Source organism: Diceros bicornis, chromosome X (genome assembly GCF_020826845.1).
Source record: "Diceros bicornis minor isolate mBicDic1 chromosome X, mDicBic1.mat.cur, whole genome shotgun sequence".
In the NCBI taxonomy this organism is placed as follows: domain Eukaryota; kingdom Metazoa; phylum Chordata; class Mammalia; order Perissodactyla; family Rhinocerotidae; genus Diceros; species Diceros bicornis.
The window spans coordinates 20450682-20585152 of NC_080781.1; the positions used below are offsets into that span (position 1 = coordinate 20450682).

General features: G+C 40.9%; 1 protein-coding gene across 3 annotated transcripts; it reads left to right on the forward strand.

The window, feature by feature from the left end:
* Positions 1-56538: 56538 nt before the first annotated feature.
* On the forward strand, positions 56539-119096 carry PDK3 (pyruvate dehydrogenase kinase 3). 3 transcript variants are annotated; one of them, XM_058535590.1, is made up of 13 exons: positions 56539-56754; positions 77642-77783; positions 81597-81668; positions 85567-85751; positions 87458-87547; positions 99356-99433; positions 107631-107707; positions 108966-109067; positions 109468-109578; positions 112668-112781; positions 114090-114229; positions 116047-116133; positions 118406-119096. In XM_058535590.1, exons 1-12 carry the CDS (start codon positions 56649-56651, stop codon positions 116102-116104), a joined length of 1275 nt encoding a protein of 424 aa, XP_058391573.1. In that variant the 5' UTR covers positions 56539-56648; the 3' UTR covers positions 116105-116133; positions 118406-119096. The 3 variants fall into 3 exon arrangements, with proteins under 3 accessions (XP_058391573.1, XP_058391571.1, XP_058391572.1); XM_058535588.1 differs by lacking the exon at positions 116047-116133 and having other exon boundaries at positions 56543-56754; XM_058535589.1 differs by lacking the exon at positions 109468-109578 and having other exon boundaries at positions 56543-56754.
* The last annotated feature ends 15375 nt before the right edge of the window (positions 119097-134471 follow it).

Here is a 134471-nt window from a genome sequence, read left to right on the forward strand (position 1 = left end):
AAATCAATGATGCTGATTGCTGACTGCTCACACTTCCGAGCAGCCGATCTCAAACTTCAGCCTCTACGAGATCCTCTGAGGAATTGTTTAAAATGCAGATTCCTGGGCCTCATCTGCAGAAATTCCGATTCAGTTGGCAGTGCCCAGGAAAGTTCACTTTCAACATGCTCCCCAGGTAATTCAGATGTGGGGATCCTTGGGCCATGCCTGAGGACCTCTGCTTAGGGCACTGGTGGACGCTGGCAAGATGGCAATGTGATGCAAGCAGTCAGCCTGGCTTGCAGGCATGGCTCCCAGGAGCATTTAATCAGGAGCCCACATGTGAACAGACGTGGGAAAGCATGGAAATCGCTTCCTGAGGTGCCTTCCTGGGGAGGCTCGAAGTGAGATGGTTAGTCAGGGATAGGACAGGCTGTGGAAGAACCATCGCCCTGGAGTGGTTGTTGTGTGAGCCCTGAGGGAAGAGGGGTGTGACTTACAGAACTACAATTAGGAGGTGTCTTAAGCTGAGTCCGCCCTGAAGCCCTGAGACTCAGATTCCAGTGCAAGCAGTTTACTTGGGACGTGATACCAGGAAGCACCAGCGGGGACGCGAGGAAGAGACAAGAAGGAAAGGCAGTCAATACAGGGTAAGTTTCTGGTGTCAGTGAGCAGGTTACCACTGTGGGCCACCGGGTGCAATCCTGCAGGGGCCATCTGGGAGACTGTGTAGCGTGCATCTCTGAGTTGTCCCACTTGGTGGTGGGAAGCTGGAGTATTTTGCCGTCCAGTCCCTTTCCTCAATGGTTGAGGGCTGCTCCCTGGAACTTCTGGCCTGGATTTGTGCTTAGCCCCCTCTGCAGCTGGAGAAAGCCCCAGGCAGGGTTGCAGAGGCTGGCAATGAAAAGCTGTCAGCATGCATAGGACAGATGAGTGCTGAGTCCACATGAGCAGGACACCTACAGGGTCCACCAGGGTGGGTGGGAATTGTTCACCTCACAAACAAGGACAGTCTCTCACACTAAATTGCCTGGTGCCTGCAGAGTGTATGTTAGGTGGGCCTGCTTGTCTGCAACTAGAGGGCAAGCTTTGTCTGTGGTGGTCCTCACTCCCTCAGCTGCAGGCTCTGATGCCTTCAGTGGGCCCGCTCAGCCTGGCCGGATTTCCGGGACAACCTCAGCCAAGGGATTGTAAGAGGTCCAGGTCCTCCAGTTCATGAGGTTCCAGAAGACTTCTGCTGTTGGTGCTCAGGAAGTAGGGTCCCCAAGGTAAGGAGGCAAGAGCTTCCACCAACCCTTGCCTTGTACATTTCCTGTTCACTTCGTTGCTGGATCTTGGAGCCACACCGGCTTCTCTGGAAATCCACCCCCGCCACCATTGCTTCAGGCTGAGCCCAGGAGGAAAGCTGTGAGACGCAGCCAGCATTTGTAGCTTCCTTCTTGAACTGCCTTTTCTATTCATTTCTTCCTCGTTTCATCTCTGGCCTTGATTGTTTGCCACTGTCCCTTCTGTTTACCTTTCACACCTTACAGTGCTGATGAAGGCTTGAAGAGAACTGATACACCAATCCTAATTATCATCAATGAGGTGACGGTGAGAGCGATGGGAAACAGGAGAAAATGACAAGCACAATTTGACCTAGCCAAGAAAGAGATTCTCAGGCGTGTTGCCAGAATTTAGAAAAGAAGATTTTTAAAAATTTACAAAAAATATGGGCATGAGTTCATGGCCCAGAGAGTCCAAAAGTTAGAGATGAGCAAGAGGAAATGGTCTCTAAAAAACTGTTCATGATATATAACCACAAAGGAAGCTGAAGAGAGAAAATGGAGCAGATCTAAGGAAACCATCGAGGCAGCTTTGATTTTAAAGGAATGTGTACAAACTCAGAAGCCTGGCATCATTAAAGGATAAACACAAAGCATGTCATAAATTTATCAGAATGGAAATCAAAAGACTATAATAAGCTTAGATGTGAGAACAATACTAATGATAGCAATAAAAAAGCTTTTATGCTATATTTGAACCAGAAATAAAATAAGGAAAGGATGGGTCAGCTTGGGGCAAGTAAAGTGATACAGACAAATGGCAGGGAGAAAGAACCATACGACTTTATTGTTGTTTACTAAGGGAGTACTCTTTCAGCTGGACAGAGTAAAAGACTCTTGGCTAACCTAAAGGTAGGCGCAGAAATAGAAAAGAGTCCCTGGGGGTTTTGAACAAGTTCAAGTCAGGCAATCTGTAGGTGGAAGGGGCTGTCATGGCGGGTAGCGTGTTCGGTTTTGTATGTCGTTTTCAAAGAAGCATTGTCTCAAAAAAAGGGAGGGGGTACCTGAGAAATGAAGGCTCTGAAAACCATGGCACATGAAAGCTGTAGGTGCTGGGTGGGGTGAGCCTGGAAAAGGGGAGACGGGATGCCATTTGGAAAAAGATTGGACTATGCTGTGGGAGAGTAGAGGGTGGAACTGAGCCCAGTGGGTTGACATTCCAGGGAAGCATACCCTAATTCAACATTAAAACTTGCGAATGCTTAGAAGCAATTACCATCTCCAACTGCCTCAAAGTAATGAAGTCCAAACTGAGAGTAACTGAATTTGTCAAGGCCGTTGTAGACAGAATTTTCTTACAGGATACGAGGTGAGGTTAGGATCACAAGCATTACTTCTTAGCCTTTTTTAGGCTATGGACTCCTTTGAGAATCTGATAAAAACTGTGGATCCTCTCTATATTAAAATGCCCATATGTGCCAACACACCACTTTTTCCGTTCAATTTCAAGGTGTTTTCTTTCCCTCAAGCAGGATCATGGTCCCTAGATTAAGAAGTCCACAGCTAAAGGGATTTCTTCTGTCTCTAAAATGCAGCAATTCTAAGTCCTTTCCCTAGAAGTTGCATTTTCACGAATCTCTCCCCAGTGACCTTTTGTAAACATTTTCATGGCTTGATACAAAAAGAAAAAAAAATGGATAGGGTGTGATAATTCATGAAACAAGCTGAGTGTTCAGTCCACCCCAAGACTTTCTGTTTCCTAATGTATGATGTCCACCTTGTGGCAGCACTTTCTCTCAACACCTGTGTCTTTGACACTTGCCATACACGATCCAATGCCAAGTCCCAAAGGTTCAACTTTTTTTTTTTCTTTGGTGAGGAAGATCAGCCCTGAGCTAACATCCGTGCTAATCCTCCTCTTTTTGCTGAAAGACCAGCTCTGACCCGGGCTGCCAGCATGAGAGCGCGCGCACTTAACCGCTAAGCCACGGTGCCGGCCCCCAGGTTCAACTTCTTAAATCATGAAAGGACTGATTCCAAGTTGTTGGCCTCTTGCTGTGTCTGCTTCAGGGTGAAGTGATGTTGTAATACACAGAAGCACCACCAGATGGCACCCTTGGGAAAGTCTTGCTCTGCGAGTTGGTTTCCCAGCTCTGACGTCTATTCTAAACATAGCCTGCTAAAATGCTTGTGGAAGAAGGAAGAGAATCTATTATGGGGGAGGAAAAACACCAATGACAAGACAGCCTGGCACTTTCCTGCGTTTTGGTATACAGAGCCAAGCCTTGATTACTTTCTTCTACTTCTTAATTATCAGCTTTTGGAGGCAGATGCATAGATTTATATAATACATAAGCATTTCTTTCATACACATACATATATTTTCTGCCTCTGTTGATGCTCTATGTGACTTAGAAGCTGCTCATAATTTGGGGGAAGAGCCTGTTCTTTTGGATTGTAAACTTGCACATTCATTCTTTTATTGCCTCTGTCCTTTCCTTTACTTCCAGTAAGAATATTCGGTTTGCACAGAAACATCATAAAAGGCCTTTCTGGGAAGGGAAAAGCTTGGTAAGATCAGCTCTCTCTGCTGTAAACATCAGGCCAACTGGCAAGAAGATCGAAAGGAAAGGAGAGGGCAGAGTGGGCTTGGAAGGAAAACAGGATTATCCCTGAAATTGACATGTCTGGTCCATCTTCTCTCTTGCTCCTTCCAAATTTTTCTTAAACAGTTTTTTAAAAACCCATGTTCATGCTGCATTAAGCCTCATGTTTCCATTTCTCATTTTACTGCTCAGAGTGGCACTTGCTGCCACTTGGTAAACTTACTTAAGAGAGGGAACGATGTCGACTAGAGTACGCTTATCTGTGCTGAGAAAGAACCCTCCATCGGTTTGTACTCTTTGGCAGGCAGCTAGCAGAAATAATAAGCTCAGAACAGATGCCATGTTTCGTTGGGACACGGCTTTGGCCAGCCCTCTTTTCATTTTTGTATCTGCAAGTGGAAAATCACCACTTTAAGGAAGCACGTACCCTGTGGAAAAAATGTTTGAAATTACCCCATAGAGGAAAGCAGCCTTTCTAAGGTCTGTAGAAGAGATAGCGCAGAACCCCACCAAATTCAAAATGGGGGTTCTTTTCTCCTTATGTTTCATTTTGGAGATAGTTCTGCTAGAAACCTGCATTTCTGAGCAAAGAGACGTGAAACAGAATTCCAAAGTGGTACAGCTGTGAGAAACCAGGCGTATCGTCATTGAGGGCACCTTCCCCGACCTGGCTCTGTGCTTAGCAGTTCGGGGAATGCAGAGATTAAAGAGACACTGTTCCTCTCCTCCAGGAACTTCCAACCTAGTGGGAAAGGCAAACATACAGAGACCCCATGTTATGCCTGGAATTATAGTTGTGTGCCAAGAGCAAAATAAAATCAAAGTGCAGCTCTGCTTGGCTGGGCAGGGCTGTAGCAACTGAAAATCTACTAAAATGCAAACTGTTAGCAAAGTCAGATTATCCTTTGTCCTCGAAATTTAAGCAACTGGCCGGATGTGGGCTATTTTTCTTCTTCTTTTTTATACTTTTCTGTTCTTTGTAAAATTTATAAAATAAGCATGTTTAGTTTTTTTGCCCTCATTATAAAAGCAAGTGGGAGTCTGAAGAGAAAAATGTATACTTTTTTTTGCAGTACTCATACTAATGTTAACAAAAGCACTTCTTTGTTGGTTACTATGGTGCCAGGTATTGTTCTAAGTGCTTTTATATATTAACTCATTTAATCCTCCCAGCCACCCTATGAAAGAGGTGCTATTATTAAACCCATTTTATAGAGGAAGCAATTGAGGCATGGAGAAGTGAAGTAGCTTGCCTTGGTTACACCAGAATTTAAGTGGCTGAGCAGGCTGGCTCCAGAATTTGAGCTGCCTAATTTAGTGAACATTATGAAGGAAGAGTTTTTCCTCCCAAATTAATTTCCTAGATCACTGAAGCTTGTCATCCTATCTCAGGATTGAGCTGGGGAATGATCCATTCCTGGAGAAGGATGGGGCAGGAAGGGAGATGCTGGGATTGGAAAGTCAGGCCCAAATGGCTCAGTTACGTGAAGGAATCTTCAAGTGTAGACTAAAGAGTTTCTAGCTGGTTCGCCTAGCTTGGCCTAAAGGGTTCCGGGAAATAGCAAGTCCTTATCTAGAAAAGCCGCTGGCCCTGGGAGGAAGCATGGTGAAGGAGTTGCAGCAGAAGAGCAGAATATCCTGGAGAAAAGGATTGGTGATTTAGGTTAGGGTTGGGGATTAAGGTTAGGGGTTAGAGTCACATGTTAGTGTTTGGGTTAGGGTTAGGGATTAGAGTTATGTGATAGGGTTGGGGTTAGGGGGTTGAGGGTAGAGTTGGGGGTAGAGTTTGGTGTTTGGATTAGAGTCAAGGTTTTGGGTAACCATTAGAGTTAGGATTTTGTTAGAGTTAGATAGTGTTAGAGGTTTGGATTAGGGTTAGCTGTTAGGAGTTAAAATTAGGTTTAGGGTTAGAGGCTAGAGATCAGGGTTAGGAGTTATAGTTAATGTTAGAGTCAGGGCAGGCAGTTAACATCCAGCTCTTTTGAGTGGCTGAAAATTCTTGCCACTTGCTGGGTCTGGGAGAACACATGAGAATCTGGGAGGGTGATTTTCAAGAGCAAAGCAAGACACCAGACCAAGGAGGACCTCAGGATTTCAGCCCAAACAGAAACAGAACAGGACCAAAGAAGGCTCCCCATGACAGGAGCTAGGCTTGGGTGTGGGGAGTCAGGCATGACCCGGCAGGGCCTGGGTACAAGGAGAGTCCAGGAACCATAACTGGGATGTACCCACAGTCAGGTGACCTGCTGCAATGGCCACTTTGTAGGATGGGCACAGGTTGAGCTGCAGGGTGAGGTCCATTGTAAGTTTGTATAATTTAATTTTTAATAATGACTGTGTTTAACAACTGGCTTGCCAAATTCTTAAAAATTTAACAATCGGCTCTTGCAAACTGGTACCAGTCAGCTATACCACTGGTCTGACCCGATATCCAATCACTTTTATACCCACCACAGCTGTCTCTACATCATGGAAGCTTACAGTTACACATGACTATCCAAGAGGAAATTGGGTTCTTAGATGTCACTCATTGAGAATGGAAACAGCTAGAAGTATCTCTGTCACAACATTTCAGTTGTGGGCATTGTAGAAACAGCTGTCCTACAGTTTAGTTTAATTTTTTTTTTAAAGCAAATAAATTCCCTTAGTATTGGTATATATGTAAATGCATGGTCCTTTTGGCTAAGATGATGCTCTGGAAGGAGTATTGCATCTCATCATGGTGAAGGATGAATGCTGAAACCTCCTTCAGGGTGCATTCATACACGCATGCGTGCACGCACACACACACACACACACACACCCCATTAGGTACTTATTGTCAGGTGCTTCTTATGCCTGTATATCCTCATGTATCAGTCAGCTATCGCCACAATTATAATGTATAATAAACCACCCAAGACTCATTCACTGTGTTAAAACAATTATTTATTCTTCCTCATGCATGTGGGGATTGGCTTATCCAGGCTAGCCTTGACTGGGCTTGGTTCTAAGATGCAGGTTAAGACACTTGGAGGTCTACTCCAAGTCTACTTGGAGTAGACCTCCAAGTGTCTCTCATCCTCTTTGAACTGGCAGGCTACCTGGGACATGTTCTGCTCACAACAGTGGCAGAAACACAAGAGAACAAGCCCAACTTCAAAGGCACGTTTCAAGCCTCTGCTTGCATCATATTTGCCAAAATCCCATTGGCCAAAGCATGCCACATGGCCAAGTCCAATATCAATGGGGTGGGGAAATATACTCTGCTTCTAGTGAGAAGAATTGCAAAGCCTCAAGACAAAGTGTATAATGTGGGGAAGGGTGAAGACTTGAGGACAATAATGAAATCTGCCACACCACATGTTTACTAAACTGAGTCACCCGGGGATCAGCTTTTGACCCTGAACTCGTTATTCAAATCTGCTGAACTAACAAACGCTGGACTATATAGGCAGAAAAGGAAGCTAACTGATATTCTAATATATAATACCACAGAAGACACAGCTCCTCAAATTTTGAATCTTACAGCAAAACTTTTCCAGCTTTTTTAGGCTGTGCCATATCTGGGAATACATGGAAGTAGACCCTTCCTCACTTCTCCATCATTGCTCAGCTATTCACTCATCTGGCCAATTTTTTTGCCCATTTCCCTTGCCATGCTTAGACATACACCTGTCACCCATCTTTCTTCATCCACTATAGCTGCCATCATCTCTATCCCAAAGAGTGACAAAGACTCTCTCCTTGACCAAACTTGAGTCAGGTTCCTAGGAGTTCTCTTTTTGACTAGGCCTTGACCTTAGGCTTGGTCATTGGCCTGATTAGTCCAGTTTTAGCAAGAATCCCACTGAGTCAATTTAGTGAAAAACCCCATCCTTGGTATCTGACCATCCTTGATATCTGGTAAAATTTCTCAACCCTAACCTTTGGTATCTCTTATCACCCTGGCCTGCCTTCAACAAGAATCCTGTTGAGTTGATCTAGCAAGAATCCCACTACCTTCGATGTTTCTTCTTAGTAATTTTCCATCCATTGACCCTACCCTACTCCTTGGCTATAAATATCCACTTGTCCTTACTGTATTTGGAGTTGAGCCCCCATTGCAGTGGTCTCCTTCTAGAATAGTCTTCTTTATCATCTTTAAAGGTGTCTGAATAATCTTTTCTTGAACAATGGTGAAGGGAGAAAGCAGGAAATTTCAGATGCTGCAGTGTCACAGAAGAGTGGTCACTCACAGGCTTGGCAGACCTGGGTTTGACATCTATACCTTTTGCTGACTAGTCATGTGAATTTGGGGAAGCTTCTCTGACTTTCAGTTCCCTCATTCACAAAGCGGAGATAATTCTACATATCTCACAGGATGTTGTGTGGTTTAAATGATCAAGGTTGTTAACACCTAAAATGATGCCTAGCACATAGAAGGCACTTGATAAATATTTTTGGTTGGAAGAAAACATTACCATCATATCACATACCACAATGTCACAACATCCTGTCTTGGATACATTTTCAAATCTAGATTATAACTTTGAAACCGGTAAAGATACATTAGATTGTAAGCTATTTTCCAGGAAAATGTCCATTGTCTTCTAGGAAGGTCTAAGGTATCAGCCAGTGTCAAGATGACCTTGAACTATCCTGTGGAAAACTCAGAACTGGTTCCTCTGCACCTGGAGGCCACCCAATGCTCGTTCCATCTCTGACTTTGTTCTCAGCCTCTACATCTCTCTTCCTGCCCACAGCTAGGTTATGTGACTCTGACCACAATACACATACACACACACCTCTTTCCTGCAGATAGCTACATCATCATCTCCAAAATGGAGCACGTTCTCTGCTAAGGCCCTTTAGGGCTTAGGATGACTCCTCACTGCAAAATCTGGAATGAACCCATCTTCCATTGCTTTTATGGGTAATTGTGCCTTATTAAAATACATAGACAGTTGACCCAAAGCCAAGGAAGTTTAAAATAACCCTTGTCTCTCCAACTTTACCAGCAATTCAACTCAATGAACACTTACAGGAAATCTTCAAAGACAGAATTGGAGATCCAAAGAGAAACATAGGGGTGAGAAAGATTGGAGTACTGAAGGAAGGTCATTGGGCTTTTCAGAGGTGGTAAACTCACTGGCTGGGGAAAAAAACTATGGTGAAGAATCTTCTGTGAATCTTCCCACCTTGATATTTCTGTATGACCCTACCTACATTCCACTCCTTCCACTAAAAAAAGATAGAAGGGTTGTAATTGAGTACCTGGTAAATTTTCCTTCTCATTTCTCCTTCAGCAAACTCATGATATACAGAGTTTGAAGGTTGCTAGCAGAGGGATGGGAAAATTAGCATAAAAAGGCTAAGGGCCTTCTGGAAGGGAAGGCACTGTCAGCACCAAGTCTTCTCCCTGAGATTCAGAGATGAAATCTGTTGAAGTGGACCTAGGTGACACAAAGCACATACTGGAGGTAGGGAATGGCAACAAGGATCCTGCAATGCAGTTACTATCCAGGGGGGACGAGACTGGAACTGTGGGCTAGCTGTGGCTTTGAATCAGAAGTGGTATTCCTAGGTCTAGAGTATGGGACACCAATGAACTTGTCCCAGTGCAGTCCTCCTGGGGACAGGCTTACCCTGGTAAAGTGGCCATGTGATTGGGTCCAAAATTTGTTCTTTCTCACATCACATGGCTTCTTAGTCTACATCTCTTCCTTGGCAGCTGTAGTGGGGACAAGTGGTCCCATCAGCTGCAATGTTCTCCTGGCCTGGTGGTCTGGTGGCCAACTGGTGATGACTGTAGTGTTCTCCATTGTCAAGAGGGCTCTGACTCCTGCAAAGAGAGGCAGGAATTTTCAGGCTGGATGCTAAAAATTCCAAGAGATTCTTATCGTATAAGAGGATGGCAAGAGAGTGAGAATAGATGGACTTCTACTAGTCTGGGCAGGTAAGAGCTCAAGCATTGCATCCTGGACAGTCCTGGGGGGAGCGAGGGCTTACTTGAATTGGAAACCAAAGTCTGATACCCCAGTTGCAGAGTAAACGCAGAGCAAGAAAAAATATCAGTATGGAAATGTCTTTGTTGATGTATTATCAAATGCTAATGGGGTACACTCTCATGGTAGAGATCTCTGAATTTGACATGCACCTTCATGTTATATTTTTTTGAAGTACAGATTTTTTTTTGTCTTTTTTATTATGGTGAGAAACACATAACAAAATTTACCATCTTAACCATTCTTAAGTGTACAGTTCAGTAGGGTTAAATGTATTCACATTGTTGTGAGACAGCTCTTCAGAACTTTTTCATCTTGTGAAACTGAAGCTCTATACCCATTAAAAAACAGTTCTCCTTTTCTCTCTCTCCCTAGGCTCTGGTAACCACCATTCTACTTTCTGTCTCTATGAATTTGACTACTCTAGATAATTCATATAAGTGGAATCATACAGTATTTGTATTTTTGTGACTGGCTTATTTCACTTGCATAATATCCTTAAGGTTTATCCATGTTGTAGCATGTGACAGGATTTCCTTCTTATTTAAGACTGAATAATATTCCATTGTATGTATATACCACATTTTGTTTATCCATGCATCAGTCGATGGACATTTAGGTTGCTTCCACCTCTTGGCTATTGTGAATAATGCTGCTATGAATCTGGGCGTACAAATATCTCTTCAAGACTGCTTTCAATTCTTTTGGATAAATGCCCAGAGGTGGGATTGCTGGATCATATAGTAGTTCTATTTTTAACTTTTTGAGGAATGTCCATAACTGTTTTCCATAGCAGTCACACTATTTTACAATCCCACCAACTATTTACAAGGATTCCAATTTCTCCACATCCTTGCCAACACTTGTTATTTTCTGTTTTTAGATAGTGGCCATCCTAATGGGTGTGAGGTGATATCTCACTGTGGTTTTGATTTGCATTCCTCTGATGATTTGTGATGTTGAGCATCTTTTCATAAGCTTGTTGGCCATTTGTATATCATCTTTGGAGAAATGTCTATTCAAGTCCTTTGCCCATTTTTAATCAGGTTATTTGATTTTTTGTTGTTGAGTTATAGGAGTTCTTAATATATTCGGGATATTAACCCCTTATCAGGTATATGATTTGAAAACATATTCTCTTATTCCTTAAGTTGCCTTTTCACTCTGTTGATTGTATCCTTTAATGCACAAAGGCTTTTAAGTTTAATGTAGTCCCATTTATCTATTTTTGCTTTTGTTGCCCGTCCTTTTAGTGTCATGTCTAAGTGTCTAAGTGTCATTGCCAAATCCAATGTCAGGAAGTTTTTCCCCTATGTTTTCTTCTATATGTTTTATAGTTTCGGGTTTTACATTTAGGTCTTTAATCCATCTTGAGCGAATTTTTGTATATGGTGTAAGAAAGTGGTCCAACTTCATTCTTTTGCATGTGGTTACCCAGTTTTCCCAACACCATTTGTTGAAGAGTCTGTCCTTTCTCCATTGAGTGGTCTTAGCACCCTTGTTGAAAATCATTTGACCATATATGTACAAGTTTATTTCTGGGCTCTCTATTCTATTCCACTGATCTATATGTCTGTCTTTATGCCAGACCATATTGTTTTGATTACTGTATCTTTGTAATATGTTTTGAAATCAGAAAGTGTATTTCAAATTTGTTCTCTTTCAAAATTGTTTTGGCTATTCAAGGTCCCTTGAGCTTCCATATGAACTTTTTTGTGTGTGTGTGAGGAAGATCAGCCCTGAGCTAACATCCATGCTAATCCTCCTCTTTTTTGCTGAGGAAGACCAGCTCTGAGCTAACATCTATTGCCAATCCTCCTCCTTTTTTTCCCCAAAGCCCCAGTAGATAGTTGTATGTCATAGTTGCACATCCTTCTAGTTGCTGTATGTGGGACGCGGCCTCAGCATGGCCGGAGAAGCGGTGTGTCGGTGCACCCCCAGGATCCGAACCCGGGCCGCCAGTAGCGGAGCGTGCGCTCTTAACCGCTAAGCCACGGGGCGGGCCCTCCATACGAACTTTAGCATGTTTTTTTCTATTCCTACAAAAAATGTCATTGGGATTTTTGTAGGGATTACATTGAATGTCTAGATCACTTTGGATAGTATTGACATCTTAACAATATTGTCTTCCAATCCAAGAACACAGGATGTCTTTCTATTTATTTGTGTCTTATTTAATTTCTTTCAGCAGTGTTTTATAGTTTTCAGTGTATAAGTCTTTCATATCTTGGGTTAGGTTTGTTCTGAAGCATTTTATTCTTTTTGATGCTGTTGTAAATTGAATTGTTTTCTTAATTTCCTTTTCAGATTATTAATGTATAGAAATGCAACTGATTTTTGTGTGTTCATTTGGTATCCTGCAACTTTGCTGAATTTGTTTATTAGTTCCAACAGGTGTGTGTGTGTGTGTTTTAAAGACTCTTTAGGGCTTGAAGTACAATTTTTTTTAAAGGCAACCTCAAGGTAAGAATAAAATATTAACGTATGATTGAAATTATGAGTCTCTACATAGTTCTTGTGAGAGTAAGTTGAAACTTTATTAGAGAGGGAGTTTGTCCAAATTCCAGTGATCCTGAAATTAATGGCACCATCTAAAAAAAAGAGTGGACTAATTGTACAATAGTTACCATTGTCCATTATATAACAGAAGAAAGTGGGCAGACTTTGTCAGTTAAGTCTGTTATAATAGTCATGCATGTGACATTTTTGTTTTCAATGACATTTCTATTCCGTTACCCTTCTAGGGAGATTTCTGATAACCATAAATAGTTTTCATCATACCAGTGCAGGATATAAAACACTCTGTCAGGGCTTCTGGAGATTTCTGATTACAGTGAGTATATTGTACATGATGTTTCAGCCTCACAATTACAAAGTTCACAGTAAGAGATGATGGTTCATCTTATAGGTCAGTGCCAGGCATCTTCTAATGAGGTTCTTAGACGTACAGTGAAAGAAACAGCCAGAAATGTATTTATAAAATCTCATTGCAAAGTAGGAATCTCTATTTCAACAGATTTCTTGCCTATCAACATTCAACTTGGAGATTGTTGGCATTCTTAGAGGTAAATGTACACATGGAAAAACCAAAAGAATTTTTATTTTGCTACAATTTAAAAGAGTTACTTTTACTTTGAAAAAAATATTCTGAGACATTGATTCTGAACCTTTTGGGAATCGTGGCAACATTATTGGGTTAGTTTTAGACATATCCTATTCTGAATCTATCAGAGTTCTTAGTCGCCAACATCAGAATCTACTCTCACTAGTGTAAGGAGTTTATTCAAAATATTAGATAGCTTTCAGAGTCTTGGGGAGGACTGGAGAGCCAGGCTTGGAGGCTATACAGCTAGAGAGGCAGGCAAAGCTCCCAACTGTTCCAGAGGAATCTCCCTGCCTCACTATTTATGACTCTAGATACACCATTTAGCTCTGAGTCTATGGCACTCGGCTCAGTTTATCATCATTTTTTAAAAAATTAATGAATTTGGATTTGAAAACCTTGCAACAGTCTTTGATATGTAATGGGCTATAACATTTCCTTACTGATGTCTGAGACAAGGCTTTCTGTTACTTGCATCCAAAATTATCCCAACTGGCAGGCATCCTGGTCCCTGTCAGTCTCCCTTACAAGAGCCAGAGGACCCCTCGTGGAAGTTCTGCGGGCAGAGAGGGATGATAAGGAGCTTCCCTAAGGGACAGTGCCTGGAAGCCGATGAGGTGAACATAGCTTCATCTTATAGGTGAGTACCAGGCACCCCTAACTGGCTTGAGTTTGGGGTTGGTTTTGACCACCCTCAAGCAGAGGCTGCCCTGATGTGTTGCTCTCCAAGGGAAATGCAGGCTCAAAACTGGAACCCAAACTGTCCCAGGAAAGGGCAAAGAATCAAAAGTCACCCTGGAGCTGATCCAGAGACAAACCAGAGGCATCTGTTCCAGAGAAGAAATGGCTACACACACTGTTCATTTTCTCTCTGTTTCTTTGTGTAGTCACAGAAGTCACTGTTTATGTAATCTGAAATACAGGTACCATGCACATCTGCTAATCTGACTCGGAAACATTAAATCTAATGTCACTCAGCGCTGTAGAAAGAAAAGTAGGATTAGATTCATGGGGCCGGCCCGGTGGTGCAAGTGGTTAAGTGTGCGCGCTCCACTGGGGCGGCCCGGGGTTCGCTGGTTCCAATCCGGGGCGCGCACCGACGCACTGCTTGTCAAGTCATGCTGTGGCAGCGTCCTATGTAAAGTGGAGGAAGATGGGCATGGATGTTAGCCCAGGGCCAGTCTCCCTCAGCAAAAAGAGGAGGATTGGCAGATATTAGCTCAGGGCCGACCTTCCTCACAAAAAAAGAAAAAAAGTAGGATTAGACTCTAAACTTCAGACTTCCAAGTCGGGCATCTGGGCCCTATGGCGTTTCCATGGAAATTGAGCTTAGGTTAAGAGTAGTTTGGTTATCCATTTGTTATGTGTGTGGAGTTTTCACAAATGTATATTTCTCCCTATCAAAGACTTGGGGGTCAGTCAAATAATAGACCTTTGTGAGGGAGTACCTGGTACTTGGTAACACACTATTCCAGTAAATGACAAAATCTTCTGCTGATATTTGACCAAACAGCCTTTATTTACACTTGGGTCAGAGACTGCCTTTCATTTGCTTCCCCAAAGTGCAGAAAATGAATTAGTTGAGTGACAGGTGTAGAGATGCACCTGGATCTACCTTAAAGAGAGAACTTGCCACTCAGCTGTAAAGAGTGCAGTTAGCTGTTAGCACTTTCAGCCAACGATGGGGTGTTATGGACTGAATGTCTTTGTTCCCCCAGAATTCACACGTTGAAATGCTAACCCCCAATGTGATGATATTCTTAGAAGGTGGGGCCTTTGGGGATGATTAGATCACGAGGGCGGAGTCCTCATGAATGGGATTAGTGCCCTTATGAAAGACACCCCAGGGAGCTCCCTGGTCTCTTTCCGCCATATGAGGATATAAGGGGAAGTTGGCAGTCTGCAACCTGGAGAGGGCCCTCACCAGAGCCTGACCACGCTGGCAAAACCCTGATCTTGGACTTACAGCCTCCAAAACTGAGAGAGAGAAATTTCTGTTGGTTAAGCCACCCAGTATATGGTATTTTGCTATAGCAGCCTGAATGGACTAAGACATGGTGTGGTTGGGGTACTAAGGCCTGGACATCTCTGCCCAACACGAGACTCCTCTAATGGGCAGTCCTTGCTACAGAGCTGTGACATGGTCTGAGGCTCCCTGTCCGAGTCTGCTTTCCACGCCCCACACCCACACTAACTCTCACGGGTGTCAGAGCTGCATCGTGGTCTGAAAATTTTCCCACCCCGTCTGGCTTCTTCTCCTTTTATTTTTCACAGGTGTTACTCTCTCCCTTTCCCCAAATAAACCTATTGCACTCCTAACTCTGTCTCACCATCTGCTTCCTCGAGGTCCCAACTGACATAATTTGCATTATCCATTTTCTCCATTCCTAGAAAAAAAATATTCAGACTGTTTTCTTCCATTCCTTCACGCAGTGATGGGAAATTTAATTTTTCTTTATTCTTCAAACCCTCTCTATTCCTTTATCCCTCCATTTCAAGGAGTGCAGAGGTCTGGGTTCACTTCTTTTCTCTGAATCTCAAGTTCTGTAAAGTGGAGCCAAAATGCCTGCCTTGGGTTTGTTGTGGAATAATATGTGATACTGCTTTGACAGTGTACAACACTGAAAAAAGTTGTTGCTCAGGGAGCAGGCATGTCCAATCAGTAGATAGCCTAGAGGGGCCATTATTGACCCTTAGAATTGCAGGATTTCACAGAGACTTGAGCATTTTTTTAGTGGTTTTTACTTTCTTTGGGTCTCAGAGTCCATGATGAAACCAGGGACCCTCTTCACCCAAGTTTGCATGCATTTTCAGAGCACCATCCATGGACCCCAGATTAGGCATCCTGAATTCTAGCCAAGTCAACCCCTCATTTTCAAGAAGCGGAATGGAGGCCTAACAAATGAGATGATTTGTGCAAGGGCTTCTAAGTCTCAGGCCAGTATAGAGGATGAGGTGGCGAGGGGGTGGGTCTGCTGCAGTCTGCTGAGAGTGTTGAATTGAAAAGACATTGTTGGTTGGCGTGGATATCATCGCTGGGCTCGTTCCTTAATTTGCTACTCCAAGGACAAGGTTTAGATTCTGCCCCCTACCTTAACCTGTCTCTAACTCTGAGACCTTGAGCAAATCATGCAACCTCTCTGGTTTCAGTATCTCCATCTCTAAATCCCCTGGAGAATTGATCTGGAGCCTAATAACAAGCTCCCACATACTGGACGTTCCACTAAGTGTTATATGTGCGCTATCTCATTTAATCCACACAACCACATTGTGAAGCAGATACTTTCATTAGTTTCATTTTATGGATGCAGAAACTGGGCCTAAAGGGGTTCAGAACTTTGCCCAAGGGGGTAAAAATCAGAGCTTCCATTCGAGTAGAGCACTGGCTAATGCCAGGACACTTGCTCTTAAATCCTGCCTCTCATCTTTACAGAAAATTCCAGCTTTAATACTCTATTGTTCTCTGATTCAACCTCACTACCTCAGTGGGAATTGACACTTGTCCCTGTTTAACAGGGAAGAGTGTGAGGTGATGATTGGTAAGTGTTTTGAGCCTGTTTAATAAAATCCTGGTCTCATGGGCTTCCATATGGGAAAAGAATTATTTTTAATAGGAAAGAGAAACTGATGAGCACTCAATGGCAAGTAGCGTTTTGCTTTTAGACCGTGGACTCTTAAACCAAGAGCTATCATTTTGTTTAATCATTTCCAACCTGAATAAGCAGTATAACAAATGAACCTCAAAATCAGTTAGTCAACCAAAAGGCAAACATTTTTGTAACCAGGAGATAGAGGAGCTTTACAGCTATTAAACAATATAATCTGAGAGTACCCCCTGCCGTCTTACCAACTGCAACATAAAACATGTGGGTTTTAATCATTACGCTGTGATAGTTGGAACAGCCAGCTGATAGGAAGCTTAAAGCTAGTTTATTCCCAGGGGAAAAAAAATAAGCTTAGAACCACGTGGTGTGTTTATTTTATTTATATGCTTTCAAATCGACTGTGAGGGATTAAGAATTCAAATGCTATAAACATCGCAGTCAAGTAACACCCTCTCCTAAAAATGATATGCTAAGCCCCCTGGAAGATACAAACAGGGCCCATGGAAGCAAAGTTATGTGCAGGAGACAGGCTTCCAGCTCTTCTCGTGCTCAAGGGAGCCAACGACACACACTTTGGGCCAGACCCTAGGTCTACTAACACCAGTGCCATTGCTCCCTGGGGCATTCATTGCATTAGACATTTTGAACCCTGCTCCCATGCCCCAATCTCCATTAGGTGTCTCCTGCTTTCTTTCTCAAGGCACCTTGAACTTATACTCATAACCTTATCCATAATTTTTCATCATTACTTGTTAATGTCTGCCTCTCCCACCATACTGTAAATTCCATGTAGCCGTACCCAATACTCAATGCAGAGTCTGGTGCAGAGTAAGTGCTCTATAAATATTTGTGGATTTGTGTGTTCTTGTGGGTGGTGCGGAGAAATGGGCGAGAATCGGAAAAACGGTTTTAAGAAGATTTAAAATCTTCTTTCACCTTTCTGATCCCTTGATAAAAATGTATGTTGCCCAGCTAGATTTCAGTTTTAGAAATTTGTGCACAGGAGTCTGTGTGGCTTCTGGAGGTGACTTGAGAAAGTTCAGAATATGTTGCTAGTGGCTGTTTTATTACCCCTGCGCTCCTTGGCATGTGGGGAGCCTTCAGTAGAATTGGGAAGTCTGTGAAGTTTGTCTTCAGTCCTCTGATGACACTTAGTTCATGCCCAAAACCATATGTATACAGTGCAGTGGCAAAAAAGTGGGACTTAGAGTCAGAAAGGTCTCAGCTCAAATCCTAGTTTCACTATTTACTGACGGTGTGGTTTTAGACTATCATGGTGGTCGTGAAAGTGTGCTGCTCGGACCACCTGCTTCAGGAGCATAATTGACTGAAGCCCCAGCTCCTGCCCCTCTGGATCCACTGTTGCATTTGCACCCAGGCCGTGCTTCCCAGCCAATGACTGAGCACCATTGGGATACTAGTGCAGGCCATTCCTGGGACATGCAGGACTCCTCCAATGGGCCACCGTGGCTTGAGGACTCCCCATCAGCCTGGATGAGACTTTCCTAGAGCCACGCTGCAGCCCAAGACTCTTCCTTTGAAGTCCTGCTCCCTCCTGGCTCTCCTCCACATGGGCCAGACCAGCATCACCATCTGAAGTCTTGCCCTGCACTCTCCTGCTCCCTCACCCTGAGCCCTTCACAGGCATTTCCCCTACACATCTCTTGCACGTCTAATCTCATCTTGGCATCTGCTCAGAGGACCCAGTGAATTAACACCGCTAGTCACCTAACCTCTCCATGACTCAGTTTCCTCGTCTGTTAATTGGAGATAACATAATCTCCCTTAGGGTTGCAATGAGGATGGATGTAATTAACTTCAGAAAAGTGTCTGGCATCCTGCCACACAAAAGCTATCATTAACTCCCAGCTTTTTGCCTTCATGTTGCCCATTCTTGCTCCTTCCTGACACTCTGTCTCTATCGAAGTATCTTGTAGCTCTTCCCTTCTGGCCCCAACCAGCTGATGCCCCCCCATTCACCTGTGTTAACATACTAATGATAGCATTTTAATGTGCATCCTCTGTGGCATAACCTGTAAGTCATTCTAACAATGGAACTACTTAAAGAAATCATGAAATAGTGGCATATCTTTAGCACCCTCCTAAATCCCCTTTTTGCCTCTCTTACTGTTCCTACCCTCTCAGCCGTGGGAGGAATAGCCTTCAGCTGATTCTTTTCTGCCCCCAATAAAGGCTGTTGTCGGAGGACATGCCAGTGGGGCCTCCTCGTGTCTACTCTGTATTTAGCTGCATACTCTTCCTGCCCATAGGATGGGCCTGCCCTGTACAGCTGGGAGTAGGAGCAATGAGGCTCCTAGTCACATTGGCTCTGGCTGCCTCTCCTCATTCTCAAATGGAAGTCCCTCCTTTCCAGATTGGGCCTGAAGTTCTACTTGCCCTAAAGTGGTTGACCAAATAGAGTAGGGCTTGCTTGTCCCTCCAAGCACACGTGCTTCAAACATAGCATGTAGAAAGATCTGTTTGGTCGACAGGGTGGCCTTAGTGTAGGCAGACATGGGCAAGATCCACTCTTTCCGCTGGTGCTGGACCCCTCGAAATGTCTCCTTTGCCACCCAGACCTCTCTGGGCTGGCCCACAGCAGCTCATAAATGACCTGATCCTCTCGGACAGACCTGGCGTTAATTCAACTTGACTTCTGAGCTAGAACTAAACTGAGTGTCCTGGCTTCATTCCTAGGTCAATTGAACTTTCTGAACCTTCTGGAACCCCCAGCACTAACCTTTCCTTTCAGTATTTTCTGTTACAGTGTTACATGTTAGAGTTCTAGGCAACATTTTACAAAAACCACTTTCCTCTGGATAGCCCAACAGCCCAGGAGCTCCTTTACAATGGGCTGGGAGTACCATGTGACGGCCTCTAAGAGTGTGGAAGAGGCAGCCTTCGCTGTTTCTCTGCCTTCAGTAATACACCATTTCCAAGGCCTTCAGGACCTCACACATGGGCTCATTGCCCTGCCCAGAGTTTGACAAGTAAAGAGTTTAAAAACAAAGACTAATGATACAGAGAGTAAATGCTGCTTATTGTAAAAAGTCCAACCATAAACAAGCCCAGATAGCAGACATTGTGGGTGCCCCACCCATATCTCTTGGCCCCCACCATTCCCATGCAGGCCAGTGGCTTCCTCCTTCAAGGCCCTGTGACTATGAGTCTGAGGGCTTTCTTGGGATTGCCCAATCACAGGGCAGGGTGGGGAATAAATGCCCCAGGAGTGGCTCTCAATCACCGATGGCAGACGTTAGTTATAACTACTCCATCTTCCTTTCCACTAGAGTGGGACAACTCTAAGGCAAGTTCTACACCAATTTCCAGTTGTCTCCATTGCCCATGGTGATAAGCTGCTCATTAACACACCCTATATTGGTTTTTCCCCTTCTCTGTCTCATCCCCACTTCTCTCTCAGTGCTTCCTGGGTCTATCTCTCAAACTATTCACACTCAAATCCTCATCTCCCGGTCTGCTTCTGGGGGAACCCAACCTAGAACAGCCCATATACTAAACAATATTCTCTGAAAAAAGCCCTTCACGTTCCTTACAGTAAAATTTTTTGCTTATGTATCTTCATTAGCACACACCCCCATTATATTCATACTTGTTTATTTATGTATGATATACCATCATTAACCAGTATATTAAGTCACAGGCTATACCTTGGGGAAGACTTATACGCACATTTCTAATAGGTACCTGGATAATTTTGAGTTCTTTGAACAATGTCTTTTCAGATCTGAATAGATGGTCATTGTCTTGACTTCAACTGTGGTGGACAAAGAAGGTTCTAGAAGGAGAAGAAATGCAACATTTGTTGCATTGTCAGAAGGAGAAATCTAACATTTTCTGGTTGTTTGGTTCTTCTTGCCTTATTAATATTATTTCCAACCAAGGTTTCCTTTGTGGGATTCTCCAAAGTCACTTGTTTATTTTGTGAGGGTCGGTTTCTTATAACTAGAGACTAGAAGCTGTAAACACATTGTAACCAGGCAGAAAAACACTTTGAGATGTTGCGAAATGCTAAAAGCAAATGACGAGGCTTATCATCCCCTCAATTGAGGAACTGCCACTCTGTCTTCAAAATAATTTGAGTATTATTCTTGTCTTGTGACTGTCTGATCTACAGACAGGGGGAGGGTGGTGGCATCAATCCATATATTACCTAATAATTGAGCTTATTTTCTTATTCTTTGGATCAAAAATAAATCCAATAGAAGTTATCATTTTTTCTTCCCCCACCCCAGTGGATCATCTTGACCACCCCTTGAGGTGTGCACCCTACTTTGGAGGCCACTGGTTTGCTTGCATCCATCTGCATTCCTCCACCTATCCTTCAAGAGCCTCCCTGCCCTGCACTTGTCCTCCTGTACTTGCCCAACCTCTCCAGGACACTCTGCTCCAGTCAGCCCAGCCTCTTTCCTCCTCTAGCCCTTTGTTTGTTCTTGGTTCTGATGTGTGCCCTCCCTCCTGCCCCATTTGTGTGCATGTTTTGCTCATTTTTCTTTTCCCATGGGCTTCCTCCAAGCTATTCCAGCCCAGAATGATCTCACTCTGCTCCAAATCCCTGGAACGTGTCTAGCCCTCACTGCATTTTTTTTCAAACTCATCACCTACTTATTTGTCTCTGTAGCTGAGCTCTAACAGCTGCCCACAGGCCAGAGCCACTTGAGCGCAAAGACAGAGAGCTAATTGGAGGAGACATGATTTTTATTAGGTGGCGCCAGGTCCTACATCCCAAAACCAGCCCATGGGCGTGACCATCCTCCTGGGCTCTTAACACAGACTGTGCTCTTTGGCTCTCCCAGTGTCTGTCTCCTCTGGTGACTGGCTGGGGAGTGTAAACATTAATTGGTCTATGGCACAGAGGCAGTAAGGAAGCCATGGAGAAATTACTCTGACTTCTAGCTGAGAGGACAGAATGGTGCCAGGCTCAGGATGAGTTAGCCCACATTTCTCATGGATTACAGCTTCTGTTCCACCTTTCCAGGCTGAGTCAAACACATTCATAATAAGACTTTTTTTAAATTTTTATTGAGGTCATAATAGTTTATAACATTGTGAAATTTCAGTTATACATTATTATTTGTCAGTCACCTTATATATGCACCCCTTTACCCCTTATGCCCATCCCCCAACCCCCTTCCTCGCTGGTAACCACTAATTTGTTCTCTTTGTCCATGTGTTTGTTTATCTTCCATATATGAGTGAAATCATATGGTGTTTTTGTCTTTCTCTGTCTGGCTTATTTCAAATAAGATTTTTTTTTTTTTAAAGAAGCCCACATTTATTTTTTAAATTAGATCTCCCAAACCATGGAATTAACCTACTTTTTATGGCTTTATTAAGCTATATTTCACATACCATATAATTCACCCATTTAACATGTACAGTGTTTTTTAGTATATTCCCAGAATTGTGCAATCTGACCCAGTGATGGTCAGTTTTACGTGTCAACTTGGCTAGCCTACAGTCCTCAGTTATTCAACTAAACGCGAATTTAGGTGCCGCTTTGAAGGTATTTTGTAGATGTGATTAAAGCCTATAATCAGTTGACTTTATGTAAGGGAGATTATTTTAGATAATTTAAATTATTTTAGATTCAATCAGGTGAAAGGCCTTAAGAGCAGAGCTGAGGTTTCCAGAAGAAGAAATTCTGCCTGCAGACTGCAGGTTCAGCTCATGCCCAAGAGACCTAGCCTGTTTTTCCCGACAGCCTGCCCTATGGATTTCAGACTTGCCCAGCCAGCCCCCACGATTGCGTAAGGCAATTCCTTGCACTCAATCTCTTAATATATATCTTGTATTGGTTATATGTCTCTGGTTGAATCCTGACCGATACAAACCCACTTTTAAAATATAAAAACAAATTTCCATTTTCTATAGGAGCCTGCTTTTCCTTCCTACGAGGGATCCCATCTGACAGTCTACCAACCACCAGCATGTGAGCAAAGCCATTCTAGATCATCCAACCACCTGCTAACCTATAAGCGGAACACAGACACATGAGCCAGCCCAGATCAGAAAGACTGTCCGACTAACCCATTGAATCATGAGCAAAAGAAAATGTTTGTGGTTTTAAGCCACTAAATTGAGATCATTTGCTACAGAGCAATAGGGAACTGATACAGTGCCCAATAAATTCCCAAGCCTCCTCAAACATGAGCCCAAAAGCACAAGTGACAAACGAAAAAATAGATAAATTGCGTTTCATCAAAACTAAAACCTTTTGTGCTTCAAAGGACACCATGAAGAAAGTAAAAAGATATTTACAAATCGTATATTTGATAAGGGACTTGTATCTAGAATATATAAAGAACTCTTTCAACTCTGTAATAAAAAGGTAAATAACCCAATTAAAAAATAGGCAAAGGATCTGAATAGACATTTCTCCAAAAAATATGTACAAATGGCTGATAAACATCTGAAAAGATGCTCAACATCATTAGTTACTAGAGAAATGCACATCAAAACCACAATGAGATCTCACTTCATACCTACTAGGATGGCTATAATAAAAAAGACAATAGCAACTGCTGGTGAGGATATAAAGAAATTGCAACTTTCATACAATGCTGGGGGAAATGTAAAATGGTGCAGCTGCTTTGGAAAACAGTTTGACAATTCTCCAAAATGTTAAACACAGAGTTACCATGTGACCCGGCCTGGAGCGTACTTTGACACCAATCAACCAATTCTCCAATTCTCTGGACACCAATTGGATGTCCAGCAATTCAGTTCAATTCTGACACTAACTACCTGGAGTTAGCATCAGATTCCACAGATTTAAGGGTTCAGTCCCACAAGACTGCCCCCACTTTAGACATCAGTCACAAGTCTCAGACCACCCGTGCTTCTGACTGACTGGCTATAAATCGGAGGTTCCCATGACCCCCTCCTCAGATTCCATAGTTTGCTAGAATGGCTCACAGAACTCAGGGAAATACTTTACTTATGTTTACCAGTTTATTATAAAGGCTACAACTCAGGAACAGCCAGGTGGGAGAGATGCACAGGGCAAGGAATGGAGAAGGGAGTGAGCATGAAGCTTCCATGCCCTCTCCAGGTGCATCACCCTCCCAGCAAGTCCATGTGTTCACCAACCTGGAAACCCTCCGAATCTCATTGTTCAGGTGTTTTTATAGAGCACCATCTCCAGCACCACCTCCCCTTCCCAGAGGTCAGTGGTGAGGCTGAGAGTCCCAACCCTCTGATCACTTGGTCTTTGTGGTGACCAGCCCTATCCCATGGCCATCTAGGGGTCCCACCCTAAGTCACCTCATTAGCATAAACTCAGGTGTGATTGAAAGGGGCTTGTATGGATAACAACAAAAAACACACTCCTATCACTCAGGAAATTCCAAGGGTTTTAGGAGCTTTGTACCAGGAACTGTGGGCAAAGATCAAATATATTTTTGTATTATACAACATCCAGCAATTCCACTCCTAGATATATACCCAAGAGAAATGAAAACATACATCCACACAAAAATTTCTACATGGATGTTTAGAGTAGCATTATTCATAATAGCCAAAAAGTAGAAACCACCCAAATGTCCACCAACTGATGAATGGATAAGCAAAATATGATATATCCATACAATGGGATGTTATTTGACAATAAAAAGGAATGAAGTTCTGATAAATGCTATGACATGGATGATCCTTGAAAACATTATGTTAAGGGAAAGAAGCCAGACACACAAAAAACACATATCATATGATTCTATTTATGTGAAATGTCCAGAATAGGCAACTGTATAGAGACAGAAAGTAGATTAGTGGTTGCCAGGGGCTGGGAGGGTTGGGAGGAGTGGAGAGTGACTGCTAATGAGTATAGGGTTTCTCTTTGGGGTGATAAAAATGTCCTAAAATCAGATTATGGTGATAGTTGCATAACTCTGGAATATACTAAAAAACATTGACTTGTACACTTTAAATGGGTAAACTGTATGCTATGTGAATTATATCTCAATAAAGCTGTTTTTACAAAGTTGAACAACTTGGCCAAGGGCAAACAATTATTAGTAAATAGCTGAGTTGGGACTTGAATCCAGGTCCTATCTGCCCACTCTTTTTTCTGACTGTTTGACTTTATATCTCAAATATATCTAATATTTTTATCTCCAAAAACAGTGTGCATAGAAAAATGCATAGTAATGTGTATTGCATATATAACAATGTTTTATATTCCACCTTTTTTTAACTTTAAAATAGATTTTGAGGGGCCAGCCTGGTGGCATAGTGGTTAAGTTTGAACTCCAGGCTGGTTCGAATCCCGGGCATGGACCTACGCACCGCTCATCAATCTGTGCTGTGGCGGCATCCCACATACAAAATAGAGGAAGATGGGCACAGATGTTAGCTCAAGGCCAATCTTCCTCAGCAAAAAAAGAGGAAAATTGGCAACAGATGTTAGCTCAGGGCCAATCTTCCTCACCAAAAAAAAAAAAAAAGATTGGGAGCATTTTTCCATGTCATGACGTAGTCTTCTACAACATAAAATTTTAATAGCTACGTAGTATGCCATTGTATGGCTGAGCCTTAATTTATTCCACCAAGTCCTTATTATTTGGACAGTTTCTAATATAGAGCTATTATCAAACTCACTGCTGTAAACTGCCTGGTGGGCTTTTTATTTTTGACATGTATGGCCTTTTTTCAATTATCAGTGTAAGGTCTCTCTCTTTTTTTTAACTTCTTACTAAAGCACAATGTGCATATATAAAAGTGCACATATCCTAAGTGTACAAGTGGACATATTTCACAAACTGAACACAGCTGTGTAACTAGCAGCCAGCTCAAGAAACAGAACATGACCAGCACTCCAGAAGCCCCCTTCATGCCCCCTGCCCACCAGGTCTTTCTTCTTTTTCAATTGAATATCACCTGGCAATACATCAAACTGGCAAATCCAACACCTGCCTTTGGAGCAGGGCCAATAAAGACATCACAGACTGCCACTCATATGCGCTCACGTCTCTCTATTCTGTTTATGCCTCGGGTCCCCCACTTTCAATGCTCTGGCATCTGGTAACCTTAACCTTCACCTGTGCGTCAACTCTACCTTGAGTTTCCACCTTTTGGGTAGCTTCAGTAGCTGAGTGGGCAGCTGACAAGTTGGGTTGGCATGGGTGAGCAGCATGACCAGGCTTGTGGTGTCGTCTCCCCTGCCCTACATACCTGACAAGGCCTGTAAGGAGGGCCTTGGCAGTAGTGAGCAAAGGCCAGACGTTCTAAACTAGTAGATCCCAAACTTGGATGCATGTGGAAATCCCTGGGGAGCTTTAAAATGTAATGATGCTTGGGACCCACCCCCAGAGATTCTAATTTAATTGGCCTGGAGTATGGCCCATGCATGGTGATTTTTTTTTAATACGCAAGTCGTTCCAACGTGCGGCCAAGGCTGAGAACTCATGCTCTAAACTCAGATTCTCTTTGGCTTTTGTCGGTGTGCTGCTCAGTGTCAACATTAGCTGAAGATTAAATGCCACATCTCATCGACTCCATAATATTTTTGTAATTCACATCAACTTTTTTTTTTTTAGGCTTTCTTAGAGCGTTTGTGCAACACTATTTTGACAACATTCCACTCTCTCCATAGATTGAACTGACAATCTCTAAGATGGTTGTGGATATACTGGGTCATTTAGCCTGAATGGGAATTAAGATGTCTTAAAACAATAATGAGTTACAAAAGTCAGTCCTTAATCATATTTGATGTGCTTTCCTATCTCTCCTGCACATGATGTGCCTTGATAAAACAGCATGCTTACTGGAAGAAATGATGGTTTCAGATGTATAAATTACACAAGGGAGATTTGCAAAGCCACGTTGCCTGATTCGTCTGAACTGTTCCCTGGCTGTTTCCTGCAGAGGACACAAGCCTTTAGAAGGTCATTCTGTAGGCAGGGGAGACTTTCCCAAACAAGGGCCCAGACAGCATACTTGAAAGATGATTAAAGAAGGTTTCTTTTATAAGTTACCTTCAAGAGGGAAAAGGAAATGCCTGGTTTACGAGCCAAAACAAATGAGCTGAGCAGAAATCAGATGCTTAAAGTAGAAAACGGAGAGAAAGGAGTTTGAGCAAGGCAAGAAGAGAGATGAGTCTGGGGTACGTTGGTGCTTCCAGAGCGTGAAAGGTGTGTGGCTGACCCTAGTAGAGGGGATGACCAGCTAACTTACCTGGTAGGGCTTTTGGCTAATGAAAGCAGAGCCCCCTGGGTACTGAGACACAGGAAATACGGGCAAGTGTTGTCTGTGTTAGACAGACAGGGTAATAAACAGTGAAGGCAGAAGCACAGATATGGAAACACCTCCTGACTCCAGGGGAAATGCCAGGCTCTCCCCAGTTTCACTCTCCTAGATGTTTGCATGAGAACGCTGATGCGTGGGCTGGAGTTCCCAGGAGCCCCATTCTGTTCTGAGAGTATTCGGTGGATCCTGGCCAGAAGGTCTGCTCCCACAGAGCTCAGAGCTGATGATATGCTTTCCCACGTGATTTCAAAGCAGCGGTGGGTTCTGTCTTGTATTTATACAACCAACAGAAAGAAGCTATTTCAGAGAAAACAGGCAAAGAACAGAGTTGAGGGTAGCAATTTCGTAGCCTGCTCTGTAATTTAGTCTGGGATTCTCTGCTGAAGGAGAAAATAGTCCCTGTGTTAACAGACAGTGGAGGATGAGAGAAGGAAGGATCAAGCAATTTGGACCCTGGTCCTGAAATTTTCAATGTGTTGGGAAGGAGGAACAACTTTTGGCTTTGTTTTTCCATTTTAACGTCTTAGAAAGACATTGATTGCTTGTGGAGGACACAGATACACAGATTAAGATATAGATGGATAGATAGATAAATAGCAGGTGGGCAGTAATAATGGATAGGATGAGAGGAAATGAATGCCAAGAGTATGGGCTCTGAAGCCAGACTGCTACCTGGGATTGAGTCACAGCCACCACTGACTAATATGTGACCTTGGGCAGGTTATGCAACCTCTCTGTGCCCCAGTGTCCTCATTTGTAAAATGGGATAATAAGAGTACATACTTGATGGAGGCTGGCACAAAGTAAGCCAATAAGAGTTCACTTTTATTTTATTATTATCATTAGTATAACTTACCAGGATATTACAAGAGAACAGATGAGGATTATCTACCCCAGGCTGACGTAGCCAGAGTGAATCTCCTCCCAGGCCAGAGGAGGTGGTGGCCTGGGCTGAGTCTCAAATGATGACTAGGAATTGGCAAGAGAGGAGGGCGATGGTATTCTCATTCTAGGCAGAGGAATGGGGTCTGTGGGTGAGAAACAGGGTGTTTGTAAGGAAGATTTTTAAGTGATTTGTATTTTTTGAATCACAATTGCTTCCATGTTTGAAAAATCGGTGTACACATATATGGAAGTCACAATGTTTTTGTCCAGTCCACAGAAAATAACTGGAGTGCAAGGAGGTCCAAGAACCTCTTGTGATGGGTCCAAGTCTCCCCAGGGTCTGTAGTCCACAGTTTGGAAATCATTGCTGGAGTGTCTGTATCCTGGACCCAGGCCCTGCTTTCCTTCAACAGTGCTATCCAGATGGAGAGCCACTGAAGGTTTTCAAGCGGGGGAACCGTGGTGGAAATGATCATTCAGCACCTATTTCAACCTCCTTTCAGTGTGCCGTTATGTATAGCAGTCTATATACAAATCGAAAAACTACGTTTTCCAGACTCCCTGGCAGCTGTGTAATTTCAGTTCCGTCAATCAGATGCGGTCACGTAAGACAAATTCAGAACTCCGTCAAGTGGGGAAAGAGGCACGGTAGGAAGCTTCTGTTTTGCGGGTGCAGCTTAGAACAGGTCTGGTGTGTCTCTGAAGCTAATAGTTCCAGCAGTGGCTTCCTGAATCCCCAGATTACATCTGAGGTTGGTGGCTCTGGAGCCAGCTATCGAGAGGGCAACTTGCCAATTTGATCACACAACCCTTCCTGAGGGTGGTGGTCTGCTGTCAGGAGAACCGAGTTAACATATGTCTGGTGTCTGCTGTATCTGGAGCCAGACCCTACTTTCTGTCCACCTCTAGCCAGTGCAGGGTCAACCCCACTCTCCATGTCTCCTTTCCCCCGCCTGTGGCCCTTCATTAGAGTCACCTGGTCTCTGCCACAGGTTTGGGAAGGGAATTGTGGCACTGGGGTCTTGGATACTTTCCTCCCAGAAGATACCTGGGCTTCTTATGCAAATTTCCCCCCACATACTTGTGCAAATCTGACCATTCCCTTGCCTTTAAGTTTTTTGTTTGTTTGTTTAACCTAAAAACAAAAAAAAACCAAAAAGGAAATTTGCCTCCCCAGATACCTTGCCACAGAGTGATGCCACTTTGTGGAAGAGGAGGGGTGTCGTTTGTGGAGGGGAGATGCTGGCACAGCAGGCCAAATGATCTAGGTAAACTAACTGAAATGGAGAGGCAGGGATTGCCAGGTCATTTATAAAGGAAGCAAGTTGAGGCAGGAGTAAGGAGTTGTCCTCTGAAGTGGAAAGAGTAATCTTTCAGGATCTTGAACCAAGCACTTAAAAACACATGAGATAAAGAGTAAACTGTACGAGGCCAGCCCGGTGGTGCAGCAGTTAAGTTCAAACATTCCACTTCGGTGGCCCGGGATTCGCGAGTTCGGATCCTGGATGCAGACCTACTCGCTGCTCATCAAGCCACGCTGAGGCGGCGTCCCACATAGAAGAGCTACAACTCTACAACTATGACACACAACTATGTACTGGGGCTTTGGGGAGAAAAAAGAGGAATATTGGCAACAGATGTTAGTGCAGGGCCAATCTTCCTCAACAACAACAACAAAAAAAACAGTAAACTGTAGCACTGACCTGGGGTGGGGTGGCCTATGACAGGCCCAGGGGAGTTTCCCCCAGTCTTAGACAGAGTTCCCATGTGCATTGTGTGGGCTGTGCTCTGCATTCAGACACCTAGCGCGGGACACCAAGCAGGAGCTGACCCAGCCCATGCCCCACTTGCCAAGCTGTGGGCCCCAGTGCGGGGCTGCATGCTCCTGGAGGAAGGGGTGGGCGCTTTTTAAGGTGTTGTAGGGGCAGCCTTAGTTCTAGGTGATGGGACAGAGAAGAGAGGCCCAGAGGCAGCCAACATCAAAGCCTTCTGCCTGGAAGGCTGTTCCCTCCCCTCCCCTCCAAGGCACAGAGAGCACTGATGTGTGCAGAGCTGTCCCCCCAGCCCTCTCGCAGCTCTGCATGAGACAGCAGAGCGGGCAAGGTGGCACTGACTTTGTTATTGTTTCCTCTGCCAAGTGTTTCCATGCCGTAAACTGCACGTTACAAACTCTGCAATCATTCTTTGGACTTTGAAAATTGCTTAAGAAAGACTGCTTCACCTTGAGAGCCGGTGTGGGGAGGGAGGCGGCGGGGAGAAGAGGAGGAGAAAAAGTCCTCTTGGAACGCAAACTGCCAGTTTCCCTTCTAGAGTGACTAACCGCATTTGGTCATTTGTTCCTTGTCTGGAACATGTTCAACAAGTATAAAACTGGATCAGGTTGTTTGGGGGAAATGCTTTGAAGGTGCCAGGCCTTCTGCTGTAACAGCAGTGCAGGACGTGTCTTCTGCTGTCTGGAACCAGGTTCACCAAAACCAGACAACAGGTCACACCAGAACAAGCTGCTTGGACAGCAAGGCCCCAGCCTGCTGTTAACCAGGCACAACCTCCAGGAAGAGGGCCAGTGCGGACAGAGAAGAAGGATGTGTCAGCAACAGCATGGGCATAGCTCCTGTGCACATGGTGGCAAGAAAGCAGAAAGTGCACACGAGAGAGTGTGGTAGGTAGAAGGTCAGCTTTGAGGAGTTTCAACCATAAATGTAAATCATTAAAACCACTTTTAAAAAAGCACCAAAGCAAACTAAAATGCTGTGCGCCAGCCTGTTTACTCCGTCTGCAGCAAACGCTCTGCTCTCCCACTCCCAGTCCTCAGCACTTACCGTTTTCCTGGACACTGGGCCAACTTCCAACAGTCAGCGATGGCTGCTCTGCCCTGAGACTCTCTCTGGACACCAGGGCAGCCCTCAAACTGTGCCCTCGATTCTCAGGTGGGGTGACTCGGACACGTGTGTTCTCTGCGGTCATCCAGGGTTTGCCAGCACGGTTATGCTCCAGTGGCCCACAATGGCAACTTGTTTGGCAACACACCCTTAAGTGGCTTCCTTCCCTTGTCTAGCTTCCCCACTGCCCTACTGATGTTTCCTGAAATCTCCCAGATCAGCTACTTGCACTGGAATCCTTAGATCAGCGCCTACTTCTGGGGGAACCCAAACTAAGACATCCTCCCATCTTTATCCATTTAAATAAAATTTGCTCTCTTCCCTTGTTTAACAGGTTTAACTTTCCTCTAAACTGTTCCTTCTCAAATTCAGCACCAGGTTGGTGTGGCTCCTCCATCCAAACAATGCGTTTGATACAAGGTATATCCAAGGTTTAAAAATCCTTTTGTGATTCTAAGGAATTTTCCCAATTCTTTGGTAGACTGCTGTTTGTTGTAGTAGGGATCTGTTCTGGTATCTGAATCACAGATAGGCTTTCGCTTGGCAATTGTATTCTCTGATAGATTATAAGAGTAGGGTCATGTTTTAAATATATTAGGGGAATTTAGAACTCAAACTAATTATCTTGTGAATCCTTTCATAAAACAAGCCCAAATTTATGAATTTTCATGTATTTTGTTCCCTTAAAGTGAACTATACCTTGATTTGAATGGGACTTCACCTACAGTGTCCTCCCCTTATGATGCTATTTCTACTAGTGCGATTTAGCCTATTACCAAGGACGTAATACAGAACTATCTGAAATACAATACTGATGGTACAGAGCCTACAGGAAACTAGTTTTGCTCCCCAACATCACCGTAGGACTACCGTAATATTTCTTTTTCTATCATTAATTTGTTGAGGGGTGCTGGATAAATCACTGACTCAGCACTCTTCAGTTTTTCCAGCATATTGATACATAAATTAATATTTGAAGTTATATGAACTAAAGAAAGAATGAGACTGTATTCCTTTCTTAGAAATAAAATATTAGGGCTTATTTCAGTATAAAAGCAATGTATGTACATAGAAAACTAGAAGAATTCAGAAAAGTAGAAGAAAGAAAAGAAAAGCATCTATATTTTTACTACATAAAGAAACTTAGCCTTACATTTTAGTTTATTTTCTTCCAATCTTTCTATGTACAAATTTTGTGTTTTCATTACCATCATGGGATAAGCACATTCTTTGTTACTATCTCTTGTTGGCAATCAGACATCATCTTAATACAACATGAAATTCCAATGAGTAGATACTCCATAGTTTACTTATCCAGTTCCCTATGTTCAGAAACTTTCTCCCTATTTTTGCTATTATAAATAATGTCCAGCAGGATTTAGTCTGTGTTACAGTGTGTCTCCCCACTGTTTTTTCCCAATGATTGTTAATCCTCATTCATGATGGGTCGATCCCACGCTTCATACATAATGGCTGTCTATACTTTTCTTCCACCCTTATTGAGTGCCTGCTCTGTGCTTGGCATCCAAAAGGGGAACACAGACCTGTAATCCATAAACAGTAGCAATCCAGTAAGAGAGTTCTACACAGGGTCTGAGAGCTCTACACAGGGTATTAGGAAATCACAGAGGTGTAAGTTGCTAACTCTAACTAGGGGAAGGTTTTAGAAGCATGAGTAAGACATTTCCAGACAGATAGCATAGATAAAGAAAATAAGAAAAGAAATCCGAGTAATATGATAGCAATGGGAGGAAGGCAGCAACAGTAGACAGGGTGAATAGGGGAGGCCTCTCTGAAGAGGTGACATCTGAACTGAGACCTGAATGACAAGAAGTTTCCAGCTATTCAAGGACTGGTGGAAGAGTGTTTAAGGCAAAGGAACAGCAAGCACCAAGGAGACTTGCATGATCGTGGTTAGTTGAAGGAAGAGCATGATGGGAATGGCGTGAGTGAAAGGGAGAGTAGTAGAGTGGACAGCAGGGAATGGGAGAGGAAACTAAAGTGAGTCAAATGAAAGGGCTGCAGGGCGGCTTTGAGAACTCAGCTGGTATCGGAGAACGTAAATCACGAGTGGTACCAACGCACAACGTTGCATGACTCTTTCAACACTTCTTAGTAGCAGCAGAAATAGAGAAGGCAGATGGTTGGATTGATATACGGTTGGAGGTCTGTCTTGACATGAGTACAGCCATGTTTGGCTGCTCCATTGACCTACAGCCACCAGCACAAAAAGAAATATAAAAGCTGCTTTCCGCGTGGTGGGAACTGGCCCTTCTCCCACGGAGGGAGTTGCAAGTTGTAACATTTCAAGGCTCTTGGAGCGTCGTAGCACGGGATGGACTGGCCACCTGTGCCGGGCTAAGACGATAACCAAAGAGAACAATGCACGTACACAACTACTGGGCTGGGACGTTAGCCAGGGTGCTCAGTGCACGTACGCCACTGATAACCATTTGTGCATGGGAACACTGGATGCTTGCTCTGTAAACTCTGTAACTGCTTATATAAACTGCTGGAGACTGAGATCCGGTGAGAGTTCCACCTATGGAAGGGACGCCTTGCCCAGGATGTGTGATCCTGGCCCAGCCGTGTCGATTAACTGGGCTCTCCCGGCAGTGGGGCATGGATGTTGTGAGTAATTGATGTACTGTGAAGTAATTGATCTGATATGTTCTCTTTTCGGTCAACCTGGTGTTTCTCTTCCCAGTTGATTTGTGTCATTTCCCTTCAGTCGATCTGATGTTTCCCTTTCCGATCGATCTGATGTTTTTCCCTCTTATTATATGACCTATTTGGATCTGCTGCTATCTCAGCCGATGTGGATGTTTTCCCTTTCCAGTCGAGCTGATGTTTTTTCCCTCTTATTATTTGACCTATTCAGATCTGTTTGCGGACTATCGCCTTTACTATCCTCTATATAATAAAATATACCTTCAGTCCATTTGTTTGGAGTGGAAAGTTTCTTTTACGTCTCCGATCGAATCCCCGAACCTCTCATAACAAGGTTGCAGAACAAGTGTAGTAAAAAGACAGCGGGGTAAAGGAATGGAATATACCAGGGGTGGCGAGTTTGTGGTGTTGTACTCTAAGGGCTAAGCTGGATAAGAAAAGAGTGGAAGATGGGAAGGTTGGGAAGAGATGGGTGTGACAAATAGGGAGAAAACAGAGGGCTGAGGGATTGGAGGTCTTAAAGGATTTACAGAACCTATGTGATAGAAACAAAGTAGAGAGAAAGCTAGAAAGACAAAGAGTTTTACTCAGAGTCAAATACTGGGGTATAAGAAAGCAGAGTTCAAACAGCTTTGGGTGATGTCAAGGTCCAGTGCTGAGGTAAAATGGAGGTGATGGTTGAAGAGGTGATCAGGGAAGTGTGGTGTAAGATAGTGTATTAGGACTTCATCAAATTAAATACTTTTGTGCTTCAAAGGACACCATCAAGAAAGTGAAAAGAACCTACAGAATGGCACAAAATATTTGCAAATTACTTATGTGATAAGGGACTTGTATCTAAAATATATAAAGAACTCTTACAACTCAATGATAAAAAGATAACTAACCCAACTGAAAACAGGCAAAGAATCTGAATAGATGTTTCTCCAAAGATGATATACAAATGGCCAATAAGCACATGAAAAGAAGCTCAGCATCATTAGCCATCAAGGAAATGCAAACCCAAACCACAATGAGATGCCATTTCACACCCACTAGAATGGCTATAATCAAATAATCAGAATAATAAGTGTTGGCAAGGGTAAGGAGAAATTGCAACTCTCATACACTGCTGCTGGGAATGTAAAATGGTGCAGCTGCTTTAGGAAATAGTTTGACAGTTCCTTAAAATGTTAAAACTAAAGTAACCATATGACCCAGCAATTTCGCTCCTAGGTATATACCCAAGAGAAATGAAAGCATATATTGACACAAAAACTTGTACACAAATATTTATAGCAGCATTCAATAGCCCAAAGTGGAGACAACCCAAATATCCATCACTTGACAAATGAATAAGCAAAATGTGGTGTATCCCTACAATACTACAACGTGGATGACCCTTGAAAACTTTATTCTAGGTGAATGAAGACAGTCACAAAATACCACATATTATATGATATATGATTCTATTTGTATAGAATGTCCAGAATAGGCAAATCTATAGAGGCACAAAGTAGAGTAGTGGTTGCTGAAAGTAGACTAGGGGTTGGAGGTAATGGGGAGTGGCCAGGATTCTTTTAATGACATAGAACAGAACAGAACAATAGAATAGAATAGAATGGAACCGAATTGAATCAAATTGAATAGATCTTTACATCTCAGCTCAGGTGCCATTTCCTCAGGAAGTCTTCCCTAACTAGGTCAAATCCCCCTCTCTGGGAACCTGTCCTTCATAGCACTAAGAACAGCTGAAAGTTTGTATTTGTTTGTGTGATGATTGGATGGATGTTGGGATCCCAGGATGTGGATACAAATCCATTGCCATCTCCAGCACCTAGCGCAGTGCCTGGCACATAGTAGGTGATTTGTAGACATCTGTTGAAGGAAGGAAGGAAGCTGGTAAACCGGGAGCTGAAGTTCTAGATGAAAAGAACAGAGTAACCTAGAGGGAAATGAATAAAATAAGGGGATGTAGATGAGGTCTCTAAAACAAAGGTCTCTAAGACAGTGTTCTCAAACTGGGGGTCACAATACATTAGTAAGTTTGTGAAAATGATATACTAAATTGTAGCCAGCATTTTTTAAATGAAATGAAATGAATAGAACAGAATAGAATAGAAAACCCAAGAGCGTATTGTACATACCGAGTAAAAATTTTCATGAAACTTTTGTTTCAATTTTATACATATATGTGTATATGTGCATTACGTCAAGATTTTCCTGTGAGTTTCGATAAAAAAATTTGAGAGACACTCCTGTACCATACCCTCTGGTTCAAACATTTGTGACTGGAATTCTTTTCTGAAGCATTGATCATTCTAGAGGATTGAGAATCACAGACTGTGAATATAAGACCTTTGATAGTTTGTACGAGTAATAGCATAGCATTTTAAACAAAGTCATTTTTTAAGTACAAATTAAACATTAATTTAATTTCTCAAGTATAAATTGAACATTAATGGAATTTCTTAAGTACAAATAAACATTAATTTGATTTCTTAAGAACAAATTAAACAATGGTTGCAATCTATACTAAAATATTTTTCAGGCTCTACAATATATCAACAATTATTATTATTTCTAATCATTTATGATTAAGAAACCCAAGAAGTCAATGTTTAGTTATGTGGCAAAATGCATGTCCTTAATTTAATTTCTTTTACAACGAGTTATTTCAAAACAGTTTAATTCTAAGATTTCTTTCAGTGTGTGCAACACATCAAATGTTCTTAAAAATTCACTCATTTGGGAAGTGTGTGTGGTGGGAAGCACAGGGGCTCTGGAGCCAGTCAGGTCTGCAAAGAATCCTGGCTTTGTCACTTACTAGCTGTTTGACATTTGACAAATTGATATAGTATTGGGGTCTTGGCTTCCTTGTCTGGTAAAGCAGAGAATATAATATTAGGTGGAACCTTATGAAATTGCCATTTTCAGAAGTCAAATTATGGTCACTTAATGATTACCTTACAGAGTGGTTGTGAGGATCAAACAAGATAATATTTGTTTAATACCTGGCATAATGCTTATTAAATGTTTGTATTCCCTTTGATAAAGGTAAAACATATTAGTGTCAATGTTTAATTATCTCTCTTAAATTGGCAGCATATACATTGGTCCATTGCACATTATATACTTATTTAATTTGTATCTTGCTTTGTTCCAGAAAGAATTTAAGGAGACTATTTTGCACATAGTTGGTACAAAATAAATATTTGGATACCAGTGAATTAAGATTTATGTTTAGTTTTGGCTCCTTGGTAATTTATGAGCCATCATTTGGTACCTTGCTAGAATTTGATGAAACACTAAAGAGCCCAATTTGGACTGATATTTTCCAAAAAAGTTTGTAACAAAGTCTTCTTTTGTACTTCTACAACAGGTTATTTTTTCCTAGGAGTCAGCCCCATGCAGTGGTGTCTGGTGGATGTTTAACAATCTGCTCTCTGGAAGTGAGGATGTGTGGGTGGGAGTGGACCTGATTTGGAGCGCTTGCCAATTTCCATGGTGTAAATACTTCCATCACTGCTGATTTCAGGCTACCAACTTGATGTCACTGAATGCACAGTTGGGAAGAGATGAGTGCTGAACTCTTCTGAGCTAGAACCAGCTGGCTGCAGCGCACCACTGGCCCCAAGACACGTGACACCCCACCTGAGGGCAGTGCTTTGTAGACTGGAACTGATAGCATTTGTAGGATACTTAATATATATTTATGCTGCTAATAAAGATTTTTCACAATTACTGAACATTTTTGAAAAACACAACTAAATAGAATAACTGCAAATATGGAACAAAACAATAATTACAATATTTATCCCTATCCTAGATCTGTATGACACCTTCTCATTAAATTGCTTTCTTGATGAGACAACCTGCAGGGTTTTCCTCTTCTTTTTTCCTTTTGTCAACCTATTATTTTAATGACTAAAATACTAAGTAAGTATTCCCAAGAAAAAAATACTATGTAATTTTATTTATTGACTTTCTTGATGATCTTACTGACTCAGATCTTAAGAAACTCCTTTTTGGTGGGATTGTAAAATGAAAGATCAAATTTTTTAAAAATGTGAAGGAATGTGAATCACAAATGGGAGAATTGCTGAGGATATGGATCCTTTCATCAATGATGTGTCTTCAGAGTTTAAAAATGCTTCTGCAAATAAAAATTTTTATTCTAAATCAGGGATACTCAGTGGGAGATGGTATTGTTGCGGGGTGGATTTTAGATAGCGATGGTGGTATTTTTTTGGTTGTCACAATGATTGGGGGGCACTACTGACATTTGAAGAGTGGTGCCCAGTGATGCTAGAATTGGAAATTGTCCCTTGTTCCAAACGACCTTCAAATGTCCTGCTGAACCTTCTTGTAGGTGAAAATAAGCACCTAATTTTCCAAGAATGCAAGCACAGTATAAATTGAAGGATGCTTGCATTTGGTTTTGCTTAGTACTTTCCAAGAGTTGTTCACCATGTTGGGAAATCATAGCAACACAGGCAGTACTGGTTTTGTAATTTGAGTTGCCACTAGAGCACATCTGTGTCAGTCTGTGTCTCAAGCTGTCACTCACAATGATGCTATGATTAGTATAAGCATCTGGCTATCTTATTTTGTCTTCTAGTGTTGCCATGCCTGAGGGTTTACATTTTGAGATGCATATTATTTTATTACAAATTCCTTTCCTTTTATTTCTCGTTTCTACTAGATCATTATGTTGGTTTTTTTACAATGAGGTGTAGGAGTATGTAGTATCACCTATGAATTTCTTTTCAGGTTAGTACAGGAGGACTACTAAATATATGCTATGAAAGGGATCATTGGGTCTGAGACCACTGATCTAAATAACTAATCCTTAGTGTAATATGACAATACGATTTCTGTTTCCAAGGTCCCAGCATATCTGCCTACCATCTGACATCAAATAGTGGTGTATCATATCCCCTTGGCTTCAAGTCTGTAAAAAGATTGTTCAGCTCTGCCCCAGTCACTACCATTTGTGGTCTAAAATAACAATATTATCCATTTTCTTGATCAGTGCTTACAGGTTTTTCATTTGTTCTTCAGAATATTTGGTGCCCTCTTGGAAAAGGACATAATCAAAAAACCCAGTGGATCATATCTTTAAGGCAGCCATAAAATGAAGTAAACCTAAATTTCCCTGAGTTTAGAATTTTCCCCTGAGGAATATCGGAGCCATGCATTAAGGAGCACATCTATTTCGTCTCATGCCATACATATTGGCAATAAACACCCTGGTAAGAAAATAAGCAGGTAGTGCTATGCACAAAGTAACAAAAAACAAATATATACTTTGAGCTGGATTCAAATATGAACCTACAGATCATGTTGTCAACACAGTGAAAGAGAAACAATGCATCATCAGTGAATAAACCTGTAATGAATATGCAGGGCTAACCTTTGGCAAGATTGCAAAGTAGCTTGTTTGTTTCCAGCACTTTCATCTTCTTTCTTAGGTGCCCTTTTCTCCATCAGCACCTCCCACAACCACAAGTCTAAGGCTCTCGGTCAGCGTGGAATTAGCAAGCGTTTTTGAACGACTTCTGCTGTATGCCAGGTACCATGGTAGGCACGATCAAATCCTTTTCTGATTTGAAGGAATCTCCCTGTCAGAAGGAAAGGGATCTGATCAACTTTTTTTTCTTACTAACTCTAGAATCTTTTTAAAGCAGATGGGTTCTTTCTAGAGATCAAAATAGTGGTTATCTTAGACACGGGGGAGTGAATGGGAAGGGCCGTGAGGGCTTCTGGGGATCTGGTAATGTTGTATTTCTTTTTAAAAAAATTGTGATAAAAAATACATATCATAACATTTACCACCTTAACCGTTTCTAAGTGCACTGTTCAGTAGTGTTAAGTATATTCGCATTGTTGTGAAACAGATCTCCAGAACTTTTTTATCTTGCAAAACTGGAACTCTGTACCCATTAAACAACAATTCCCCACTCCCCCTGCCCCCAGCCCCTGGTAATTGCCATTCTACTTCCTATTTCTATGAATTTGCTACTTTGGATACCTCATATGAGTGAAATCATACAGTATTTATCCTTTTGTGACTGGCTTATTTCACTTAGCATAATGTCCTCAAGATTTATCCATATTGTAGCATGTGACAGGATTTCCTTCCTAATGTTGTATTTCTTGATCTGGCTGCTGGTTACCTAGGTATGTTCACTTTGGGGAAATTCATCCAGCTGTGCACTTATTAATTGGACATACTTCTGTACATATCTTATACTTCCAAATAAGAGTTTGCTTAAAAAAAGCAGATGGAGATAAAATTTTTAAGTCGTTACTACCATTTCTACTAAGGTATTAGAAGCTTGTTGTGTTAATGTTTCCCTGGGATGTTTTAGAAGTACCAGTTAGAGAAGGCAGTGCTTAACTCAAAGGAATACTTGCTGAGTGTAGATCTTCAGAGGAGATGGCTTCAGACAGGCCATCTTCAAATCTCACCGGATGTGGGACTCTGAGCCCCTTTATACAGAAGCCTGGTGCTGCCTATGACAATCCAAAATCACTAAAACTTAGTACCCCCCAAATAAAAGCAGAAGGTGAAGAAAAAACTGTCCTTAAAGAGGAGAATGAAATTGGCAGGAGAGCCCACTAAAATAAAATTTTAGGAGAAAGAACAAAACAAAGTTGGAAGAAGAGAATCATGTAGAGTTGCCAGATTTAGCAAAAAAAAAAAAAAAAAAATCAGTCAATGCAGGGCACCCAGTGAAATTTGAATTTCAGATAATCAACAAATAAGTTAAAGTATAAGTATGTTCCAAATAGTGTATGAGACATACCTGCACTAAAAATATATTCGTTGTTATTCTGAAATTCAAATTTCACTGGGCGTCGTGTATTTTCCCTGGCAACCCTAGATTCAAGGGAAGGAGGAAGGAGCTAGAATCATAGAGAATATGAAAAATGACTCTCAATACAGGGAACCACCCTAAAGCCAGATTCTCTGACAAGTGCCTGGTATTGGATAATAGTCCCTGCCCTAAGTGAGGGAAAGAACTGTCCAAGAGGAATCAGTTTGATTTTACAATTGACAAAAAATTAGGGGACTTTTCTTGAATGTCTCACGAGGGGTCTGGAGTTTAAACCCAATCCATTTCATTCGTTGTTTCCCAGAGAGCTGGATGACAGAAACTGCCTAGGATAATGGTGTGTGGGGCTGCAGGCAGGAAGGGCATAGGACTTCTTCTGAAAGGCCTAGTGCCTGGTAGTGACTCGTCTTGTCAATTTTCATCTGAAGAAATCCTTGCTGTGTAGAAACGAGTCAGCATTAAAAGTACTACGTTAGTACTGGTGGGGAAAAACAAATTCCTAACACTCCGCGCTCCCTATTTATCAAAGCAAAAGCATCCAAGATTCACTCAAGGTGGATGAGGGCAGTTGCTCTCGAAGAGTTGGCCTTGCCACACAATTTCTGATTCTCTCTGAAGCCCTGCAGCTAAACCCTCTAATTCTGAGTCAATAGAAAGGACAATCCAGCTGGATCAATGAAAGTTCTGAGGCTCATTGTTTAAAAGAAATAATTTTAAAAATTGCAAGTATATATTGAGGATTAAATAAGAAAATGACTCTAAAGTGAGGTTTTGCAAGGCCTATTATTTTGGTGAGGAAGATCAGCCCTGAGCTAACATCTGTTGCCAATCTTCCTTGTTTTGCTTGAGGAAGATTGTCCCTGAGCAAACATCTGTGCCAGTCTTCCTCCATTTTGTATGTGGGTCGCTGCCACAGCATGGCTTGATAAGCGGTGTAGGTCTGTGCCCAGGATCTGAACCCAAGAACCCAGGCCGCCAAAGCAGAGCATGCTAAACTTAACCATCACGCCAGGGGGCCGGCCACTTGCAAGGCCTATTTTAATGATTTATTTTAAAATCAGAAGTATAGTCACGTATAGTTAAAGACAAATGTCCTTTAAAGAGTTTGCCCCTCGAACTAGGTAAACTGTATGTTCTACCATCTTTTTACACCATTGATTCCTTAGTAAGCTTTCTTTTCATGGAGTGTTTGGAGTAAACTCGGGCCTAGCTCAGGTCAAATTATCACAAAACCTTAGAACAGTGAAGACTGAATTTATTATATGGAAGCTGCATCTATGATTGTTATCAACTGGATATGTAGAATCTTGGTTGATACTTTTTATGGCGTTATAGAACTGTCAACAGCCCTGACCTGTATGTCCTTGGACGATTTCCTTAGGTGTCTACACCTCAGCTTCCTTATCTACAAAATGGGGGTGTGGACCAGCTGATCTCTACCCTCCAAGCTGTAAAACGTCATGACTAGATTACACTAAAGGTATGTCCATCTCTGGGACAGATGACTTAGATCAACTTACCTAGAGTTTTCCTGGTAGTGATATTTTTGTTTTAACAAATAAAGGTAAGAAGAGTATAGAAAAAGTGTTTTAAATTCCTCCTTGTCCCCTTGGAAGTCTTTCACAGACTTAGGAAAAAAACAGAATATTTATAAAGCAATAACCTCTAGATGGGAACAAGGATTAAAGAACTGAGAGTTGGTTACTATAAGGGGAGTAGATGCCATGAGAGACAAGCATGCCTATCTTCACTTCCACAAAAATCCAGATCGTGCCTGTTGGGAACAAGAGATTCGCCCCCAGTTAGTACATTCAGTGCTGCCAGAAGCAACATCTTTTGTTTGATTTCTGTAACTGTCAGAAAAAGCATGTAATGGCAGCTGTAACACAAGACTGTGCCTGGGGCTGAGTGTTTCTACCCACCCCAACTCCGAGGTGAATGGTCCGTTAGGTAGCACTTTGAGGATCAAGTTTTCTCGGTCTTAAGAATATTCATACTAATTAGGTCAAATGTTTAAGATGCAAACTATGTGTATCATAAAACCCTTTTTGCTTCCGCACTCATTGGCAAATATTTGTGCGCTTTCTGAATGTTGTTTTACAAATTATAAATGTATCTAAAGATGTTCAACCACAGCTTCTTGCTAAGACTCTTCCACCTGAGATACCTTGTGACCATGCTCTCAGCCAGTGTCTTGAGAAAGTGACAGCTTGGAAGGGGGACTTGGAGTTGGGAGGGTAGACTCTGGCATCAACCACTTCGCTGGGCCTCATTCCCTTCCTGCTCTGTGGCTCTGCCATCCTCACCAAGAGGACAGGAATCTGGAAGGATATTCTAAGCACACCTGAGGACTGTGTGTATGTGGACACTATGGAGTATATGTGCCCACTCGAGGACAGACTGATCAAAAATAATATACAAGGGGATCTCGGAGAAAGAGTTATAATGTGGTCAAGTACCATGATGTATATGGAGTGTATATGATGTATGACATTTTGTAGCAAAGTTCATAATCTGTTCCAGAAAATTTTGCAAAAATTTTACACTCTGGGGCATGGGAGGTGCAGTAGGCTGAATAATGCCCCTCCCCCAAAATGTCCACATCCTTATCCCCAGATCCTGTGAATATGTTACCTCACATGGCAAAAGGGACTTTGCAGATATGATTAAGTTAAGGATCTCTAGATGGGGAGATGATCCTGGATTATCCAGATGGGCTCAATGTAATCACAAAGGTTCTTATAGGAGGGAGGCAGGAGAGTCGGAGTGAGAGAAGGAGAGTCAGAGAAGGAGATGTGATGATGGAAGCAGAGGTCGGAGGGATGCAAGGCCATGAGCCAAGAAATTCAGGTAGCCTCTAGAAGCCAGAAAAGGCAAGGAAATGGATTCTCCTCTAGAACTTCCAGAAGGAATACAGCTTTGCTGACTCCTTGATTTTAGGACTTTTGACCTCCAGAACTGTAAGAGAACAAATTTGTGTTGTTTTAAGCCACTAAGTTTGTGGCAATCTGTTAGAGCAGTGATAGGAAACTAATATAGGAAGACTCACCAGGGTGTTTCCAATTCAACAAGCACGGTTTGGTGAGAGTGTTGGAGTAATGACTGGTGAGAATGTTCAGAGAGTTAGTTAATGTACAGATTTTTCTTGAGAGCTTGCTATCAGCTAGGAACTGAGACCTCAGTGGTGGACAGACAGACGTGGACTCTGCCAATATGGAACTTATAGCCACAGGAGGAAGACTGGCATTAAACCAAAAATTGCTATTAATTAACAAGTGTTGCAATGTGCTCCGAAGGAGTATTGCATGGCACAATGAGAGAGATTAAAAGGAAACCTAGTCCATCTGGATGGTCAGGAAAGGTTTTCCTGAGGATGTGATGTTTAAGGCAGACTCTAAGGATGAGCAGGAGTTAGCTGTCTCAGGTCAGTGGGGGTGGAAAGAGCCTTTCAGACAGAAGGAAGGACATATCCATAAACTGTAGGCAGGCAAAACATCACATCTTAAGAAGTTAAAAGAAATCCAGGATTGCTGGAGCAGACAGAATAAGAGTTGGAGCTGTACAAGAAGAGATGGAAGGGTAAGAAGGGGCTAGACTAGGCAGGACCTTCTAGGCCATTGAAGGAGAAAGGCATGACCATATTTACATTTCTCAAGATCACTTAGGCCTCAGTAGATGAAAGAATGGAGAGAGGGGCAAGAGAAGATGCTGGGAGACCAGTTATAAGGACACTGAAATAGCCCGGGTGAGAAGCAATGGTAGCCCTGGCCCGGATGGTGGTAGTTGGAATGGAGAGAAGAGGAAGGATTCAAGAGATATAGGACAGAGAATCAAGAGACTTGATGATTGATGGAGTGTGAGAGATGAGAGAGAGGGAGGTGTCAAGGATGACGCCTAGGTTCTTAGTTTAAGCAACCCCGTCAGCAGAAATACCATTTTCTGAGGAAGGGAACAGTGCTGGAAGAGAAGAATTTTGGTGGGAAGATCATGAGTGTAATTTTGGACATGTATAGCTTGAGGGGGTCACTGAGACATTCAAGTGGAAATGGCAAGTAGGCATTTGCATATACGGGGCAGGAAATTTAAATTTGGGAGTCAGAATTTTAAAGGTAAGTGAAGCCATGGGGATAGTGGAGATTGCCTAGGAAGAGAGAAGCAAGTAAGAGGAGGGCCTAGGCAAGAGCTCCAAGGAACCCTAAGATAAAGCAGAGGAGCAGATGTCAGAAAAAGAGACCCGGAAGTGACTAGAAAGCAGGGAGAAAAACAAAGAGAGTGTGGAGCCACTGAATTCCAAAGAAAAACAGATTTTCAACAAGGAGGGAGTGACCATGAGGTCAATAAAAATAAGGACTAAAAAGTATCCCTTGGACATGAAGATCATTGGTGACCTTAGCATGAATTTGGTGTGGTGGGGAAATGGGGACAGAACCTAAGAACTGTCATCTCCTCTGAGTCTTTCTGGCAGATGTTAGTGAGACCAGAGTCTTCAGGAAAAGCTATGTGGTGGTGAGAAGTCCAATGGGAAACTGCTGTTGAAGAGGAGCTGAAATATGTGCACCACCACCAAAGCGCATGCGCACATGTACTTTGCCCTCCCAGACAGACAAAGGTAGGTGGTGGGCAGGACTCCAGGCCCCTGGGGCCTTAACCACACCTCTTTATTTACTTGTCATCTTTGGCCAGGATCACTCCATCACTCACTCTTCCTCTTAGCTCTCTAGTCCTCACTTGCTGCCATCTTCATCTCCAGTCTTGGTTATTCTGAGACTTGAACCAGGAACTCACCCTCTCTTCTTTCTTCCTTTCATTCTCCTGATGTTGTTGGAGAGATTTTGTGTCTCCAGGGAGTCTACATTAATCAACATTTCATTGCAACTGTTTCTTATCCAGTGGGTATGCAGTGGCTCTTCATTAGGAACACGGCCAGTCCTCTGAGCAGACAAAGAACAATAGGATATTAGTTAGGTAGGTGAGTTCATGGAGAAGTGTAAGGGGAGGATACAGGTAAGTCTCCTGCCGTGTGAGAAGCCAGGAAGGCTATTGGAAAAGCTGAAAGAGTTGCCCCAGGTTGAAGGTTTAAATAATGTGAAGAGAAAATGTTCCTCTATTTTTTATTGTCTACTGAAATTCAGCTTACGTCTAATTCAGATGGAATTCATTAAAGTCCAACCTTCTCTACCCTATGAGGCAACATAGCATAAGAATGGGAACAGGTGTTCCTCAGGTTATGCTGCCAAATGAAACTTACCCAAGACCGAAGTGACTTTGTCACTGAAACCAGTGACAACAGGAATGCTGAGAAGAAAAAAAACAACAAACAGTGAAAGAATGAAGCCATTCTGAGGGAAAGGAATAAAAGAAGAAAAGGGTTATACAAGGAGAAACCAAATACAGCTCTGACTCATGCAGTAAGCTTGAGTGGTGAAAAAATAATTGGAGTAATTGGAGAATAATATCAGAGTTCTGAACTCGGTTTTGAACACAAGCATAGCTTTTATTTGTAAATGTGGGGGTAGTTATTCCCCACCCCCCTTCACTATTTCCTTCACCCTTCAGATTTGGAAAGTATTCCCTCAAGTAAAACAAAATTATTTTCTGGGAAAGCATTTGTCCCAACTCTTCCCTCAGGATCTCTTGAATAAGTTAGTGCTTGAGGCATGATAGCCACGGGTGACTACATTGGCATCGATAAATAATTGAGTATTGTAGTCAGAGTTCCTCTCGTGGACTCATGATCTCCTTTTTAGAGATCAGCTGAAGTCCAGCCCTCTCGCTTTACATATAAGGAACAGGGCATGGAAAGATGAAGCAATTTTCCCAAACCCACAGAGCTGGTTAGTGGCAGATCTAGGCCTGGAACTTTGAGGTCAGCTGTCTACCAAGCTATGCTGTCACGCTCCAATGTATCAAAACAGCAGCAGCCCCTATTAGTGAAAGCTTCCTGAGGCCAGGAGGGGATCATCTCCAGTTCTCACAACAAACCTTTAAAGGAGGCTTTATCACTCCCATTTTCCAGGTGAGAAAAGCTCAGTGAGTTAGATAACTTGCCTAAAACCACACAGTCAGTAAATAGTAGAACTGCCTAATCTAGTGGCATGACCAAGTAGGGATTACCGGTATCTAGGGCTGATCCTACACCTCAGTGGGGACAGGTGCCTGGTGTCATGAGGAATGCCCAAAGGCCCACGTAACCAAAATTGTCAACCCACTCTTCGGCTACGGTGCCTAAACGTTGTACTTGGAGTCACTACTAGGAAAGAGCAGTCTTGAGGGAATGCGGCACTGAAGAGTTATGTTTTGTTGGGAAGGGAAACTATGAGAAGCAACAACTTTTCAGGCCCAGTAGGATGATACTTGTCAAGTGGAGGCAGCATAAAGAGAAGAGATCTCCGAGAAAGAACAGATATTGCCTAGCTCAGAATGAGATCTAGAATGAGGCTGGATCTTTGAGCCCCTAATTGGGCTGAGGTGTTTATGGAACTTGATAACATGCATTTATAGAACTTGATTGGTATGCTGTGAGTGTACTATTTACAAAGGGGGTCCGTAATTACTTAGAACTGAATTAATAATAATCCTGGGCTCAAGGTACACAGGTCCGTGCGTGCCTGTCTCTTTAAATAAATACATAAGTAAATATGAACACCTGTGAATTCAACACCCAAACCAAAAACTAGAGCATTTGATGAAGCTGTCTTACAAAGCCAAGTTTTGAAGAAGAGGATGTGGATTAACAAAATCTCTTATTCATCCATGGGAGTATAAATTGGTTTAATCAATTTGCATTATCTTGTAGTGTTAAATATTCTCATGGAATCTATAAACCTGTATAAAAATAACCTTCACAGCAGCACTGTTTACTATTTGTAGCAAATAAATAAATGGAAAGAAAGAAAAAAAGAAAAACTAGAAACAACCTAAATGCCCCTGTGACTACACACATAACATAAAAGGAATCTTTTTAATATAATACCACACACATGGAGAAAGCCAGTGCCAGAAATCTTATAGCACAGTACTTTTTTAATGAAGTTCCAAACAACTGAAATGAAGTAATATAAGCATACATATACTATGTGTCATAAACAGATTTTTCATAAAAGCCAGAGAATGATAAAATTCCAGGCAGTACACAGAGCAAGCCAGAAGTGCTAGGGAATTATGTCACTCTCCCCAGGAGCGACTCTCAGCCACCGACCCACGGGAATGGGCGGACAAATACCCCACCTCCCTCGCCTCTTCTCTCCGCTAGGAGAACTCAGATGTGTGTCTGCCTTTTCCAAGAGCTCTCCAGCGAGATGGAGCTCCAGTTATCTGTGGTAACTTGCTAGATTAGAAGCCCTCTATTGGTTGGCTTCCTTGCTCCCCTGGCAGTGTTTTCTGGCATCATCTCTCAAATAAGTGACTTGCACGCGGTCTGCTTTGGGGAAAAAAATCAAACTTATCTCATATCTAAGATCCTAATGGTGACACTTTTAGCTTGAACACAGAACTCTGGAAATACTAATGGAAGAGCCAGTTTTAAGCGCTGAAAGTAGGAGCTCATCTAGGTGTTTTTGCCAATAATCCAGTATTATATGTCTTCCAGATGTGAGCTAGGGCTCTTCATGCCCCAAGGGACTGAGGTGAAATTGTCCCACCCAATTCCCATTCGCTCCTTTGCGCTTCCCCACCCTACTCTCAGATCCCACAGCCCATCACAATCTTCAGCCCTCCCTGGGATTTCTGCTCGTACTATGTTCTCCTAGAAGCCTCTGCTTTTGGCTCTTTCTTCTGCATAGCTGCTGCTGAATTGCACCACTCCTTCGCCAGACTGTGCCAGAAAAAAAATCACCCCCAAACGAGCATTTATGAATGAAGTACCTATTATGAAATTGGTGAGGAGGGGGAAGACAGGGGCTGTACTTCCTCAGCCCTTCTTAAAGCCCCCTCTCTGATTTTTCCTCCATTCTACCTCTCCCTCTCCCTTCCAAGATCACGCGGGGGTGGAGGTGGGGGGGTCCGAATACTTCTCTCCACAGCTGCAACCCCAAACTCGTATATCCATACCCATGAAGATGCTCTGCAAGCAAAAGGAAATTACAGGGCTAACTAGCAAATTTTTCTTCCTGCTGCATCTAAAACTATAGATGAATACTTACATTTTTGAATGGGGAAAGTCTAGCTCTTCGACAGCACCCACTCAAAACCTCTTTCCAAGTTATGGTTAGAGGAAAAGGAAGGCAATACTATATCACTTGTCACCCGTCATGTGTTCGTCAACTTGGCATCAAGGACTAGGGAGGTGAAGGTTTAGGTTTTTAATGAGGCTTGTCCGTGTGAAGCAATTGCAATTTTAGAAAACACGTCTCCTCCCATTTTTTTGGCATTATTTCTTCTGCTTAAATAGGTCTTCAAGTCATGGCAGAGAGAAGAGCCTTGGCAACTGAATAGCACCCTGAACAATTATCTAGTGTTGAATTTACTGGCGCTACCATACTTCAGTGGCTGGCCCTGGGCAAGTTACTTAACTTCTTTGAGCCTCAGTTTTCTCATCTGTAAATGGGTATACTCATGTGTGCCTTGTAGCATTGATATGAGGATTAAAAGAGGCAAGCAAACCTGACACAGTTTTGGCACAAAGAAGCCCATCAGCAAATGTTAGTTACCTTTCCATATAAACAGGAGTGTAAGAGACACCCTGCAATATATCGAGCGCAGCACTATCCAATAGAAATATAACATGATCCCAAATGCAAGCCACAGATGTAATTTTACATTTCCTAGAAGCCACACAAAAAAGGGTAAAAGAAACAGATGAAATCAATTTTAATAATATACTTGATTTAACCAATTTAACCAATATATGAAAATGCTATAATTTCAACATGTAATTCATATAAAAATTATTAATGAGTTAGTTTGTATTCTTTTTTTTCATACTAAATCTTCAAAATATGGTGTGAATTTTACACTTACAACACATCTCAATTTGGACCAGCACATTTTAAATGCTCAATAGCCCCGTGTGGTTAGTGGTGCTGTATTGGGCAGTGCAGCCTTAGCACTTCTAATGAGATTGAATCTCTTTAGATTTCAAAATCTGGGCTTTTAAATTTTATTTTATTGAACATTTCAAATTGTGGGAGGTGCTTGGCCCCAGTCTTGTTCCTTTAATACCAGTAACTTATAGTTGTCTCATACATCAGATGGTACATGGGACAGATTATCCTAGAGCAGGAATCCCCAGTCTCCTTGTGAGGAAAGCCTGTTTTTCTTTGCCTCAAAGCTTTCAAACTTCTAGAAAATTAGGATAAGTAGAGGGAGGGGGAAGGTGAAAAGAGTTGGGATTGACAATAAGACTCCACTGGCCTGAGGAAGAGGCCCTCCTGGTAGCTACACAGTCCTCCCTGATGGAAATCTTAGCAACTTGGGAACTGACTCAAGTTTGCTGTCAAGTTCACTGTCCGTGGTTGTGGTGGTTGGGGGTAGGGGGAGGCTGCACCTTGGCACACAGCTTGGATGGATGAAGGCTGTACTAGACCTGCTGATGTAAGAAATGCCAAGTTTTCCAGATAACAGGTTGCAACTTAGATGTCAGAGTCCACTGCAAATAATGGTTCACGCTCAGCTAATTATGGGCACTAAGTAAATATTAATAGAAGCTGATAAGATCATGTTTTAGATAAAAACAGAAGAGCAGTGGATTCTGACAAGTCTCTGCATAATTAACCTTCACCTTTTGGGGCGAAGGAGAACTGAATAAGGCCATTCATATTACCTATCCCTTGGTTCATAATTTTGGATCACATTCCCACCCGGGAACTCCAAGGATTTCCTGAATGTCAATCTAATCATGGTATCACTCAAAACACTCTTTAGTGTTCTTGTATTGTTGGCATTTTGCTGTTTCCTTCCAGACTTTTTTCTATGAAGTTTTTGTGATCTCTTCAGAGCTGAGCTCAAATTTAATACATAATTTTGTATCTTGCTTTTACCAACTTATAACGTTTGCATTTTCCATGTTCTCATATAGACTTCATACAACGAATTTTTAATGATGGTATAATGGTCCATTGAATGCATGTGCCATGATTTATTTAACCATTCTCCATTATTGTTTCTTCTGGATATTATAGGATGTAATTTTGTTTCATAACACTTGGGCACATGAAATATCACCTTTATTTTTTTTAACAAAATTAAATCTGGATTTGAATTCCCATTTGCAGAGCTCTCAAGACACCCAACGGCAGCCATCAATGGGGGACTTGTTCCTGAGCATACATGCAAAGTATCTGGATAACGCTTGGTGTGAAAGTTAGGATACTTTTGACTCTAAGCAACGCAAATCTACCCAAGCTGGTCTAAACCATAAAGGAAATGTACTGGCCTGTGTAACTGGAAGTTCAGAGGAAACTTCAGGGTTGGTTTGATTTAGTCGCCTGACAACATCATCGAGGACCCAGTTTCTTCCCATTTCTGCTCTGCTTTCTACAAAGTCAACTTCATCCTGGTCACAAGATGATGGTCAGCTGATGACACAGGCTTCCTTGTGTAGGCTCAGAGACGGGGGGAGGTAGAAAGAGAGAAAGAGAAGAGAGAGATTCTTCAGAAGCTTCCTCTGAATAGCAAGCTAGTTTCTTTCACAGAAGCACCCAGGAAATGTCTCCTCCTTTCCCATTGGCCTAAATTGGGCCACGCGCCCACCCCTGAACCAAGAGTCACGTCCAGTGGTCAGAAATAAGCTCATTAGATTTCAGATTGAGCCATCTATCTCATTACTACAACCAAAGTGGACTACTTCTCCCCTAAAGCACAAATGCACTGCATGATGAAATAAACAAAAGGGGGGATAGTTACCAATAGAAGAGGGAATGAATTTACAGAGACTACCAAAATGTGTCTTGTATCTTTCAGCTTCTGTTTTCAGCCCTAGAAGCCAAAGCACCCTGCTATACAAAAACAGCTAATGAACTCTCCAAGGCACAGCAGCCTGAAGCCCAGACCCAAAGGCCCCATTGTCTTTTATGTCAGGGAAGATTAGCCACTCCTTTCTTCTGCCCCTCCAAGAGCAGCAAAAACAAAACACAGATTTCTCCATGAGTTATCCTGCCACACCATCCTTGTACTTAAAATCTTTTCTGACCTCTTTTGGGGAAAAAGAAAGACTACTACTAAGACTGAAAACCCTCCTTAATTAGAAATGAAAGGACCAGGATAAATGGACTTCAAGAGGATTTGCATCATCCAAAATAGTTTGTCACAAAAATCAAGAATCTGGGCACTTGGGAGAATAGAGCTACTGCTTCAAATCACACACATATTTGATTAAAGGTATAAACTTAGTAAAACTTTATTAAGTAAGGCTCGCTCCTCTAGTTCACTTATCTTCACACTCTCACTTCCCACTTTTAAAATCAAAAGGTAGGCTGGTGAATCTTGGACATAACCAAAATTGCCTTCACTAGGTGAATGGATAAATAAACTGTGGTACATCCAGACAACGGAATATTATTCAGACCTAAAAATAAATGAGCTATCAAGCCACAAAAAGACATGGAGGAAGCTTAAATGCACATTGTGAAGTGAAAGAAGCCAATCTGAAAAGACTACATACTGTATGATTCCAACCATACGGCATTCTGGAAAAGGCAAAACTATGGAGTCAGTGAAAAGATCAGCGGTTGCCAGGGGTTGGGGGGAGAAGGAAGGAATAGACAGAGCACAGAGAATTTTTAGGGCAGTGAAACTATCCTGTATGATATTATAATGGTGGATACATGTTATTATACACTTGTCCAAACCCATAGAATGTCCAACACCAAGAGTGAACAGTAATGTAAAATATGGGCTTTGGTTGATAATGATGTGTCAATGTAGGTTCACTGATTGTAGCAAATGTACCACTCTGGTGGGGGATGTTGATGGTGTGGGAGGCAGTACGTGGGAGCTCCCTGTACTTTCCACTCAATTTTGCTATGAACCTAAAAATGCTTTTAGAAAAATAAAGTCTACTTAAAAAAATGCAGGCTGGTATTATGAAAGAACACAGACCTGAGAATCAGGAGACCTGGATTTGGAATCCAGACTGTCATTTATAAGCTGTGCAATCTTAAATTATTTTAACCTTTCTGTGTCTTAGTTCACTCACCTGTAAAATGAGGATGTTATTCATCCATCAGATTTACTGTGAAGAGATAATATAGGTACTTTCACAGAGCACACAGTAGGTCCTCAAAAATGTCAGCTGAGAGTGAAGAGAGAATGAGGAGGAAAAGACAGGAAGAGCAGGATTTCCTCAAGTCAAGTGATGGCAGAGGCATTTTATAACAAGATCCACCAACTAGTGATGGATGATGAGATAATCAGGGCTGCTTTTATTCCCCCCTCATCTGTTCCACCCCACTTTGGATTTTGACTTTTGACTTTATCAAATTATGATTTAATAAGGTGTCCATTAATGCTCGAATTACCCAGAACAGTACCCTTGCCTTTGTTTTCCATTTAGAGCTGATGGGAAAGGGTATGATTTGGGGTAGTTTTCATTGTTATTGTTGTTGATTTTCATTCATTTAATAAATATTTGTTGTGAACCTAAATAGCGACTGGTACTTAGCCTGGACACTGGGGATGAGGCACGAATCGCCTTTACGGTCAGAGAAGGCCTCCCTTGACGTCTAAGTGATAACTGTGCTGAGGTCTGAGGCAGTAGCGAGAAGGGACAGGGAGTGGAATTAGAGTGCCTAGGGTAGGACAGTGATGCTCACACTTGAGCATGTTTCAGGATCACCTGGAGGGCTTGGAGATTAGTTAACTACTACTACATAACAAATGATCCCCAAACTTAGCAGCTGCAAGCAACAAACATTTATTACAACAAACTGTGAGGGTTTCTATGGGTCAGGAGTCCAGGAGCCACTGAGCCGAGCGGTTGTGGATCAGGGTCTCTCATGAGATTACAATCAAGGTGCTGGACAGGGGAGGGACCTGCTTCTCCACAGGGCTGCCTCACAGCATGGCAGGTGGCTGCTGAGAGAGACAGAGGCAGAAACAGAGACAGAGAGAGGGAGAGAGAGAAAACACCAAAATGGAATCCACAGTCTTTTTTTAAATGTTGACTTTATTATTATTTTTTTTGTGATACATGTCCTTTAAATGTTCAGTAGTTGTTCTATAGTTATAAAATATTTTTATTAATATCATATATTTTCTTTATATTATTTGAATATATTTTATTTTACATTTTGTACTGCTTTTTTTAGTTTTACTGAGATGTAATTGACATATAACACTGTATAAGTTTCAGGTGTACCACATAATGATTTGATATATGGATATATTGTGAAATGATTGCCGTAATAAATTTAGTTAACATCATCAACTCACATAGTTACATACTTTTTTTCCTCGTGATGAGAACTTTTCAGATCTGCTCTCTTAGCAACTTTCAAAACTCCTGGTTTTAAGATAAATAAGTTCTGGGGATGTAACGTACAACTTGATGAGCATAGCTAACAATATTATATTGTATAATTGACTTTATTTTTTAGAATAGTTTCAGATTTACAGCAAAATTGAGAAGATAGTACATAAAGTTCCCATACATCCCATACCCAGTTTCCCCTACTGTTAACATCTTGCATTAGTATGGTAGATTTATTACAATTCTTGAACAAATGTTGATACATTATTATTAAACAAATTTGGTCCAAAGTCCATCCTTTATTTTGCTTTCCTTTGTTTTTACCTAATACCCTTTTATCTGTTCCAGAATACCAACCAGGATATGACATTATCTTTAGTTGTCAAGTCTCCTTAGGCTTCTCTTGGCTCTAATAGTTTCTCAGATTTTCCTTGTTTTTAATGACCTTGATAGTTTTGAGGAGTACTGGTCAGGTATTTGTAGGACCGAAGCTGTTTGATAATCTAATCTTTGAAGTGAGATCTCATCTCTTCTGGCATCCTCTATTTGTTAGAAGCAAGTACTAAATCTAGCCCACACTCAAGGGAAGAAGAATTAAGCTCCATCTCTTGAGGGAAGGAATATTAAAGAATTTGTGGCCATATCTTTAAAACCCCCATAGCTTGTTACAATACAGCTTGCCAGGCCCGGCCCCCAGAGTTTCTGATTCAATAGGTCTGGGATGGGGTCCAAGAGTTTGCATTGCTGACAAGTTCCCAGGTGACATTCCTGCTGCAGTCCACGGATCTCACTTTGAGAGCCACTGGGAATGGGGCCTGGGCAAGACCTTGGCATGTACCAAGAATTGAAACAAATTCATCAAGATCTATTTATTTCTCTTAAGACCCTTCTCTTATAACTACAACTAGCACTGAAATCAACCTACTAGTTTAGCTTCTGGATTTTGCCAATTAACACAAAACCACTAGCTAAAAATATACATATTGCTGTATAAATAGGTACAACAATATCTTGTGTTTATATTAAACATGGTTTATTTCATTTGATTGTCACAAATGCCAGGGAGTGAAATCAGGTATCTCATCTGACATAAGAAGTAACTGGGACACAGAAAGGCTAAGTGACTTGTCTAAGGTCACACGGCTAGTTAATGATAGAACCAGGCTTAAGACTGGGTCATTTGAGCCCTGGACCAGCACAATTTCTATTAAACCAGGCTCTTTCATATTGTTCCCAACTTCTAAGACTTTGCCACCTTTTGGAGAAGCATTAATAAAAGTAGGCACGTGACAGTTCAAGTAATCAAATCAGCAGAATACATAGATTTAAAGTGGCATTTTGTTCAGTGAAAAAGGAGTGAAACAAGTGATTTACAAGCTCAGAAATATCAGCAGTGATTTGCAGCTGATGTCGGGAAACCCTCCGTCTCCACCGATATTCAACTTCTTCCTACTCACTGACTACCACAACTGCCGCCAAGTACACTCTGCCAGCAGGTAGCACCTGAGACAGTCACTGGAGGAACTATAGGCCACAGGTTTTCCTTTTGTCTGCTCATACACACCAACAGGATTGCTTAGCTCTGCTGGCAAAGCTCCTGGTTAAAGAGGTTGTTAGTATGTCTCTTTTAGGCTTTGGTTTGAATGGAAAAGACATGGTAGTCAACATACCATACCACCACCAAGATGACCAAGATGTACTTGAAAATCTAGAAGTGTGGGAAGACCACTGGATGTCTTTGAGTGTATGTATTACTTTTCTTTAAGTTCAGAGTAGAGATGCAGCTATTAAGTAAAGAATTGGGTGCATAAACACCCAATGAAGGCACAAAAGCTAAATAGCTTCGCACCAATAATCTTATGCAGTGAGAATAAGTCCAATCAGACCAAAGGAGTCGTTTCCAGTTACATTTTTACCTTTCCTTAGAGAACATTCTACCTTTCATTTTAGTTGATGTTTACATGTTGCCAAAAATAAAGCAAGGTTTGGTGGAAATGGTTAAGCAAGTAGTACTTCATACATCCACATTAGGAAATAATGATTTCATATACTGAGCCCTGAGTTCAAGTTCACTCTTATGCAGACAAAGAATACCCAACACATAGTGTAAGTATAGACTCCTGTCCAAAAATAGTGGTGCTGCTGGAGGTGAAGCTTGAGAGTCAGGGAGCTGTCCTATGGTGGTGGTGGTGGTGAGGGTTTATGAAAGTGCCAGTGATCTTAAATTTGATCCTTTCCAATGGTGGTAGTGGTGGTGGCATGAAACAGTGAGTCAGTGACTTAACAATTAATCTTGTCCAAAGGTGTTGGCCTGGGTGGGAGTTGGGGGGGGTGGCGTGGGTGGGAACAAGGGGCGGTGGGCCACCAGAATCGGTGACCTAACAATCCTGTCCAAAGGTGTTCAAGGAGGGGGGGACGCCTCGGGAGGCCACGAAACAAGAGGGTCAGTGATGTTACAATGAATCCTGTCCAATGATCAGGGGTGGGCATGAAACAGAGCCAGTTAGTTTACATTTAATTCTGCCCAAATGTGCTGATAGCGGTGGAGGGCATGAAACAGCCACTATAAATGGTAAACGGCATGAAAATCAAAGTGCCAAGATGCAAGAAACATCTGTGCACAGTCACAGCCTGAAGTGCACAGTCAGCCCATCCAGAGAAGGCCTCCCAGAAAAAGGGCCTTGAGCGGCGCCTAAGACCGGATTCCGGGGGTGGGCTCCGGGCCTCCTCCCAGTGCCCTTGCATCTTAGCCAACCTTTCGGCCGACCCCGTAGGACCTAACCTGGGAGGAGCCCCGGGGCAGCTGCACTTGCCCGGCGCGGCAGAGTCTCAGGAGCCAGGCAGGCAAGCGGCGGCGCCCCGCCACACTCCGGCAAAAGAAAGCAGGGGCGGCGGCGGCCAATCAGCGGCCGGCGCGTGCAGCCGCGCGCCCCTCGTGTCCCCCGCGCCCCTCGCGCGCAGCGTACGTGCGGCGGCCGGCTCCGCCCCCATGGGCGGGGCCTGGGGAAGCCGCGGGCGGCCGGCTGCGGCCCGGGAGCTGCTGCTGCTGCTGCTGCTGCTGCGGCTGCACCCGCGGCGCCGAGGCCGAGGCGGAGGCCGAGGCGCGCGCTTGGCGAACCAGCCGGGTCCGCGCGGCTCTGCTGCGCCGGTCCCTGCGGCTGCCTGGGCGTCTCGGCTGATCTGTGCACTGCCCCGGCGAGGATGCGGCTGTTCAGGCGGCTGCTGAAGCAGCCGGTGCCCAAGCAGATCGAGCGCTACTCGCGTTTCTCGCCATCGCCGCTCTCCATCAAGCAGTTCCTGGACTTCGGTGAGTGTGGGGCCGCGGGACTGCTGCCTTGTGGGCCCGCCGCCTCCGCCGCGGGTCTCCGTAGCCTCCGGGCAAAGTCCGTGGGAACCACAGGCGGGGCTCCGGGGTGCCCTGGGGCTCTCCCAGGGGCTCCGATTTCGGGGCGTGGAGGAGCAGGGCCTGGCACCCAGACACCGGCCGGGGGTTACCCGGAGACACGGAAAGGGCGTCCGAGGACCCTCATCCAGGGCGAGACTCTCCAAACCTGTGTCGTTAGCTTCAAATCTACTTGACACAGACCTCACCGCCCTTAAAACTTCGGAGCAGAATGCGGTGGCTTTTTAACGTTTTTATTTTTAGATTCTTTTCTTGGTTGGGTAAGAGCTGTTTAGAAACACCTTGAGGTCGAATAAATTATGCAATGGCAGTTTGTTCCTTTTCTGCTCTAAGGTGCTCCTGTGTGGCCGGAGCGGCAGGACTTGAACTGTTTTCTTCTTCGTATTATGTTAAAGCAGTTAGAGGCCTGGACTGCAAATGCTTTAGATGCTGGGGAGGAGCGGATGTGTGGGCTCCTAGCGTCAGAGCAGGGTCTGATATAACCCTGGCCTCCGTGCCAGCACCTTGCGTCGCTTCTCTCCCTTTGTGTCCCACCCACCTTCTCCCCTCTCCAGTGGGCTGGTGCGCAGCTTCCCCCGATTGAGATGGGAGCGCAGAAGACCTGGCCCCCCACCTGCCTGAGGCCTAGCTGAGATGGGAATAGATTCCACCACCTTATGTTAACTGGATCGTGTTTCCCCAGAGTGGTGCCGTTTCAGCCGCGGAGCGAATACTCGCAATTGCTGAATGCGAGGGAGCTGGTGTGAAACACCTGCAAATAAAAGTGCGCACCCACGTATCAGAACAGAACTCGGCATCCTCGAAGGAAAATAAAATGGAACAGCAAAGATGTTCTAAGCTCTCAAGGGAAAATAATGGGGCGTTTGTTCATTTAATGAACTTTATGTGAATGTCAAGGGATGGTATCAGGTAGGCATAAAACTATGCAGAGTAGCTGGAATATTCGGGGAAGACCCAATATGCAAAGTGTGATGTTGTCCTACTTAAAAAGTTGGGATAGGAAGAGAGGAAAGGTTCAAGTTGAGACCAAATGAAATTTTAAGCAACCAATTTGCCAGAGATTGCCGAGGAAAGTCAAAGTTCAGTGAGATGTTGATCTTTGTTGCATCTTAAACTTCACTCCCCAAAGCTTTTCAGTAGTTTTACTCTACCGTCTCTGGCCACTTGTGAGAATTTTAGAGGTTTAGGCAGCTCCTGACTTCAGAGTTTAGAAAGAAAATGTCAATGTTGCTATAAATAGCATGTTTTCCATCTCTAATTTATGGTTTAGAGAAGATTCTGGAGGTATTAACCTTTCATTGGGATAAACTGAGCTAGGTTAATTCACAATAAAAGGAATCCAGAAGCTCCCAGTTCCTTTCTTCCACCCTCAAAGTTGAATAGCTCTAATAGCTTGGCCAAATTTCAGTTGATTTATTTCTGTAGCAGCCAGCAGCTCCCCATGTTAATAGGTGTCTTGGCAAGGATGTTATTTGAGTAGGAAAACCACAGTGGGGAATAGTGTTATTGTGGAAAACCCATGGGACCAGTATCTGGAAACGAGTGTTCTAATTCTTGCTCTGCCACTAACTCAAGAGTGTGGCCTTGGCTAAGTGACTGAACCTCACTGGGGTTTATTTGCCTCGTTAATTAAACGTGTGGATTGTATCAGGTCATCTCGAAAGCACAGCTGTGTGATTATAATTTCAAAGGAAAAGGGATGAACTTGTTAAGAGAAAATCCCCAAATCTTTTGATAGATATTTCCCATAAAAGGCTCTGACCTATTTTGGGAGCGCTGGAGGGATACACTAATCTAGGATAATGGAAGAAGCCTAATAATTGAAGTCTTTTCCTTATAAGGAAGCTCACAGAAGAGCTATATATAATTGTAGTGGAATTTTCTAGAAACTGCAAGCCTAGTTTGTAATACCCAGAGATGAATTGGGTGGCAGGCAGCCTATCTTTAATGACAACAACTAGAAGAAGAGAGTTGTCACACAAAGGCCATCTCCACTTTTACCTTTACGTTAGTTCTTCTGGCTCTTGATAGAAGTTCTATTTTGGCAAGTGATGTGGGAGTTTGAGAATTTAGGATGGGTGTGGGGATATTTTTAAGGTGAGGAGAAAGAAGAGTAAAGAGGCATTATACTCTTGTATGATTGGAGAAAACTGCAGGGGAGGGCCACCTCAAATGCTTAAAGGACCAGGTGGGGAGCTCCAAATGACTATATGACACCAGCGAGATGGAGACTGTGGCAAACTCCCAGGGATATGCTGGCTCCAGAAGGGGCAGCTGATTGGCACCAATTCAGTATATTTTAAAAGACCTGGGGCTCAAACAAAATAGATGCGTGGCCCATGTTGACCCACAGGCTGCCACTTTGTGAACATTATGACTTTCTCCCTGGCTACTTTATAAATGGGACATAAGAGGGACCAGAGAAAGGATATACACAGAATTTTGTGTTTACAGTACTTGTTATAACCACGTCAACAAATAAATTGCCGTTTCTATGGCCACTGAAATAGCTTCATTATACTAATGTATCCACACTAGTAAACAAGGAGATTATCTTCCTTAAATGTGAAGACTAAAACCGGTTGTTACGCTTCAGAAGCAGTGATTTTATTTTACAGGAGGGTTTCTCCGTCTCAGCACTCTTGACATTTTGGGACAGGTCATTGTTGTGGGGGGGCTGTCCTGGGCATTCTGGGAGGTGTCCTGAAGCAACATCCCTTGCCTCTACCCACTGGATGCCCATAGCACCCCCTTCCCCCAGTTGTGACAACCATACATGGTTCCAGACATCCCCATGGCCACTGGGGGAGGAAAGTAGCCCCGCCCCCCCCAGGACCTCAGCTGTAAAGCATTTGGATCAGTGGTTTTCATGCCTGGGCCCCATCCGCCAAACTTCTAATGTAAATGATCTGGGGTGGTGTGCAGGGCATTGGTATTTTTAGAAGATTCCCAGGTTGTTCTAAAGCATAACCAGGGTTGAGAACCACTAATTAGATGAGCTTCTGGATCTAGAGTACTGTCCTCCTTTCATCTGTGTGTTGTATTTCTCTATGCCCTTTAAAATAATAGAAGTTTCTTGAATTCAATCTACTTGAAATATGGCCTTCCACATAGTTAGCAAGTGTAGCAAGGACAGCAAAGTGTTCTAAAGGGATTAGGAGTTTATAATGGCAAGAGTGCCTTCTAAAGAGTGAGATTTTTAAAAATGAGATTTTCTTTTTGGTCTGAGATTATAGTCACATGGTTCCAAATTCAAAAGGTGCAAAAGGACGTGGAAAAGTCAGCTTCCTACTTTTGTCCACTAGCCTCCCTGTTGTTGCATAAACGGTAGCTTGTTATACTTTTGTCTGGGCCTTGCTTTTTTGACTTAATACCTTAGAGAACTTTCTATATCTGTATCTGCAGAATTTCCTTTTATATGGCTTCTGAGATTTTGTTTATATGAGTGTACCGTAATTCATTAGCCAACTCTCTGTTGCTGGCTAGTAGATTGTTTCCAATCTTTGCTATGACAACCAGAGCTACACTGAATTATTGTGTGCATCGTTTCATGCATGAATGAGTGTATATGTAGGACAAATTCCTAAACATAGGATTGCTACATCAAAGGGTATGTGTATTTGAAATTTTGATAAGCATTGTCAAATAGAGGTTGTCTGTTTATCCTTGCACTAGAAGTTTGAGAGTACCTATTTTCCTACACTTTCACCACATTGTTACCAAACTTTTGATAAGTGAAAAACGGTATCTAGATAGAACTTTTTTTCCCTTAAGTAAACTTTTTTATTTTAACTTTTTATTATGGAAAATTTTAAGCGTATACAGAAGTCGAGAGAATAGTATGATGAACTCCTGGGTTCCTTCTATTGATATCCATGTGCTGTTTGTCTGTAGATGTTGTGTGTATGTGCGATCTGTTAGAGTTTCTTATCAAACAAGCATGCTTGTTTCAGAAAAAATAAATTTTTTCTTTTTCAGTACTAAGACCAATTTATCTTTCAAATTATCTGTTCTTTAAAGACTTGGTAGAATCTTCCTATGAAACCTTTTAAACCTAGTGTATTTTGGGGACCATTGCTCTTTGATAACTTTCTCTATTCTGTGGTAATGATCAGTATAGATTTTTGGTCTCTTCTAGAGTTCCTTTTGATCTTTTTCTCTAGAAAATTATTCCAGTCATTGAGGTTTTTAAGTTGTAGTCTCTTATCAGTCTTAATTTTCCCTGTGGCTAGTCCTCGTTTATTTCTTTTATATTTGTTCTCCCCTCCCCACTTTCTTGATTAGATTAAATGGTGGTCTATTTCATTGGATTCATTTATTAGTTTTATGACTTTTGTTTTCTAGTTCATTAATGTCTACTTTGACTTTATTAATTTCCTCAGATCTCCTCGGGCTTATTTTGTTATATTTTTTTCTTTTTGAGTTAGATACATTTATTTTTTTTGTGAGGAAGATCAGCCCTGAGCTAACATCTATTGCCAATCCTCCTCCTTTGTTTTTCCCTTTTTCTCCCCAAAGCCCCAGTAGATAGTTGTATGTTGTAGTTGCACATCCTGCTAGTTGCTATAGGTACTTCATTTCTGTTTTGTTTATTTCAATATTTAAGGCTACAGTTATTCCTCTGAGCGCTGCTTTAGCAGCTGATGTGTATCGTGTTTCATCCTTCTTCCTCCCAGCTCTTCTGCATCTTCAGATTTTTATTCTTCTATGAACTAAGAGTTGTTTGAGTTTTTAAATTTCCAGTGTAGTTGCATCCTGGATTTTAATTTTCTTTATGTTTAGTTTTGTTGCATGGTGATCAGAGAATGTTATCTGAGTCATTATTTCTTTAATTTATTGATGTTTACTTTGTAGCCCAATATATGGTCATTTCCTGTGAATGTTCCTTGGGCAGCAAAAAGGTTATGCACTTCTCAGATTACACAGTTTGAAATATCAGATCTACCACATTAATTATGTTAAGTTTTCTATACTTTACTTTTTTTATCTATTTGATCTGTCATGGCCCGAAAGAAGTTCAGGTCTCCTTATAACATGATTCTGTTTCTCTATATCTCTCCTATAATTTTTTGCTTTTTGCCTGTTAATGTTATGTTTGCTGCTTAGATATTCTTAACTGTCATGTCCTCATTGTGAGATGTACCCTTTAGCGATAGAGTGCTGCCCTTTTACTAGTTTAATGCTTTTTGGCCTGGATTCAACCTTATTTGACATTGAGATTCAGACCTCTGTTTTCCTCTTGTTTACATTTCTGGTAGAGCATTGCCATCCTTTTATTTTCAGTCTTTCTAGATTACTTTGCTTTAAATATTGTCTTAAAATGTAGTATAAAGTTGGATTTTGCTTTGTGAATCAAACTTTTATGTGGTTAAGTTTAACCAATTTGTTTGTTGATATGACAGATCTGTCATCTGTAATGATAAACATCTGTAATTTTCTTTTGCTTTCTATTTTTAATACCTTAATTTTTAAAACCATATTATATATCTTATTTTCTTTGTTTTATTTCTTTTAATAATGAGGTTTGCATTTTTGGCTCCAGTGATTATCTTTATAATTATTTCTTTAGACCTTCTTTGTCCAGTGTGGTCACCACTAGTGACATGAGTCTGTGGAGCACTTGAAATGTGTGACTGAGAAACTGAATTGATTGAATTAAAATTTTAATTTAAAACTGATACTTGATTCAGTTAATTGGAAAACTTCTAAGTATATTTAGAACACTTTGGATATGTGACTCTACCCTAACTGTAAATTTGATGAAATCTAATTATAGGTCAGTTATTTCTGATAGAAATTTAGCTTTTGAATCGAGATGTGCTATAAGATACACACTGGATTTCAAAGACTTAATATTAAAAACAGCAAAATATCTCAATACATTTTTGTATTGATTCCATGTTGAAATGATAATATTTTGGATATGTTGGATTAAATAAAATATCAAACATTTCACCTGTTTCTTTTTATGTTAATGTGGCTGCTAGGAAATTTTAAATTACATATGTGGCTCACATTATATTTCTATTGGACAGTGAGGCTTCAGATAGTATATATTAATTTCTTATTAGGAGTAGTAGAAACATCACATTTTCATGTTCAAAATAAAATTTATTGACTTTATTTCTCGATATAGCTTTTACATTTTTTCCCCCTGTAAACCTGTTACTCTCAGGATTGGGGGGCCAATTTATTGTCTTTGAATGGCAGTTAATGCTATGGTGGTTCTTTGTTATATTTGCAAAAGTTTGAGGTCTTTCTATTAAGTAGTTGTTTTGAATTAAAAGTTCTCTTCATGCTATAAGAAAAGGACAACTTGGACTGTTATTACATAAACTGAAGATAGAACTTTCTGAATCTTGAATGAGTTCTTAGGAAATGGTTGACATTTTCATTTGGATGTGCTTGTCATCTTTCAGCCCCACCCTGTCCACTGCTGGTTCCTTCGTTAATCACTTTTATCACCTCCCCGAAGACTTGCTTCCCATTTGTTTTATTTCCCAGTTCCTTTACACTTGTCTTTTGCACAGCTCTACCTGTATTAAAGGCATCTGCTCCTGCCTCCTGTTATTTTATTTGATTCTAAACAGCCTCCGCAGAGGGTGGGCACTCGCCTCTTCGTAATCTCTCACAGCTTCCTCAGCTGTTTGCTCTCTGCACAGAGTGGGCATTCCATAAATGGTGATTACTGACTCCATATAAAGGTTATTAAACATTATGTCACCTTAATTTAGTTAGCTGTTATATAAGTTTAAACTTCTGTAATGTCCCCACATTTAAATATAGCATCTCCCAAATAAAATTGCCAGAAAACAAGTTGTCTGACAACTCTGCCTTCTTTTCACAGAAAAGATTTCTACCATAATCACACTGGTTCTGTGCACCTCGGAGCCTTTAGCTATTAGAAGACAGCAGCCAGTTTCCCTGTTTTTACAATTCTTGAGGTTTAAGGGCCCACCCGCCTTCTGTTTTCCCTTAGAAAGTATTTTAAGATTCCCACACCCACGGAGAAGTTGACTTTGGTTCCAAATGACCGATCTTCCAAAAGTCTCGGTTTTTTAAGTCGTTTTGCTCCTTGAAGCCTGATTACCACCGGGGAGAACAGTGATTTTGTTTCTGGAGAAGACAAAAAGGTTTTGTTTTGGTTTTTAACTGTGTTAGGAAAAAGGGAAGACAATCGCATTCTGTTTCTGAGTGTTTATTTTTTACCTTTACATATTATATACATGACACACCTTTCTGTAAGCAGGAAGGTTTTTCTACTGTGAGGAGTTGCCAGGAATTAGACTAACCCGCCTGGAGATAGAAGCCAACTATTCAGAATTAAAGGGGAAGAGAACAATTTCCTTTAGGGGAATGCTCTCTAGCTTGGCTTACTACATCTTGATCAATATTTAAATTTAAAGAACGAATTGGCTTTGGGGCCTTACTGACCTGCTAGGGCTGGATTGCAGCGTAACCTGGTTTATCAGGCTCTGGGCACTAAAAGTGTAGCTCCAGCTTCCTTATTTTTGTAGTTTTCTGTGCTTTTGAAGGGGAGACACAGCTACACTGCCTGACGTATTGATGTTTGGGTGTTTTCCTCCCATTAAGTTTTGGGAGATTGATCAGACTGTTGGCAAGATTTGGGATACCTTGCACTTACTTGTCACTGGATGGACTCAGAAAATATCACCACTTTTCCTCTTCCTTTATATTGTACGGGCATTCGGTTATTTGACTTCCATGATAATCTGATTTCAGAGTTGGGCAAATCCTTTTATTTTAGGAATACCTAAAATAGGTTGTCGAACTATAGTCTGAGGGCCAGCCACCTGTTTTGTTTTTTAATTAATAGACTTTATTTTTAAGAGTAGTTTTCGGTTCACAGCAAAATTGAGCAAAAAGTGCAGGGAGCTCCCAAACACACCTGCCTCCCCAAATACAGCCTCCCCCACCATCTATATCCTGAACCAGTGTGGGACATTTGTTACAATTGATGAAGTAGCGTTGACTCATCATCACCCCCCAAAGTCCATAGTTTACATTAGGGTTCACTCTTTGTGTTGTATACTGTATGGTTTTGACAACACCTGTTTTTATTTTTTTTACTGGAACACAGCCACGCCCATTCATCTGTAGCATCTGTCCCTCCACCACGGCGGAGTTGAGTAGTTGCCACAGAGACTGTGTGGCTAGAAAAGCCAAAAATGTTTACCATCTGGCCCCTTACAGCAAGTTTGCGACCTCTAGTCTAAGAGAATTCTTGTCAGAGACAATTTGGCTCCCAGTTAAAGAAGCTTGCAGTGATTGCTGGGAATTTGCATTTAAATGATAAAGCTGGGTTTCTCCTGTTTGCTGGTAATCAACAGTATACCTTGGCTATCTGGAGGGTGACTTTTGGGGTAGCGAAGACTTTTCCTGGTTTGGTAATTGGTGGTTTACCTAGAGGGTATGTACCCCTGAGTGGAATTACTACGTGAAAGGCTTTGAGGGATTTTACGGATTTAATCTGCAGGGCTGTCAGCAAAGTTTAAGTGTACCAGTTTCTCCACAGCCCTGCCAAAATGAGGTTTTGTGATTTTAATTGTATAATAGGTAACATAGAAGCTAGAAGTTTTATTTCTTCCCTGTGTGGGTTTATTCTCTGCATTTTGTTGTGTGTAAAGTGCCCTTGACCATTTAGTAACTGGAATCTGGAGTTTTAATCATTTGCATGAATTCCTTGCGTATATTTGGCATAGTAAGTTATTGTGCTGTGTAAATATTGTTTCCCATTGTGTTCCCTTCTCTGGCAAAGTAATTATCAAAGTATAGAGTTAAAGGCGTTTGGAAAGAATATCATCTCTAATTCTTGCATCCAGTTTTTGTGATAGCGTTCCAGCTTTTGCCCATATATTTACATATGTTAACACTGGGTGTCGGTTTCCTTCCTTACAGGCTGAGTTTTTATACACTCAATCATCTACAGTGCTTATATCATGGTCAGATTTATCACCGATAGCATTTTGTAAATTGTTAGTAAATCCCTCTGGAATTTATTGCCATTTCTGATGAGACTTTCGTAGCTACCTCATTTTTGCTCTGTTCTGCTGTCCAGTTGCACAGCAACAGTTGTTAAGACCTCAAATCTCTGTTGTTGGTTCTGTTTAATCACATACTAAGTTCACAGACTAGTTTATGTTTGTGGGTTCTATTCAATAGAACAACTTTTCTGATTTTAACTAAATATCATATGCTAGGTTTTGCCTTGTAATTTGTGTTGAAATTTGGTGAGGGCAGTTGCTTATTTATTACCTTAGGTTTTTAGAAATTCTTGCTGTTCTTGCCCACTTATTCTTCCTGATAAATTTGTTAGCTTATAGAAAATGTGCTGAGGGGACTGTGGAAGGATTACTTGGCGTTCATTGAAACTAGCCTGGAATCATCTTCAGTTAACCCATTTTGCTTTTATGGTGGGGAGGGCCAGTTTACCTCCATGCTTCCCCTCGTGGCAGAGCTGGGTTTGATTGTGACCCACAGCGGTGTCCTTCATGTACTTTAAGGACAACCCCGTTCCTGGTCAGTGTCTCATCTTTACTGAGATTATACTTCCTGCCATAATGAATGGCACAAAAATTACAGCAAACTATTACGTTTACACAGGTCGATATTTATATTCCCTCTAATTGAATATTTGGGGTTCTAACTCGATGGCAGATTATTTCCCTAAGCATCACCCAAGCAGTCATGATTTTATTTTCATTCTTAGATTTGAACTGTAATTCCACTGGACCATTTGAGTTGTACCAGTGCTGCTTTCTTTCTTACTAGGGCATGGAGGTCAGGATATAATCGTTTCATTGTTAGGAATAAATTTCCAAGTATCTCTCTAACATTTTTCCAAAGCATGAAGTTAAATCTTTCCCCATGTGTTGTTGGCCAGAAAACGGTAGGGCCCTTTGAAATTTGTAGCATGCATATTTTTTCCTGACAAATTGTTATATTTTCATAGACCAGAGCATACTCAGGACTTGATCCGATCCTTCCCTTTTATTTGTTCTAGTAGAGTACAATGTTTCCTTGAGCTTGGTAGCAGTTAGTCCTTAATACATGACTGTGGACTTTGTATAAATTTGGTTAATTTCTCCTCCTGCTTCTGAGATTAAATAGAAAGCAAAGTGGTAATTGCTATATTACTGTTCCTATACTAGTCACATAATGTGCTCAAGTGAAGACTTTATTTCTAATAAACCCTTAAGCTGCTTGCTCACAGCAAGTCTCCCTTTCTCAAGAAACTGCCCTTCATACATAGGGGGACCGCTTATTTGGTTAGTGCTCTTTACACATTCTCCACCATGTCGTCTCTGGCCTATGTACTCATATTCCTGCTTCTTTAACATGAGCTTGGCTTCAGTAAAGCTGTTCGAGGAGGAAATTAAAATGGACTCGCTTGAAACTGAAAAAGACTCAGTAGATTCAACCAGCATTTGCTGAGTGCTTATCAACACCTGGTATAAAATATGGTATTGGAATTCTCACAACAGTCATGTCCATTTTACAAATTGGGAAACTGAGGTTCAGGGTAGGTAAGAAAATTACCCACACATACAGTAGGTGGTAGAGCCAGGGGTCCCACCACCTGCTTGTCTTACACCCACTCTGTAGCTGAGAAAGTAGGAAAGGATTGGGTGTGGGAATCCTTTGGGGAAAAAACACACTGGAGGAAAGGATCGACAAGTGCACTGTCGCCGCTTGTCAAGAGACCACGTCCTGGAGTACAGCCATTTGCTTCATGAGTGTGTTCAGCAGTTTTTATCTTCCCCATTTAGGATCATCTAAAAGAGAAGGAGAAAAAAGATAGTTGATAATGCTGAAAAGTCTCTTAAGACTATGAAGAGGTTTGTGGTCTAAGAGGCTGAAACAAAACTGAAACATGAAAATAGAGACTAAAAATAGATGGGTAAATAGACAAGTTTGGGATGCTTAATAGCCTCTGTCTGAGCCTGAGGAGTTCTGTGATTTGTTTTCCCTCATTGAATGTTCTGTGATTAGAGGCTAGTCAGTGGTTCTCAGTCCTGGCTGCTCAAGAGAATCATCTAGGGAGCTCCTAAAACTAGTGGTGCCTGCCCCTCATAGAAGCCAATTAAATCAACCTCTGGAGGTAGGGTCTAGGCGCTGGTATTTTTGAGTTACCCAGGTGGTTGTAATATGCTTCCAAACTTAAGAACTACTGTGTTAGATCCGGTAAAATTTTTGCCTAAGCCTAAGAGCTATGAACACTTTAGGGGATAGTCTGTGAGATGCTGAAGGTTAATACTTAAGTAGTTTAGGAGTCCATCAGCATTAGTTGAACACGCTGGATTTAGAATGAAATGGAAACTGAGAAGCATTGGGAAATTGCCGGGGCCGAGTCGCTGCGTTTGAGGAGCTTATAGATAAATGAGACGTTGGGACAAATACAGAAATTTATGTTTGCCAGCCAAAATTTATGAATCCTGTGAGTTTGTGGCATGCTTTCCTGCTGTCCCTACCTCTCCCTTGAAGGTTTGTATAATGGGGGTTGTTTTGGGGAATGTGTGAGGTGTCAACCCGATTGTCCTTTATCCGAAGTATCCTTGGAGGCTTTCCTGATGGAGAACACAAATAGATGAACTAATGTAAATGTGGGTACTCTTTTCCTTGATTTCTCGCTGCTTTCCTTGGCCGCTTACTCCTAGCCATGCGCCAGAGTTGTCCCAGAATTTACATTATTAGGCAAGGTTGGGGTAGGGTAAATAACTGTAAAATGTAGAGATACAAACCCAAATCTTATCCGCTTAGATTCATTCAGTGGGAACTTGAGCTTAGAGACCATCTGTCCAACCTCCCCAATTTTACACATGGGAAAGTGGAAGCCCGGAGTAACAAAGAGACTGCCCAAACCATCAGCTAGTTGTTGACGTAACATCTTGGTCACCTCTTGCAAAGTGAACCAGAAATTATTCTTTCTAGGAGGCAAAGGGAACTTACATTTATGGACCACTCTCTGCCAGACACAATAGTAGGCAGATATAGCTATAATTCTCACAACATCCAGGTGAAGTATGTTTCCATTTCTTGGATGAAGATGCTAAAGCTTAGATGATTTAAGTATCTTACCTAAGCAAAGTTAGGGGCAGAACCACCGGTAAAATTCAGGTAGATTGAGCTTTTAAACCTACGCTTATTTTTCAGTTCAGCACAGTATACCATTTCATTCAATATAATATACCATTGCCCCAATGCAATTCTTTCTAGCAAACAGAGTGTCTATTAGTAATGCTGAGGTTTTGTCTGAATTCGTTCTGTTAGACAGTCAGGAAATTGCGTAATCAAATGCTCATCAAGTCTTATCATTTCCAAACTATCAGATTGATACCTACTTCATTTACTTACACTGAAACAATTCTTGTTCTGAGGACCACCACCGCTTGTTAGTCTGCCTGTTGTCTCTGGGAATATGAGAAGCAGTCTATGCAGACTTGTACTCAAGTCTTAATTTCTGGTGTCTACCAATAGTGCAAGCTTGGGCAGATCACTTAATCCCACTACACTTCAGCATCTTTATCTACAAAAGAGAGATGATAGCATTTCATCATGGGCTTGTTGCACTCGTGAAATTGACAACGTGCAGCACAATGCATGGCGTTTGGTAGGTGCTCAGTAGACACTGGCTGTGCTTTTATTATGGGAGGTTAGTGACGCAGCACTTCCTGGATGAAATCAGCTTCCTGCTGAGAATAAAAGCTGCGTAGGGAGCTCTTAACCTTGAATATTAATTAAAGTTTGTTGACTGAAGGTCTCAGCTATATAAACTGATCATTTTCCAAGAAACATAGCACTTTCAGTTCTTTTGTGCTTTGAGTGTGATTGGCTTTGGATCCTCTTCATTCACTGTAATAGTTAACTTAACATTTGCCTCAGTTAACCTCAAAGATGACTACAGTGTGACCTTTACTTAACTATTCCTGCTTCCATGACAACAAGGCATCCTATAACTCACCAACCCACGGTTAGGACTAGATCCTCAGGCCCCTTCTGGAATTAGGTTGATATGGATCTGTGTGGTGGCTTTGGATACAGTCGTTGCTCACATGCTCTAGCTGGTGAAAGCTCTATTTGTGATATCAATTCTGAACACATCTGTGCCTTTCTCTCCACTCTCTGGCCTGACACACCACATTGACAGTTACTGCCACTTTATTATCACTTTCCTACCTATCTTTTGGCTCCTCTTCCCCTAACTTTAAGGATTTGAATACCCCTAACCAAATATGCAGAATGATCTGACTATAAGAGGAATTTACTGTTACCAGCAAATGTTACCTTGCACTCCTGAATTTTATTTGCTATAGTAAGTTTATATGGAAACTTACTAGGTATTTTAATTTTCAGTTCTAATCAGGAAATATTTATTAAACACCTACTGTGTGCCAGGTATTGTGCTAATGGGCTCTTCAGTTTTCTGAGGAATCCTGGGACCCACGGGACATAGAACTCAGTGACTGGGGGCAATGGCAGAGGGGTTGCTCAGGCAGAGGGCACAAGTTGTGGGCCCATGGTGAAATCCATTACAACTTGCTTTGGCTTTATCCAGCATACAGAGGGGCAAGTTTCTTGCTAATCTGTTTATGGACATATATAGTATTTCAAAAGAGTAGGCAAAGAGAATTTCTAGAGAGAGAGGCTCAAGGTGCTGGTGGATGTTACTCATTTTCCCTCAGCACAGAGACAGATGTCCTTCAGAGAAGGATCCAGTGACCCTCACCTACCTTAATTAAGAACTCCGTCATGATCACCTTGTACCCTCTTTTCCTATAACAACAACAAATATCATTACATGAAGGTACCGTGGGCTTCAGACCCCATGAGGAAGATCTGCATATAGTAGCATGTTCTGTGTGAGATTTTGATATATATTTTTTAGAATAGAATGGCTCTAGAGGGTTTTTTTTTTTTAAATAATAGAATGGCTCTAGTTATAGGAAGACCTTTTTTAGAAGACTGTTTTTTTCTTTTAAAACACTTTTTAATGACTACATATTTCCTCATGTAAATATACAATATTGTAATTTATTATACTATTCCTTTATTGTTGGCTATTTAGGTTGTTTACAATGTCCCTCCCAAACCTTTTTTTGTGAGGAAGATCAGCACTGAGCTAACATCCATGCCAATCCTCCTCTTTTTTTTTTTTGTGAGGAAGATCGGCCCTGAGCTAACATCTGCCAGTCCTCCTCTTTTTGCTGAGTAAGACTGGCCCTGGGATAGCATCCATGCCCATCTTCCTCTACTTTATATGGGACACCACCACAGCATGGCCAGACAAGCGGTGGGTCGGTGCACGCCCAAGATCCGAACCCGGGCTGCCAGTAGCGGAGGGCGTGCACTTAACCGCTAAGCCACGGGGCTGGCCCCCCCTCCCCAACCTTTTATTTGGAAAAATTTCAGACCTTAGGAAAAGTTGTAAGAAGAATACAGTTAACACCCATGTCTAGCACCTAGATTCACCAGTTGCTTTGCCATACTTTCTTTGTATCTCTCTCCCCTCCATCCATCCCTATCCCTATCTTCCCCCTCCCTCCCTCCCCCCCCAACACATGCTTTTTTGGCTGAACCATTTGAGAGTAAGTTGCAGACATCATGACTACCACTAGATACTTAAGTATGTGTATCCTAAGCATCAGAGTATTCTCCTAATAGCCATGATACACTTATCACTGATCAGTGGGGAATTTATCATTGATATAATAAAATTGAATATTCAAATTTCCCCTAATGGCTGATGGTTCCTGTATTGGACAGCTCGGGTCTAGAACATACTCAGAAGGCACTGTGGCCAAGGGGGCTGCTGAGCTAGGTGCAGCAGAGCCCAGGAGGGACTGACTCCGCCCTCAGTAATGCAGTACCATGGATAGAGGGCAGGTAGAGGGTGGGAGTCACAGGTAGGGCTGGCTGGGTGAGAACCAGAGAATGAACTGGAAGTCTGCAAACAATAGGGTCACCCTCCACCCCGACCATCAGAATATTAGTAGGCAGGCAGTTACCCCTAGGCAAGGTAAAGGGCAAAAAGGCGGTTCTTCTCCAAAGACACTGAATGAACTGTTTAAGGAGAATTAGGGAAGCTGGTGTGGTGGTAGGACTCCACCAAAAAGCCCTATGTAATCAGGTATTTGGGGTCCTCAGTTAGGTGGTCTTTAGGCTGCTTTACTCGCAAGCATTACTGAACAAGGATCGCCAGACATCTCAGGGAAGCCCACAGTGAGAGAGAGAGAAACTAAGATAAATAAATGGCCAAAAAGATGACCCCAGAGGAAACAAATTCAGGCAGAAGAGTGCTTTAAAATATAATTTGAGAAATAAATCATCTTCTACACCTATTCATGAATATGTTAGGGCAGATTGCATTTTCCAAAGATGGCCATGAGGATGCTTTTCTACGATGTGCCCTTGCCAGCCCTCCATCAAGAGGGGGAGTCTGATCCCCTCCCCTGGAGTCTGGGCAGGCTGTGGCTACTTAGACCAATTGAGTATGGCAGAAGGGGGCTAGCTGTGTGACTTCTGAGGCTGGGTCATAAAAGGCCGTGCAGCTTCTGCCGTGTTTACTGAACCCATGCAAGAATCCAACTAGCCCCAGGCCGCCATCCTGTGAGGAAGCCCATGGAGGGGCCACCTGGCAGCCGATTACTTACTAGTCAGCAAGTGATGGGCCCAAGGGTCAGACTTGTGAATGGGAAGCCTTCAGATACTTCCAGCCCCCCATGGGCTAGTCATTCCCCCAGCCTTTGAGTTTTCCCAGCTGAGGTCCCACAAGCCGTCCCTCCTGTGTCCTGTCTGAATTCCTGACCCGCAGCATCTGCGAGCATAATAAAATAGACATTGGGCTGAAAGAAGTAGTGTGATATCTGGATGCCGTTGGGGCATTGAATTTGATAGGGAATAAGGTGTGTGTGAAATCCCCAGGCTTTGACTCTTGGGCTCTGAAGTTTCTGGCTCGCTGTTAGTAATAATAACCAAAACATGGTCTGGCCTAGAGTGGGGGCAGCCTCAAGTTTAGTAGACCCCAAATCCACTACTTATTTTGATCTCTTTTTAAATTCAGGAATAAGTTTTCCCAAACAAAGGAAAACTGTTAAACTTCTCAGGCAGTGAAATAATAGTACTTCTGGACATGGAGTAAAACAAAAGTATATTTTAAAAGTATAAATGAAGCTAAAAAAAAAGGGATTCTTTTGAAGGATATTCACAATCATTTGGTAGCTCTCCATTTACACTTCCGGTTGTTTCTTTTGAAGGACTATTCAATCAATCATTGTTTAACCCTGGCAAGTCCAAGAATTAATTACTTATGATTCTAAAATTCAATGTTTTCAAAAGATTGAAATCTTATAAATACAACTGGAGAAAAAGAGCTGCCCCTAAAATATTATTTTTTCAGTTATATTTTACCCATTTTAACATGGTTAGTGGTAAAAATATATTGCAAACTCAAACATTTAATTGACAGTATTTAGAAAAAGCAGCGTTATCAGAATGAGCTGAACATTCTGTTCTTGGTGCCTTGCTAGTAATTTTTCCATTTATTGCTCTCCCTTTCCACTCCCTGATTCCATTACTGCCACTCCCAAATCATCCCCCCAAAAGTGCTAAAGCTGCAAGATGTGGACAAAGATAGCCTTCAAATAATCCAGACAGGAGACTCTACATTTTAGGGGGGCATGTGCTCAGGCCTCTGCTTTAATTATAAGATATATTATCAGGTCAGTTCATAACTGAAGAAATAATTGTTTTTTCTGCTTCCTGTAAATTAGTTGAAAAGAGGATTAAAGATTCACCAGAAATATAGGCCACTATGGAAACCAAGTGTAAAGAATAGTAGGTCTGAATTCTTGCTCTCAAAAGGCTAGTCAAATGCTCCTTTCTTATCGGTGACCATGACTGAGAGGGCTCCCTGCGTTAAATTGAAAGTCGCTTGTGTTTCTGTGTCTATTCATCCTATATTTTGGTGAATGGAATGTTATTTGGAACCTTTCTAGACAAAGCAAATCAGACCTTTTGCAAATATAGTAATTGTCTCCAACTGCTCAGTGAAAGGGAAAAGTATGAAAAACAAACAGAAAACAAGAGAATGACAGGGTCATCAAATGAGGAAGAAAAACTGAAGAAATACACAGGAGTGTATTTAAGCTGAAGACTTGTTTGTGTTCACTGTCAGAATTTTCCATGCCCCACACCCATTCCCTCCTTGTCATCTTCTAAACTGATACTAGGGAAAAATTTAACTGATAAATTTGAATAAGATGATGTGTATAGAGAAATGCAGAATAAAAATAGAAAATCAAAATTAAGGAATGTAGAGAAGCCAAGTAAGTGGGGGAAAAAATGCAGTCAAATAACTGGGAAGAAGAACTGGATAATACTCAATACACCAGAAGACATAAAAACAGAATTCTTTTGAGAGGACATTCAATTAAAACCAAAAGTTGCTTTTGATAAGTTTACTAAAAAAAATATTGTTGAAATTCTTTGATTGAAACTGAGTATCCAGTGTTAACACATAGAATACTTTCAACTTATATGAGGCAAACCACAGAAAGGTTAAAAAAATCAGGCATTTCATATTTATTTTTAGGTTCACAATTAACTAACTAAAAAAGACTTATCCCCCTGTTTAAGCTGATGTATAATTAAGGTATCTGAGTACAAAGAATTTGTCTCTAAAGCTAAATTGGAATGTAGGAGGCAAAACCTGAGACTTTTCAGGTACTCTTTTTTAAAAATATAAACTTCTGAAAATATTATCTATTTCTTCCAATAAGTCATTGGGAAGCTGTTGTAGGTGAGGCACTCTGATTGGTGCCATGGAGGATATAGAGACAAAATAAAGTTTCTTTCTACACTAGTTTATAAAAGGCTGGTAATCCGAGGAGGCTACAATAAATGCTTCCTGAAATTGGGTTATCTTAGACCATGCCTAGTAGTTAAGTTTTCTAGTTAGTGCAGAGTTGACCAATGTAGGCATCCAGGCCTTTTATTTTAAAATAAATAAAAGTGGATGGTAGGGACACAGAACCTACTTTAATCCTTTTTAATCCCTTTTTAATTATGTAGAATCATCCCATGAGCACAAGCGACCGTGCTGAACCAGAATGCAGTCGCGCTCTCAGGGCTTAGCAAGTATCAGACTGTTTGATCTGCACCCCATGGTGTCAGGCTGTTCTGCGTGGCCATCATGAGCATCATTAGTGATTGCTATTTAATGAGCCCCCCTTCTCAATTTTAAGAACTTGTTCATGTTAAATATTAAGCGCTTTTTAACGCTTACCACAACCTCTACGAAATAGGTACTGTTCTTATTTTATGGACACTGAGGCTTAGAAGTGTAAGGACACTTGCCCACATTCGTGAAGCTTGTGGGTGCTCGAGTCAGGGTTCAAACTCAAGGCTAACTCTGGCGCTGATGGTGGCATCACTGTTCTGCAGGACTGCAGCCTTTCATCTGAATTCTGAAGTCCAAAAAGCTCTAAACATTGAAGTTCTTTTTTTATACCTTTGGTGCCAGAACTCATTCCGTGGCAAAACCTGGCCTGAACTGACCCGAGGCCATGGTCTTTATCCCGCTCAGTGTAAATGTTCACAGATTTCACTGCAGCTACATTGTGTCTACATAATAGGCCATATTACACAATGGACGGATGGACTCTTTATTACCTTGCTAAAATCTGAAAATCTTGAAATCTTGAAACCATGTAGCCCCATGGGTTTTGAGAACAGACATGAGCCTGACCGCCCCTTGCCACCTGGCGCCTGCCAGCCCACTCTCCCTTCTCCCAGCGCCACAGGGTTCTTTCTCCTCTTCCCCCATTCCCTAACTTCCTTCTCCTACAGGGGGAACATCAACATTTGTTTTGTGCTTTTAAAAAAAATGTCCTTTCTGTTTAACCAGGATGCAAAGTATTTCTCCTGATATGTGAAAATGTAGATGTACATTTTAACTTAGATAATCCTTCATTTATAATAAGATTCACTGTGATTTGTTTTAAATATCAGCATTTTTACTGCACTTAAAATGATTCATTTTAAAAATGATATTTAAATAGAACATTTTAGAAATGATGTATATTATCTGAAATAAAGCAACCGAGTCATTTTAAATGTTAATTGTCTAAGGCCAAATAAATGTGCGTAGAGTAGATGTCGGAAAGTGTTTGCTGGGATATTACACCCCTTACTTGGAGTGAGTATTTTCCTTTGGGGAAAAGTGAAAGACAGAATCATCAGTTAAAGATTTACCAGAGGCCTTCAATATACTCACTCAGAATGAGGGAAGAAAGGAATGGATTTTTTAGGACCGATCTTTTATTCTAACTATTTTGAAAATGGAGAAGGTGGGGTGAGGGGTCGAGGTGGGGAGAAGGTTCTGCAGATGGTTTTCAAAAGTGGGTTATTTCTAGTCTTATTAGGTGCAGAGAGGAAAGGAATAAACCAGAACTTGGCTGGAAGTGTTAGAAAATCAGATTTACTTCTGAATCTCTTAATTTGCTGCCTTTATCACATTTGGAAGAATGAGGTGAGTTTGGAGGAGAAAATTGTTAGATGAGCCCTCCTTCTCTCTCTCTGGGCCTGGCCCCAAGGTTGTCCCTTTCTGAACAGCTGCCAGGGAGTATGGAGCAACGGAAAAGGCTATTGAGTGTGAGGGAGTTGGGATGGACCAGTAAGGATCACAGAGGATAGAAGAAGGACTAATGTTTATTTTGAACACTTGCTCTGTGTCAGGTTCCATACACGTTATCACATTTAGTCTTTACAAAACCTGGTTTCATCCCCATTTTCCAGATTAAGGCAGCTGAGGCTCAGAGAGGTTAAGCTTAGCAGAGGTTTCCCGTACCCAAAATGGAGGAGTTGGGACTGAAGCACATTTCTGTCCCCAAAGCTCATGTCCTTTCCATCGTGTCCTTCATCCCCCAGCCATCGTTGGGTTTACAGCAGGGCTGGGGCTTGAGGGCAAGACCAGTCACGGAACTACCCTGGTCACATGGCAGCTGGGGAAGGGGCTCAAGTTTCCGCTTTCAGGTGGCCAGGTACCTTTTCTCTCACTGTGCCCTAGTTACGTAAATCTTATGCGCAGCCAGCTCAGGGCAACCAACCGAAGACTCCCTGACCTCTGTCTTTATAGTCAACACAGTGTCTTCCCCTCTTGGATGTGCCATAGTAGATCAGTCCCCTTCTGAGCGCCCCCGGGGAGCTGGTTTCTCCGGCACGTCCCGAGTCCTGTGTCTCAGTCAGAGCTGGGGTCTGTGGCCGCTTCCCAGAATGACAGAGCTCTGGCTCCTGAAGAAACACATTTGAAGAAAATCTTAAGAAACAATCGCCACACAGTCAGTGAATATTTGTGGAATGAATGGATCTTTTGCCTTCTGGAAACCCCTATGAACAGGAGTGGATTTACATGTTCTCCTACTTTTGTGCTTGGCAGTTTTCCCACAGTGTTTATTTGAAAACAAATTCCGATTATATCCCAGGTCACTTTTATATTGCTGCTGGTAACACTAGGAATGTATTTGTGTTAAAAAAAAAAAAAAACAACAACAACAACCCTGCTTTCAAGGTTGCCTCTTGGAATAAGTGTTCTTTTTCTATTCTAATTAGATTATTTTCTTAAATTCTCTATTTCAAATGATAAAAATTTAACTAGAGACTGTAGGATTATTTAATTTTCTCTTCCTAACCAGTAACTGTGCTACCATTAGAGCACTTTATTATTCCATCTGTTAGACTGTAAACTCATGGAACATTTTTCGTCTCTTAATAGGGAGAGATAATGCGTGTGAGAAAACTTCATATATGTTTCTACGAAAGGAGCTTCCTGTGCGACTGGCTAACACAATGCGAGAAGTTAATCTTCTGCCTGATAATTTGCTTAACCGCCCTTCAGTAGGATTGGTTCAGAGTTGGTAAGTAAATAATGTGGCTTCAGATGGGTCTTCCCATAGTGCTCTGAACATTTGGCATTGGGACCATTCTCCCTAAAAGTCCCCGTCCTGCCTGTGTGGGAATGAGTCATCGAGATAGCCGGGCTTTCCAGACAATTAAGTTTGTTTTTTTTCAACTGGCAATTTAAATTGTCTTAATGAACATACTTCTAAACTCTACTAGACACTTTCTTCACTTTTCAAAATTTTTTGATGGTTATAAATGTGATCGCTTATCGAAAAAAATTGGAAAGTACAGAAAAATATACAGGAATAGCAATGCAGGTCTGCAATCCTTTGGCTGGGGGGATGTTGTCACTTTGATCAAGTCTCACCCATGTTCCTTTCGTTTTCCCTTGAAAGAAGTTCCTTGGATGCAGTACTTCTCTTAGAAAAATTAAGTCATTTAAAGGGAACCTCAGATTGGAAAAATATCAGTGCCGGCTGTGCTTCATTTGCCTGCGGAAAGTATGAAAAATCTTAACAGTATAACTGAAAGTTCAATTGGGTGTAGCTCTGATGCTTAAAGTGTATGTTATTTAATTGAGGAAGTTGTATTTGTGACTAAACTACCCGCTAGGTAAGCAGGGTGAGGTTGGTGAGTGGTAGGATGTAAGAGCAGGCGTGTATTTTTAGAAAGGGATTTGCATAGATTCGAGAAACACTTGCATGTCTCCTCTGTATTATAAAAGCAAGGTAGATGTCAATGTGGAGAAGGCTGGAGGAGTTTGGGAGACCAGACACAAAAAGTGCTCTTAAGCCAGTACAGAGGAAGTGCTGTGGGAGCATAGAGGCGGGGGGGCATGCCAACTGTGGCTTTGCACTGCCCCTTGATGGGTGGGTGGAATTGGCAGGGACAAGGAGAACATTTTAGGGGAAGAGAATGAAGTGGACAGATGTAAGGAGAATGGAACTATTAATTAGTTGCATTTAAAGGGTTAATGGGGGCCAGGCTGCTGAATGAAAGTGGACATCCAACAATCATTCGTCAATAATATTAATTATAATAAATTCTTAGGGTTGAGAATGAATTGTCGGAGAAACACTGTATTGGGTGGTCTTAGAGATCCACTGTCCAGTTCCTGTCCCAGACAAGCAGCAGCTCCTCACTGTGGCAGGCGCAGGGACCGACCCTAGAACCCAGGAGAGATCAGAGAGATGACGACGGTGGCTTTGAACTCATAGTGAGTTGCATTCTACCCTAAATTTGTAGCTTATTTCAGAAGCAGCAGCAAGTACTTGTTTGCATGAGACTTCTTTATTGCTTCAAGACCATCATTAGAAATTTTCCAGCAGAGAGTATATAATCACTCTTGGGGGTCACAGTGGTGGAGATTCTAGGTAGGGTAGATGACTTTCAAGGCCCTGGTCCTGGTGGCAGTGACGGTCAGCCGTCTACTATTGCTTATGTAAAAGTTACTTCAGGACCGGCCCAGTGGGGTAGTGGTTAAGTTTGTGCGCTCCGCTTCAGCAGCCCTGGGTTCGCAGGTTCAGATCCTGGGTGTGGACCTTTACACTGCTCTTCAAGCCATGCTGTGGCAGGCATCCCACATAAAATAGAGGAAGACTGGCACAGATGTTAGCTCAGGGCCAATCTTCCTCACCAAAAAAAAAAAGTTACTTCAGGGGCTTCACAGTGAATTGCTGACAAAGTATAGACTCAAACAAATTACTGTCAGCTTTTTTTTTTATCTCCTCACCATTCCTCTTCCATAGCTGTTCCAAACACATGCATGTCATTTCTTCCTTTTCTTTTTTTCAACATTCAATTTTGAAATAATTTCCTACTTAACAGAAGGATTCCAAGACTAGTAGCAAGAACTCCCATATACCTTCACCCAGATTCACTAATTGTTAACATTTGGCAGCATTTGTTCTGTCACTCTCATTCATATTCTCTCTCTTTCCATATGTGTGTGTGTGTGTGTGTGTGTGTACGTATGGTACACCATACACATATATACGGTACACACACACACACACACATATAATACATACACACGTTATTTTTTTTCCTGAACCCTTTGGGTTAATGGTAGCCATCAGGCCTCTTTACTCCTAAATACTTTAGTATGTGTCTCCTTAGAACAGCTCTTAGAAAACCACAGTATGATTATCAAATTTGGGAATTTAACATTGATCCAGTAATATTTTCTAACATGTAGAACTTGTTCTCATTTCATTAATTGTCCTAATACTGCTTTCTTTTTTTAAGCAATCTCCCCCTCCCCCAATTTAAGAATCCAGTTCAGGATCATGCACTGTGCTTAGTTGTCGTTTCATTTTCCTCTTAGAAGTGAATCTTCTGTATAACGGGCGTGACTCCCACCTCAGTCAGAGTGTGTTCTCCTTGCTCTCTTGACTTTCAGGCTAGGCAGCTCAGCGCTATCTTGGACTCCTCTCCATTTATGGCTTTGCTCTTTAAATGAACTATCCCCTTTCAGAAGGATGGGATGCCTCCCTAAAATTCTGCTGCCATGTGGCAGGACGGAGGGCATCACTGTGGATGGCTGACTTTGGCCTCTCAGGGCGGTTTTGACCTGAGGATTGCAACAGTATCCATAGCCTTATATGCCCAGAGGCTTTTAAAAAAATATACCCGGGGGATGAGCATATTTCAGTATCATGCATTGTCACAAAGTCCAAGTGAGGCTGATTAATAAAACATCATTCCTATTTATGTATTTACAAGCTTAACAGTCATTTTTAGTTACTGGAGTGCCCTCATCCTCTACCCAAAGCTGGATAGGATTAGTGGTAATTAATTGTTAGAAATCATTAGAATAAGGGATAATTCTTTCAGGACATGTTAAGACCCAAAGCAGAGATCACACACCTCTGAGTAATTGGAATCTCTGAATCCCCGCTAGATCTGGATGTAGCTGCTACAGTAAAGTGCCTCTCTGAATCCCATTTTTCTCTGTTCTCCAGATCTTTATGTTGGACACATTATATCTTGTACTGGCCCTGATTGAGATATGTAGCTATTCTTAATCCAGAAGCTATTTCTGAGAGCCTAAGAGGCATTCCTTCTCCTGCATTACATGTTGATGAAATTAGTCTAACTCTGAGAAGGAACCTTAGTTTCTAAGTTCTTAGCATGCACTTCAGTGTCACCCATGTGTTTCTTATAATTTGTATGCACTTTTTTTGGGTAATCAAACTATAGACTTAGTGTTATCAGTTAGGGTATGTTTATTTGTAAATAGCAGAAAATCCAACTCAACTTGGCTTAAACAATTGGCTTGTGTACCTGTTAGACCCAGCCATAGGATGAGCTTTTGCTTTTGGTTTGGTTCAGAGATTCATTAGATTATCAAGGTCCTGCTTTCCATGGTGTTGGCTTCATTTTCAGGCTGGATTTTCTCCTGGTGAGAGAATAGCTGCAGCATTTCCAGGCTTCACATCCACATAGCACACTGTACAAAAGCAGAGCAAGTTGATTTCTCTCCCAAAGACCTTCAGAAAGTCTTCTCTCTCATTTTACGGGCCTGAATTGAGGCAGTATGCTCATTCGTGAGCCAATCTCTGTGTTGAGGGGAATGCGATGCGGTGATAGGCTTAGACCTGGACTATCGGACTAATTAGGAATTAGTGACAAGAGAAATAGGATTACCCAGAGGAAAATCGGGGTACCCAGGAGCTTTGCATGGCATCAGCTTTCTCTGAAGCACTTGGGCTACATGGTGGGGAGAGAATGGGAGGGATGAGTGAAAATTTGGGGTACTCTTAGGAAGAGGGAGAGGAGGAATGGATGTTGGGTAGATAACTAACACAGTAACTCTTCTTTTTCAGGTACATGCAGAGCTTTCTTGAGCTTTTAGAATATGAAAATAAGAGCCCTGAGGATCCACAGGTCTTGGATAAGTAAGTATGGCCCCAAACTTACCTGAAAGTAAAAATATTTAGGTAAAAAATGTTTTGGTAAATGGAACTCACGTTGTTAAGAACCAAGAAGTATAATTTGGACGAAAGCATTAGGTTTCTGAATGGGTAACGACTCAACATTGCATTTTTTAAAAATTTGAGTTAGGAATTTATCATAGTACAAAAGGAATAATGACACTTCAAATTATGCTTCATGATCTAATTCCTAATACTGTTACTCATGGTGAACTGGTGCGGGGCATTCACTATAAATATTGCAGTAAATGTTCCACCTAGTGGTAGTTTTAAGAATGCAGTGACCTCTATATTCATGAATTTATCTCCTCTTATACAATTCTTTTTTAAAAAATTTCAGTGTGATATTACATTTGAGCTCACACTGTACTGCTTTTATTTGGAGCAGCATAAAAGAGTGTGGTTTTTATATAACATACTGAATTCTGTTGCTATTATGCACAAAAACTAGTAAATTCTCATGCTGATGGAAAATATTTCTGTTTTTCATTTTCATTTAACCAGAAAACACGAACCCTAGCTCTGAGTGTGGTTTGTTCCCCCAAGAGAAATTAAGTATCCCCTTCACATTACTTTCCTCCTCTTTCATGTACACATGAATGGATGCCTATGGCAGACCTGTTGTGCTGAGGAATTTCTTTCTAAGTAGAAACCTGGTCCACACAACTGTGAGACTGACCACCTTACATCTAAGTGCTTCATAAAAAGAACTAGGGAAACACCACGTTATACAAGACCTTAGCTCGAGGCATTTAACCCAGCCTCTCAATTCACAGATAACAAACTGAGGGCACGAATATGAAGTGACTTGCCCAAGATTGTAACATCAGTTAGGAGCAGAGCTGGATCTGCAAATCATGTTTTCTTTTCCTCAGCACATTGTTCTTTACAATGTACCAGACTGCCAGAACTGCTGATTTGAGCTATGAGTTGCTAGCTCAAGTTTAGTGGTAAATGAAAATATAAAGAGAAAAAAGTCCTGACCTGTTTTATACTTTGCTAGGCGTTTTGTTGAATGGATCTGTGCACTGTGGAAGGGAGGCATTGGGTTAGAGCCCCAGAAACAGTGTTTTCCTTGCTGTCAGCCATTGCCGTCAATTACGGTATTGAAATTAAATGAATTGAATCTAGAAGCTTTGTTTTCTCAAGCCATTAGCTAGTAACAGTTTGGCTGATACCCTAAAAATTAGGACTGAAGGACTGACCTCTCTAGCTTCAAATTTTAGGATATAGATTCGTGGAAGTAGATGATATCACATTTCTGCTGTGTGTTTCCCAGGGGCCTGTCTCAGTTTCTGGAACAGGTTATCAGGCAGATGCGATTTATGGACATGAGCCTGCTTTGTCAGCTGCCAAGTGCTGGATCCAGTGTGGGCGATGTCATAATGATAATAGCTCTCACTGAGTGAGTTGCGGTAACCTGCCCAGGTTGACACAGCTAGTTAGGAGAGTTGGGAGTTTAGAAGCCTGATGCTCATGGTGAAGGAAGGAGTGAGAGGTGAGCGAGTCGTTTTACTCAGAGTAAACGGCCTTTTCTGTTCAGTGAGAGGTTATACAGGAGTCACAGGCAGGGAAGTCATTTTAGCAAAGTGAAAGTGGCTTAGAGGACAAGCCTGTTTATCATACTGATAAAGTTTAGAAGAGCCCCAGAAGATTGGGGAAGTATTCTGAGAATTGAACTGTTGGGGCAACTCTCTTCCCTTCAGATAAATTGAGGCTCTTCTCCACTATAATGAAATGTTTCATTTTAGTAATATTTAATTTATAAATATGTTGGAAAGAGCATTATGTAAAAGACAAATTGTCCATTACAAAATTTCTTGTGAATAATTATGACCTAATTTCAGAGTTGATTTATTCATCTTTACTGTCTTAGTACATTTGTGTTTGTTACGGAAATATTTCATCAGTGAGAACAATAAGATTATCCAGATAAGTAAAAAGAAAGTGACTCCAAATTTCCAGTGGCAGGGGGCAACCACTGTTAACAGTTTTCTTCCATCCATACTTTTTCCTAAGCATGCATATTTCTATATGTGCAAAATATTGTTTTTCAAAGATAACAGTGTGGACATTATAGATCTATACCATTATTACGAGTTTCATAATGCTCCATCTGCAGATAAGTTGTGTGATTTGACCTCCAATCGTTGGGTTTTCGAATGGTTTGTAGTTTTCTGGTTACTACGAACAGCACTCTAAAAAACAGCTCTAAATACAGCTGTTGGCCTTGTCCTGTTAGTTTCCTAGGATCAGTTCCTGGGAGTGGAATGACTTCCTTTGGCTTTTGATACATGTTGCTAGATTGCCCCTAGAGATGCGTCAGTTAGGCTCCCACGCTCTAGCTGCCGCTGGTTATTCTTTGCCAGTCTGGTAGGTGGAGACTAGTATTACATTGTTTTAATTTGCTTTTCTTTTGTTATTTTGAAGGTGACGTTATTGGCACTTGAGTTTCCTCTGTGGTACCAGATCTCTTGCCTAGTTTTCTGTTAGGGTACTCTTCTTTTATTAAGGATAGTAACTCTTGCAAATATATTTGCCCAGTTTTCACTTTGGTTTTTGGCTTTATAATATGTGTCCTTTTAGAATTGCTGAAATTCTCCATGGTCGTATCATTGAATTCTTTGTGGTTTCTGCCTTTGGTACTAAATGTAGAACAGCCTTCCTTACCCCAAGGTTATATACTTATTCACCTGGTTTTTTTTTTAATCTTTTGTGTGATTTCATTCTTTTACATTTAAATCTTTTAGCCCATTTTTTGGCGCAAGGCTTGAAATTGGGATGTGACTTAAATTGTTAGGCAACTGTCCCAACTAATTTGATTGTTTCTCTACTGACCTGCAATGTCACTTTATCAATATGCTAAATTTTTATACACACACACTTATTCACCCTTGGGCTTGGTTCCAAGCTTGTTATTTGGTTCCATTGACTTGTCTGTCTATTCTGTTTTTTTTTTTTTTATGTGAGGAAGATCAGCTCTGAGCTAACATCCGTGGTAATCCTCCTCTTTTTGCTGAGGAAGACCGGCTCTGAGCTAACATCTATTGCCAATCCTCCTCCTTTTTTTTTTTTCCCCAAAGCCCCAGTAGATAGTTGTATGTCATAGTTGCACATCCTTCCAGTTGCTGTATGTGGGACGCGGCCTCAGCATGTCCGGAGAAGCGGTGCGTCGGTGCGCACCCGGGATCCGAACCCGGGCCACCAGCAGCGGAGCGCGCACACTCAACCACTAAGCCACAGGGCCGGCCCCTGTCTGTCTGTTCTTAGTTACCATTTTTAATATATTTTTCCTACAATAATATACCAGAATACTTGAATAGGTTTGTTTTAATTGCCTTTGTTCTATCTACACTTGATCACTATATTTTACTGCTGTGAGAAATTTATTTCAAAATTTTACTCTTAAAAAGTTTGAAATTATTTATTCACGGAAGCAATTGCTTTGAGACTCCAAAATAAATCCTTGGAGATTTTTTTGGGTTGTCCTCATGTTGTCAGAAAAAATATTAATATGTTCTGCAGTTATTTATTCAGCAAACATTTATAGAACCTGTATTATATGTAATCATTTATCCAAAAAGTCAGTGGATTTCTGAAAAGGTATTTGAGCATTTTTTTTCTTTACTAGAACCTTTTACTTTTTGTGTCTCTGAAAAGAGAATTTCTGTAGAAAGTTTCAAACAAAAACTTGGATAGTGCTTTAGTTTATCGTGAGTACTTCCTTGTAGTCTGTAATGATAATGATGTGTCTGCCTACAAAAATACTAGCAGATAAACTGTCCAGAGACGGAGCTGGGAAGTTTATGCATCAGCCCATGAGATATAAAGACTGACCACTTTTTGTTTCTCTCCCACACAGCTTTCTACAAGTTCTGATTAAAGTCAGAAATAGACACAATGATGTGGTTCCTACAATGGCACAAGGAGTGATTGAATACAAGGAGAAGTTTGGGTTTGATCCATTCATTAGCAGTAACATCCAGTATTTTCTGGATCGATTTTATACCAACCGCATCTCTTTCCGCATGCTTATTAACCAGCACAGTAAGTTGGGTTTTTGGTCCAGTTTTGAAATAGTAACTGGGGTTATTTCTCCCACATGTTTTCCTATTGCTTCACTTTTAATTTACTGATCTGCATTTTTGTCTGTAGAAATTTCTTGTTCAGTTTTTCCTAAGTAAATACTATCTATTTAAAAAGCTGTTCATTAGGATTCTTTGTTAAGAGAAATCCTTGAAAGACTTTTTTGATGCTCATATTCAAGACAGGACCACTGCCTGCCTTTTAAGCCTCTGCTGTTACATTCCTGGTGGGGGTGAGGGACCGGCTTTAATGGCAGCTGGGCATTCATCTCTGAATACTTTCATGTGTCTCTGAGAATATGTTCTAGTCTTTATCCAGGATGTTACATGTCTTCCTTTTTGGTTTTAAAAACATTGACACTGGGAATATTGAGTTGGCATGTTGACAATATGAGCAATCAATCTTTTATTTCACAGTGATCAATGAAATCAAATTAAGTGAATGTCAAATCATAATCTCATATTGAGAGTTTTATTTCACTCTCCAGGTTGATAAGCAGATAAGAAAAAAACACCTAAAATTCTCTCCACAAAAAAAATTTTGGCTCATTTTCAGCATCGTCTCTTTGCCTGATTTCATAATTCTTATGAAAAAGCATCCACGTGTCTAGAGTCTAAATCATCCTCTTTGCTGAATCAGAAAATGGACAGAGCATCTTTATCGTACAAATTTGATTTATTTGGATAAACGAGTATTACACAACTATTAAATGTGGGTTGGTCCTAAATGCATATATTTTAAAAATAGAAATATATGACAATTTACAGGAAATTTAAAGGGAAAGAACCTAAATACTATTCAACTAAACTACTTAGATAACTACAATTTCTTTCTGACCTATATATGTGTGTCTACATATATGTGTATGTGTTTTTAGATCATTGATTAAGCTTGTACACCTCTGGTTTTCGCTTAATCAGTTGGAACTTTATGTATTGGCCTAATGCCTGTAGTTGTCATTTTTCATTTAAAATCTCCCCTATGTTATTTAAGCCTTTTCCTTTTGTAGAATCTAAGTTACTCCCAATTTTTGTTTGACTTAAAAATAAGTACACCTATACACATACAGATTCAGATTACTTTTTCTTTGGGGCTCCTTTTGGCTTTTATTCAGAAGTAAAATTTTGCAAATCTTGTGTATTGTGAAAGTATTTGAATGTACTTTTAAAAATACTTGAATAAATATTGTTCATGTATACTACATTGAAAAATAATCTCCATAATGGAGGCATTTGAAATGTTCACAGTGAAGACATTTTGCAAGCCTGGCCTGATGGTGCAGACTGCATTTTCTAAATATTTAGTGAATGTTGGAATAAATGTCTGGAGTAGTACTGAGAAGGTTGGTAAACTTGGCTAAGGATGAAAGTAAATTTTTTCATCCAAGTCACATTGGGCCGGGGAGAAAGGGTTGGACAGCCGGCGCATGCCACTAATTTAGGACCTGCTGACTGCAACTGGCAGGTCTTAAAGCATGTCTTTCTTCCTTCATTGTCCAGTAGAGTTGATCACCTATCATTGTATGTATTCCATAGCTTTAAGTCACTGTGGATGCTAAAGTGATTCTTAGAGAATCTTTCAAAACTTATAAACCTCTGTGTTTCTCTGCATGACCATCCCAGCCTGCTTTGTTTTTAATCTCTCCCTTCCCTTTTTTGTTTGTTTAGCACTTCTGTTTGGTGGTGACACTAACCCTGCTCATCCTAAACACATAGGAAGTATTGATCCCACCTGCAACGTGGCTGACGTAGTGAAAGGTAAGGAGACCATTGTAATAGCGATTGTAGTTGAAATAGGATTGTGGTTTAATTGAGGCAGCTTGTCTATCGGGTTATGTTGCTAAGTTGTATGCTGATTCATCAGGCCACTCTGGGGTCAAGCCACTTGATCCAAATATGACATGTTCTTTCTAGACAGTTCAGGAAAAGATGCATAATTAGTAATGCTCAAAATGGGAGTTTCTACTTCATTGACTAGGGTTTTACCTGTAGTTCTATCTTAAAGAGTAAACACTTGTTAGCTTAAGTAAGATTCTAAGTTTTGATGGCCACCATTATCTGAACATTTCAGAGAATGCAAATCCTCGTTATGAAATCTGACTGAATTCGCATGCTTGTAAAATTTAAACATCCTTCTGATGTGCATCCCGGGTTTTAGAATCTGCATGACATGTGGGCTTCATAGGTTCACTGGACATGGAGCTAGACACTGTTTCAGCAGCCTTAGGGTAGAACAGAGCCCTAGAGCCGCAAGTCCCTAGCACCCGGGCACTTTGAATTTGAACAACAGTTTCCTTGTTATTCATTTAAGATAAGTGCTTGTTGCTTAAGCAGAGTGACCTTGCTGTTGGAGTTTAGAAGGCCAAGAGAGGTGGCCCAGTGTGTGCAGCCTCCCCAGTGGGGGAACAGACCAGACCTTCAGCAGCCATACCTAAGGAAAACCTGTGCTATTTGTTTACCCTGGGCATTCCCAAACCCAGGGAGGAGGACCCAGGCATGGTGGCCTTAGCTCAGCCTAGGATTGTCAAGCTGTTCTCGCCTCTGTTTAATTAGGAAACATTTACTCAAATTATTTCAGTTCTAAGGTGACTAGGCCCAGCCTCAGCTCCCTAAGAACCCTATAGGTTGCTCTCTTACAGATAACCCTGTGGTTGATCATGACCTCTGCAGGCCCCCAGGGGGGAAGGGGAGCAGGATTGGTCTTGTCATATCTTATATGTTCATTAGACCCTAGCCCAATGGCTTTTATGAATCAGAAAGCCTGGTTCAGATAGTTGACTGCCCTTAGAGAAAAAGGCACACATTCAGAAAGCAAAATTGCATTATTATATCCTGCACGTGTGCCTTTTCTCTTGAACTGTAAGCAATTTGATGTCAGAGTTTATGTCTTACACTTGTTTTGTAACTCGCATAAAACTTAGTGTATGCCTGGGCCGGCCCCGTGGCTTGGCGGTTGGGTGCGCACGCTCCGCTGCTGGCGACCCGGGTTTGGATCCCGGGCGCACACCGAAGCACCGCTTGTCCAGCCATGCTGAGGCCGAGTCCCACATACAGCAACTGGAAGAATGTGCAGCTGTGCCATACAACTATCTACTGGGGCTTTGGGAGAAAAATAAATAAATAAAATTATTAAAAAAAAAAAAAAAACTTAGTGTATGCCTGTGTAGATGGTCAATAAATATTCCTTGGATTGATAGACTTTAAACCTTTTGACAATTTACTTTCTTAAAAACAGCTTTATTGAGTTATAATTCTCATACCATACAATTTGCCCATTTAAAGTATACATATAATTCTGTGGTTTTTAGTATAGTCACAGAATTGTGCATCCATCACCACAATCAACTTTACATTTCATCACCCCGGAAAGAAATTCCATAACCGTTAGCAGTCATTCCCCCCACTCGGCCCTCAGCAACCACGGATCTACTTTGTCTCTATAGATTTGCTATTCTGGATATTTCATATAAATGGAATTCTATAATATGTGGTCTTTTGTGTCTGGCTTCTTTCACTTAGCATCATGTTTTCAGAGGTTATCCATGTTGTAACATGAATCCACACTTCGTTCCTTTTTATTGCTGAATAATATCACATTGCACAAATTAGCAATTTTGTTTATCCATTCATCAGTTGATGGATATTTGGGTTATTTCAACTTTTAGTATGATGCCTGTGTAAATGATTGATAAGTATTCCTTGCTTTGATAAATTTTAAACCTTTCGATAACTTACTTTCATAAAAAACTACTTGAGATATAATTCATATACATACTATACAATTCACCCATTTAAAGTGTACAATTCAGTGGTTTTTAAAATATTCAGTTGTATAACCATTGCCACAATCCAATTTTAGAACATTTTCATCACCCCAAAAAGAAACCCCCATACCCATTAGCAGTCACTCCCCACTTCGCCTCTTCCCAGCACTAGGCAACCACTAATCTACTTTCTGTCTCTATAGATTTTCCTATTCTGGGCATTTAATATAAATGGAATCATACAATATGTGGTGTTTTGTGTCTGGCTTCTTTCACTTAGCATGTTTTCAAGGGTCATCCGTGTTGTCACGTGCGTCGGGAGTTCATTCCTTTTTATAGCTGGATAATATTCCATTGTCTGGATAGACTACATTTTGTTTATGCATCAGCTGATGGACATTTGGGTTAGCTGGGCAACCCTGGACATGTTATGTAACCTCTTTGGGCCTCAGTTTCTTCATCTATAAAATGGTGCTATTGCTAATTCACCTATATCATGGAGTTAAATGAGTTAACCTGTATAGAGCCCCTAAAAGCAGTGCTGGCACCCAGTGAGGGCTGTAGACAAGTTGACTGGCAGTAGTCCTTGGGCATCGTACAGGTCCTTTGGCTTCTCATTTATACCATTGCTTGTATAATAGATTGGTGCCTTTACTTTTGTTTGTGGCATAAATTATAAAATATTTTAAAAAGTCACGACATTTATAAGACAATTGGGTATTTGACATTCAGGAAATATTGTTAATTTTTTAGGTGTGATACTGGTATTGTGGTTATGTTTTTTTAAAGGAGTCCTAGCTTCAAGACAGGTATTTTGAAATATTACACGTGATTTAAAATGGCGTGTGAGATTTGCTTCAAAATGATGCACAGGGAGGGCAGTGAAAAAGATTGGGTGTGTGTTGAACACTGTTGACGCTAGTAATGGGTACGTGAGGATTCTTTCTGCTGTGCTCTGTACTTTTGCGTATGTTTGCAGTTCTTCATGATAAAGTTGTAAAAACATACTCATCTTTATCATCTCATTGTTTCTTCACCAAGTCTTTCATTAATTTTTAGGGAGATTTTAACCACGAATCAGTACAGCTAGATAAGTAACAGGGAGTTCTAGCAACTGTTGGCACTTCTGTAGAGCAGAGAGATGAAGCAGAGCCAAAGTGAGTCAGAGGCGTCGTAGGAGAGGATGAGGAGGAACCTGCTGCGCCTTGACTCTTAAGGCGAAAGGAGTCCGTTGTTCCGCGCACTTCCTGTCTGGGCTGCTCTTCCTGGACGTATCACACGCTGCCTGGTCTTGGCATTATTTGTCCTTCTGTTGATCTCTCTAACTGGGGTGTAAATTTCTAAAGGTCCAGAATGACTCTTACTCACTTTTGCATCCGTCATCTCAGGGACAGAAGTTTTGTGCCAAAAACTAGCTGAAGATTACGTGCAAAACAATTCAACCAGTATTTGAAAGAAAGAAACTGAAAGTTTATGCCTACAGTTTACCTCATAGCCTCCTGCTTTCTTTGTCCTTTTTAGTCACGATTTTGACCATGGGCCAGGTCCCCTTCTCTCTCCTTCCTCTTCCTGTGCTCACTCACAGCTTTATCTTCCCTCTTTCTCCTGCCCTTTTTTACTTTTTACCCAGTGAGACTGCTATTGTGCTGCAAAGTTTGCTGCATCCTCTCATGTAAGCATTCCTACCACTTGCTTGGCATAACTTAAAGCCTGGATTCCTGGTGAAGCTGTATCCAATAAAAATCACCCCCCATGCCCCTCTGCCCCTCAGAATGCCACTTCCCCCAGCACACACGCATGCACACACACTCCTACCCCTCCCCCCACTCATGGGGTAAGGAGGAAGGACTGGCATGTTGCCCGCTCCCCACTGCATGTTTCGAGCCATGTTTTTCATTTCTCCATAGCCTCCCTTAAGGAAAACCATGGTGGAGGGTGGTTTCAGATTCTGAAAGTGCATAGCACGGAAAGCAACATCCACATGATCAAGTCTTCTGCCACCCTTCATTCCTTTGATAAACCACACCTACTGATAGCCACAGCACACTAAGCACGCTTGGCTTGTACATAGTTTCTAGAATGCTATTGTGCTTCTTCCACCTCCTGAGATGTATGCTTACTAAGGGTCATTTGTTTGTCCTCAAACCATTGGTGGAAGTTATACCACCTGTCATGACTACATAATTAAAATTATGTAAAAAAAATTAAATGTTATATAAATGGAAAAAATATGAGTACAAAAAAGAGACTTGTTTCTATTAAATCAAGTCGAATGCTTTGGAAAGACTTGATAAAGAAGAGTGTCTTAAAAATGTAATGAAATGACTGAATAAGATAACTATTAGGTTACAGGGAAAAGTAAAAATCTTGGAAGAAATCTGCACTCAGATTGCTTCCCAAGTATCTTTAAGTTTATTACACTTTAAAGACATAGGAATTGGAATTCATAGATGTATATGGTATTGTTTATCTAAGAAAGGTGGCCTGGAACCCCAAACTGATCCATATTCAGAGAGGCTTTGGCCTCATATGAAAAGATTGGCAGAGGAATGAATTGTATATTCAAATGTGCATTTTAAGTTAATGTTTACGATAGTAGTCATGTTTTATGGTTTCCCACTTTATCCAGTATTTTTTGTCAATCATCCAACTCCTGTTCCGAGTTGGGTCAGTTAAGAGGAATAATGCCGTATTACCAAAATAATAAAAAGTGCTCCTTGAAGAAGAGTTAGAAAATGTGAGAAAAGAGAGAAGACAATAAAAATCACCTGTTTTCATAACCCAGTGAGAACATTGTTTTATACATTTGAATTCATGCCAAATTTACAGATCAGTGTGCAATCATGAATAATGTGAGTAATCTTTGTCTCTACAAAATCCATAGTATTTGCATATTTCCCCATCTCCAGCAAATGCCCATCGTACACGATCTTCCTAGATGGATTCAGTACCTGACAGGAGTAGCCTCTATTCTGCCCTTTGTTTCAGTGTTGTTGGAGTTCTTCCTATGTCGCATCTGCTGTACTTATTATAATCTCTATATTCAGATGGTTTTTCCAGCCAGGTGTATATAATCTTAATTCCTTAGTGAGGTATTAGCTTTAAATCAGTTACCTTTCCTGCCATGGCCAATTGGGCTGGGCAAGCTAGGAGGAAACCTGAAGGTCTCTCTCATCCCTGTAGACTAAAGCAAATTTTAACAGTCAGCTTTCCATCTCGTTCCCTATGGGCCCTACTCTTACTTCTCTGAGTGCCAGAGTACCCAAGCAGACACTCTTTCTGGCTCAAAATAAGACTGAGAGAGAACAAACATAAAAGAGAGCATCAACGGACAAAACGCCTGGAAATTCTTCTGTATCTTCTAGCAAAAAGGCACTAGAGTCTCCACCCCTAAATGCCCCAGGAGTGACAATCAGAAGGTCTCAAAGGGCCCAGGCCTCACCAGCTCTTCCTGCCAATACCCCCAAGTGCTGTCAAGGAGAGGAAGAAACACGTGTCCGTTTCCTTTGACTCTTACGAAGTCTTACTGTTCCCTTCCTCTTTTTAGCGTAGTTGCTATTTTTTCACTGGCTTTTTACCTTCTCCTCAGATCCTCTGAGATTTCTCAGTTGATCTTCTAATGTGGCATCTCTACCTCTAGTATTTTTTCCCTTAAAGGAAGGGAAGCTTGATGTAGAGGGAGTAGGGGTTCTGGGGTTTAATTACTGCTCTACTATTGATTTTCTCCGCTGTGTACATGGTTGAAGCCTAGGCAGATGTCCAGCCCAAATGACCCCTGTGTGTATGTGTGTGTGCACACCCGTGTGCATGCCTATACATACGCATGTGTGTGTTTTACAGCCTTAGGAAGCCTTAATGAGCTAACAATGATTCTATACTCAGATCTCTCGAGACAGACTATAGAAAACTCATGTAGAAGGGTAGGGACAATATTTTTATTTTTGACTAGACAGTTGTATAAATGTGTGAAAGTGGGGTGCATCTTGCATAACATTAATTGCATGTGCAGAACGCTGAAGCTTGCCTCCTTGCTGCTTATTTAGCACATTAATATCTACCTTTACACATCTGCAAATTATAGACTCGTGGTAGTGAATGCTAGAATTAGTGTTGTAAAGCAGTTCCTGTTAGCCTCTGGGAGATGCCTTACATTGTGGCCATTTTTCCTCCTTTCTTTGTAAGAAACCAGGAAATAAAATGGAAAATCCTGTGGCAAGATCATTTTAAAGGTACAAACTTAAATACTTGATACAAAAGTCAGCTCTCACGGCGACATTAGCTTGCGTGTGTTGTTCCTCTATGCTATTATTGCATAGCATAATAGCATAGAAATGGTATCCTGAGAGCGTGTCATTATTCTGGTTCAGAAATAATGTCTTGTGCTCTCACTTCGGGCTCTTCAGGTTGCTAGTAACAGAGACCCACTCATGTTAGCTCAAGGTAGATAAATAAATTTATTAAAAGAACCTGGTAGGTCCCCTGGTAATCCAAGGGCAGGAAGCACTTTACAGTTGCAGCTATAGAAATTGGAACTGGGAAGCAGAAAACAAGGTTGTTTTCTGTGTATCTTTGCAATTGAGGTTGTCGTGGCCCCTCTGCTTTTCTCTCTTGTCTGTAGACTGATGGACTTGTTTAGGGCAATGACGGGCACTCCAGGCCTTCTAGATCATGACAACTCTCAGTGTATCCTGTTGCCTTCTGTCCTGCCTGAGTGTCTCGATCCTAAATTCCCAAAAAATGGATTTAATTGGCTCAACCCATCTTTTTGCCCACAACCACAGGTTTTAGGATTCTGGTCAGCCTGTAGGTTGGTTGCCCTTACATTAGATGTTCTGCCCCCCACTTCTCCAGTTGGCTGTGGTTTGTGGGGTGAGAGGATCCAGTGCTTAAAAAAACTCTGGTGGTTCCCACTTGGGATCTGTTTTGGATAGAAGAATGATGATAGACACACCTTATTGGAATTGCTTTGTAACTTAAAGGGGTTTCGAAAAAGCATATCTGTAGCTTTGTAATGCTTTGTGGTCATTTATGTTTACCTTGTTCTGACAGTGCTTCTTAAACTTGAGCTTTATGGTTTTCCGTGTCCTATTAGACTCAGTTAGGGGCCTTGGACCAGTTAGGGAGCTTCAGTTTTGTTTTTTCAGCACTCACTCAAATTCATCCTAGTCCAGCCTCTTAGGGTATTTGTAAACCAACAATTGCATGTGTCCACAACAGAGGCTAATATTTGATAGCAGAGTTCTATGGTGAATTTTGAATGGGAAAATCTTCTAATAAAAAAATCTAGGGGCCGGCCCGGTGGCACAAGCAGTTAAGTGCATGTGCTCTGTTGCGGCAGCCCGGGGTTCGCCGGTTCGGATCCCAGGTGCGCACTGACACACTGCTTGGCAAGCCATGCTGTGGTGGCATCCCATATAAAGTGTAGGAAGATGGGCACGGATGTTATCCCAGGGCCAGTCTTCCTCAGCAAAAAAAAAAAAAAAAGAGGAGAATTGGCAGATGTTAGCACAGGGCTGATCTCACACAAAAAATATCTAATGAGATAACCTCCATAATCTATTAAATTTTCCTGTGTGCTTTTTTTTTTTCCTGAGGAAGATTCACCCTGAGCTAACATCTCTTGCCAGTCTTCCTCTCTTTTTTGTATGTGAGCGGCCACCACAGCATGGCCACTGACAGATGAGTGGTGCAGGTCCGCGCCCGGGAACTGAACCCAGGCTGCCAAAGCAGAGTGTGCCAAACTTAACCACTAGGCCACTGGGGCTGGCCCTCCTATGTGCTTCTTCTTAAAACTAATTCCTGGCTATGTTGGATCTGTTGGGCTAGTTGCTATGTGAACTTTCATCCTACTCTTTATGATTTGGCCTTTTTTATTTTTTTTTTTTTTTTTTTTTTTTTTTTTTTTTTTTGTTTTTTTTTTTTTTTTTTTTTTACATTTTTATTGATATTTTAATGGTTTCTAACATTGTGAGATTTTGGGTTGTACATTTTTGTTTGTCCTTCACCCCATATATGACTCCCTTCACCCCTTGTGCCCACCCCCCACCCCCACTTCCCGGGTAACCACAGTCCAGTTTTCTCTGTCCATGTGTTTGTTTATATTCCACATATGAGTGAGATCATACAGTGTTTGTCTTTCTCTTTCTGGCTTATTTCACTTAACATAATACGCTCCAGGCCCATCCATGTTGTTGCAAATGGGACGATTTTGTCTTTTTTTATGGCTGAGTAGTATTCCATTGTATATATATACCACATTTTCTTAATCCAATCGTCAGTCGAGGGACACTTAGGTTGCTTCCACTTCTTGGCTATGGTGAATAATGCTGCAATGAACATAGGGGTGCATAAGCCTCTTTGGATTGTTGATTTCAGGTGCGTTGGATAGATTCCCAGTAGTGGGATGGCTGGATCATAGGGCATCTCTATTTTTAATTCTTTGAGGAATCTCCATACCGTTTTCCATAGAGGCTGCACCAATTTGCATTCCCACCAGCTGTGTATGAGGGTTCCTGTTTCTCCACATCCTCTCCAACATTTGTTGTTTTTTGTCTTGGTGATTATAGCCATTCTAACAGGCGTGAGGTGGTATCTTAGTGTTGTTTTGATTTGCATTTCCCTGATGATTAGTGATGTTGAGCATCTTTTCATGTGCCTATTGGCCATATGATTTGGCCTTTTTTATTTTTAATAAAAAATGTATTTACAGTTTGGGTATTCTAGCCTGGGGAAGTATATATGTGCCACACTCACAGTTTTATTAGTTAATTTATGATCAATACCTCATGTTCCTTGAAAACAGAATCTTAAAATAATGAAAATCACTTATGTTCAGTGGTAATAGTAATCATTTCCTAATTTTTAAGATTAGTGGTAAATACGGGCTCAAATATATTACAGATAAAAGTATTTTGATAAATTATTGTATTTTAAATTTCTGGCTTCTAATTAAAAAATAGAAATGTCTTATTAGAAAGCTTATTATAAGTAGAACTTGCATTTTACTCTAGAATAAAGGACATGAATTTATAAGCCAATAGTTGAATTTTGGTGGTGATGTTTTAAAGGTTTTTCATTTTTATGTTATTTTACTTAAACAGAAGTGTCCTGTTTGAGTATATATGTTCTGTTATACACCGCAATACCCCATGATCAGTCATGTCCTGGGAGAGACAAGGACAGAATTAGTATGACCCAGCCTTGACTTTCCAGGCAAGTGTTCTCCAAATCTAGCCTCTTTTCAGAATTACTTGCTAAGTTTTTAAAAATATGGATTCCCAGGCCTCAACAGAGCTACTGCATCAGAATCTCTAGGGGTCCATTTTATAATCTGTACTTTTTTTGTGTGTGTGAGAAGAAGATCAGCCCTGAGCTAACATCCACACTAATCCTCCTCTTTTTGCTGAGGAAGACCGGCTCTGAGCTAACATCTGTTGCCAATCCTCCTCCTTTTTCTCCCCAAAGCCCCAGTAGATAGTTGTATGTCATAGTTGCACATCCTTCTAGTTGCTGTATTTGGGACGCCGCCTCAGCACTGCCGCACAAGCGGTGCGTCGGTGCACGCCCGGGATCCGAACCCAGGCCACCAGTAGCGGAGCGCGCGCACTTAACTGCTAAGCCACGGGGCGGGCCCCTGTACTTTTTTTTTTTTTAAGTTGGTAATGAATTCTACATACAGCCAGGTTTGGGAACCATTCTATGCCTCTAGTTTCCAGTCTGACCAAAAAGGACATCTCTCATCAGGATAATTGCACCTTGAGAACTTTCTCATGGGCAGGAGGATTGTTCCATTTAACAAATGCTTACTAGGTGTGTATTGTATCCAAGGCATTATAGTGTGCTATGGGAATTTAAAAAGATGCATATGAATATAGATTTTACCATTACTGCCCCCAAAATACTTTTGGCTGGCTGGTGTATGTGAGTCTCATTGTGATGTCTTGAGTTTTTCAAGGATCATAATATGATTCTTAATTACAGCGTTGATACACTGTAATTTGTAGTGATGTTTAAAAAATTCTTACTCATGTGGTTTTGGGAACCACACTGGGTCTTTGAGTTTCAAGTTGGCTGCTTCTGTCTGGGCTCCACCATCTTCCACATGTTACGTTTGTGTCATACTTGTTCTTAATGCTATTATAATCTCGTGCTACTGGGCAAGCTAATGCCATGAGGAAACGAGCACATTTGGTGGATTTGGGTTCTTTTCCTGTTTTATATTGAATGGAAGAGTGATGTTTAGATATCTTTAGAGGTGTTGTATACTTGGAGGAGTTGTTTTCTGGAGGTCTATTGGCTTTTGTATACGGATAACGAAGCATCATCTTCAGATTTCAGTATTTGTTGGTTTGAGTAAAGTGGCCTTGGGAGTTCCTGGTTGGCTTTGTGCTGTCGTGTCACTAGGTGGAGATGTAGCATTGTTTGGTGATGTCGCCAAAGCAAAAAGTGAGTCTTGATTTCTTTTCTTTTTATAAATGTACTTGACAGATATTTGATGAGGTTTATTACACTCTAGGAAAAAACTTATAAATTTAGTATAATTCTAAATTTTAATTTTCTTTTTTTTAGGGTTTAAATTCAATCCTACTTTAATGGCTACTTTCACACGGAGGAACTCTTTTTTATAGTTTTCTCCTCTTACTAACACTTCCTTTGGCTATCCTTTATTATTTCTTTACTTGTCTATAAAGACAAAGTAGATGGGTGGTTGCCTAGAGCTGGGTGGGTGGGGGTGGGGGGAATGACTGCTGAAGGTTACAGAGTTTCTTTTGGGGGTGATGAAAATGTCAAGTTGATTGTGGTGATGGATGTACAATTCTGCAACTACACTAAAAATCAGAGAATTGTGTGTACACTTTAAATGTATACTGTATTGTGTGAAAAGTATAATTCAATAAAGCTGTTTTTAAAAAATAAGTTATCAAAAAGTTTAAAATTGATCAAACCAAGGAATATTTATTGAGCATCTACACAGACATATACTAAGTTCTATATGAGTTAAAAACAAGCGTAAGACACAAACCCTGACCTCAGATTGCTCACAGGTCAAGAGAAAAGGCACAGGTGCAGTGGATAATAATGCAATTTGCTTTCTGAATTTGTTCTCCATCTTTTAGGATGTAACGTCCTGAATTCCCTCTTCCAGCTATCTCTGTAATGGCCCTGATCTTCTTACCCTATGACTTTTTTTTTTTCCTTTCCAAAGCAAACTGTTGTTCCTGAGACTCATAAATATCAGCCCCCACCTGTTACCTTTAACTAGCTTAAAGGACATTTTAAAGCAATATTAGTGTCTCCAATACCATAATTGTGTGGCTCATGGAAACCCATTCATTCAGCAAATACTTATTGATGTTTTATTTACAAATAATTGGCAAATCTTAAGACTATTGGCATTATTATTTTTTTTAAATTACAACAAATATCTTTTTGGTACAATTTAGTCAAGTTGCATGGTGTTTGAAAGTATAGTCTTGAGTTTATAGATTTTCATGAAAAATGCTTTTAGGAATATTTAAAAGTTAAACAAATATATACTTAGTATACAGCTGGCCATATCGTCATTAGTGCACTATTTTGATATTATCGTGGTCATTAAAACTTTAGAGAAAGAAATTTTCGTTCAGTTATAATGATTCTGTTAGAGCCAAAAAAGCCTATTTTTTTTTTAAAAGGTGGTAGTCGATTAATTCTAAACCCATCAAGTTAGAAATTGTCCTTATTTGTTTATTCTATTAAATCTATCCATCTCTGTGTCCCTATGTTATTAGTGTAGCAACCAAAGGTTTGTCTTTCTTTGCAGATGCGTATGAGACTGCCAAGATGCTGTGTGAACAGTATTACCTGGTAGCTCCAGAGCTGGAAGTTGAAGAATTCAATGGTAAAAGAAAAATAATTTTAACCTTAAATACAAAGAAGTAGACTAAAACTCTGATTATACCTGAGCTATATTTCAGTGAGATCCTAAAATTATGTTGCTTTTTCGTCTTTTATATCTTTTTCAAACCTTTTCTATATCTTTGGTCAGCTAAGTATATTATTGTAAGGAGTTTTTGTACAGGAATGTGTAATCTATTAGAACTCAGCATTCTTGGAACAGAAGTAATCAAGGTAGAAAATACACAAAGATATAAATAGGCAGTTCTCAAAAGAACAAATACAGACAGTCAATAAACATGTGGAAAAGTGTTTAACTTTACTAATCAAGTACAGACAAGATCGTAGAAAAATGCCATTTTTGTCTTTCAAAATGGCAATGATTAAAACATTTTAATGCTTTGAATTGGTGCCCAGGAAAATACCCTCACCAACACTTATACATTTCTGATGTAAGTTTAAATTAGTACAGCCTTTCTAAAAAGTGCTAACAGTGTTCTTTCTTTTCGCCCAGTAAATTAAATTAATAATGGTCATATTCTTTGGTCTAGTAAATTAAACTTCAGAAAATAAGAAACTAGAGATATGCACAGATATACGTCCAAGAATGATGAGCACAATGATTTTCTTATAGAGAAAAATTAGAAAACAAGCCAAGTTTTCCACAATAGAGGATTTGTTAAATAAATTGTGGTACACCCATAAGATAGAATACTATGCAGCCATTCAAAATTATGCTTTAAAAGAATATTTAATGTATGGGAAAATTTGAGTTTTTTAACACAGGCTATCAAAGTTTGTAATGGTGCAAGTTCATGGAAAATATGTTGAAGGGCTTATACCACCAAAATACAGAAAACAGCTCTCTGGATATTGGGGTTATAGCTGATTTTTATATTAGTCATATGATTCTGTATTTATTTACATTACTTTAATTTTTTTATTTGTAAGTTACAAAAGAGACATGCTCATTGTAAAAATCAGACAATACAGAAATGGAGAGTAAAAGGTGAAAGTTCCCACTGCTCTCTCAGTCCTGTACAGAGCTTTGTTTTTTACATAAATGAAGTTGAAACTATACATGTTCTATAACTTGTTTTTCATTTCACCTTGAAGATCTTTGCATGTATTAATGTCATTTAGAGATTATCCATAGTGTAGATTACCATAATTTATTCTTATATTAAATATTTATTATATTTGTATAATATATTTATTCCATATTTATATTATTAATTCTTATTAATCATTGCCCATTGAGTGGACATTTAGGGTTTCTAATTTTCCCATATTCCATATAATGAGCAATGAAGGTGTGTGTGTGTGTGTGTGTGTGTGTGTGTGTGTGTGTGTGTTTGGAGAGTGGGAAATTGTGAACGTGTGGAAGTACTTCTGTAGGTTAGATTCCTAGAAGTGGAATGACTGAGTCTTAGGGTATGGGCATTTACAGTTAAAGATAAACCAAATTCCCTCTCAAAAATATTCCAAAAATGTATTTCTCTTATAATGAGATCAAAATGTGAAAAGACTTCAGGCTGCCGTTGTAGAGCAATTGCTGCTACATTCTACTAAAAGGTATGGAGTCAAAGCCACTTTCAAAGTCTGTTGGGTTCTCTAAGACGAGTTCCACCCCTACTTTGAATAAATACACTACCAGAACCTATAGGACTTTGCTTGAGTATTCCTGAGTAGAAGCATCTTAGTATTCTCTGTTTCTTCCTACGGTCTAGGTGGGGCGTGACCTCACTGTCAAGATTTCTGTTTCTCAAACATGGAACTTCAATTCGCAGGTAGTAACCAATTGCTCTTTTGCATGAATGGCAGCCTCACTCACTCCGAAGGCCAGAGTAGCGAGCCTGTTCTTGCTGATTCCCAGGTGCCAGCTGTGTCAGCACATGCCTTCTTAGTGAGGCTGTCGCGCTGGACAGCACACTCTTCCAGGAGAGGAGCTTTACAACTATTTTTGGCACTATCTCATGTGTGATTTTTGAATCCCATCACTAAGTAAATGAATGCTGGTGGTTATAGGTAGCCTCTAGTTTCCTGTTGCTTTGGGTAATGTACTGATGATTTATATTTATGATTTCTTGAGTGCCAGAACTCTTTGTGGGCACAGTTAAGGACTACGCTTCAGCTCTAGCAAGCTCCATGTTAGAGATGCAGGTCAGTGGTTGGTCCTGCACACCTTAAGCAGATGCTGTCGCTTTATAAGGAGAGTGTGTGACTGTTTTCCAGGGAGGAATCAGATCCAGATTCCTTTGGATTCATTTGTAGAGCCCGTGTGACCTAGCATAGCATCCCCTTTCAGGATGCTTCTGCTACCCAATGGGTGCCTTTAACAATAGTTGGTGATAGCGCCTGCTGCCCTCTGCCGTGCACTTCAGAGGAATGAGGCTGCCATTAACCCTAAACAACAATTTGTTGCTACCTGATAATTTAAGTTCTGTTAGTTTGACATCTTTTTTTCTGAATTTTTGAGTTTTTTCTTTCCCAGTGTAGACCCTGACAAAGTAGTAGATAGGATTATGTAGAGCATACTGTGCAAACACCATCAGTATTTACCAGTCCTCACTAGAATTCTGAATATTGGGGGCCAGCTGTAGTAAACTTTCTTTATTATCCTTTCTGTAACACATTTAACAGAGACGTTAAAAATAACAGAATTTTACCTTATGTAAAATTGTTTACCTTATGTCTGGTTTCAAATGTTTCTGACTAGCCACCTGTGGCAACCCATGTGGGCTTTTCCAAAGACAAGTCGCCATGCCATCATATTTGTTTTCATTTCAGCGTTCTCATTCTCTTGAGAAATCAGTTGCCACAACAGTAAGCAAATAAACATTTTTACCTTACCTTTTTTGCATCCATAGTAAGGCAGCATGGCTTATGGGAAAGATGTGAGCTTTGTAGCTAGCCAGGCGGTGGAAATCCGGATTCTGACACTTAGGAGACATGGGCCTTAGACAAGTCACTTCACCTGTGACACTCGGCTTCCTCATCTGTAAGCTCACCCTGTCGGGCGATAAAAGGATGATGTTTCTGGGGCCTCAGATATAGCCGTGGGCACAAACTAGATATTTAATAAAGGCTGGCTACTGGAAGTCAGGGTTGACTTGGGAAAGATAAGACTTATGGTAACCACTTGCATTTTTCCACATTTCTAGATTGGTCTTTGCTGTCAAGAGGTTAATTCATAGCTTTGGGTTTGGTGGGAAACATAAAATTTTCAATTCATTCTGTGTATATTTTGTCATAACAGGGTTCATAGAAAAGGTGTGTGTTTATCCTGGGATCTTTCACCTCTGGTTTCCCCGTATTGGATACTTTTGTGGATATTTTCAATCAAGTGGTTCTATACAACAATCAAAAAGCTCTGTTAACACTGTAGAAATTAATTTTTTAGTAATGATAATAGCCAACATTTATTGACTGCTTACTATGTGGCAGGCTCTGTATAAACTAGTTTATCACTATTATCTCATTTAATCCTTATATTAACCCAGTGAGAGATGTACTGTGTCCATTTCAGAAATGGAATGCCAAGGCCCAGGTGGGTTAAATACCTATTACTATATCTATTAAATACCAGAGTCAGGACTTGAGCCCAGTGTGACTTTGAACCACACTATATACTGTTTTTAAGAGCCTTGTCCTTTGACTTTGGAAACTGATTAACCATCTCTAAGTACCCAGCTGATTTTTCTCTTAAATGCATTTTTTCTGCTTAGCTTCTCGTTTTTTTTTTTCATTATTATAGGAGAACTATCTGAAAATAAAATTCTTTATATCCTATGTAGAGTTCTGTTGGTATTTCTTAAATGTCATTTCAACTAATGGTATTTAGAGCAATGACTGTGCAAAATAAACACTTTATTATTTCTTGAGTCTTGAACATGAAAAACCTGGACCATTTTTTCCATTGCCTTTTAAAAATGTACCCTTAGATGGAAAATTCATATTCCATTTGTGTCTTATTTTAGAAAGTCAACAAACATCTATTAAGGGTCCACTACATAAAAGCCACTGGACCCAGGGTTAGGGAAGAGTCACGGACAAAAACATTTGAAATGGTTTTAAAAGGAAGGAAAGACACCTAAACTATAATGTTCCCAAAGAAAAGAAAAGTACGAGTAATTGAGCAAGCCTTCAGATGGCAACTAGAGAATGTTGGTTGAACTGAAAAAACAAAGCTATCAAAGGTGTTTTCATTTCCCTGAGATTTGGAGTGAAAGGTTGAATTCACAGGGCTGTTTATATAACTAATCATGCCATTTGGTACAAGATAGGCTAAGCATTCAGCGTGCTCCTGGGGCTCCATTAAAATGACAATAAAGGAATACAAAGAAAAACAGCAAAGAAACTAGGGGGCTCATCAATGGACCACTGATCCCACCTCTTGAAGGTAACCAGATGGAAGTATGCTGGTTAGTGGGACAGAGCGGAAGAAGCCACAAAAGAGGAGGCTGCAGCAGAGATGGCACCCATTTTGCCAGAGCTTATCCTAAAGGGACTCGGGGAGCAGAGCTGGGAGGTGCAAAGGACTGGAATGGGAAGCCAAAAGGTAGGGGTTAATTGAAAGCTGGTTTAAGGTAGAGCATGGATGGGTGATGGGGAGCAGCTTGACTCTGGCTGTACTCTACCTGCAGACAGCTACAAGCAGTTTTCTCCCGGGCAAAAATCAAAATCAGAATACTTTCTTCAAGAACAACCTGGGAGAGCCAACCCTGATGGCCTAGTGGTTAAAGTTTGGTGCTCACTGCTTTGGCGGCCTGGGTTCACTTCCCAGTTGCAGAACCACACCACCTGTCTGTCAGTTGCCATGCTGTGGCGGCGGCTCACATAGAAGGACTAGAATGACTTACAGCTAGGGTATACAACAATATACTGGGCCTTTGGGGAGAAAAAAAAAAAGAGGAAGATTGGCAATAGATGTTAGCTCAGGGTGAATCTTTAAACAAAAAAAGAAAGAAAAAAACAACCTGGGAAAAACTAGGGCTGTTCATATGAATGTTGATAGCCCAAAGTAAAGATCTTCATGGGCAGAGGCCAGATTACACAGCTTACTATCTGTTCATCCTAAAGCCAGTTGAAAAGTCCTGACCAGGTACACAGACCTCCAAGTCAGCCTTCTCACTCAGGGGAGAGCCCCACGGGGAAATGAACACCAACTACCACAAATGATTAATCCAGTTCCTCATTCTTCAACAAGAATATTACAACTAAGGTGTATCAGACCTCGGGCAAAAACCAGCAGTGTGAAAGAAAACCTGACTGGCGTTAAACTTATCAGCAGCACTGTCATGGCCAGAAGACCACCCCTTTCTAAATTCTGAGAGGAAATGATTTTGAATCCAGAATTCTGCACCTAGCCAAACCTTCAATCAAGTGTATCAGAGGTATATGGATCAAGAAATGTATCTCCCATGCATACCTTTCTGAGGTAGGTTACCTGACTGACTTGATGTTAGGTATAATGTGGATATAAGAAATAGCGAAGAACATTCTAGAACTTCAATCAAAAACAATTTGAGGATGATGGCTATGCAGCACATTTGGAAAGCAATTGATCCTAATTTGAAAAATCTTAATAGAATGGATACCATGCAATAGAATAAGAAACTGGAAGATCTTAGTGATGTGGTGAGGAAAGCATATGTTTCTTGTCCCATTACCCAAGAGGAAGGGTAGTTAGAAGCTCCAGGAAATACGTAAAACTGTATAAGAAAGATACAGTCCAAATATTTGGCGACCTAAAAAGGGTAGCGTGATTTTGAGCAGTTGGAGAAGGATAAAGAGAATCCATTTTACCTTCAGGCTGAGAACATTTTCCTTCAAGTGACGCATGCATCATGTCATTGGACTCATAGGGAAGGAAATGTTGTCCTGGTCCACTGTTGTGGCCGCTCTGCAGTGATCAATATTTATTGAGTTCTGATGTTACCAACACTATCGATTTTCAGCTTTTTAAAAAAGAACCTACAGGCAAAGTACAGAAGAGTTAATTAGGTTTGCAGAACAGAATGTAAATATTATCAACCAAAAGACTAAAGCAGAAGTAGTAATGAGTGGCTGCCTCTGGGTACGGACAGGGGAGTGAGATGGGACAAGGTGGAGGGACTTTTACTTTTCTTCTTTTTAAAAAAGTTTTAAGGGGCCAGCCTGGTGGCGTAGTGGTTAAGTTCGCGCGCTCTGCTTTGGCAGCCCAGGGTTTGCAGGTTTGGATCTCGGGTGTACACTGATGTACCGCTTGTCAAGCCGTGCTGTGGCGGCGTCCCATATAAAAGTAGAGAAAGATGGGCATGGATGTTAGCCCAGGGCCAGTCTTCCTCAGCAAAAAGAGGAGGATTGGCATCGGATGTTAGCTCAGGGCTAATCTTCCTCACCAAAAAAAAAAAAATTAAGTCATTTGTATATATTACTTAACTTGAAAAATAACTATCATCAAAGGGTTCAGGATTTAGAATTGAAAGCTCTTGGTTCAGGTTTCCACTTGCAGGTCTCTTCTGTTATGATGGGCAAGTCACATTGCCTCTGCAAAGCCTGTGTCCTCACCCACAATAACGCCACCCACGCTGTGAGCCACGCGGTATTGTCAGAGGATTTCATTGGGTGATGTATGTGCAAGCTCTTTGTAAACTGCTAAGAACCAAACAAACGTTCACTTTATTTTCCTGTGAGTTAGGTACTTTATTAGAGGAAGTAGTTAGGTTGAAATTATAACATGGGTGAGTATGTCTGTGTTCTACTTGAGAAAGTTCATGCAGTTCCAGTCTCTTAAGTGATTTTGGGTCACAAGGAGAGGAAGGACTAAATTTTCCAGCATCTACTCCATAGCCCACTCTGTTCTTAGTGCCTGACATGGGATTCGGTGTTTCTTATATTTTCCTCAGAAGATTCTTTTTTTTTTTTTTAAGGATGCTCATTGTATCATTTTAATAATAGTTTCCAATCAGAATCAACCTAGATAATTGCTAATGGGAGAAATTTTACACATCCATTAAAAAACAAAAATAAAACCTCTTCATGGAGGAGTTACATTACAGAGCGGACTCAAGGAGAAGCCCTCTCCTAAATTAAAGGCTGATGGGTGTGGTTATGGGTGGGAATTGGGATTTGGGTAGCCATGGAGAAATACGCAGAGGCTGATGAGAGACAAGCTGATTTGGTGCCCTGAGCTGTTGCTCATGCTTTCTCTTTGCCTGAGTACTTCCCACTTCCCCCCACCCTCATATCCGATCTTTAAGGGATTATGCATGACTTTTAACCTTATGTTTCTTAAGTACCACTTCTCGATAGACACGTCTTACCCACTCAGCTAAGGGCTCTTTGGTCTCATTCATTTTTTTTAAAATTTTTTGTTTATTGCAGTAACATTAGTTTATAACATTGTATAAATTTCAGGTGTACATCATTATACTTCTATTTCTGCATAGATTACATCATGTTCACCACCCAAATACCAATTACAACCCATCACCACACACATGTGCCGAATTATCCCTTTCGCCCTCCTCCCTCCCCACTTCCCCTCTGGTAACCACCAATCCAATCTCTGTCTCTATGTGTTTGTTTATTGTTGTTATTATCTACTACTTAACGAAGGAAATCATACGGTATTTGAGAAGATTCCTGATGCAAGGAGAAAGGACTGTAGGTCTCGGGGGGTTCGTCTGCTAGATGCTAGTAGAAAAAAGTTATGTGAACCTTACGTTCTACTCTATAATATGCCTTGTTAGTCAAAATTTAACGGAATTTAATATTGCTATTTAGTCAAATTCACCAAGAAGATGTGCCCTTTTCCTTTATGGCTTCACATTCCCCCTGCTGACCCGTGAGGTCACTGGTGGGGGTGGGTATCCTCCAATTTTAAAAACACTGAGCAATATTCGGACGACCTTATGCAATGCTCAGAACATCGTGACATAAATGGTACTATTCCAATTTAACTCAACTGAGTTTCAAAGAAATTGAGTAATTTGCCCAAGGTCACATAGCTGGTAAGTGAAGGGACTAGATTTCACCCCGAGTTTGCTGGACTTCAGAGCATATGCTTTTGCTCAGCCTTGCCTTCAGGGGTGGAAACCTAAATTAGCCTTTTGTAGAGTTCTTTTTTACGTACTCGGAAAATAGAGTACAAACAACATTATTGACTTTCTTCTAGTTTTGATCCTTATTCATTGATGGTTTCTCTCTGTTTTCAGCCAAAGCTCCAGACAAACCTATTCAGGTAGTTTATGTGCCCTCCCATCTGTTTCACATGCTATTTGAGTTGTTCAAGGTAAGTGGAATTTAAAAACATGGAAACAAGTCTTCATTTTAAATTACTCTGATTCAGAGCATAATGGATTCGTTAGATTAGCATAAGAAAAAGGTTTTGCATAACCATCTTTAAAATTCTATTTCTGATATCCTGTGGGTTTTATAATTTGTACACTGAGATGAAAAATTGCTGTGTACAGTGTAGTTTTTGTGAATATTAGTACATATTGATTTTTGAAGCTTAATTGTACTTTAGTGATTTGGTGTAAAATCCATACTGTTTTTTTTTCAGTTATGAGATTAGAGATGCTTTTAGTTTCCAAACCTGGCAAAGGCTTTGTTGGTGGTAGCCAGATCAAAATAAAAGCATGTTTATGCATATTTATGCGTCTGAACATTAGCCATGTCACTGCTTGAGTAGTTGTTCCAGTCCTGAGAGCTACTGTAACCCTTTTACGTGTTTGAGTCAATTCAGAAGATCTGACAGAGGCAGAGGGGAAGGGCTGGACCAAAAGGGACCAAAAAAAAAAAAAAGGACTCTCTAGACTGTTTACAGCGTAAGCTGTTGCTTTTGTTAACCGGTAGCTAATGGCATGTACAGTAGCAGTATTAGAGGCACAAGGCCTTTGAGCTAAAATTTCATGTCTTCCAATGTGTAAAACCCAAAACTGAACACCAGAAAAATCAGTTATGTTGATTTGCTTCCAAAAATTATAACGTTACTGATGTAAAACTTGGAGGTTGAGATGGGCATTCAATTGTGAACTTTCTCATCAGCAGCTGTGGCTTTTTCAGAATTTATTTTCAACTGACATTTCTTCTCCTTTTTTTATCAGCCAAATGATTAATTTTTGTGGGAAGCATGAATCCTCTCAGGTTTTTCACCTCCTTTAGAGGAAAGGTGCTCTGTAAATGCAGACTGATAAATAGGATTTAAAGTGTGTCAGTGCCTCTGCAGCCTCATTACCTGTGATAAAAACATTCCTCTTGGTTAAGAGTTGAATAATTTAAATACCCTAAAGAAAAATAAGCATTTAGTATGGTGGATGGGATTAAAACTAGATGAAAAGCAAAATAAAGCATCAGGAAATTTTTCCTTGATCCAAACACATGTTTAGCTAAGTTCTTTAGAGGAAAAAACAATGCCGTATAAATCCAACGGATATTTGCCCCACAAGAGAATTGTCGTGTATAAGTAATCTTGTGCTAGTTTCTTTTTTTTTTAAATTGTCGTTTGTGAGTCAGCAGTGTACTAAAAAAAGGTCTTCTTATTTCAGAATTCGATGAGAGCAACAGTCGAACTATATGAAGATAGAAAAGAGGGCTACCCATCTGTTAAAACCCTTGTTACTCTGGGTAAAGAAGACTTGTCCATTAAGGTAACTGCTTTATTTGCATGTAGCCTTTAATTATCAGGTAATTTAATAGTATCTAGACATTGAGGAATCAGAGGGAAGGGAAGAAAACGAACATTTATTGAGCGTCTTATTTCTAAGGACTGCATTAGATCCTTGGCTTAAGTTACCTCATTAAGACTTCATTAGGACCCCGTTTTTCAGGGAGCTGAACAGGAGCTCAAAGCCAAGCCTGTTGGATCCTACCACACTTCCCTGCCTCCTTTGTTGTACACTGTTCACAAGGGAACCATGTCTCACTGGGGGTTCAAAGCCCTTATATGTTTTAGAGTAGTCTGGTATGTACTGTATTTAAGGAACTTGTCTCCTACTACATATAGAGTGACTTCTTCCTTTTTTTTTTTTTAACATTTGTACATTACAGATAAGTGACCTAGGTGGTGGGGTCCCACTTCGAAAAATAGATCGTCTTTTTAACTACATGTATTCAACTGCTCCTAGACCCAGCCTGGAGCCTACAAGAGCTGCCCCTCTGGTAAGCATCTTAACCTGCTGCTTAAGGAAAGACTGTTAACCCTAGAAGGGACTCCGGCAGAGCTGGCTCTCTCCGCGGGTTGTTGCACTAGCCTCATTGAATTCCAATGTTTCCTGCATGGTTTGGAGGAGGGGGAATTTTATGCTGCTGCTATTTTCTTTGTGAATCCTTTGGACTTAGATTTCTTCTCTAATTTGTGTCCAAGAAACACTCAGAGCTGAGTGCCTCACTCCCAAATACAGAGAAAAAGCATTTCCCTGTGGTTAGACTGCTCCCGGAGCATCATTTACCGCCTGGCCCTCCCCTTGGAGGGGGTGGGAGTCTCATAGTGGGTGAGCGAAGGAACAGCACAGCGTGAATGGCTGCAGCGTGGTCCTAGGCACTTGGGTGCTGCCTACCACAGAGGCCCAAATCCCCAGGGCCTTTGAACTTCCCCTGCCAAATTTGTTTATGTAATTAAAATGTAAATTATGAACACATTAAACTTTTTATATTAAATAACATAAGCAGGAAACGTATAGGTGGCACGTGCATTTTCAGGGTCCTTTCTGTCTCACTCTGGAAATAACCTTCAGCCCTATTAAGGCAGTCAGAAAAGCCTCTGGTTACCATGGCAGCATTTAGATCCTGGTAGGGCCACACTTTTTTCCTCTGCTGAGTGTTTCTAATTGACAAACAACAATTGAACCCTTTGTCATTAAACATGGCAACATATCTATCAGTCTGCAGAATGGCTCAGGGTATAAATTTTCATTTTCAAGTCCTACCTGACTGATAAGCATGTAAGATTATATTTTATTTGTATGAATAAAATCCAGCACTTTGCATCATTTGTTCAAGACAGAGTTTGTTAACTGTGTTGAAAACGGAGAGGAAATCATTTATATAGGATTCAAGAAAATTCATGAAAGATCGATTTTGAAAGGCATTGCCTAGACCAGGCTCTGGTATCTACTTAAATAAATATCAAAAGGAAAAAAACGCTCCAAGCAAATCTAGAGCCTTCCTCAGTTGTTTAAAAGGAATACGAATCATCTATTCCAGGTCTCAAAATAGCATCTTGAGAATAGCTGTTACATCATAGTTTTTTTTTTTTTTTATGAAAGCGAGCAGTTGAAGTAAGAGACCTTAAAATTCATGTATCCAACCTCCCATTTTATAGATGAGAAAATAGGTTAGTACCTTGTCCAAGGTCACTGAGCTCATTACGACACAGCTGGCACTGGCTATGTCTGCATTCCTTGCAGTGTACCGTGTGGCCTCTCCTTTTGAAGAAATGCTTCCACTAGCATCTCTCCCAGTTAGTAAACTGACCCCAGCTTTAAAGTGAGCACATGGCTATGTACTACTAGAAAACAATTTTCTCACCATGTTACAGCTCTGTGCCTGACACATGCATTTCTTTTTCGGAAATGTCCTCCTAGCTGACTCTATTGATCCTTTGATACCCTGGGAAAACTGTCCTGAACCTCACTAAATCTGAGTTAGAGGCCCCTCCTCTGCCTTTCGCAGGACTCTTGGCTTACCTGTCTCCTCACACGCATGGCTGCATTGGCGTCAGGCCTTCTCGGTTGTTCCCTGCTGTACCTGAGGGCAGGCTCTGGGCCTTGCTGGAATGTACAGGAGGCAGATTTCCTTGGCCTCTTCCTGGAGTATGCTGGTTTCTTTGCTGTGGTGACCTTAGTCACCATTATGGCTATCTTCTTCACTACTGGCCATATTCTGCCAGTCCTAAAGCCCTTAAATGACAGTGTCCTCTGTCACACCCAGCCCTTTAAGTTAGGCCCTACCCTGAAGAAGGACTCTAGGAAAGATGTTAGAAAATGGTAGAAATCCATGTAACTTAGTAAAATTGCTCCTCTGTAGTAGCCATAATAGCAGCTTCCATTTATTTGGTTTTACTATGTCTTGGGCACTGTGTCAAGACTTTACATGTACTGTTATATCATTTAATCTTTACAGTAGCTCTGAGGTTAGCTTCTTTTTTTTCCTTTTTTTCCTGAGGAAGATTTTCCCTGAGCTAACATCTGTTGCCAATCGCCCTCTTTTTGCTTGAGGAAGATTCGCCCTAAGCGAACATCTGTGCCAGTCTTCCTCTATTTTGTACGTGAGTTGCTGCCACAGCATGGCCGCCGATGAGCGGTGTAGGTCCACGCCCGGGAACCAAACCCGGGCCGCTGAAGCAGAGTGTGCCAAAGTTAACCACTAGGCCACAGGGCTGGCCCCTGAGGTCATCATTTTATTACATTTTCAGATGAGAAAACAGTCTCAGAGAGGTTGAGTAAACTGCTCAGAGTTTCACAAAAAGTGGATTTCCACTTGTCTATCTGAACCTAAAGCCCATGCAGCCTCTAGTCTATGAGAGCATTTCCCCACTGCCTCCTTCATTAACCTTGACAGCGGATTTAATCAGAGGGGCCTAAACTTGCAGTACAGAATCTTCCTCTTTACCCCCCAGAGTTATTGATGTTAGTCTCTATTCTTACTGTTCTTGTCAATATCTGAGACCTTTTTTTTTTTTTTTCAACAAGCTGTTACTGACAGGGTTCTAGGACATAGAGATATAGGAGGGTACTGGAATTGTTTTCTTGTCTCCAAAAATGTATAGACTACCATATATCAAAATATTGTAGCCTTCTCAGAACCTTAGGAAGTAGCCTTTCAGGAATTTTTTTTTTCCCAATGTGTTAGCCATGGTCCTGGTAGATTTGAACTCCTGTGCTAGCAATTCAATTTTCACTTCAAAGAGCAAGGAAATCTGATAATGGAACTTTGGAATGATGTGGTTTAATTTTGTTACCAGTTCAAATTCCACTTGATTTCGGATTTGCTTTAAAACTGCTAAAAGTTTGCTTTAAAATGCTAAAAAAACATTAGTCAAAAATTGTAATATTTCTATTTTCCAAACATATGAAAAGCGTTTTTGCAAGGTGAAAACAGATTGTTTGCCATAGGTGAGCATACATCATTGTAAAGGTTGGATCGATAATTTATTTGCTTTAAATCTGAATCAGTCTTCCAGTGGTCCTTGTACCAAATGTGTCAGCATTGGTTCCTGTCTCAATGTATTAATTCTCTTTTCTCAATAGGCTGGATTTGGTTATGGTTTGCCAATTTCTCGTCTGTATGCTAGATATTTTCAAGGAGATCTAAAACTCTATTCCATGGAAGGAGTGGGCACTGATGCTGTTATTTATTTGAAGGTACTACATTTTATTTCTGTTATATGAAGTCATGTTTACTTTTTAAAGCTCTAAGTTCTAATAACTAATGGAGTATAGCACTGTATCATCTCATGTTCAGCTCATATTTGCTTCAGTTTTACATGAAAACCAAGTTATATCCTACTCTTGATTTTATGCTCAGATATAGCAAAATATGAAACATGGAGATGTAAAAATTAAAATATTGATTTTAAAACCATAATTCTAAATTGTGATTTTTTAAAAATTGCATATCCATTGAAAGGACTAATCTGAAAGGAGACAGATTTTTGTAAACTGAAGTCTTTTAGTCTTTTTCTTTAAAAACTTGTTGCTTTCCTATAGTAATAGGAATTCAATAATCATAATATGCTTATATAAGAGGCTGATCTAATAACAAAGTTCTCTGTAACAGATTTTCTCATTCATTGGTGGTGTCAGACTTTTATTTATTTCTAAACTCTAGAATATTTGGAATATTTTTTGAATAGGTAATATAGGCACACAGTACAAAATTTAAAAGCTGCAAAAGGGAAAACTAAGTCTCTCCCACCAATGGTCCTAAGCCACCTGGTTCTCTTTCCCAGACATAATCATGGGTACCAGTTTTTTTGGATCCTCCTAGAGTTGATTCTGCATTAATAAACGTATAGGGGGAAATCTAATTTTTTTTTCCCAGAAATGATTATTTCAGCACTTTACTTTTTTTTTTTTTTTTTTTTTTTTACTTAGCGATATATCTTGGAGATCTTTCCATATCACTTCATACAGAACTGGCTGCTTCTTTTTAACAGCTACATAATGTTTTACATGTTACAACATATACATGTAATATGTTATACCGTAACTTAACCAGTTATTTGGAGTGTTTATCTTAGATGCCAAGGCATCTAAATGATGTGATACTTGAGATCACTTTATGGGCTTATGTTTATAAATCTACTGTGTATGAAACTTTCTTTATGGGCCCTCTGGGAGAGCAATTGCCCAGTGAACAATAGTGCTTGGTCTAAGACTGTATAGTCAAAACAATCGAGTATCTCAAAGCAGTATTAACTGAATTAAAATACATTTTGTTCTGGTCATCTGTACTTCAGTACTTGTTTTGAATTAGTGAATGTTTTTATTCCTTTAAAAAAGCTTTCATTTCATCCAGTCTTAAGTAAACTACTAAAAGGTAATTTTAATGTAATTCCAAAAATATGTTTTAAGGTTTCTAATGTTTTGAATAGTATAATTTGGGTTAGTATTTCACGTGAGAAAAATGACACTGTGGACCTTTGGTGTATATTTCTGTTTTTCCATTAGGCTCTTTCAAGTGAATCATTTGAGAGACTTCCGGTTTTTAATAAGTCTGCATGGCGCCATTACAAGACCACACCTGAAGCCGACGATTGGAGCAATCCCAGCAGTGAACCCCGAGATGCTTCAAAATATAAGGCGAAACAGTAATTTACTACTTTGCTTTCTATTATAAAATATCTAATTTTTCCCCAGACATACCAGCCAGACGAGTGATACTTTCAGCCAAATCTTTGTGGTGTTTTCACTGGAAAAGCAAAGTTATCCCCAAAGAAAGAAAGATCGGAGCAGCTTTTTCACCCCACATAGAAAGGAGAGCAAACATTTGGGAGCCAGAGTAGCCATTCCCATAGAGGCCGTGATCTTCTAGGAGTCCTTGCGCTGTGGAGTATTAACAGCAGTGAGCAGGGCTTATCCCGCTGTGAATTTTATTTAAAAAGTAATTAAGTTTGCAGTTTGTCATCATCCATAGAGATTGACAGAAGAATGTTTAGAGAAAGTCTGTGGGTGGGTTATAACAGAAAAAATAAAGTTTAAAGTTATCAGTGAAGATAAACAAAACGTGGTTTATCCATACAACAGAATATTATTCAGCCTTTAAAAGGAATAAAGTTCTCACACATGCTACAATATGGATGAACCTTGAAGTCATTATGCTAAGTGAAATAAACCAGACCCAAAAGGACAAATACTGTATGATTCCACCTATATGTGGTACCTAGAAAAGTCAAACTCATAGAGACAGAAAGTAGAATGGTGGTTTCCAGAGGCTGCGGGGCAAGAGGAATGGGGAGTTCATGTTTACTGGGGACAGAGTTTCAGTTGGGGAAGCTGAAAAAGTTCTGGAGATGGATGATGGTGATGGTTGCACAACACTGTGAATGTGCTTAATGCCACAGAACTGTACATTTAAAAATAACCATTTTTTATCATCTTAACCAGATGGTAAATTTTATGTGTAGTTTACCACAGTAAAAAACAAAAAAGAGAAAAATTATCAATCACGGAATAATGAGTTTCACTACTTTATGGTAATAAGGGCAATAATCTAATCTTTGGCTTCCAATTTTTTTTTCTTCTGACCAGCCTTGAGCTCCAACTCTACTAGCAAGAGTAAGGGTTCTATTTATTTGCTTAATTTAAAATAACCTTTTATTAATAGAAAAGCAGTATGTGCACATTGTAAAAAATTTAAAAATGTAAACAAGCAAAACAGAGACAAGAGAAAGCACTGTATTTCCACAGCCCAGAGATGAACACTCTTACACTTTTGTGGATGTTCTTCCAGATATTTTGCTATTTGTATATATGTATCTTTCCCAAAATGAGATCATACTATTCATACTGTTTTACAGCCTGGTTGTAAAACATGAAAATTCCCCTGATTTGTCCAAATCTGGATCGATTCCAAGACCACATAACACATCTCAGTAGGTCTCAAGTTGTTTTTAATCTAGGACAATTTTTTGTTGTTGAGAGACCATGCCAGTTATCCTGCAAAAATGTCCCACCTTGATTTGTTTGGTTTCTTCTTTGAAATGTCATTTAGCCTGTCCCCCATTCCCTGTATTTCCTATAAACTGGAAGTTCATCTAAAGGCTCAATGGAGCATTTTTTGCTAGAATACTTCGTAAGTGCTATTGCAGAATAGCAATAGCTGTGAGACCCATGATATCTAGTTGATCCACCATTAGTGATGTTAAGAATGACCATAGTTCAGATGACGGCTGTCTGATTCCTCCATGGTATGATTATTTTTCCCTCCTCAACTGGAAAGTAATCTGTGTAGTGTTATTTTGGCACTATGCAGCCATCACCTAATGGTTTTTAACACCAATTGATAATTTTGGCCTGAATCAATAATTTTATTAACGTTTATAAAATGATGTGATGTTTTAAAATATTATTCTTTTGACAATTATTAGCTGACATTCTCCTATAACGTTCTTCCTTATCAACTAAGGCTATTTAGGTACCTTTCGAAGTACAGTTCCTCCTGGCAAGGCAGGATAAGCATTTGAATCTTTCCCTTTAATTACCAATTTTCAAGGTAAGAAGTTGAGTTAAAAGCTACCTTAAATGGTGACAAATGAGTTTCTGGCTTTCTCTTTTTTGAGTATTATGGATATTATAGATTTTTATTGCTTTGATATGTTTCAATCAGTACTTAACATATATATACACACATATATACATATGCATATACATGTACATATATATAAAGTGCACAAATCTTAAGTTTATAGTTTGAGGAATTTTTACATCTGTATTTCCAGCACCGAAAAGGCCTCTTTCTAGTCAAACTCTTCTCCCTCCCCCCTCCCCACCGTGTAACCATTATTCTGATTCCATCACCTATCACTATATCTGACTCTATCACTTCTTGAACTTAAAAGGAACATATAGTGTGTACTCTTTTGTGTCTGGCTTTCTGTGAGGTTCATCCATGTTATTGCCATGTAGCAACCATCTTTTTGATGCTTAAATTGGCATGCCTTTCGCTAATGGGAGCTATTTTGAGCTGCCTCCTCTTTGTTCCATTGATAAAATCCCATTAATCTTTGAAAGCTTCCTTGCTTTCTGGCCCAAGATGATATCCTAGGCTCATCTTATACCTTCCCTGCCTCCATCCTAGAATCAGCCATTTCCCTCAAGGAGTCCTGTTTGCTTTTAATGGGTATTAGAGACTCTAATCTGGGAGTTGAAAGTGCACATTATACCTTTTCTAGGCCCCTCTTCTGGACAGAGCTATAAAATATATATATCTTTTTTTTTAATCATAAGTTCATATTGATATTTTTATTCGATTTTAACATTGCAATGTTTCTCCCTAATATATTTTAACTGTATGTGTTTCTTCTTACCCTGAAAACCTTGATTCTTAACATTATGCAACAGAAAGATATTTCTATGCAATATAGTTTATATAGCTTTGTAATTTTGTCCCGTTATAGGAGCATTGTTCTTTTCTGATGAATGATATAAAGGGTATCTATACTGATGTTTATTTTTACTATGGAAGTGTTGTGATAGACCTCTGTGCAATATTGCTGGACTGGTCACTCATCTCAAACGATGAAATTTAGAGGAGTTTGGTTTGTGCACGTGAGTGCAAACGTATAGGTGGGTGTGCGTACACACACACACACATGCACGCACGCCATCCTCAGCTAAGATTAAGATGAAGCAGCTTGAAACACCTGGATCAGTTTCCCTTGATTCCATTTTCAGTCTGTATGTAAGTCAAGTAGTATGTTGGGCATCAGTGTGACCAATGAATTGAAACTGTTGCTTTGGTAAGAGGAGCTGTGGAGGTAGTACAGAAGCAGTCTTTGCAAATGATAAGGCCCATTTGGATTGTAAAAAGATGGCTTTAATTGAATATTGTTTTAAAGGCAATTTTAAAACTCCAAATAGTTAAGCAGGTTGTATACTAATTAAGTATGTCTTAATTTCTAATATATTATTAAATAAATTTTAGGGCCGGCCTGGTGGCGCAGCAGTTAAGTGTGTGCGCTCCACTTCAGCGGCCCGGGGTTCGCAGGTTCAGATCCCAGGTGCGCACCGACACACTGCTTGTCAAGCCATGCTGTGGTGGCGTCCCACATAAAGTAGAGGAAGATGGGCATGATGTTAGCCCAGGGCCAGTCTTCCCCAGCAAAAAAAAAAAAGAGGAGGATTGGCATCGGATGTTAGCTCAGAGCTGATCTTCCTCACACACACACAAAAATAAATAAATAAATAAATAAACAAATTTTAGCAGAAAGCAATTTTTAAAATTCTAAAATGGTTAGCCTGATGATAAAATTATTAAATTATACAAATAGAATAATTGGTGGTGATCTTGGGAGAGTATTTAGTAGGTATGGTAAATTCATTAGGTGAATGAGAAAGTGTAAGGAAATTTATTCTCTAATCAGATTTTTAATAAGCTTTATTGAGAAATAATTCACATACCATAAAATTCACCCTTTTAAAGTATACAATTCAGTGGTTTTTAGAATATTCACAGAGTTGTGTGACCCTCACCACTATTTAAGTTTAGAACATTTTCACCACCCCAAAAAGAAACCCTGTACCCATTAGCAGTCATTCCTCATTTCTAATCAGATTTTTAACTGAGAGTAAAGAACTATTTTAAAGTACATATAAGTAATTAAATGGTAATTCTTTTTCTGAGGTAACCATAGAAAATAATTCAGAAATAAGGTAAGGGTTTTTGAATTATCACTGTAACTAAATGCTGTGAGTAAGTCTTAGTTAAAATAGAGAAGATCATACTCATAAACTCACTCTGGATATTCCCATTATTTTCTTTGTAGGGACAAGATCAAGACTAATAGAACTTTCTAGAGAACTGAATGCTTCCGTCCTCTGAAGAAAGATTGTCTTCCACAAGTCAACCAGAGAGAACTCTTTTCCTCCACCAGCTCTGAGCGTGGCACCATAGTCATTCCAGTGCTTGAATGTGCATTTTCTCCACACGAGCTGGACCTTTTCCACAGAAACCTTCCTGTAACTACTCCAGATCTTCCACTGAAGTAGTGACTTGAGTCATTTTTCATAGAACGTTGCTGTGATTTGGTTGGCACCCGTCAGAGAGCACAGAGCCTCGTTAGCGCTCTTGTGTCCTCATCCCTCTCTCCTCATCATCATGGAGTTGAGTGTCTACAACCTCCCCAGGATTCTAAGCTTCCTCCTCATTCCAGATACAGCAGATCTCTACTGTTGCTCTTTGTGACCAAATACCATGATTGTCCTAAACCACCGAGGCCTGGGGAATCTGGAAGTTGAAGACATCAGCTCAGCGTATCTTGATAATTCAGTCCCAGGGCCCATCTTGTCTCATATGCATCCCTCCTCACTCTCTGATTTCTTCCATCTTCCATCCGATCATATTCTCATTGTGAGGTTTGGGTGCTTTCGCGTTAGATCTTACTCTTTGATGCATTGATTTTATTTTAAAATTCATTTGTATACTTTCATTCTGTCGATTAAAGCGTTCCAAAAGTTGTCTTGGAATTTTTCACTTAACCACTCAGTTTCAAAGATCTTAAGTGAAAAACTACCTTCTGGTCATTATCAAGTTTGTAAAGAGTGGGAAGTGGAGTTTTTATGCTTATGTAAAAATGTTACTAATCTAGTACCGTACCTTTGTCATATTCCTTTGTAGTTTTCTAAAAGAATTAGAAATCCCTATGTGATGCACTTTACTAGTTGTAAAATAGACTATTAAAGGGAAAAGTTCTTCTTTTATTTTAGTTTATTTTGAAAAATGCCCTAGGTCTTCATAATTTTCATTTTCATGTATTTTAGCCAGTTTTAGAACTGTTGATCTGATTTTCACGATCCTTTTCTTTTTGCTTAAAGTTGGAATTGGCAGAGGACTTGGGGTGAGGAAAGAGGAACCGTCTTATATTTACCTTTAGAAATGGAAGCTGAGAGTCTAGATTAAAACCCGCATTTGTACAGCTCCACAGGATGTGTTTCTCTTTGCTATAATTTTTCATATATATCATCTACTTTGACTTCTGCCCTCTTTCAACATCTGTATAAATGTTTCCACCCAATTTCCAAGTATGGAGTCCACTGATTTAAAAGTTGTGACTTGTAAAGTAGTCTTCCTCCTTTAGTCATACAATAGTGTCAATGCAGTTGTCCCCACTGCTGTCACAGTGGGGGATTGTCCCCTGGGAGGAGTGGTGCTCTGACCAGCTGCATGTAGGTTGATGGCAGCTCTGTTTCTCTTAGTTCCGCTGAATCTGATCCTCTTTCATTTCATTATGTTACCTGAGCTCATGGTAGTTCCTTTCATCTTTAGGAAGATCTCATCTCTTCCATACTTAGAAGGATCTCATCAGGGAACTCATATAATCAGTCGGGTAAAAGAAAGACCGATGTACTTCCAAGATACGGGTGACAAGATGGTCCGTATGGAGGCCTGGTTTTTGAGGACTGAGTCAGTGTCTTGGGGATGGGGCTGCTCCATATGATCAGTTCCTTGTGGTATAAAAGATATAAAAATAATGGCCCTTTACATTTAAAGACCCTGGCTTCCTTATAAACATTAGGTAGTAAATTGGTATCTTACTAGGCCTCCATTTCCAACCATAGCCCTTTACACTTTCAAATATGATACACTGTAGAGGGAAGGAGGCAACAGATTTGGGAGTGTTCCCTCCTGCCTTGTTCTGGCAATGTTTTACTGTGTGGTTGAGGAATGCCCATTGATCATTATACCCTGACAATAAGCTCCATATAAAGATTAAAAGTAGAAAAACTGGTGTGGAAAAATCCTATCGTATTCCTTCCACTGGTCTTTTTCAAAAGTAAAGATTTCTTTCAATGTTTTAATGACTTAATTGGTAGTCCTTGACTAATATACTTTCTGGCTAACTCATATCCATCTGACTCCAGTACAATCTTGCCTCTCCTGTCTTTGTTTTCTGCATTAAGAATTTAACTTTGCTCCCAAAGCAACCATCAGAAGAGTTTCAGGAACATCTTGCATTCTCACAGCTTAGTGGCCCCAAGGATTTGTTTATCCTTTTTGTCGGCTGTACATGATTCTCTGAACTTAGTTGCATCCCTCTGGCTGTTTGCTGGATTTTGTCTTTAAGCAAATGGTCAAATTTCTACATAAAAGTTGTGCTATAAATAGACATAGACCCCTTTTCAGCTAAATCCATTTAGTTCTCCCAATTCCTCAGTATTTCCCTTTCATTTACTGGATTTTAAGTATTTTGGGACTGTGTCTACTATTTGAAATAGTGTTTGGCACATAGTAGGTGCTTAATAAATATTAGTTGAATCAATGAATGAAAATTGACATTTACTTTGAGTGGTAGGCAACATCTTTCTAAGTGCTTAAACTATCTTGGTTTCCAAGTTAAAAATAATTCAGGTGAGGAGCTGTGGAAGTACTGAATTTCCTTCTCATAGCGCTAAGAGATGACTTTAAAATATAGAAAAATGGAAGGAAGTAGAGATGGATCCACAGGAGCCATCTGATCCTTTCTTTGTCTCTGAATATCTGATTTTGGCTCCTTAGTGTGGTGGGTTCTTTCCATCCGATCAAGTGACATGGTTTTATAGTCTTGCTTATAGATCCCAAAGAACTTTCACTTACAGCATCCCATTTGATCCTTACAATGCCATGAGGTGGACCACGCGGGTATTATCTCTCTTTTTCATATGAGTTCCAAAGAAGTTCAGTGGTTGGGCAAGGTGGCATGGTAAGTGAATGGAAGAACCAAAGTGAGAAGTTTTTGTTCCTAGGCCCGTGCTCTCAACAATGCACCAGGTAATTAGCATTATCTCTTTTGAGGAATTTCTTGGGTATATTAACCCTCAAGGGTAAACCAAAATTTTTCTATAGTGCAGGAGAATTCCATTCAGGAGAGGTTTTCTTTTGTGTGTATTCATCTTGGCATAGTTAGTTAGAGTAGATAATCGAATGGATTTGGCAGCTTTTACCTAGAAAGACAAGCAACTTAAAGTGTATAGCTGTAGGTAATTACTAGAGTTATGTAGATTTAATTCTATGTTTGAATGAACTCAGTGCTCACTGCCAGCCCTTTCATACAAAGACTCCACTTGTGAGAGTGATGCTTTTATCTGTGGTGGACTGAATTACAGCTTCGGTTGGATTTTCGTGCATATTTACAAATGTATTTCCATCGCCGTTCCTTGTGAGCAGTAACGTGGCTGGCTATCAGATTCTTGGATCACAGCCTTTTTCCTTCGGTGCTTTGGAGACATCACTTTATTGTCGTCTAGTGTCTGGGGTGCTGAGAGGGCTGAGTCCAGACAGATTTTTTCTTCCCCTCTTGTAGATGACCTGCTTTGCTTGCCCTGGGTACTTGTGATTTCCTGTTGATCCTTGATAAGTAACTTCATTGGAGTATATCTCACAGTTGACAGTTGTCTGTTGGCTTTTTCTGGTACACAGTGAGCATTAGACGTTGACATTCGGACCTTACTGCATTTCTTATTGGTTTATTTGTTCTCTTCTTCAACAGTTTGTCCCTATGTTGGCTCTCTGTAATCTGTCCTTCACATTGACCTTTCCTTCCATCACTGTTGTCTCCTTGTCTGTCTTCCTGCCGTGTGATTTTTTCCTCAGGCGTTATCCTCCCATTTCACTGACTCGGTGTTCTAGGCCTGGATGCTTGCAACGTGGCTTTCACTTCTGTTACAGTTTTCTTTTGTATCTGTGGCTTTCCTTAGCTCTGCCAGCTTTTTTCTCTCATTGTGTTGTCCTCTTTGCCTCCTCATTTCATTTCTTGGCAGGCTGAACTGTGTTGTCTGCAATTTTTGTGGTTCCTGAAGTCGTTCTGTTGTGAGTGTATTTAGCTGCCTTTTGCTCTTCCACTCTTTTTTTTCTGCGTTGTTTTGCCTTTTTCTTGTTTCACAGGTATCATGATGGCGTTTTCAGCTTATTATTTGTCTTTGCATGGGACCAGTTCTCTCTGCCCAAGAAGAGTGTGGATAAATCCCCCTTGACTCCTCCTTTTTCAAGTGAGAAGTGTTTGAATGGTGACCTTAGCACTTGAACTGTAAGGCTAGATATTGATGGGTTGTAATGGTGGGGCCTGTGTTTGTTTTCCATTCTGCTCTCTGGATATAGGGGAATAAGGGCTGAAGCACAGCCTCCTTGGGACATGTTGTCTCTGAGTGTCTTCTGTGGACGCTGTTGAATGCTCTGCCCTGGGGTGGCTGGGTCCCACTGGAGGAGAGGGATTCCTCTTGAGTTTCCCCATTTCCACAAGATGGCGCCCTAGCAGGAGTGTGGTGGGTTCGTACTTCAGTTCTGCTGGATTATATGTCGTCGGCATTTGTGTGATTGGCTCCTAAATTACTGTTTCTCTCCTCTGCACACAAATGATGCACCGGAAATCCCCAGCTCCCCTCCTAGGTTTGCTTCTGGAAACGTGCCCACGCAGTATGCACTCAGTTTCTCCTCACTGCCACCAGTCCTTGTTTCTCCAAGTTAAGAAATGATTGCTAGAGTCCTTGGAACCTTCTCACGAACTGCCCAGCAACTATGGCCTGCTTGGCAAATGCGAGAATCCTCCTTTGATTAGTCCCCAGCCTTGTTGTATCTCTGAGACACTCCCCTGGAGTCCTTGGTATGGGGTGGTGGCTTTTATTAGTGATTATAGACAGCTTCTTTTTCAGTTTTTGTATGTGTGTATTGAAAGGGCAGGAGCACTTATATAAACATGCGTTTATTCTGCCATCTTTCTCAGTGGTGCAGGTGCTTAAACATTGACTTTGAAGGTAATGCCCTTCATAATCATAATCTATATGTTAGTAAACAGAAGGAACCAATATCACTAGCAGGAAAGAACCATTAATAACCTAATCAGTACGGGAGTTTTGTTTATTGTTCTTTGTGGAAAGATAAATTTTAACGCAGGTTCCTGCTCCATCGATCAGAGATATCAGTACCTTCTGGTTTGAAAATAGGGGACATGTGACATTTTAATGAACTTAAGTTATCAGCCATTGACAATTGTTTATTAGTTAATTAAATATAATAGTATATTTCAAACTAGCACATAATCAGAGTTATCAAGAGAAGTATAAACTATTTTTTGTTAACAGGTTGCTAGTCGAGCTGTCCCACTGAGGGTGGTAACCCTGATGAGAGCTTTACTGTACCACAGGTTTTCTTACCTGTCTTTTCAATTCAACCCATTTTAAAATTTGGTTCATTAAGAAATGGAAAGGAGTTAAGTCCTCAACAGGATTACTCTTGTTGTTCATGAACATACATTGAGATGGTTTGTAGGTCTGGGGCCTACTATAGAAACACACGAGTTAATGTTTCAAAAGTGCATTTACAGGTGGCTCACGGGTTGGGGGTTTTATTTGCCCTCTTTGTAGGATTGAAGCCTCCTTTCCTGGGGGGCCAGCATATTCCACTAGGCAAACTTTTCTCACCTTCGGAGCCCAGCATAATGATCAAGGAGCATGAGGGACAGCCTTGCTTGATGTACCAAACTCCACCCCATGCAGTGCCTTCCCCTAAGGTCTTTGCCCTGGTTCTGTCCTGGTGTGAGATGGGGAATTGAATGCGTGCCCACATGGAAGGGATAAATGAAGTGAAAGTGGTAGACAAGAGGAGTCGTGTAAAGGAAAGCCATGTTCATTTGTCCGTTTAAACAACAGCGAGTGTCTATGGTGCACTAGAAACTCTGCTGAGTGCTGGGCACGTGGCAGTGATCAAAGCAGATGGAAGTCCCTGCCTCACAGAGCTCACGTTCTAGAAGGGAGACAGACGAGACACAGAACAAGGAGAGTTTCTAGAACAGTTGGAAGATAAGTGGTATGGAGAAAAATAAAGGCAGGAAGGGGGATACAGGGGGCGGTTTGGGGGTGTTGTTTTCATCATGGACAGATAGGTGTGTTCCTTAAATGAAGTGTTGTGATTCCTGAGTTCTTTTCACCTTCGTATCTACTTGTCTGAGCTTGGTGAGTCCATCTTCCATGCCTGGCTCTGTGCAGGGCTCCGCGGGGAACCCTGCCCAGGGCCCCACGCCGTGGCTTTGGGTAGACAGAGCGGACTGAGCCTGTTGCATTTCATTGTCTTGCCGACCAACAGGGAACCACGGTCCGGTGAGAGGACCCAGCTTTTGCAGTCAAATTTCATTGAATGGTGTGTGCTGCTGTTTCCTCGTAACAGAAATGCGGTTACAGCAGGTTCCAGATGTGCCTTTTTAGGACTTCAGAAATCATTATTTAAATAAAAGCTTCCCACTTATAGCATCTGGATGATGATGCTGGAGTCAAAATAGCTGCTTGTCGGGAGGAGAGACCCTCTTTAACATTTCCAGGCTGGTTTTAGAGGTGGAGGAAAGGATTATCCGAGACGGCTTCCGTCTCAAGTCTGCGGGTTCGCGTTAGCTGTGTTCACCCCACAAAATGAAGAAAAGAAAATGACAACGATATCGTGGTCACAGAATTCTTGAGAAACCTTTGTTTCTGCCTTTCTCTCTGTCTCTAAAACAGGGACATGAATTGCCCGTAGTCCCAGTGATAGGGTCAGTGCGGCTGGGACACAGCTGCCCCTTGTGTTGTAACACAGGTGACTCTACAGCAGTCCCACACCCTCGGAGGGAACAGCGGAGCTGCAGTGGACACTTCCAGTTCTTGATACCCGCTTGTCTGGTCGCCTGTGGTGGGTAGAGCTGAGTGACGGGAGAAAGAGATGGGGTGCATTTAATCATTCCCATAGGTAGGGCCAATTTGTCGCCCTTTAAATTGACTTATTTGCATATAAATAAAAGCACCTTCGGACCTCACTCCTGAAAGTCTCCAAACAAATGTCTGGTACAATTACGGGCCTGCATTAAAATCAAGCCCCCCCCCCCCATCTTGCGTTAATATCCTCGCGGTGTTTAGTAAATCCATAACAGTATTTGACTTCTTGTCTCTGCATCCTTTTCCCTCCGGCGTCATCGACTGTGCAGGGGCAGCACGCCTCTCAGTTTGTAGTGGTGACTTCAGTCTTGGATGGAGTCTTCATGTCTCTTGAAAAGGATAAACAGCAGAGCTTGATGTCTGAGTCCTATGGTCCAGTTTGGACTACTGGAAATATTTTTTGTGGGATTTTTTTTTAAGTGTTAGCTGAGTGGTAGATTTGTGGTAATACTGGATCTAGGAAGCTTACAGTGAGAAGAGTATGAACTTAACCTGAAAAATATTTCTCTGTTCTATAAATCTCTCAGTGACATTTGGATTAATCAAGCATAATTAAATGTAGATAGATTTTTGCCAGATTGTAGTTCAAAATAATATTCATCTATGGAGAGGGTAATATATTCTGTAGAAATTTTATTAAGCACTTTAGTTAAGCAAACACTAAGGAGAACAAAATCAGCCTCAGGAAGGTTAATTACTAAAAAAACACAAAGTATAGTAGATTATGTAAATCATTTTAATTTTGAATACCATGGCTTGAGCTTTAATTTACATAGAGAGGTATTTTGGATTTGCTTTTCACATTATATTTTCCAAAAGTACTGAATTGCAGTTGTATTCTTTAAAAGTTCTAACCACTTTAGGATTCCATTAAGTTTGCTTAACTTTTTCATGTGCGAGTTTTGAAAAGTGAAGAATTACAGTTGCATTCTTTAAAGTGCAACTAATTATTTTAAGGTTCCACTAAGTTTGTTTCAAGTGTAAGAACTGGATTTTTATTTCTGTATCTTTAAAGAAGTGATCTTTTTAAGAGAAGTATTAGGAGAGAGAATGTATGTGAAAGAGAAAGAATGTATGTGAAAGCAGCCCGCCGTGCCTGGCCTCTCAATAAACGAAAGTTATTTAAAAAGGTAAAACATGAGAGTTTAGACTATAATGATAAATCTTTGTATTTTAGAAATTTCTTTAAAGGGAGAAGTAAAGAGATCAAACTGATTTTATATGTGATATTTTTTTGCACTCAGACAATTCTGTTTCACTGCCCTTGCATGTCTCAGGGAATAGCCTTTGATAAGAATCCCCATGGAAATCTCGGGAACTCTATCAGGGTGTGTTCAGATTTGGTAGTTCTTGTCTATATTTCTAGAGCTCGAGTTTCAAAAGTATTGTCATCTCAGGAACATAAGATTACCCAAGAAACTTGAACCTCACCCGTGTCACCACTCAGATCCTATGTGCTTTAGGCTTTTTCATGATAAATGACACCCAAATGTCCTATGTTTAGTTGGTATACAAAGATCCCTTTATCACGTTTATCTGGGATTTTTATAGAAAAATCCTGCAATTTGATTTTGTTTGATAATTTTGCTTCTGGGTTTTTCAGTGAGGATTCTCTTTTCCATTGGAATTGAATCCTTTGGGGATAATAAAATTTCACTTGAAAGAACATTCTCTTAAATACTTCTAACTTTTGCCAACTAAAAGTAGCCTGCTAATTGGAATTCTGTGCATAACTTGTGCAAATGGGCCAAAACAGCACAAATATCAAAGATCCTATATACGCAAAGCACTATATTCGCCCTCCAGTTAGCAAAGTAAAGAAATGTCTAATTCTGGCCCTTAGGACTGGTTTAGTGGCCCTTCCGTTTGTCTTTGCCTTCCAAATTGGTTGAGAATGGCAGACTTAGAATGGAATGCGTATTAATAGCCGAACTACTTAGTGCTTTAAAATATTCTCACCTTGAAATTCTTTTCAAGAGAAAATAAAAAGAATCTTAGCATTCAGTTCTAACTCTGTCTTGACTCTTCACATTATGCTTGGCATTGAAAAGGCAATTATAAAAGTTAAATCTGATCGGAAGTCAAAGGCATTCGCCATTTAGCCATGCTAAATGTAGTGTGACAAGAAGAGTTTGCAAAAACAGGTAGGATGAGTATAAAACGTTACATTGTTGTTTATATCATGGCATCCCTTATAAATTCCATCTTTTTGTCATTGAACCTTTATAACCATGGGAAACCTTGATCAGTGTTTTAAATGGCACTGTATTTACATTAAGAACTGGCTTACGTCTTATCTAAAAAACTGCTGAGGTTACTATCCCACATGCTTAATGAGAACAAATGTTTTAGGATAATTACAGCTAAAGCCTAGAACTGCAGGGACCTGAATCGCAGGCCACGCAGCCTTGCTTGCCGAGCACTGTCGGGAGGCAGGTTTTACCTGGCTGTCATAACAGCATATAAAACATAAAATAGCAGGGGCTTGCTAAGATCTTGTACCTGCTTCCTTTTTCTCTAGCTGCCTGTGTAACTCTTCCTGGGGAAAGCATCACATAAAGTCCTTTGGTATCTTGCTTTTCACTTTAAAATATTCCTGTTAGAGCTAGCTTGGGAATTTGACCAATAAACTGCACATATACTTAAAATTTTTTTTGACTAGACCAAACTAAATGTCTCGACTCTGAGTGGACAGCCAAGGCAAGGTTGACCCAGAAAATATAAATTATTGAGCATTTTAAAAATGTAAGTTGACTTGATTCAATGTTGGAGGAATGGAGTTATATTGCCTCCTCTTTTGTTTCTGTTTGTTGTTACAATTATTCTTCTCTCTTCTCATGCTGCTCTGTGCTAGAACTGAATGCTACACTCTGATTAGAAACCTGGGTTGTGCTTGAGTCCGTCCTGGACACCATGACACACATTTTAGAGGAATGGAATGTACCATTTAGCGTTCTGGCTAACCTCATCTCTGCAGAGGTCCTTAGTGTTAAAGTCATTTGGGGTTGTAATTGCTGCTTCAGGTCTATATACACGTCACACCAGCTGTTGCTCTAAGTTCACATCCTCACAAAAGTACACAAGTGCTTGCAACTTAAATATTTCCCAGATTTAGAACACAAGTTGTGGATACTTGAGAAGTGCTTGAACCAAATAAGAAAAGTCAATGCGGAGTAAAATATACCATTGTGAACAGATCTAACACTGCGATCATAACTCCTTAACTCGTGAAAGCAGTGTCCAAACTGGGAACCGTAGCTGATTTGACAGGAGAGGAATGTTGACTTATGTATGAAAAGTTCATTACAATATTTGTACCTGTAAGTCCAAATCTGACCTGGCTCACGTTGTGCATCTGTCCGCTTAGTTACAGCGATAAATGCACGCACGTGTTCAGTGTTCACGAGCTGCCTTGTGGTTCATAGACTGAAGCCAGCCCCCTCGTGTTCTGTGCTGGTCTGTGGTCTGGCTGGTACACACTGTCATGAATGAAGGATGACTTTGGTTTGAGGTAATTTGTCACTCCATGTTCCGTGGAAAAAAGTGGTTGTGATGGTTGGAAAAACATGACCAGAGAAGGATGTGGCTCAGATAATGTTCCCCATAACTTGTGGAGCCATCTGTGGTGTGTGTCATGGCCAAACTAGGCCTGGAGCACGTGGACAATTCTGTACCGCAATCATCGAACAATAAAATGGTAGTTGTGATTCACTGTGCGTCAGTGTGGTCTTTTCCTGAGCTCTGGCCTGTGGTCTCACCCCTCCCACCTGTCAGCTTCGCCTTCTACTCACTAGGTTTCTGCAGTTCAATACGTGAACAGCACCAGCCGCCTTTGCAAGATGCTGGGAATGGATAAGGATACTTACTTAAATTCTTATGATCGATCGAAGGAAAAATAGGTTATTTGGATTCTCTGTAGCAGGGAACATTGAGCTTACCTTTTTTGGGAACATCCTATTGGCAAAATAAAGGAGCTGCTTAACAGTAAAGTGTTATAGTGGTATTTTTCAAACTATAATCCATGGATCAGGGAAAAGGGGACCATATAATATATTGTCCAAGCTAGGACACTTTTGACAGAGAACTATTAATAATTATGCTGTAGAACATGTGAACAAGTGTAAAACAGGACTGTCCTGGGCAAATTGGGCTTGACTGGCTGTGGACCACCTACACCAGAATTACCTGAAATGCTGGTTAAATGCAGATTCCTTGGCTCTGCCTCAGCTCTACTGATTGAGATTCTCTGGGGCGGAGGCCTAGGAATCTATATTTTAACATATGCCCCGGGAGAATTCTTAAAAAAGTGTAAGTTGTGAACTGCTGCTATATGGAATATGCAGAAGATAAACAACTTGACATTTTCAATGAAAGGGCTGTTGGTTCCACAGTCTCTTCTGAGGAACTGGTGCAGCGCCAACGCCAGAACCCAGTGGCCTCAAAGACATTTGGCTGCAATTATGCACTTCCTGAATAACTTAGGAGCTGTAGTCTTCATATTATTTACCAATGTGTCATTCTTTTACTAACCATTCAATGGGGAATGGGTGTCTTTTAAATTTGAGAGCCACATAACTGCTATCTTGTGTATTTATCGCTAAAAAAAAAACTTCTAGAAAGTTTGAGGCAAGAAACTTGGGTTTGAATGATTCTTGGGGAGTGTTAATGTCAGGAAATCAGCACTTTTGCCTTGATTCTGCTACCAGCTAGCTGTTAACTGCGCCTTAGTTTCCTCATCTATAAAATTAGGGAGTTGGACTACATGGTTCCAAGGTTCATTCCAGGTCTGATATTTTATGGCACTCTTTAAAACCTAAAATGAGAAGCAATTGCTGATCAACTACTTTCATGTTGTAATACAAAACCAGTGACTCTTGAAAGTGACAGTGGCTTTAGTGCGAATTTAAAAATTATCCATCTCTGTTTTATCAAAAGTCGACCACTGGGGAATAACGTTCTTGTAGCAGCCACTCCTGCCCTGTTTTGAAATCCATAAAGTATGGTTTAGACTCACAAAGAGACCCTTCAACTCAAGAGTCTATGGTTTCATGAAGCTGCTGCAGAGCAATGCACTTTTATGTATGTTTTTCCTTCCTTGTCCTTCATTTCAAAATTCTTTCCAGTGACTTGATGTGTGTTTACAAATGATTATCTGCTGATATTTTCAGATTTTGACTTCGTAATAACACATAGATGTACTCTTTGATCTCATGAATAAATCATAAGGCATCGTGTAGGACGGCTTGCCTCTGGGAAGGGTTTCTGTAGACCACCGCTCACCACTAGAACTCTGTGATGATGGGAATGTTCTCTATCTGTGCTGTCCAACATGGTCACCACTAGCCACCTGAACACTTAAAATGTGGCTAGCTCGACTGAGGGACTGAATTTTTAATTTAACTTGATTTTTATTAATTTAAATTTAAATAGCTACCTGTGGCTAGAGGCTACCATATTGGACAGTGCAGCTATATACAGGCATTACGCACTGTTGAATTTTTTTTTTTAACAATTTTTTTATTTATTTATATTTTCCCCCAAAGCCCCAGCAGATAGTTGCATGTCATAGCTGCACATCCTTCTAGCTGCTGCATGTGGGACACGGCCTCAGCATGGCCGGAGAAGCGGTGCATCAGTGCGCGCCCGGGATCGAACCCGGGCCGCCAGCAGCGGAGCGCGCGCACCCAACCGCTAAGCCACGGGGCCGGCCCACTGCTGAATTTTTTAAATTAACATTGAGCACCCATTTTCACCAGTCACTGGGCTGGGTGCTTAACGGTACCTTTGTCATTTCTAAATGTTGGTCTTAAAATGGATCCTTTGCCCTCTGCCCATTGATGACACTTTCATCAAAGTAATAGTCTCTCTTTGAATAAGAAAATAACAAAATTATATTTAGACCTTTTCCTGTCATAGCTGCATGGCAAATCAATTCTCATCTGCACTGTAAAAGGCATTGACCATCAACCTCTTTGAATCCAGTTCTCTCAGAGGCTCACTTTGTTCCCTGAGTTGAAGTATTAACTATAGCCCAGAGGGTCTCAACCTGGCCACGTCAGAATCTCCAAGTCCTAGGCCCCATTTCAGATCCATATCATCAGAGGGTCTCTGGGAAGTATTTTTTTAAGAGTTCTCTAGGAGATTCTAAAATGTGACAGGGTTGAAAACCACCAGTAAAGTCCAAACTACAAACCAGCCTTTGAGAATAGCTAGAATGCTGGCAGCAGAAAATCCTGTCTCCCTGGCACAGAGCACACCTAGGGTCCTTGCAATTTTATTGATGTTCTGTTTGACGGGTGATTGGAAAATGCTTAAAAGAGAGAAAACGCCTTGTCAATTTGGATTTGGGGCAAGTAAGCAGCCTTGCTGTTTCCTTCTGTGCAAGAAACTCTAAGCTAAGCTAATGCTACTCTGGCATTCTTGTCCAAACAGAATTTGCCAGTCCTCAAACAAAATAAACATGTTAATGATTTCAACAACAGTGATGGATGCAGAAGCTTTTGACAGTTCCTTAGTAACAGCTTCCTATAATAGTGTAATTATTTCTAAAGTTAGAGATAATTATTGTCACCTTAGCACAATAATTGGAGCAGAGCTTCCTATATGAAAACTGCTCTTTTTCTAGGGCTTCAACTGGTAACAAAATAGCAATTTATGAGGGCAAATAATGCCCAATTATTCAGGTGAGGGAGGCCTGTCATCCACCTGCAATCAAAGAATCTAGGGTGAGACCTCGAATGACCGTCTCATCCATAAAGCAGCCCTGTCCAATATAGGCGAGTTGAACCTATTCCAGGTGAGGCCTCGTGCCTGTTTGTTAAGGCCTTCAAGGAAAGAGCGTGTGCTGACACCTTGTGACTTTGCTAGCTCGCGCAGAGCCTTGCTGTTCATGGGCCTAACTAAGGGGTGACACCGTCAGTCTCCTCCACTCAGCATTCTCAAAGAGTGGCTTCTAATCAACAGAAAATCTACTTTTTAAAATCTATTTTTCCTATTTCCCCCACTCTGAGTAACTCTGGGAAAGTTAGAGCACCCTACCCCAAAGAGATTAGTCAAATAATGTGAAATTAGTAAGTTTGTAAAATTCTATTTGGTAGAATTAGAACCATGGACTCTTCCTCAGGAGCTCAGTAAAGTCAAAGGTAGGGCCAGTCAGGAGAGGCCAGAGTTGAGAGTCAAGCTACTGAACTGAAATTGGGGTGGGGGCAGGTATAGTGTCCTCTTTAGTCTTTGTATCCCCAGCTTTATTGGGGATGTTTATTGAATGCTTCAGACAGGAATGTACAGTATACCTTAAGTTAAAATACAAACCAAAGGCCACAATGGGAAAATGTTACTCTGGAAAGGAGCATGATGTGCCTTGATACTGGATGGCTGGAAGTGAGTCCCAGCTTAAACTGGTTGTGGTCAACATCCAAGGACCAAAAAACAAAAAACAAAAGCAAAAACAAACAAACAAAAAACCAGAAGAGAATAGGCAGGAAACAGATTCTGCCTGACAGCCAGAAACTGTATTTCTGGGCTTGTTTCAGCGGGAGTGTGTCCAATGATCCAAGACTTTGGTTAGCTACCCTTTCACTTCTTGTCCTCTTGGTATAGCCAAGAACGAATTGGAGGATATGTACAGAGAATAGGGAGGGGGGGCCTTAAACTGCCTTCTCTACCAGTCATGGCTCCACGTTCATAAGATGAAGACTCAACACTTCCTCTCCTCATGGACCAATTGGCATGTTCATTTGGGTCAGAAATCTCCCATTATACCTATTCTGTGCTTCCTTTGTGGATGTCAAGACTCGAGAGAAACATTTAAACAGATTCATCACGAGTAAATGTAGGAATGTTAAAGAGAACATGAATCTTTCTATCTGCATGAGGGTTACTGTTCCTCAACTCTGTCAGGACCTGGAAAAATGTTCAAGAGTGTATGACCACTGTCTTCAGTCACCTCGTGGTAGATAGAATGATGGCCTCCCCCTCAGAACCTGGGAATATGTTGTATTACGTGGTAAGAAGGAATTAAAGTTGCTGATGACCTTAAAATAAGGAGATTTTCCGGGATTATCCTGGTGGGTCCAAAGCAATCACAAGGGTCCTTATAAGTAGAAGGGAGAGGCAGAAGGAGCATTGGAGTGATGTGATGTGAGAAAGACTGGACTGGCCATTGCTAGCTTTAAAGATGGAAGGGGGCCATGAGCCAAGGAATGCAGGTAGCTTCTAGAAGCTGGAAAATGCAAGAAAATGAATTCTCCTCTAGAGCTTCCAGATGGGAACGCAGCCCTGTCAGCACCTTAATTTTAGCCTAGGAAGACCCATTTTGGACTTCTGAACTCCCGAACTGTAAAACAATAAACCTGTGTTGTTTTAAGCCCCTAAATTTGTTACAGCAATAGGAAACTAATACACACCTCTTCAACTTCTTTCATCTATCATTAATCCCTGGGTACCAGATACAGAAACAAATGGAAAAAGAAATCAGTGACTCCATTGTGTTAACGTCGATTTGTGGTCAGCCTAGTAAATGGCATCTTGTCAACATCTGTCCAGTGGAACATGATTACCAGACAAGAAAGACTGGTTATCTCCCCAAGCTATATAATGAGTCATGTCCTGCCATGTGCATGGCAGAAGATGACACGATTTCTTTGAACTTGGAAATTTCAGAGTGACAAGTTCATTTGCAAGTATAATAAGTTGAAAAGGTCCCTGTGGAAAGGGTAAAGGATCTCAACTCTTTCAGGTATGGATTCATTAACTCTTTTAAAATGGAAGGTTACATAGGGAATATTTTAGTTATAGCTAATCCCTCCATCAGGACTTTTATGAACATGGTAACCTCGCAGATCAATTCGTTTCTCCACCCCCCAAGAAAGATAATGAAGGTAAGGAGAATAAAAATCGCTTCTAGGAGACAATATAAGTCAACCCTACTCTGAACATTTCTCCTCAAGTTGCTCACATTAGGGCAACTGCAGCTGAGATTCAGCTAATATGGTGTTTTGTCTAGAATATAAGTTATGGCAGTGCAGAGGGCTTAACGTAAAGATCACTTAGCACCTACAGATATTTATGCTCTTAATGATATTTTCAGATTTTACTGGTTATGTATTGGTTTTTACTTGATGGTTTCTTAAAGAATTTGATCACTGGGTATACTTTGAGGACTTCAATACAAGAGGACTG

Excerpts from the sequence above, each read along its gene's own strand:
- PDK3 (XM_058535590.1), top strand. The coding sequence starts at position 56,649 with ATGCGGCTGTTCAGGCGGCTGCTGAAGCAGCCGGTGCCCAAGCAGATC. Across the intron at positions 77,784-81,596 it reads GTAGGATTGGTTCAGAGTTG|GTACATGCAGAGCTTTCTTG; the intron begins GTAAGTAAATAA and ends CTTCTTTTTCAG. Across the intron at positions 109,579-112,667 it reads CTACAAGAGCTGCCCCTCTG|GCTGGATTTGGTTATGGTTT; the intron begins GTAAGCATCTTA and ends TTTTCTCAATAG.